The following is a 144,179-nucleotide window of genomic DNA, read 5'->3' as shown; positions in this document are numbered from 1 at the left end:
AAAGATCTTTTGTTATTTGATGAGAAAATGTGATTACTTCTGCCAAATATAACAGCCCTATGAGAGCACAAATCTCATCCGTACTTTTGTCAGCTGTATAGATTCCCCCTGTTGTAATTGCTTCTCATTTTGCAAAGATTGTCATTCGTATAGATTGCAATTTTTTATGTTGTGTCATCTGTAAATAATAACTTGGCGCAGGAGACCCGGGTTCAATTTACGGCTGGAGCTCATATAGTTCGGATTCCACGTTAAACAGTAGGTCCCGTCTCATATATCCTCGCTGCTGAAAAAGAAATTAACTCGAAATCAACTCGACTCAAAAATAACTTCCAGCTTTCATGAATATTTTCGACGTTTTCAGCACCTCCATCTTAACTCCAGGAGGGTGAAAACAATATTCCATCATCTTCTTCGTTTTGATAGTCGTGGAGTGTGAGCATTGCACACATTCAACTTGTCTCTCGTCAGATAATAAACACTGGAGCTAGGAGAAATGTAATCATCTTCATCAACAGACTATTGACTATATCTGTCACGCTCTGTAATATTGCCTTCTTCTGCATTAGAATCTTCAGAATCATCAAATTCCTTGCAAATCAGAACCAACGTCATTGATATTATGTTCCTCCACTAAGCAAACCGTATCTCGTCTGCCACTCGATTCATTTTCGGGAAAGGTCAAAACTCTCACAGCCAAAACCCCCACACTCAAGAAATGTCAAAACGCCCACACAATCCGTCATACCTCCCACACAAACGGACAAACCTCTTAAATGCACGAACGGTCATAACTCCCACAGCCAAAACCTCCACACTGGTAATCCGTCATACCCTCCAACGGTCATAACTCCCACACAAATGGACAAGACTCCCACCCATAGCAACGATCACAATCACCACACAAATGGACAAAACCCCCACACAAATTGACAAAACTCCCACATGCGGAAATTGTCACAACTGCCACATAAATGGACAAATCCCCCATACAATCGGACAAATCTCTCACACTCTGAAATGATCCTGGTTGCATGTCTTGCCCTTGTACTTTTTAATAACGTTTTTATTCCACTTAAACTGATGTTGCAACCATTGTTCTTGCACTGTTTTCTAATGACAGAAACACCAAAGTGGGCGTCATAAAGAGCGGCAACAAAGACGTGCAATCACGATCATTTCAGAGTGTGGGGGATTTGTTCGTTTGTGTGGGTTTTTTGTCAATTTGTGTGGCACCTGTGACAATTTCTGCATGTGGGAGTTTTGACCATTTGCGTGGGAGTTTTGTAAATTTATGTGGGGATTATGACCCTTGCTATGTGTGGCTGTTTTATCCATTTGCGTGGGAGTTATGACAGATCGTGTAGGCGTTTTGAAATTTCTTGAGTGTGGGAGTTTTGGCTGTGGGGGTTTTGACTGTCAGTGCGTTTGGGAGATTTGTCCGTTTGTGTGGGAGTTATGGCCGATCGTGTGGTTTTTGACATTCCTTGAGTGTGGGTGTTTTGGCTGTGGGGGTTCTGACCTACACACTTCATTATTATCTCGAAATCACATAAGCACACAAACAGGAATTCGAAAAAAAAAACGCGACAGGTAACTTGGAAGGGATTTCCTCACAAACAGAAGATAGCCTTTCAATATCAAGGTTCTGATTCACCCTGAACATGTGATAGGTCGCTGACAATTTTTCTGATCACGCACAGTATTTCAATCTCTAGCTAGATGCCAGCAGAGAACAATAGCCTAAGTTTTAAAACTAGAGAAAGGAAATAAAAACAAAAGTGGTGGATTCCCCCTCAAGTTACTGATGACAGGTTAACGTAGATCAGTTTGCGCCATGGCGATATTAGAAACAGAATCAGAGGTACAGTTTTTATAATTGTGGGAATAATATGAGTGATTACATATCTCCCAGTAAACACGTGGTACCCATACCAGTAACATTAGTATATTATTCAAGGTGAGATTAATTAGTTATCAATGCATTCGACGATACACTCTCTATTGGTACTAAGAAAAATATTTACGGAAACTTTCTCGTAGTACTTAGTTGTTTAAACCACAAATTAGTATATTCTATGTCCTGTATTGATGTGCTCTGAAACCTGTCGTTTTTATTATGTAAATTGTCTATTGTATTGACGGGGCCTTACAGTGTTAATAACATACGTTCTTTGAAAGAAATTAAATGAGATCTTTAGTTTTACGTACCACGATTATGCCGGTTAGGCTAAATGAGACGGTGACGATGAGAAATGAATGAAATGGTGAAATGAAGAAAATGGGAGGGAACGTTAGAACCCCGACAAAACCCACGAGCACGGTGTTTGTCCACCATAAAGTTCACACGGCGCTAGCTCGGATCGAAACATTGTTTGAATGTTGTCACTAACACAAAATTGAATGGAGTGATACTTGAAAGAAAGTTATGGCAACTGAAGAACTATTCACTGTGAAGGACTATCCGCCGGACCTACAAGAGTATGCTGAACATACGACCTAACGAACAAGTATACTTACAGAGCCGCACTGACTCCAGTGGAAAGGAAAATCGAGCTGGAAAATTTACTCGCGGATGGTTGGTTAGAAGGCAGTGAACGTTACCATCCGCACATAGGGGACACGTGAAACAATGAGTCGTGAAGTATCTTTTCAAAACTACCAAATATTAAATGACAAGGGTTGCTGCTGTCAACTCTCTTTACTTGTTCATTGAACTCGGTCATTAACAAAAACGTTAGGTCATATCATAGGCACAATCTCAGAACAGATGTCGCACGTCGGAAATGTGTAGTATTTTTGTGATTTACCACCTAGCAGATAGACACGCAAAATACTTACTGTATTTTGAACGTCACCTTATGTTTTCTGGTAATGCAGATAATACAAACACTGAACCATGTGAGTCTTATTACTTAAGCTTGTCACCCTTATTCATCACAAGCTGAGCTACAAACAAAATTTGCCATCTATGTCGTTAATAGTGGAGTCTGTGTTTGCGCGCGCGCGCGTGTGTGTGTGTCTGTGTGTATGTTTGCATTCGATTTAATTTACTAAGAGAAAAAACAAGCAGAAATTACACTTTTTTGAATGGGAGGTTCAAACTAAATTGACAAGAACGATATGGCTAATAAACAACTCTCACGTGTTTTAGTTTTCCAGTACTTCGCATCTCAATTCCTTTTTCGGCTTCGTGTTCCATATTACCAGATTTATATCTATCAATAAGGACAGCAAATTACTATTACAAAGACACGATTTATCGTATATCTTTCCAATTGGCATATATGGATTTCACGCTGCCAGCTCCTGCTTTTGACATGACGTACGCCCATCAGTAGAACATTCCCTACATTGAAACAGTGTGTTCTCTGATCTTGGCTAGAGAACAATATCCCTTGATTTGATCATGCAGCTTAATGCTATGGCTGAGTTCATATTTCATTAATATCCAGTAATTCTATTAATTTATGCCGAAGACCATTGTAACGTAAGGTGTGCTCACCTTTTTATGCGAACGTTTTTCCACAACGTCAACTAGTACTATCTTTACTACATTAGAATGTCGGCTTAGTGTTTAGGGAGACAAGTATCGTCACAGTCAATACAATCAAATGTGGAGCTCCAAGGCGTGTACGAACCCTTTAGTTTGAAAAGAAAATGCTTTGACGTGTCTAAGGTGATCCTTCGACGAGAACCCGAATCATGGCAGATGATATTCGTGGGAGCAGGACTACTGTACGTATGTTTTTAGACCACGAACAGCTGCATATATATCATCTTAAGCAAGTTCGAAGTCTGGACTAGTAGATTTGGAGAGAGGTGTAAACTTCAATCAATATCTTTCCAACGCTGTAAAGGGGACTTTGCGTTTCTCCAACTGACAACCTTCACTGAGAAAAAAAAACCCTCTCTAGGACCGTGGTCGTAAACTGTCATAATAGCGACATGTGCGCAGCAGAAAATCTTAAAGGTATTCAAGATACTGCAATTGATGAAGAATTCAGTGTGAACGAATGGGCAGGTATGAGCAGTACACGATTAATTTGACCACATATTTCCATAGGAAGTCTCACCGATGGCAACTACCTAACATTCTTGTAAAAAAATCTTGCCTGAATAAATGGTTGCAATTTCTGTTCAACTCCGAAAATACACGTTGTTTCAACACGTAGCAACTACTCCCCAATTCTTACGGGCTATCCTAGGTTATTTAAATATTTCTTTTGGAAAACATTTATTGCACGTGGTGGTCCAAAAACGCGATGTCCATAATTATGGCCTCAACACTTGCCCGAAGTGACGCCATTGGATTGCTTTATGTGCGGTTACATGATGATTTTGCTGTAGGACACTCGGTTAATTCAGAGCAAGATCTCGTGTCATCCATTGCAGCTACAGAAAGGAAATCCGAGATGCTAGTCTGTTCCTATCTAGTTTATGTAAACGTACGTCGTCGGTACGATGTCTGCATAGCTGTTCGTCTTATTTGCTTCCAGCTTCTCTTGTAACAGAATTCGTTCCATGCAATGGGGTCCCGACTTGCATCACTTGAATCATACAAATGCTTGCTCGTAAGGTTGACTTTGCTAAGCGGAAAGTACTTACCTAATTACCAGTTTTTTTTCCTGTGAGTGTTCAGAGTATATAGTATTGCAAATGCACTTCCATCATTTTGAGTTTGTCGCACTAACCTTTAATGTCCACCGCAGGTTTTAGCTGTAGTTTGTTGCTTACGCAAAAAGGACCAGATGAAGTAGTACTGCTTGCTTCCTATTTATGTTTCCCTTTCTGTCTGAATGCGTCCTGCTGTGTAGTATACTGGTCTGTTACATCATATTTCAAGAATACGTTTCTAGGATCACGAACCGAAAGTGAATGTCCTTCAGACGTCCTAACATTCCTGCATTCAGTTATGTGTTACTACAAACATTCAGACAACGTATGATATTATCAGTATAGGACGCGTCCTTAAACAGCTCAATCTACACACCATGTAGACGACAGGTTTGGTAACTTGTTAATGTAGAACGGAGAACATGCTATTTTGTAGGTTGAACAAAAAAACTGGTTACTTGTTTGTGATACAAGCAATGGGTAGTGCAACGTTGCATGCATTGATAACAAATTAATATCACGGTAAAAATACACTAATGCTTCCAGTACGTGTTTGCTGGCAGTTATGGAACTACTCATACAAACTCCATAATTATACGTACCGTATTTTTGATTCTGTTTGTACTGTCGACATGACACAGATGCATTCTACGTTAATATTACACATTCTTTCCTTTGCAACTCATTGTGATCGATCTTTGTTTGCAAACATAAGCGGGAATACACTACTTCCTTTGGGGAATTCCTTGCACAATTGTTCAAGAGTTATTATTGTTATTATTAATGCATACTACTCCGATAACTTTGTGTGTGTAACTCTACACATACTTTGTCAAAGTTATTCGTCTTTGTGATTTAGCGTGCCAAAGTTGTCTGTCTCCAAATTGCCACGCCGATCACTAGAAAAGGGCACCACAAATCACTTTATCCGTATATTTTTGGTTGTCTTGATGTCTTCTTTGAACCCCTAAACGCTGAGAAACTATTTATGGGACACCCAGTATTGCATACAATTATTGTAGTCAGCTGCCTTTTATTAATATTTTTAAAGTTCTCAGGTAAGTTTTAACTCTTCAAATATCATATTATTTGTTTCTTTATTAAAATGTATTTTCTAGCCAAATCACGTAAATCATTGTATCATACACTTTTTCAGGTTAATAGAGATAGTAAAAGGCGCTGCATACAATGCCTGGGAGTCATACTATCAGGCGGTACAAGAGTTTTTCCGTTCGTCAAATCTAGATGGCATTAGACATGTGAGCTCTTCATCTCACTGGATTGTCAGGTACGTTGAGGTATATTATACTATACTACATTGCACAGTGAGCCACATGCAGAATCTGACTGAAAGAAAATTAGTACTCCACCCGCTCATGCGATGTTGTATATAATTGTAAGGGAACGAAGGAAATAGTAAAAATACATAAGTCACTATATACACTGTTCGCTTCATCTTCTGTTTGAATTCTCTGCTTATATACGCTATGACAATTGCTTTCACCGCAATCTCCATTTACACATTAATTTGAATATGTCTCCATTTCTGATAGACTCTTTAATACCACCTTCCTGTAAAGTCACAATGCGCTCAATTGTCTGATCTATCATTGCTTCTAAGTGAACTTCAACTGAGACGTCAGTCACTATAATATGCTATTCTCTGGAATAACACTTTACTTTTGCTTCCCGCACCACATTACACGGAGGATAAATGTCACAAAGTTTTGCCTTTGCTCCTACTTTCAAATTGGTGTACCGTTTTTTTGATAAGGTGTTATCTGCAGAAAGTGCCACGCTTTATCCAGAGATAAGTGTTTGGATAGAATTTTGGCAAAGGATAAGCCTTCCTGTATTTCGTTGCTCTCTTAGGTTTTGTTTGAATGATTTCTCCTAACACAACCGCGGCATCTCGTTTTGCAGCAGCTCTCAATGACCTTTGAATGGCCGACACCAGCTATTGCTCACAATGCTTTGTAACAATTGGCTGTACAAGGTTTTTCTTCGAATTCATTCCCAAAGCTTTGAAGGGTCTTCCAATTCTGCCTGATTTGTTTCGAAGCCCAATGTTCTTGGCTTCGAAAGATCGTTATGAAAGCAGTACCACCTTATCAGATAATTTAATACGCCCTTCCAACCAATCACTATATTTGGATAAAAATCTATCAGTCATTCTATTATACAGCTTAAAACGCTTCTCGAAATCACCTTTGAACGCATTTATTGTTACTTTCGCAGTTCGAAGAAGATCCACAGAAAGAGATTCTGTTCCATATGTGTTCATAAAGTGTTTCGTTTGATGGTTTTGAAAGCAACACCTCGTGCAGGTCCTTTGCGTCACGACGATCATGTCCGGCTTTCTACACTTTATCTTAAGGCAAAATAAGATAAATATAAAAATCGGACAAGAATGGGCAGTATATCACAACTGTATTTCGGAATACATATATAGCATGACGTAATATCTAGCTACGGACATGAACGTGCATTTTCTAATATCAATTTCAAATAGCAGTTCTTTTACTACCTAATTACTTGCACTCTCTGGAGATACTCCTACAGAAAAGCAACGTAAACCAATCAAACAAAACTTCGGTCAAACAGCAAGTACATATACATACATTTACTTATAGCTTATTTCGCGAACGTTCCATGCCTTTTCAGAAGTATAATTAAACCACAAGTCTTAGGTTCATACCACCCCAATTCAGCGCGCTACAAAGCAGATAATGAACTATCGACTTTGACGTGCTGCTACTACTAATATAGGTTTTATTCGTGATTTTGATGATCAGCAAGAAACCTTGGTCATCACTTAAAATAACGGTGCTGTTCGAATATATATTAGACATAGTTGCTAAAACTAGTTTTTTCCAGTCAGTTTCTGCTTTAGGCCCACTGTGCATTGGGTAACAATTCATAGTGACTTTATCAAGATAATTCATTACGCACTTTTGCCATTACGCTGAATTTGTTATTTGGTATGTTTTTTAGCTGTGTTTCTCATTTACAAGTGATCTGAACCGTCATACTAAGACCTAATGTGGCTATTTGCCTCAACAAATTCTCACATTACTTCCGAACTTCCTCCTTAAAATCACAAATACCACCTGAGAGTATTTTGTGCTTTATATGTTGCTTATAATTTTAAGAAATATATTTACAAATAAGTTATACAAATATACGCCAGTTAGCAAAGGTTTATCTCTGAAACGTTTCTTTATATTATAAGAAATATAGCAAACAAACAGCAGAAAAGTAATGTTATATATTTTCTTAAATTTCACATATGAAAGATCTACAAATATTGTTTTTAGTGATTTCTTTTTCGTATCTACGACAATTGTAATGACGACAGCTGAAAACAATTTGCGCCCCCTAGAATGTGGCGCATGGCCCCACCGAAATGTTCGACCCCTGCGCCCGGGCGCCTACCTTAGCTCAGCCCCTCAGATCGCGTAATATCACGACAGAGGGTCACATCGTGTTATGCCCTTCGTGACATGTGAAGCCAACCTTAAATTTTTCTTGTTCAATTTACAGTATAAAATATTTGGCGGTTTTTCACCTATGGGTATAAAATATCAATTTGGGTGGTTTTGACCTTCCCTTTGAATACGTCTTATTACTTATGAGATTTAGTACAATGGTCTCAGAGTGCATCTTTTAACTCGATCTCTTTATGTGAATAAAATTACAGAAAAAAAAGAAAAACTTGACACATTGACTCACATGGTTTTATGCTGCGCTTTTAATTGTAGTCCCGCCGAGGGGTTTATTTTGTTTGCTTTTATGGACATAAAATGTAAAGATGGTTATCATCTTTGTTACCTTACATTGTTATATGATGTATAAAAGTTCTCCTGGAGGGCTCGCCTTAAACAAAGCTGTTTAGATTCACCTTAAATGTTCCCCTTCCCTGCTACAAGTATAAAATTTGGAGATTGTTATCATTTTGATATTCGCTTTGGAATATGGTGGAGTTTGGAGTGGGTGTGTGTAAAGCCATTCTTAAATGGTCTTGTTCCCTATTATACGTATATAATATCGACGTTTTTCTTAAATTTTCTTTGATGGAATTATGGTTATATGCATGTCCAGGACAGTAATGCACTCCTTTCAAATTTGAAGATGTACTTAGTTTCGGGGTCAAAGATCATTTATTCTTTAGGATAAGTAAAAAAGGCGAGTTCCAGGACCTGATTAACAACATTACTTTATTTTGCTTCTGTTCACATATTATGTAAAAATGTTGGAAAGAATAAAAATCTTCTTCGTCTATTGGCTTATATACTTAAAAGCAAACATCAGCTACTAGGTATTCGTTGTCAATATCAACTACATTCTTTTGTTATTACATATTGAACATATAAGATGTTTATTTGTCATATAGTGTGTAATGACATACTTTGAAAGGATATATTCATAATTTGAGAATGAAGAAAAGGATGGGATCAAGTGATTCTGGACCTAGTTAATACTTCTAGCTTCCCTTCGTGGATAAATAAAAATAACGTAACATTTACTTTTTGCTTAAATCTGATTAGTTTATTGTAACAAATCTTGTCAAAGGCAGAACGAAACATTGTTAAGACCTTGAGCGTTTTTAATCCTTCGAATGTTGTTGCTCATTAAGCCTTTCATAGATTGAAACAGTGTTGCCAGATATTTTAATCTAAACCCTTACGATTCTTTTCGAAACGGTTCTGCTAGGTGCAAGAATTTTCAAATCTAAAAATTTTGGATCCGAAAATTCAAACTATTTTTTTTTTTCAATTTGAAGAAAATTAAACTTGAAAGACTGAAACAATAATTTCAAATTAAAATTTGTCAAAACTCAATTTTGTAAATAACTTTCAAACTAAAAGATTTCAAAATAAGATTTTGAAATTTAAAAAAGTCCAACTTAAAGTTCAAAAACAAATTTGGAAATTTAAAAAATGAAACTAAAAATTGAGAACAAAATTTTTAGAACGAAATCTTTAAACTTAAAATTTAAAAACTCAAGGTTTCAAGCAGCATTTGGAAAACTAAAACTGTAAATCAAAATTTTCAAACCGAAGATTCAACAAATTTTTCGAACTTAGAATGTTTAAAATTTAAAAATTTCAAATAGGAATTTCAAACTAAAACTTTCTGATTTAAACTTTTGAACTAACTAATTGAACACAGACAGTTCAGATTAAAAATTTTCGAAAGTTTCATAATACAAGTTTCGAATCAACTAAATTCCATATCAAAATTTGAAACACACGTGTCGTATTTAAAATATTTTCGAACCTCTATTATTGAACTCAAACTTCTCGAAACTTTTCGCAGAGATTGAATGGGATCACCTAACCATATTACACCAATAGTCCCCCATCATTGAAGGATCCCATCGTCCCTGGTACCTTTTCTCCATTGGCATTATATCTTGGTGGAATCTTTCCCCCTGTTCGTCGCTGAGAGCACCTAGGTTAGCAGGAAAGAAGCTGAGGTGGGAGTGCAAAAAGTGGTTTTTTAAAGACATCCTACAACCCAACTCTTTGTATTTCTGTATCATGTCCTGTACGATTTCTGTGTAACTCTCAGCTTTGTTATTGCCCAGAAAGTTGCGCACAACACACTTAAATGCTGTCCAGGCAGCTAGCTCAGCACTGTTTAACTTGCTGTCAAAGCTATCATCAAGCATTAATTTCCTAATTTGGGGACCAATAAACACTCCCGCTGAAATCTTGGCATCACCCAGATTAGGGAACTTATCTCGCAAATACTTGACACCTTCACCAGATGTGTCCATGTTTTTGACAAAGTTTTTCATAAGTTCTAACTTGATATGAACTGGCGGTAGTAATATCGTATTAGGATCTACCAAAGGAGCGTATTTGACGTTGCATTCTCCAGGTACGTAATTCACTCTAGGTTCCCATTCCTTCAATTCATAATGTTTGTCATCAGCTCGGCTATCCCATAAACATAAAAAACATTGGTACTTCGTGTAACCGCACTGCAGTCCTAATAAAATAACAACTACCTTGAGATCACAACATATTTGCCAACAATGGTCCTTGTAATTTATAAGATTTAGCAAAGTTGACATGGTGTCATAGGATTCCTTAATCTTCACTGAGTGCTCAAGTGGTATAGAAGGTTTTTTATTTCCATTATGTAAAAGGACAGCTTTAAGCCTGACCTTTGACGCGTCTATAAATAACCTCCATTCTTCTGGAACGTAAGGAATTCCTAGCTCCGCCATCAACCCATTTATATCCGCACATACGCACACATTATCTTGCATTGAGAAATAGCTTGAAAATTGAACATGTCTTTTCCTGTACACTGATATGTTCGTTTCTGCATCCAATAAGTTCCACTGCTGGAGCCTTGATCCCAGAAGTTCCGCCTCTTGTTTTGTCAGGTGCAAACCACGGACTAGGTCATTAAGTTCACATTGCCGGATGAAATGTGGCTCGCGAACGCAGTCAGGGATGAACGTTGGATCCTTGGATGTACACCTTGTCTCAAAAAGGTTGAGCGCATTCTTTATTGGTGTTTTGAGGCAAAAATTTTCAAAGTCCAGCTTCGGGTATCTTCGGGAAAAAGTAAGCCAGGTTCGAACCTCGAAGCCAGCCTTTGCAATCGGGAAAAAGTTTGCAGATGTGTTTTTCTTCTTTTAAATATAATAAGACTTGTTACCAATTATATATAAAAAAGCAACATTGATTGAAATACTTAATGATACAATATTTCGAAACTTTGTATTAATGTCAGCTCATGCTTGTTTGTCATTTTGCTCTCCATACTTAATGGAATATTTAGATACGTAAACGAATCTTTCCATATGTAAAAGAATGGTGAAAGTTAAGACATAGAACATTATTCTCTCCTAAGTACTAAAATAAAAGTCAAAGTAGAACAAAACAGCCTTTGCAGTGGATATGAATGTCATTATTATCTTAAATACAGCTATATATCGCTAGAAGTAGTCTTCGCAGAGCGCTTGTGTTAGCTCACTGGTACGCTCTTGGATTTCAAATCTTAAGGTTGAGGGTTCGATTCTCGTCTGAGTCAACGTTTTTTTATGAAATTCTATTTTCCGCAATGCATAAAAAATTATATAATAATTACATTAAAATACGTCAGTTGTATATATATAACATATAATCATTGCAGAACATAGTGATTATTATGTTTAAAATATAACAGGTGTTCACAGTACGTTGGCATTCTATGATATATATGAATGTTAAATTCAAATTAAGAAAATAATATCATCGCAATAAATAAATTATGTAGTGTATTTATTTGCAGCTAGTTGTCATATAGAGGTTACTTCTCAACATTCGTATTACAGCATGTCATTGATATTCTTGAAAAAATACCCGAGGCATTAAAAGAGGGTATAAACAGAGAATCCAAAGTCGGAACGCTCGCAAGAAATTCATGAACCCCAAAGGTCACGTGAGCAGACTGGAATTGTCCTTATGAAGCATGCCACAGCAGAAGGTCTTTACATAGATTTTCAATTCAATACCTGATATATGCTTTTGCAATGTGGATTTGGTGATGCCTTTGGTCGCTCTCTCTCACTTTCTCGCTCGCTCACTCTGTATATATATATATATATATATATATATATATATGAAAGTGGATGTATGTGTGTGTTTCGACATAATTCTGATATGTCTAGAGCAATTTTAACCATATTTCTTACAATCTGGAAAAGAGTACTGTCGGGATACATATCAAAAATTCTAGAAAAGGATCGATATTAGTATCGAATGCATAGTTTCGTGGTCGCTTAGGTAAACAGTTCTACTTTCAATTCAAGTCCAATTAAGCTCCCATTAGCACCCAGGGTGGTTACGCAACGACAAAAAAAAAAAAAAAAAAAAAAATCGAAATCAACCGATATTAGAGCCGAAGCGTAAGTTTTCAGTGCCGCATTTCCCATTAGTCCAACTAGGCCACTGCCTAGAGGGCAACATATTTGAAGAGCGCAAAGTTTAAAATTTCAATTTTCTTCGTATGAAAAAGTTAAAAAAATCGAGAGCAAATATACTATTTCATGAGCAATCCTCTTTTACTATTCTAATATATTTAATGATAGCGTAAGAAATCTGAAAATAATTCAGAACATGTTTCGCATTTATTTTTTGTTACGTAGTTGTAGCTGTAGCATCTAGTGAGTGGTATTTAACTGCAATAAATTCACTAGTTAAGCATATTCGAATTAAGTTTTATTTGTAAGTTAGGGATCAAGGGGCGGAGAAATATGTAGTTATTGGGGGCGCGGAGAGCAAAAGTGCGTAGGGACGCCGAGCTTCCAAATGCAGCACTGTTCGCTAAATTAATTGGTAGAAATGTTAATGCCATTTAAGACCAAATTTAGTCCTAGCGGTGGCAGTATCCGTTTGCTGTCCTGGGAGGAATGAAAGGGGCTGACATCAAAATTATAAAAAAAGACCTACATTAGTGTCGAATCTATAATTTTGGAAGTCTCTTAGATAAAGAGTGGCACTTCCGATGCCATGTAAGTTGAGCCCTCATTAACACAATAAAGGAGTGTGTGAAATTTGTGACATGTAGAAATAATTGAAAATGACCAATGTTAGTATACAACCCATATCTTTCGTGGTCCCCAAGTTCATTGGGAGCAGTTCTGATGACCTTTAAGTTTAAGTTCAACTTCCAGTAGGAGTAAAATTCTCCAGCACATCTAATAAGGAGAGTCGAAGGGAGTAACATATACAATGATTCAAAACGACCGATATTAGTGTAGAGTTCATCGTTTCGTTATCACCGAGATAAATAGCAACACTTCTGAACGAACATGTCAGCCTGATTTTGAATTTACAACGGCAGCATCGAAGGCATTGCTCGCACAGCTCTATGTATTTTAATGTTCCTGTATAAATGAATATTCCAGCGTATTTCTGCAATGTCTGGGACAACCTTTACCAAACTTGGGGGACATATTACTTTCAATCTAAGAACAAATATTGTAGTAGTATGAAGTTACGGAAGTTGGGAGGTGTGACATGTAAAAATAATGTAAAACGACTGATCTTAGTGTTTTATCCATAATTTTCTCGTTCGTTGAGATGGATAGTGATGCACCCAATGGAGGTTACATCCAAATTCATCCCCATCTTCACAGGATGATGGCCTGGGAGAGCTAAAAATAAAATCTCAAAAATTACTTAAATATTTGTCGAATTCATAGTTTTCGGGGTGAGAAAGCGTTTCTAAGAACTTTCTAAAGTAATTTGTACCCACTTCAAGATGGGCTTTTTAATAATATCAATTTCTCACCTTAAGAAGAAATTACCATTACAACTATGATATTAAGCCAACCTTCGCAATCGATGAAAAAATTATGTGGATGTATGTTTCGTCTTTTAAATGAAACAAGACATGTTAAAATCAAAGATGGAGTGGGTAAGTGGGTCGGTTGGAAAGTGGGTGAAATAGGTCAAGATTTGCGAGTGGGCCAGTGTATCGTGGGTCAAAAGGACGTGACCTACTGTGAAACACCACTCACCGTGACTCACACTGGCCCACCGGGTGGCCACCCTTTTAGTCCAAAGATATTTCGTCCAAAGAACATTTCGTCCAGAGACATTTAATCCAAAGACATTTGGTCCAAAGGACAATTCGTCCAAATGACATTTCGTCCAAAAGACAATTGGTCCAAAGGACATTTCGTCCAAAGGAGAATTGGTTCAAAGGACATTTCGTCCAAAATACAATTGGTCCAAAGGCCATTTCGTCCAAAAGACAATTGGTCCAAAGGACATTTCGTCCAGGGATGTTTAGTTCAAAGCACATTTCGTCCAAAGAACATTTGGTCCGGTAACGCTTGGGAGTCAAGGGTTTGTTTCTATTAGAAGAGTAAAAGTGATTCATATAACATTATGACTCAGTAGCTTCTTATTTCTAAAGGAAATTTTAAATAGAGATTTATTCCGCAATTTTCATTTCGATAGAACAAATAATGCAGAGATATTCAGAAAAACGTAAATGCCTGAAAAGAAGATGGCCGAACAACAGGAGTGAGGGAAAGGTTGCAGTGTGAAGTATGTTGCTGTAATAACTGCTAACATGACATCTAAAATTTTCATGTTGTGAATGAAATAGTTCTAAAATAAGTACCGGTAACTAAAATTAATGTAGTTTAAATTTGAGTAAGTTAAATATTAGGTATTCAAACCCTTGTGTTAGAAAAGTGAAAAATTATATGTCAAATATCTTTGAAGAAATACTGAGAATAGAAAAATACACATGTATGAAATATATTCTTAGTGTCCAAAGATAATACTTTTAAACAGTCACATTCTTGGCTGCAACATTGTGAAAAGTGATTGACAAATATGAGATGAAAGTGGAACATTTCGTGTAGAATATACGTATCTTTTCAGGTTAACCACAAGTCTGGTTTCTATTCGTAGACTATTGATAATGTGTAACTTCGGCAGACGTTTCTACATAATTAGTGAGTTGTATGACAAACCAGAATTGTTAACTTGTCTTGTATTTTTATTTCAGTGTTACTCCTTATGCAAATATAGTATATAGTTTTGCTTTCATATTAATTTTCTCGGTACAGCACAGTACATTTAAGATATCCATTGCAAAGTCTCAAACCAAATACAAGACCATGCGGAGGCAATGTTGTCCGCAAATGAAAAGGGAGTATGCTCTTCAAAGGGTTGTTTATCATTTTGGGAGGTGAATTCCTTAACCAACGAAGCTACAACTGTATTTCTGCGAAGATAAAACTGTATTTTTGTAAAATTATTAATGAAAGCAAAGAAAAGTGACCATTTAGTTTTCAGGCGTTTACATTTTTTCTGAATATCTCAGCATATATTTGTTTTATCGAAAAGAAAATTGCGGAATAAATCTCTATTTCAAAATTTCCTTTAGAAATAACAAGCTACACAAGTAACACTTCCCAAATGTAACACTCCAATTTTGGTAACAATTTGACAGGCAGATACTACACATAAAATAAATAAATACGTGTTTTTTTTATTTTCTTGGGAAAAAACTGTTTTAGGAGGCACAAGCCCCCACCCAAAATTTTGAAAGTTGTCAAATTTGTAGCAAAACGGATAGGGACACTTCAGAAACACGAAAGACCTTATTTTACATAGGGTCTCTAAAATGTCTACCTATAATTTCATTTGCTTTGGTCCACTACTTCCTGCGCTATTACGGTAATATTTACTTTTTTTCGGAGGAGGCTTAGGCCCCAACACTGTTTTTCCGCACAAATTAAAACACGTTTCGTTTATTGTTTTGCGAATTGTTCCTATACGAGGTTTCGTTGCAATTCTCCATACTCTTTAAGAAGCTCTGACGTATAATTATTTGCACTTTTGACATTTCGTAATCAACAGTTTAAAAGGTCCGTGATATACGCAACCTTTTTTTTTTTTTTTTTTTTTTGTCAGGAAAATACGAAACCCAATTACCTTAATTTACGTCTACAATATCTGTGCACAGTTTCATTCAATTCTGTACACTTCTTCTTGCCTTTTAGGCCTCAAATTTTAAAATTTTGGGTAGGGGATTTTGTCCCTTAAAACCGTTTTCTTTCAGAAAATAAACTCGCATTCGTTTATTTTTTGCGTATTGTTCCTACACAATGTGTCGTTCCAATTCTTCATGTCCTTTAAGCACTTCTGACATACTTTTATTAGCACTTTTGATATTTCACGATCAAAGTTTTGTAGTGGTCTGTGTCCCACCCAAACCTTTTTCTTTCTTTTTCTTTTTTTTTTTTCAGGAAAATACGAAACCAGTATTCCCTCATTTTATGTCTACAATATATCTGCACAATTTCATTCACTTTGGTTCATTTCTTGTGACCTTTCGGGCCTCAAGTTTCAAACTTTTGGATAAGGGCTTTTGCCCCTAAAACCGTTCTTCCGCAGAAAATAAAAAAAACGTACTTATTTATTTTTTGCGTATTATCCCTACTCAAAGTTTCGTTGCAATTCTTCATGTTCTTTACACACATCTGACATACTGTTATAAGTACTTTTGATATTTCGTGATCAAAGGTTTGGAGGGGGTCTGTGCCCCACGTAACCATTTTTTCCAGGAAAATACGAAACACGTATTCCCTCATTTTAAGTCTGCAATATCTGTGCACAATTTCGTTCCCTTCGGTCTACTTCTTCTTGCCTTTCGGGCGTCAACATTCAAAATTTTGAGTAGGGCTTTTGCCCCTCCCTAAAACCACTTTTCCGCAGAAAAAAAACACGTATTCGTTTATTTTATGTGTAGTATCTACCTGCCTATTTTTTTCAAAATTGGAGTGTTACACTTGGGAGGTATTACTTGTGAGTCGTAATGTTATATGCATCACTTTTACTCTTCTAATAGAAGCAAACACTTGACCCTCAAGCGTTACCGAACCAAATGTTCTTTGGACGAAATGTGCTTTGAACTAAACATCCCTGGACGAAATGTCCCTTGGACCAATTGTCTTTTGGACGAAATGTCCTTTGGACCAAATATCTTTTGGACCAATTGTGTTTTGGACGAAATGTCCTTTGGACCAATTGTCTTTTGGACGAAATGTCCTTTGGACCAAATGTCTTTTGGACGAAATGTCCTTTGAACCAATTGTCTTTTGGACAAAATGTTCTTTGGACAAATTGCCCTTTGGACCAAATGTGTTTGGACTAAATGTCTCTGGACGAAAATTCTTAGGACGAAATATCTTTGAACGAAACGACCCCCAACCACCCACCGTCCCATTCTGTTCAGTGCATTTTAGACAGCATCTTCTGAACACTTGTGAGCTTGTCTACGTTTTACTTTCAAGATCTCCATTTTTGTTATTTTTTTCATTTGTTTCTAATGAAAAAAAAGTTCAGGCATTTTTGGATTTTGATATTTGCAATTGTAAGAGTGGCAATAGCAATAGGAGTTCAATTTTGAGATACAGCTTGTGAGCTTTTAGAGGAGCTAACCGCTGTAAAAAAAAAAAAAAAAAAAAAAAATTGAATCACCTGTAATATATGAATTATTATACCTAGTATAAAAAACTGAAAGTAACTATGTCTGCGTGATTATCACGGCCAAATTGCAAAGTCAAATGAAATGACATTTGGTATATAATCAGGCCCCAATCCCAACTGGAAAGTTATCATACGCGTATCACTTTCATTATCACACATATCCTTAGTGGGGAGTAGGTGTCCGAATTTTTGCGAGAAACTGAGTATGTTACAAGCAGTTCAACTTAGAGCGCTGAAATTCAGTATATACCTTTTTATTAAAAATAAACAGAACGTGTCCTGGCATTTTTAAAAATGTGTTTTATGAGCGGGGGGAGGATTTTCTATATATTGGAAATTGGTAGTGGGTTGATTTGTAAAAATTATCGAAAACGATTGATATTAGTTGAGAACCCATTGAGGAATGAAAAGTCCAGTCATTTGCATTTTATACCCTCTGCTTTCTATTATAATAATTGCTGAAGGTGGTGTTTAATATATGAATCGTTTAGAGCATAAGGCAATCAAACCATACAGTTATGAGAAAAATGGACATAACATTTGTATTCCAAGCTTAATTTCATGAGCATTTTAAATTAGTACGGCATGCTTAATTATATGGAAAACTAGTTTTTCTTTCTCTTTTTCTTACGTTGGTCTACTTTATCTTCATTTGATACTTTCAAATTTCATCCTGTTTTCTACTGAAACGTATATGTAAGCCAAGAAAGAAATAATTATATATGATAAATTTAAATTCATCTTAATTTGGAAGATGAGAAACACTTTACCATTGTATATCGTAAAGGTCAGATCCACCGGTATTGTAACAGAGCGGTGCTTGAGCGATTGACGGTAGGAATTCAAACTCCGATAAGTGAAAATTTCACAGTCTTGTTTTTTTCAAGTGTAACCTCTTTAGTCAGTGGAGAGAAGGACGTGGATCATGGGTCAGAGTTGATTACGTTGGTGGGTCGGAGTTGGTCACAATGGTTCAGAGTGGTTCATAGTTGGTGGTGGGTCCATTCTGTATTCTACCATTAATTTCATAATTAGCAATCACCCTGTCCTTTAGCTTAAAGACACAATCCTGGAACGTAGAATTTAATATTAGTGATGTAATAAACCCATAATGGGTCGTTTCTTGTTTTACTTTGGTGCATTATACTTTTGCAATGGTAAGATAAGTGTTTACCTCTTCTGGATAGTTTCATAGTTTCACATTTGTAGAGGTGGTCACGGAGTTTTCAATGAAGGATTTATTACGATCTTGAACGCTCGCTATTTTGCACAAGTTAGCATAAAGACTAAAGACTCTTACCATTTTTTTTTATAAATTTTAGTAATACTTTTAAATGGCATACTACTTGATTCCCCTTGCCATTTTCAAATTTTTAGTTGCAACTGGCGACTTTTCGCCAAAAGTTGGTGATTCCGCAGGTACGATCCATGGTGGCCCCATTTCGGTTTTGAAAATTATACCACCAGCGGCAGAGACTCGACGAAACGCCAACGAACCACAAAATTTCTCCCCCAAAATATGTTAAATCGCCCATATGCTTGATTTGTTTATATTCAGGTGAGTGTAAAAAAAAAACACTAGGGAAAAAGAAGCAAGTATCCCAAGGTGGGCGCGAACCTTCAACCTTAAGTTTACTTGCCGCATATTCTTCTGACTTCGCCACGGAAACGATGAAGAAAATCTCGCTTGTAGAAGGATAAATTATTGAGGTCTTAATTTAGCCAATCAAACAAATCCCTTTATTTCGAGATCTGTGAGATGGTACTGTGAACCGTTTCGAGATTTATTGCTTTCTGGTGGGGTACTATCTATGTGCAAAATTTGAGAAAATCGCCGACGCGCACCTTCGGAGACTCTTCTTTTTAGTGCAAAGTTGACCAAAGATGGTGTGGGTCAATGAAACCTGAATCCACTGCTGAATCCACTGAATCCAATGAAACCTGAATATACTGCCCCACCACACATCGTGACCCACAATGACCCAACGTGACCCTTTCACCCACCATGACCCACTCTGACCCACCACCAACTATAAACAACTCTGAACCATTGTGACCTACTCCGACCCACTAAAATTCATCGTCATTAAATTTGATCCATTATCCACGCCATCCTCTCTACTGACTTAAGAGGTTATATTTGTAATAAACCAATTTTTTCCAGTAGTTAGCTCCTCTAAAATCTCATAGCCTGCATCTTAAAAGCCAAGTAGTAAGTCCTATTGCCATTGTTACAACTGGAAATATCAAAATCCAAAAGAGCCTGGAATTCTTTTTTCATGAAATGAAACCAAATGAAGTAAAGAAGAAAAATGGAGGTCTTAAAAGTAAAACGTAGACAAACTTGCCACTGTTCAGAAAATGCTATCTAGAAGGCACTGAGCAGAATGGGTTGGTGGGTCAATGGGTCAGTGTGAGTCACAGTGATGGTGTTTCGCAGTGGGTCACGCCTTGTTGGCCTACGATGCACTGACCCACTCACAAATCTTGACCCATTTGACCCACCGATCAACTCAATCTCTGATTTTACATTTAGTATATCATTTAAAAGACAAAACATACATCTACACATTTTTTCTTGATTGCAAAGGCTAACTTGATACATATACTAGTTGAGATGGTAATTTCTTCTTAAGGTGAGAAATTGATACGATTAAAGAGCCCATCTTGAAGTGGTTACAAACTACATTCCAAAGTTCTTAGAAACGCTTTCGGACCCCAGAAAACTAATACTTCGACAAATATTTAAGTAAGTTTTTACATTTTATTAATCATATCTCCAAGCCCCTCATCCTGTGAAGACGGGGATGAATTTGGATATAACGCCATTGAGTGCCTCACTACTCATCTCAACGACCCAGAAAACAATGGATAATACTCTACAATCAGTCATTTTACATTATTTTTACATGTCTCTCCTCCCAACTTCCATCCCTTGAGGTATCTGAATTCCACAATATTTTTTTCTTAGATTGAAAGTAATATGTCTCTCATGTTAGGTAAAAGTTGCTCCAGACATTCCGGAGTTTCGCTGGAATATACACGTATACATACATCAAAACATTTAGAGCTGTGTGAGCAATACTTTCGATGTTGCTCCTGTAAATTCAAAATCCAGGTGGCATAGTCGCTCATACAAAACGTGGCATTAAATGTCATTGTGTTTGTAATAGTGTCACGAACTCAAACTATGGATTTGACACTAATCTCAGTCACTTGAGACATTTTATTTTTCATCTTTTATCGTCCGCCATAATAATGGGTTTTAAATTGATTGAATTGAATTTGAGTTTAACGTCCCGTCAGCAGTGAGGCTATATGTGACAGACCTACTAATTAACGTAGAATCCGAACTACCTGAGCTCTCGCTGGGGGCCGAATCTGGGTCTCCCACGCCGAAAGCGTGTACGCTATACGCTTAACCCCAAAGGAGCTTTACGATAAGAGTTAAATTTGGAGTTTAACGCTTTCGGAGTTGTAATTATTAATACCTGGAACAACGAGAACTATGGATTCGACACTAATATCAATCGCTTTTACTTTATATATATCCCCATCCAACTCCCAATAGCTTACCCCGAGAGTACTTTTTAGACTATAAGCACTATATGTAGGAAGTTTGTTTACATGATGGAACATACACACACACAATATATATATATATATATATATATATATATATATAAGGCGGAGGGAAAGGGACCACATCCATATACAAAAGCCTTGCAGATTATTGAACTGAAATCCTTTGCAAAGAAATCCTATTCTGCCTTCTTTCTGGAGTATAAATAAGTCTCTTAGACATGACTTCGTGTTCGTAAATTTCCTGTTTACATGCTTTTGGGGATCGGGAGTTTTGTGTCTGTAACGAAGATTGGAGTTTGTATAATAATTTCTGTTTATACCCGAATAGTCTCTTTACCTTTCAGAAAGTGTAAATCACTTGCTGTAATGAGAAAATTCAGAAGTAACTTCCGATGACAAATAGCTGCAAATAAATACACTACATAATTTATTCATTGCGATGATATTATTTTCTTAAAATGTATTTAACGTTCACATATATCATAGAATACCAACGTACTGTGAACACATGTTATATTTTAAACATAATAATCGCTATGTTCTGCAATGATTATGTTATATATATATACAACTGACGTATTTTAATGTAATTATTTTATATAATTTTTCATGCATTGCGGTAAATAGAATTTCATAAAAAAAAACGTTGCCTTAGACGAGAATCGAACCCTCAACCTTAAGATTTGAAATCAAACGGCGTACCAGTGAGCTAACACAAGCCCTCTTCGAAGAATACTTCTAGCGATATATAGCTGTATTTAAGATAATAATTACATTCATATCCACTGCAAACGTTGTTTTTGTTCTATTTTGACTTTTATTTTAGTACTCAGGAGAGAATAATGTTCTATGTCTTAACTTTCACCATTCTTTTACATATGGAAAGATTCGTTTACGTATCTAAATATTCCATTAAGTATGGAGAGCAAAATGACAAACAAGCATGAGCTGACATTAATACAAAGTTTCGAAATATTGTATCATTAAGTATTTCAATCAATGTTGCTTTTTATATATATAATTGGTAACAAGTCTTATTATATTTAAAAGAAGAAAAACACATCTGCAAGATTTTTCCCGATTGCAAAGGTTGGCTTCGAGGTTCGAACCTGGTTTACTTTTTCCCGAAGATACCCGAAGTTGGACTTTGAAAATTTTTGCCTCGAAACAGCAATAAAGAATGCGCTCAACCTTTTTGAGACAAGGTGTACATGTTGATGTCAATGGTTTATCAAGGTCATGATCATCATCAGAGTCTTTTGGTCATATCTCTTCCAACTTGGTAGGGGGCTCTTGAAGTGGAAGTTCTTTTGCATTCTGTTACATATGATAACAAATATTGATAACCATTTCATGAACAAAACGAAAAAACTTGGAGAATTGTATATATATGTATTAAGATATACATATACTGTATGTTTAAAAAATATACGTTGGAAGTACATTCTATTTTTATACACTTTTCTAATTTACAGAGAGCAGCACAAGTGTGTTGTTGACTATTGTAAATATTCATTTTTATGTCTGTGTTTGTAGTAATAAAGCAAATCGTTTTTACCCCAACTCAGGAGATCTGAAAGCATTACTATCAGGTGCAATAAACAGTGCACACAGTATTCATACAAATATATATTTCTCTAGAAAGAACAAAGCGATTTTTACGAAACTTTTGGGTTTATTAAATATAAATTACGGTATACTTAGGTATAATTTCTATGTTACTATATGTAAGGGGACAGGAGCTAGGGGAATAAAATATCTGAAAAAGGGAATTTTTGAGGGAATTTCCCGAAAATCCCTCTGTTACGGGAAAACTGTACGTGATGGAGAGAAACCGAGTGCATATTCGAATTCAGCGCAAAAAGTTCCTTTAAGATCAGGTGATTTTTCTCATGTAACAAAAAAAGTTTAAATTTGTTAACTATTGTTATATATCGTTCTTGTTGTGTCTCTTCAGCAGCGAACATTTTTCTGTAGATAGTCTGTACGAGCACCGGAAATGATTTCCTAAGGTACGCTACTTAGTGTAGCGATAATTAAAACGTGAAATAAGGTAAAATATGAACTATGAACTATTAGGGCACTCTGCGATAGAACAAAAGAAACATGTGTTTTCCCCTTAGGTGGAATCGAAGCACGGATCTTGTACGAATCGATTTCACAATGGTGTGGATTTTTGAATAACTTTATGAAACGGACATGTTTAGCCCAGCGTTTCATATAACCTGGGAACCTGGACTTTAGCTTACTTCTTGAGAGCAATGAACCAATTTTATATTTTTATTGTGAAACTCCTCGACTGAAGGAAAATATTGGATCAGCTGGGGAACCCGGGACCATTTGATACTCAAAATCGACAATTTTTTTGGTTCTTAAAAGGACACTATACTCTAAACGGGCAAATAATACAATCCTTTGTTTGCATTGACAAACTCTTTGAAATATTGAGTCAGCTACTGTCATATTGAAATTGTATAACAAAATTCACATGCAAAGGCGAAAGCTTTTCGTAACGAAATGAATTTGATTATTTCAGTATCTTAGTTTCCTTGTCATGGAAAAATAATACAGGATTACCATTTTTGTGATTACCATTCATTGGATAAAGTTCATCATTTAGCTCAATCACCTTGAATTCTCTTTAAATTGTGTTACTGGTGCTAAGTTACCAAATTATCAGTCTTTGCTTGTAACATGGAACTTGTTGTTTACTGCAACAGTGATGCGTACGAAACCGTGCTACCCAGGATTTTCCAGTAGAGATGGTATAATGATGAATTGAATTCAATTTTCTCTGGTGCAAGAGGTTTTCAGTCTGATTCCTTTAGAGGGCTTCCCTTAGTTCTCAAAGGATAATCACTGAAATTATGTTACATGTTTCATAAAAGAGTTTGACAGTAGTGAGTGATGCTGAATTGAATTCAATTTGCTATGGTGTACGAGCTTCCTTCGCAAGATTGTAAGTGAAGAATAGAAAATAAACTGTTACGATATCATGGTTCTGCTTGACTTTGTAAAAGAAATGAACGATTTATCATTTTGAGCTGATATTGTTTGCACTGTGATGCTGCAATACGATTTATATTTAGTAGCAATCATAAGAAGATTCTAGCTGGAATACAAAATGTTTTATAAAAGTGGACAAGTGTATATAATGGTAAAGTGATACTAGTTTGATCCTGCTGACGCTTACTATTTTAAGAGAAGTTTAGTACGATAAAAGTATTCCAAGAACACTGGTGCCTACTGCTAAAATTTCATTACATTCTCACTGAAAATAATACAAGTAATACATTTGTATTCAAAAAATGTAATCAGAATGTAATAAATTACATTGTGCGTGTGTGTGATATTAGCCTAAACAACAGTCTTTTCATGACTGGTTTTCAAAATTTTCGTTGTAGTTTCTCCTCTTCGAGAAAAGCTGAGGCGTGCAAAATGATCTTATTCGACCCAGTGATCTTGCTTGTTTCATCTCAATGAATGTTAAATACATAATTATCTCCATAAAATATTTTGTTTCTATTTTACGTCGTGATGAGTCAATGATAGCGTTCACCACTGGTGAATGAGATCCCTGGTTCGATCTTAGCTAAAGCAAATTGGCTTTATGGTGGGCAAAAACCGTATGCTTGAGTTTTCTCAGGGTTTTCAAGTTCCTTCCCACTACATTTATTCCATCATTGCATTTATGTCTCAACATCATCATCTCCTCTAGCATTTTTCCGCCTAACAATCAGACTAAAACTCAAAGGCCTAATTTCATTTCTATTTTACGTACACAATTGATTAATAAATGTTTTGTGTCTGTATAAGACGTAAACCATATGGCTGTATAAGACGTTAATATGGCTGTATAAGACGTAAATCATAAAATCTGAACCACCATAAGTGTTTCATGTTCTTTTAACAGTACCGAGGCTGTAAGAGAAGTAAATCTTACGTAGCTACACTTCATAAGACGTGAACGATAACATCTGAATCAATATTAGTGTTTTAAGTTTCTTAACAATACCGAGGCTGTATGAGACGTGGGCTTATAGCTCAAAGTGATATCCGAATAATCATAAAAATTTCTATTTAACGTGTTTGAAGATTTTAAGACTTTTTTTCTATTTAACGTGTAAGATTGAAAGTGTTGATGTTCTTATACTGCATAAGACTTGAACATCCGTATATGAGATAATGTACTTAAAACCGTAATAGTAAAGTCGAAAATCCAATCCTCACTTAGCCACTGAAATCTGACATGGGCTTGAGGAATGTTCTTTTTTATCGTAATGCTTTCGACCTAGAAGGTACTTATTAGCATCTTTTCCTTCAAGAGGGGAATGAGAGGTAAGGAAATACGTAAGGAAGTTCTGTCCATCTTAGCATATTATTTGTTCTCAACATGTGTATGTGCTCTGATCAGTAAGCTGTTATCCATTTTCTACAAGTTCAAGTGTTATAGAGGTAATATTACTTAACTGATGTCTTAATGATAACTAGACTAAGTAGTGTATGTAACGATCCCGTTACTATGAGTTGGAGAAGATGGAAATAATGGAAAAAATATGTAAAAAATAGAAGAAAGAAAATGCTTATAATTATGTAATATAGATGATTAACTTTCCTCTGATTTGTAAAAATTAACAAGAATTTGTAACCTTTCCTTGTTTGCTTCTTGAAAAAAAAGCAAACAATATGATGTGAATCTATTTACGATTGTGGTGAGTGAGAGAGAGAGAGAAATACATTCCTTTTCTGTTTGGTCAATTCAAGGTCGCTTGCGCGGTAGGAGACGTGCCTTATCGCGATCGTAGCGCCTCTGTCCTTCGTGGGAGCTCGCAGCCTTTCCGGCCCCGAACTGACCTATGGATTTCGAAGGAAGGAGGACGTTTCCTGCAGTCTACGAGCAGGCGGATAATTTATCGTCGATGTTAGAAAATGGGACGCGTGTCTTGTTCGTTTGACTTAGTTTGTAGTGTCTGCTATTATCTGCATTTTGTTACATCTGGAAGGAGTTAAATCAATTAACAAGAATAAAAGTGCAAGTTGTGTTGTGTAAATAATAATAAATAATGATAGGAAAAATAATGATACGAAAATTGCAAATGGAAGGTTTGTGTTTGACCATATGCATTGGTACTATCTGAATAAGATTGAATTGGTTAGCTTGTGTTCTGTGGTTTTCCAGTGTCTGAATGGTGCTCGAAGTATTGAGTGATATTTGTCTTTGTTTAAGTTTCCATATTTTACGTCAGACAAGTTTGTTTCGTGTTCAGATGTGCAGGGGCATTTGATGAATTCAATCTGTGACATAGATATCTGTATAGTTGACCTAAGCATTGGTCAATAAGTCGCTATTCTTTTCGGCGACAAAAATCCATCGGATTTTATAGAGAGTGTTGAATGGTGAATTTCCATGTGTGTTCCTTACGACAAGGAAGAGTAGATTTGCTACTGAGTAAAATAAACCTGTTCTTGGCTATCGCCTTAAAAATAGCATGTTGTTGATGCATTAATACTCGTAATATCCTGAATCTGAAGTGTTTTTTCTTTAGTTGGTGGAATGATAAAGTGGAATATTTCGAGTGAGAACAGAGGTCTGCTCCCCATTGCACGTTGGAACGCATGGTCTTACAATAGAATTATATTCCCTGCAATCGTAGTGTCCACTCTCTTGGTTTGATTGTCTGACGGATCGGTGGAGTGATAATGTGGAAAAGAGTGAGAGTATTTCAATTTGATGAAACCAGACCTAAGTTCGCTCATAGTGGTTTTGGTGAACCTGGAAACAGAGCGTGACTTTCATTATTTTAAATGGAAGTTAGTTTGGTTGAATGGTGGAATGAGAATGTTGAGGATTGAGGTGAGAGCAGTGGTGAATGTCACTTGGTAAGAGACACTGTACCTTATTCTGGGTTTGTCTCGTAGTATCACTGAAGATTTCTATTGTGTCTCTCGATCTTTTTTTTTTGGTCCGAGAGAGCCGACTGAATCAGTGATAGAACTAGATACATTGTGACATTTTCGTTTTCAGACCTAAGTATTGGTCTTTGAGTTACTTTTCGATCACAGCCAAAGCACATTTATTCTTGTAATCTGATACAGAACAGACGACAAGCAGACTAAGAGCGAGGTATTAAAACCCAAAGAAAGGTAATAAAAAAAGAAGAATATAAGAGGTGAGTGTTGATTAATATATATTATAGTTGATTGTCCTTTGTTTGTGTTCTGTGTTTGTGGGTCGTCATGTTTGATTCCAAATAGAGTCGATTAATAGATTATTTCTTTGGACCGCGTTAATAATTACGTGAACTACGATTGATAATTCAGCATTTCATTTTTGGTAAGCGGGCTAAAACCCGGTGCGTATAGTAATTGTTTATAATCTGCTTTATTTTCAGCATTTATTAATGCGATTAGTATTGAAATTAATCCATATAGTTTTTTTTGAACAATTTGAGATTTATCTTATTGCTTGCTATTGTAGGCGAACGGTGCGGTGAGGCACGGCACTCCAAATTTGCGGAAAGATTTTGACATATTTCTTAAATTAATTATTATCGTTGTTTTCAACATATACCTAACGGATCTCTGGATATTGGAGATTGCTCTCCCCCAAAAAAGTATTTTTCTTGATCGTTTTTCTAGATTGTTTTTTTCTTTTTCCTGAGAACTTTTGTTTAAGATTCAGAAATTCAAATTAAGGAATTTATTCTCTCTACTCTGGTCAAATAAATTGAAATTGATAAAAAATATAAAAATTATAATTATTTTTCTTGAAATTAGTCTTGAAATTAAATTGTTATTGTTCCTGGATAGGCTTGTAACTCCGATGAGAGTTGAACAATAATATAATCATTGACTGAATATTATCGTTGAATCTATATTACGAATAGACTTCGAAGGAAGAAAGATTTGTTTGTTGCTCAATATATTTTACCCGAAATAATATTGTATATTATTATAATAAATTATATATACTTGAATTGTTGTTGTTGTTGTTATTTATTTATATATTTCTAGACCTCGGCTGTATAAGGCGATAACCCACAGTTTCCTTATTTTTGGAAAAATGGAATTGAATGTTTAAGAGCATTGCATGTAGTTAATCTGCTGCAAGAAAGTTCTCAGTTTACAGCTTCCTCAAGAACATGTATCTCTTCTGCTTATTCTAAATTTTTGTCAATTTAGCATTTGAATTACAGATTATACAAAAAGAAAATTAAAATAGTTTGTTTGTACTTATTGATGGTTATCACCATTTACGTGCATATGCATTGTTAGTTATTATCTTTTATAAGAAAAGTACTTTTATTGATGTTTCAATTCGAATTTTTATTTAACGCTTGTAAGTACCTCTGACACAGATCGGGATAGAGAGGAGGAAGGAATCAGCTTCGATCTATTTGAAGGTCCATCTCGGCATTTACTTGCTGTGTCCAACGAAAATATATTATTAAGAATAGCACTTATTACATTGTTTCGTAAATACGTTGATGGCAAAGCAATGGCTAGCTTTCGACTGAAAAATTACATTTATCAAAATGCTAATTAGAAATCCTTAATCTAGAACTAGTGGCACAGAGATACCTTTCATATTCTAGACGTAATTATAACACTACTCTGATATACAAAATCTGACAAGTTTTCACTTCAAATTAGTACTATAAGCACATTTGCATTTGTACTTGTAACTGGATATTTAGTTTAAACCTGCGGCATGAGGTACTTTATATGCTGCTTAAGTTTACCCACTACCAAGTCATCTAACTCCCCTACTAAAACTACCTATCGCAGTATGAAGAAGCAAGTTAGGCTGTGTAACTCACAATATTTCAAATCCAGCACTTGATGGATTACAATAATCAATAAAATCGTTAATACACCCGAGTCTATTAATATAAAATATATCATCGGGAGAAAAAACGAGTTTGAGACCTCTGCATTTCACTCTATAAAACTTCTTACGAACACTTTAACGAACTGAAATCACTATAACAATATATCAGACATTAAAACAGTGACAACTGGAATAGTTTACTCCCTTTACACTACGCAACCCGCACTAATTTCTTGTAGTTGCTTGCAGATCTACGTAGGTACTTTTATCTGAAATCCACTATCACTACCCATCACATTCATTGTCGTAAGTATGTAGTCCCGACAGTTCTATTCATCAGTAGAGTACTCAGACTGTTCATCTGAACGTACTTCCTGGGAAAACCTTTGTTGTAGATAGAAGTCATGGTACGCTGAAGGAATCCATTTCAGACATGACATGACATCATCATATTTTATTTTATGGAATGGAATTTTCGAAGTATACTTTCTCGCAAGCGAAATAGATGACAAGTCAATTTGATGTCTATCTCGCTTTTCGAGACTGATGTTTACAAAATCGTTGGAATCTGGTGCATGAGAAATTGACACTGCCAAATTATATGGAAGATACTTCTCATATTTCATTCTTGCGACTTCACTCAGTTTGAAAGGGTTTCCACTTTCATATTTGGTTGGTTTTCGAATTGAGTCGAGAAGACTCAAAATTCTTTATAAAAATGTTTACGTACAACTTTAATATTCATGATTGCGGCAAAGAACAAGGATAATGCTTCCTATGGGATGAATCTGTTGCAAGTCGAGGGTCTGAAGAACTAGCAAGTTGTCTTCATCGTTTCTTTGAAAAAACTGACTTACGTGGACAAACACTAACAGTGTTCTCGGACAATTGCTGTGGAGAAAACAAAACTGGGTACTTGTGTCTTTTGGCTGCATCTCTTGAGTAGCGGAAGGTTTAATACCATACAACATTACTTCCCTGTTGTTGGACAAACTATGTTGACGTCAGATAGAGACTTTGCAGCTATTGAGAAAAGCAATTAATCATAAACAATTACGTTTATGATTAACATCTCTCATTTGAATTTGAATTCTATTTGAGGCCTTTAAGCATCTCTGCCACAGCCCGGGACAGGAGAGGGGTGGTTAGTCAGTCAGTGCCTAGTTTTGTGGGTATAAACCCATCATTTGACTGACTAGACTGAGGGAAACCCTAGAAAACCGTCAGTGAACCAATAGTCATTAGATAAAATTGAAGTAGGATTCTGTTCTTAACATTCATTCTCACAAACATATTATTATTATTATTATCATTAGTATTTTTGTTGCTGAAGCACAAAAGCACAACTCGCAATTCAAATGGTTGTGAGCTCAACGTACGACCTCACACCGCAAGGGTTAAAAATATATTTAGCAAAAATTGGCGTAGTTTTATTTTCCAGCGTTTTATTTTTTTTTACAATACTTCCATTTTGTAAAATAACATTCAAAGCTGAAACAGTATTAACGTACAGAATAATGAATCATACCTTATTTTCATAACCATACCTTATCAGATATCAAGAATACTATATCGCGTATCTTGTAAAAATGTAGAGAAAGTAAAAGAAACGAAAACGTTAGAAATAGTTACAAATTTCATTTTGGAGTGACCCCAATGAGAGTTCCTAAGTCGGAAACTGTACAATAAACGTAATACTATTGTACCAAACATAACTACATGCACTTTACACGTTGCAATAATCATTCTTGTACTGAAACTGAATCGTTTCTACAAACAAGCAAGCAAGCATTTTTTGCCCACGCAAAAAGGATGTTCAGCTCTCAGAAAGATACCCTTTTCTACCTCTCTCATTCTATTTCCTTGTCAACAGAGAAGCATAACCTAGTTGGAGGGGAAGAAAATTTTCAGACAACCATATCCATCTCACATGTTGCCTCATTAAGATCATTCGGATACTTATTACCTTTGTTCTGTTCCCCTGTCTCACTTTCTCCTCTCTTACCCCCACAAGAACAAAAATCATTGATTGCAAGTGTGAAATAAAACGCGTTCGTCATGTACTAATCAAATCAAGACCTACAAATAGCTGATTGTGATTCTTTAAAAAGTAAACAGCAAGTCGATTTAATAGCCCGCGTAGTTTCAACCGCAAGACGGCTTCCTCCTATGGTGTTTAAATGACGTCATTGCTTCATATTTTTCGTTTCGTAGGCTGGGTTTGAGATCTACACATTACAAGGGGACCAAAGGGGAACATACCAAAGTTGAAAGCTAAAACAAAATAACGTCAGATATGCGTAGTTACTGAACATACCACTTGCCTTATACTACGTATAATCCTTGGCATACCCCAGCACATTCTAATATGAGAAATTCTACATTGCAAAGAAATTATAAAAGATAGAATACAACAAAGTATTTTCATTATGTATGCACGTACGTTCATAGCTAATGTTTGTTACTCTATTTAAAATAACAAAAATTTAATGATCTTTATATGCCAATAACTGAGGCGTATGCTAGCTACATATTCTGCACGTACAAGGAGATAACCAACACAGTTCGTGCATGTAAACTGTGATAATCCACATTGCATAAGATTTGCAATAATACTTTCTGAATTCGCTTCAGATGATGCTGATGATTCCGCTTCCATCTCAGCAACATAATCCACATCGTCTGGATCACTCACACCACTAATGTCACTTAAAATGTCCGCCATATCGGCAATTTCTTTTGATAGAACAGCATGCTGCCTTGCGCACGACGCCATGTTTCACTACAGGTTGTCACCTTTTACGTGCGTAAGCTTCGACAAAGTGGCATGTCACCGTGCCTTTTCCTGCCAACTACATACGAAATTCAAAGATCTCTCACCTTGAACAGACGGAGAAGTGGTTTGTCGCCTTGTTCATTCACAGAACTAAAATTTTCATGAACTGTGGGTTATCACCTTTTACACCCGAGGTCTTGATTTATATATGCACATATATTTTGAATTTGTGACTGGTATTTACGTTTAATTATTGTTGATTATGCTGAATTATCCATCTGCACCTGCCGTATGACTCGGAATTGCGTTCGTCTTCGTAGATCCCTCTGAGGTCGGACTTGGGTGGTGTTGATTGGTCAACATTGCATGAGCTTTGGTATCCATGAATGTTGCCCCTTTAGCATCAGCTCTTGACCTGACAGCGGATTGGAACGCTACATGTACCTTAGGAATTCATTACTCGTGATCATACAGTGCATTTCATGAAAAACGGTCACGGCTAAAGAAATACAATAAGATCGTTATATAAACTTTGCTTGCTTTCATGACTCTAGGATGTATTTCAGGGTATGGCTGGCTAACGGGTTCATTACATAAACGAACTACATTGTAGTTCTCAGTCGTTCTCAAGACAATATAAATCTTAAAAATAAACTCTTTTACATTTAAAATGAAAATCGATAAAAGGTTACGGTTTACCAACGGACTTTGGCTACCAAACGGCTTGTGAGTTAGGGTTGACTGGATAGTTTGTCTTATTAGAGTTCATTTCAATGTCCCGTTACGAAATGAATGATCAGCTATGATTAGTAAAATGGTTCATCATATCAAATTCAGACCTAAATAGTTCTCCAAGACAATTTAAATTTAAATCAGTAAATTAAAAGTCGTTAAATTGGCTGCTGTTTAAAATTTAGCAACAATTCGCAATCTAGCGTGTAATATGTCTAAGTGATCACCTTAAAAGTGTATTAAAATTTTCAAAAAAGTTCCAATTTAATAATTGTGGTTAGAAAATATTTTTTAAATTCGAAACTTTAGATTCAAGTTTTGATTTGAAATTATTTAATTTGAATTTTTTTATTTTGAAACCTTGGAGTTTGAAAAGTTTTAGTCTGAAATTTCTGAGTTCGAATATTTAGTTAAAATGTTAGATGAAAAAGTTTTAGTTTGAAATTTTGTTTTGAATTTTTTAAGTTTGCAACTTTCTCAGTTCGAGAAATTTGTTTGATAATTTGGTTCCAAAAATTGTTTTGAAATAGTTAATATTCAGAATTCGGCTTAAAATCTTGAGTTTGAAAATTTCTTATTTTCTATTTTCGATCCAGAAAGTTTGATTTGAATTTTTTTACTTAGAAAATTTTGGTTTTTGAATTTCAGGTTTAACTTTTTTTAGTACCAAAATTTTAATTTGAGAATTTTTAGTTTGAAATTCTGTTTGAAAGTTTTAATTTTTTTCAATATTATGTTTTGAATTTTTTAATTTAGAAATGTTGTTTGAATCTTTTAAAAATGTTTTGTTTGAAAAATATATTAACTTGAAATTTTTGGTTTCAAAATTTTTGGTTTTGTGAATTCTGGCACTCAGCGTAAAACTTTCTAAAAGAATCGGAACAGTTTAAGTAAAATATCTGGCAACACTCTTTGCATCAACGAAAGGCTTAATGAGGAACAAAATTTTGATTATTAAAAATGCTCAAAATCTTAATAATTTTTTGTACTCTCCCATCAGAAAGCTATTAACATGAAGAAATCAGATTTTACCAAAGAATAAATGTGACGTCATTTTTATTTATCCACGAAGGGAAACGAAAGGTTTTAACTAGGTTTAAAATTACCACATTCCCAGCCACCTTTTCTTACTCTAGGAATGAATGTATTCTTTCAAAGTAAAACAATCAACCTGTATGTTGTTTTGTCATAAGAAATACTCTTCAATTCTATATCGTTACATAAGTATGATTAATTGTTATTACAAAGAAACAATCAGATTTCAGCAAAAATGTAAATATGACTTCATTTTTCATTTTAATGCACGAACGTGGTATAATATGTAGTACGAAAGTCACCTCATAACTTCCCTTTTCTTCGTCGCAAACCACGATAAACTATTTGACGATTAAACAGTTTATATGTTCAAAATACAAGAAAAGAATGTCAATGGTAGTGTCGATGAATACGTAAGCACATATAGCACAATGCAGCTAATGTTTGCTTCCAAACATATGATTATAAGCCAATATACGAGGAAGCTTTTTAAACTTTGCAAAATGTTTATTTAATATGCAAAAATATATAAATTAATGTTGTTAATCAGTTCCCGGACGACACATCTTTTACACCTCATAAAGATTAAATTATATTTGACGTCCAAATTAGGTACACCAGGCAAGATAAAAGATAATCCAGAAAATTAAGAGGAGTGCATCACTGTCCTGGACCCTCATATAACCATGGTTACATCAAACGAAATGAAAAGAAAACAGTCTATATTTTATATTGTAATATCCTATGAAATGTTGTAAGCAAAATATTCCACGCATCAGTGTTTACAAACACCACCACGTGGTTTGGCAAGAGGATCTCCTATCGGATGGACCTATAATCACATGCAGACGACGGCTACTGGCCCTTCCCACGGAGCAGAAGACGACATCGGATCAGCAGCGGCACCGCCACGCAAAGGACCCTATAAATTGGATGGACGAAGGCAACCCTACATCAGTTTTCTGGTGAGCCTCCTTTTGTATGCTACGAGACTCTTGGAGTAACCTAACCCCAGGCTTCTTGTCTGCTACGTTATTACGCCTATCCTATCTGCTGGCTTGGCCTGCTACGGGGCTCTGTCTGGGAATCCTAACCTCAGCCGCTTAGCCTGCTACGGGGCTCTATCTGGCAAACCTAACTTCAGCCGCTTAGCGTACTACGAGGCTCTATCGAGATCCGGTCTGCGACCTTACGGTCAAAGATCACCTATAACTCACCTTGATTTTAGAGAGATTAATTTGTATAATATTATGTGAAAATACTTTTATAGAGGAAACTTTTTATAATAAAAACTGGCAGTGGGAGTCGATTCCGGATGCTCATTTTATTAAGTGCTAAGTTTCTACCTGTAAAAGAGAGCGATAATATTTAAGGGGAACCTATACACAATTTCCGTATGAGGTGAGCCCTCCAGGAGACTTTTATATATCACATCGCAGCAAAAGTTAGGAAGATAACCATATTTGCATTTTATGCCCATAAAGGGAAAGGAAACAAACCCCTCGGTGGGACTACATATAATGCGGAACATAAAACCATGTGAGCCAGAGTGGCAAGTTTTTTTCTAATTTTTTACACACAAACAGAACAAGTTAAAAGCTAAACTCTTAATTCACCGTACTAAATCTCATAAGTAATAAGCATTTTTTTCAGATAAGAATTCCAGTCATCGCACGTTAAAGCCAGCTAAGTGCTCCATATGTAAATATATTTTATTAAGTCCTGTTCTTTGAATTTTATTTATGATCAATATAAATGTTACTTTATTAAATTTTATCAGAATCATTTTAATTTCTAATAGCAAACTGTAACGTGGGTTCCTGTCACAACAGCATGGCGCATCCTCAAGCTGCGGATCGAGGAGAAGGCATCTAGATATAGAGGTTAGCTGCGAATATACTGAATAAGCAGTCGCGGACAGCCGACTAGGAGTGGTCCTCCAGCTTGGGGGTTTCGGTAGGGCTAACATCTCATTCTGTAAAAAAACACTTTTTCAGAAATATTCACAAAAGTCTGAGAGAAGGACTGATAACTTTGCACGACCCCATCAAAAGAAAACGGACATGAGATTTGGAACATGGAATACTAGGAGTCTTTATAGGGCAGGCGCGTTCAAATCCGTACCGATTGAGTTAGAGAAATACAGAATGGACCTAGTAGGAGTTCAGGAATTTAGGTGGGAAGGAAATGGATCTGAGAATTTTGGAAATTTTTCGTTCTTTTACGGGGAAGGAAATAAAAATCACTTGTTAGAAACAAGGTTTTTCGTTCATAAACGTACATTACCAGCAATTAAACGAATTGAATTTGGTAATGACAGATTTCTTTTATTACTCTTAAGTGACGGTGTTGTGATATTATTGTGTTAAATGTACATGCACCAACTGAAGATAAGGATGACGATATAAAAGACAGTTTTTACGAAGAAGTGGAAGGGATATTTGACCGACTTCCGCGATACCATATGAAAATTAATGACAACGGTGTTAGACTCGTGAATTTCGCAACATCCAAAAAAATAATCGTGAAGATTACGAACTTCCCACATCGCGACGTTCATAAATACACTTGGACATCACCAGACGACAAAACACATAATCAAATTGATCAGAGTTTAGTAGATAGAAGAAGGTAATTAGCATAATTGATGTCCGGTCGTTTATAGGGGCTGATTGTGACACTGACCACTACCTGGTAGCAGCGATAATAGGGGAGAGGTTATCGTTGAATAGAGGTAATATTCATTGTCCGAAAACAGAGAGATTCAATCTAAAGAAATTAGAAGAGAGACAGGTAAGGGAGGAATGCGAGATTGAAGTTTCTTATAGATTCTCGGCTTTAGAAGATTCTGAGTGCACTAGTGTTGAGGATATCAGGATTGAAATTAGAGACAGATTAAAATTTCAGCAAAAGAGAAATTGTTATACGCGGAAATACGTAGGTACAAACCATGGTTCGACCAGGAATGCATAAAACTAGCAGAGAAGTGAAAACAGGCACAATTACGCTGGCTACAAAATCCAAATAAAATAACTACACAAAATTTCTCAGACATCAGGCGGGAAATTTGCATAACATTTAGAACAAAGAAACTGAGAGCAAATTTTCTGAGAGCTAAAATATAAGAACTTGAAGATAATAGTAAAAATAAAAACGTCCGGGACATGTATAAGGGAATCAACCAATTGAAGAAAGGCTATCAATCTCGTGCTTACATATTAAAGAAATCGGACGGTACAGTTCTCACTGACACGGATAGCATCTTAAACAGGTGGAAAGATTTCTTTGATGATTTGCTTAACAGGCAACCAAAAACTAGTGTACGTGGAGAAAACGAGATACACACCGCAGAACCATATATTCCAGAACCCAATCGAATAGAAGTAGACACAGCTATAAAGAAATTAAAGAAACACAAATCTCAGGTTGTAGATGAAATTCCGGCTGAGTTAATTTTAGCTGGAGGCGAAAAATTCTGGAACAAGATACACAAAATCATTCTCCTTACCTGCAACAAGGAAGAATTGCCACAAGAGTGGAACGAATCAATCATTGTTCCAATTCACAAGAAAGGCTACAAAACTGACTGTAATAATTCTAGAGACATTTCTCTTCTGTCAACATCGTATAAAATCCTTTCAAATATTCTATAGCAAGACTGACCCCATACGCAGATGAGATTATTGGAGAATATCAGTGCGGTTTTAGGCGAAATCGATCAACTATCGACCAAATATTTACCACTCGCTAAATACTCCAAAAAAGTGTTAATACAGTAGCCCGATACATCAACTATTTATTGATTTTAGAAAGGCGTACGACTCGGTTAGCAGAGAAACATTATACAGCGTTCTTACAGAACATGGAATAACGACAAAGATAATTAGATTAATTAAGATACGTTTAAATTTATCCGAAAGTAAAGTCCAGGTAGGAAAATTTTGTTCACGAGCTTCCACGTCGAAAATGGCCTGAAAGAAGGAGATGCGTGGTCGCCATTATTATTTAACTTCATTCTAGAATACGCTATAAGGAAAATCAAAGATAGCAACCAGTGCCTACAGTTGAACACTATTCACCAGATTATGGCATATGATGATGATGTAAATTTAATACGGGATGATAGGATAATAATAGAAACAAATGTAGATATTTTTTTAAACGTTTGCAGGGACATGGGAAGCAAATGCAGAGAAAACTAAATACATGGAAGTGCGTCCGGACTAGACTACAGCAAATTATGGATGCGTTAAAATATTAAAATACTTTCAATAAAGTGAATAGTTTCAAATATCTAGGATCAATATTAACAGAGGAAAATCATATCCACGGAGAAATTAAAAGTCCACCAGAAGCAGGGAATTCGTGTTACTATTCGGTTCAAATTCTCTTGTCGTCGCGAATTCCGTCGAGGAATTTGAAGCTTAAAATATACAAAACGATAATAATGCTAGTTGTTCTGTATGGCTGCGGAACATGGTCACTTACTCTGAGGGAAGAACATAGACTGAAAGTATTTGAGAACAAGATCCTAAGACGAATATTCGGACCCAAGAGGAACGGGAATGAGGAATGGCGGAAACTTTATAACGAGGCACTACCTAATCTATACGGTTTACCCAACATTGTTACAGTCGTCAAGTCAAGGAGGCTTAGGTGGGCGGGTCATTTAGTTAGAATGGAATAAAATAGAAACACTTTCAAAGTCTTGACTGGAAGACCAATCGGAAAACGACCATTAGGAATACCTAGGCACAGATGGGAGGACAAGATGGACCTCGCAGAGATTGGAATACAAAGTAGAAACTGGATGCAGTTAGCTGAGGATAGAGGTCAGTGGAGAGCTTTTGTGAACGCAGCTTTGAACCTCCGGGTTCCATAGGCCATAGAGTTAGCTAGTTAGTTAATAGTAAACAGTAGATTTAATTTGATTGCTTTTAATTCTACACCAACTAGCAGAATTTTTAAAAATTAAAATCAAGGCGATTTGTTATGTATAATACGGGTAAGACTATTTTAATATTTTTCTTTAGTTACACTGTTATACTGAATGACAAATGAACCAATTCAAACGGATGCTACAATCTAGTGGATGCATGGGCACATTTACACCATTTCCTCAAAAATACGAGCGTGATTACAATGGTCACGGTTACATTGGCGAGACCATCGAATTTTCCTTGGTTATAAAATATACAACAGAAAACTTTTCCAATTATTATCTAATGTTAGTGATATCAAACTGCAGTAATTACTAAAGACGAAAGTGCACTGAAAATTATGTCACGTGAGGGTTCGGGTACCGTCTCTGCAAATAGCTGAATATTAGCAAACTTAGTTGTACGGAAATCAATGCAGTCCTATTAAACGCGTCCTTAATTTCACGATTATGCCAGATTAATATTTTTCGAAAATACTGAGGTATAAGTAACAATCAAGAGACTTGAACTACTTAAGAGAAAGGAGGTAAAATCACAAATTTATTTACACGTAACAATCGAATTGCACACGTACATCGTTCATGCAATCCACAGCCTTGACTACACATGCGTTACATTGTAATTAACCTTGGTGAAATTATGAAATTATTCTTCCTTCTCTCTTTAAAACTTTTCTTTATCATTCAATTGCGGACAATTTATTGTAGAAATCAAACTTTATGTTATTTCTTTTCTATGAAATTTCAAGTTTCGTAACGTTTATAATACGATGTTATTCATTTCCAAAGGAAATGTTGCTCATTCCTTGGAAGGCTGTTCCTTCCAAAGTTCTTTACTGTCTTATTTGCTTTGAAATGTCCATTTGCTTGTAGCACCACAATTCGTGGCTGTGAAATAAAGTGAAATGAAATCTTTAAGTTTTAGGGCCTACGCATATGGTAACTGTGTTTTTCTTGTAGTTAGAAACAATGCTTCTAGGAAGCAAAGGTATTGAAAACAACTCGTATCGCTCAGAAAATTCAAAATAACTAATGCGCACTAAAATACGGAGGAATTCGCCAAATTATCCAGAAAATGTTTCCCAAAGTAAAAATGCTTAAACATTTATACTTTGATCTGGTAAGTGAATGACTTTTTGGTAGGGCTGTTCCGATAATCGAATAATCGATAACAATTCGATAAAATTTCAAAACCGTTTCATCGATAAAGAATTTTAATTTTATCGAATTATCGAACTTTCGAGACTCCCGAAGTGATTGAGACTCTCGAAATGTTCGAGACTCCCGAAATGTTCGAGACTCTCGAAATGATCGAGACTCCCGAAATGTTCGAGACTCTCGAAATGATCGAGACTCTCGATGTGTTTGAGGCACTCGAAATGTAAGAAACATTAGACAACTTCGAGACACTCGAACTGTTCGCGAGTCTCGAATTGTTTGAAAGCAGCAAATACAGAAATATATCAATATGATATATTTGTCCAGTCGCTTGAATATTCTGAAAAGTTCGGGGTTATCGGAGTGTTCGAAAGAAACAATGCATTCGAGGTTATCATAGTTGTATATAATATGTATTACATATATGCAGGGTGTTCATATTAAAACCTCTCCTTAGCAATGAAGTGAAGAAAAAGTTTTTTCCCCACAGATCTGTACAAGGTTTAAGCAGTCTGTCAGAAGAAAGAAAGAGGAAGAGAAAACATGCAACACCCGAATGGAATGGAACCCAAGTCACCATTAGTCTACTAATAGTCACTTTGCCGATTGCGCCGATAACGAGTCAGTCAGAAAATAATTTTACATATGATTTCGACAAATACAACTTTGCAATAACTTATCAGATGAAAAAAGTTGTTTGATTAGTTTGGCTGCAAGAAGAAATCATTGGAGAGGTAAAGGAACTGAAGTGTCCATCACTACTTTTGATAACACCCTAAACTTCGATAATACTCGAAATGTCGATAATACCCGAAACTTTGATAATAGTCGAACTTTCGATAATACCCGAAACTTCGATAATACTCGAAATTTCGATAATACCCGAAACTTCGATAATACTCGAAATGTCGATAATACCCGAAACTTCGATACTACTCGAACTTTCGATAATACCCGAAACTTCGATAATACTCGAAATTTCGATAATACCCGAAACGTCGATAATACCTGAAACTTCGATAATACTCGAAATTTCGATAATATCAAATACTCGAACGGTTTCGAGTAACCGATGACAACTCGATAAATTTTCACTCCCGAAGTTCGATAGGTCCTCAGCCTTATCGAACACCCCTACTTTTTGGTCGGGTGTGATGTCATATTTTAAACAAAGTCACAAAAAGATTTCCAATGATTTCATCTTAAATATACTTTAACTGAATAAAAAATCGTGTTTATGATACTTAGAAGTTGTAAACTAAACTATACCACCAAATACAAAGTGATCATATAAAGGAAATTATACTTATTTTATTGAGGTTTGGTGATTAAGGTGTCAGCATTGAAATAAAATAGAAGACGTCCAGGATCACTAATGTTCTTGTAAAGATAGCTAACACTGTATATCGCCGCATTACTAATTATATATATAAATATCCGAAGAAAAGTAGTAGACAGTAAGTAAACAAGCTAACAATAATACTAGAAAGCGCACATAATACCTAGAATTTTTTCTCACCACTAAGTAGTAGCTCACTAACAACCCGAAGTAACTAATAATAAAAAATTAGTTGCGAACGAAATTCAACGTTCATAAGACACATATTGCTTCTTTACCGAATTGGGAGTTATGCCATGGTCTAATGGGCTAGACAACTAATGACGTGAAATGGAAAATTTTCCGCAGAAAGTTGTCCATTTCGGAAAATATTCCGCTATATTTTTCCTGAAAATTTTCCGTTTTGAAAGTATCAGTGGTAAAGTAACAATTCATCAGTAATCATAAAATTGATTGAATTCATGTATAGAAATGTTAAAAGTAACAGATCGTTTAAAGGATCTGAAAATTTTCATAGCTGAGAGAATTTTCAGTACTATGTAGGAATAAGAGAAACAATTTCTCATGAATCGATATATTTTCTGTCATCTATGGAAAGAATTGAACTTTTTTGAGACATAATTTTTTTTGTGATCTTTATGTGAATCGCAATGTTTTATAGCTTTGTGGAAACAAGTGAAACGAATATTCGTGGATCGGAACATTTTTATTACTAGATCGGAAGTACTGAAAATTGTCTGACCCTTGAAATTTTTCAGATACTTTAAACGGTCTTTCACTTTTAAACATTTATGAATGAATTCACCCAATTTTATGATTACTCTGGAATTGTTACTTCATCACTGATATTTGTCTAGAACAGAAAATTTTCCGGAAAAATATATAAGAAAATTTACCACCTCACATCACGGCTAAACAACGATGCAGGAATTCCGGAAAATTTTCATCACTGTTGACAACACTAAACATGTAAATTAATATACTCCAACATTGCGGTATTTATTACCATTATTGACTTTACCTATTATTATACGTTTCATTAATAAATAAAGATACTATAAAAAAACTTTTTAAAAACATAATGGCCACTTGTTCGATTTCTTCTAGCATTGTATGGATTGTTCTATATGTCTCCGTGCTGATCATTACTATTGTCTCAGCACAGTCTTTGTGGAACAAGTACTACTACAGTTCAGTATCTTATGAGATTAAAGCTAACGAAATTCAGAATTGGAGACCTCCTGCATTAAGTCTTTGTTCCATTGGAGTTGAATGGAAAGAAGAGTAAGTAGAGTTATACATTTTTATATATTAATTATTATTTTGACTACAATAATGTTATTTCGATGTCAGATTAGAAACAGAAGCTCAGAATAAACACTATCATCTTAATAATATTTTCATGCTGAATAACTGCATGTATGATAAGTTCAAATAATGCATTCTCTTGCAGACAATTATAGATTAATTTGTAAGATACGTGGAAAATATTGAGTATAAAATGTATGTTATACTTGAAAGGAAATTTAAGCTAAAATATAGGTAACAATTTAAAATTTACTCGCCATTCTTTTCTTCTGGACACATGGTCAGGAATATACTTCAATAACTGTCATAAACAAAGTGTTGTAATATTCACACCTGTAGCAAATAATTAAATTGTCTCAACAAATAGTAGACAACATAATTTTGCAATAGACTTTCCTAACTGCTTCTTACTATTTGTGAATAAAATTATGTTAATTGTCGATTATACTGTAAGACATATCAGGAACAAATCCATGGAAATTGAAGGTTAAATAGTCAGAGCTTTGAATACGAACATGACATTAATATGTTCTAATGGCCAACTTAGGCTCAAGATATGCTTAAATATTACGTAAGTTATTTGGAAGCAATATATAAACGAAATATTTTAAGGCTCTAAAACAGGATAAATAGAAAAAGAAGTGTCGCCTGCATGTTCTTCGTTGACTACTTTTCTACGAGTCTTTTCTATCCATTTTATCTGTAATAGTGATGAAGTAGAACGTCAAATGGATTACTCAAATTATGTATCTTGTTCTTCGTATCCTAATATGTGCATGGTTATGTGAACCCTGTATCTGTTCTTAAACTTTTACAAATATAAAATTTTACTCTTGCAATGTGTCTTAAAAATAGTTAGAACAATAACGCGGATCTCCGAATTAAAATATATATACATATATATATATATATCATATTTATATATATATATATATATATATATATATATATAAATATGATATATATAAATAATATATAAATATATATCAATTTGATGTTATTTTGTTATATGTATGTATGTATGTATGTATGTATTTATATAATTATTGAAATAAACGAATCCAATTACTCTTAGCATACAAAAATAATTCCTGAAATACATGATCATCATCCCATTAAGAATATTGCGAATCTGCCTCCTGTTCGACAGTCATACTTAAACTAAACTTATCAAAAGTCGTATAAACAGCTGAAACGCCATTTCTACCGAAGGAGAAACTTCTGCACAATACAAGTGTTTAGATCATAAGTATGAAATTACTAACTTCTACGGTCTATATAACATGTCGGCATCCTTTGTTACTAGTAACACTGTGTTCCACATATTTCCTACTCCCTCTAGGTATCTTGTAAATATGTCCATTATACTTAAATGAAAAGTATGTCCAGTGTTCGTGGCAAGGGTCTAAACATATCAATGGAAGAATGAGGTCTTTAAACTATAATACAGATAATAGGTTAATAAATCGACTAATAACTTTGTTTAATTTTCTTCCATTTCTCACAATCGTAAGCACAATTCCTAACTCTGGTCGCGACTGGCTTCCCCTAAAAATTACTAATTATTGAATATATTTTCAAATATCCAAAATGTCCTAAGTTGTCGCGGTAAGCCTTTAAGATCTGAGGTACCAGATATAAAGGTTCACATACTTTCTTTCTATCTTTATATTTAGAATCGCTAACTAAGAGCACATCATAAGACATCTGAAATGTTGATCTCTATTACGAGAACAATCACAATTCTTAAGACAGGATGTTAAATGTGTTATATTTTTTTCATATTCCTTGTAATTTTGATTATGTTCCTTCAATTCTTCCCAAGATGTTTTGGCTATTTCGTCTTGAAGAATGTTGGATGAGTTTATTGACATAATTCGATGCTCTAATTTGGAAATAACCTTGTCAATGTATTTGCAGGGACGTTGTGTACACCTTTAATACGCTGCATTTGAAAATCAAAAGACTTTCCGCCTTATTCAGAGTCTTTTGACGTATGATTAAGGCCTGAGTACTACAAGAAACATTTGTTAGTCGATCTCTTTAGTATGGCACTAACCACACTTCAGAACAACTCTGCATAAGTTCATTCAATTGTAGTGACCATTTTAACAAACGCCTATTGCACCTCTGGACACTTTTAAGATGTTTTAACGAATCAATCTGTAAACACTATAAAATGAGGACCAATGGCAGACTTATGGTATCAATATCTTGAGTGCAAAACAAACAGTTCGATTTGTATAACTGTATTACACCTTTCTGCATTCTCTACCGTACAGCTAACACGATAGAGTACAGCTGGGTGACCTACGTAACGATTGGATGCTACGATATGCAAGAAATTCTACTTAATGATCCATTACACTGGACGCAGGTGTTACAATTGAAATCGGGATGCTTCAATTTGATGTTTTTTTTATTATACAGGCTTTTAGTTGATGGAGGATTAGTTCTGCTTCACAAATTGTTATTCTATTTCCTTTTTTCGCAATTCGAAATGAAGATTCGGTAATTTCTGCAATTTCTGGTAAACCAAATGAATAAGCCTAAAACTTGTCGTATATCCCTTTCGTTAGCTGGAAAAGGTTAATCTTTGATACCCGGAAACTTTGATTCACTAAAGCACATTCCTTGTGAATTTATATGATACCCAAGAAATTACATGGATTTCCCGAAAAATTCTGATTACTCTAAAGTAACGGTAAGATTATTCTTTCTTGAATGTTTCAAATGTGTATCGAAACTTTTTAGATAACTTTCAGGCGATGTTCCTATAAATAATATATGGTTAGCACCAAAAGTAAAATTAGAATGTAGATACTGTCCAAATACATGATATAAACACAAAGCTAGATCAGCGCCATCATTAGTCAAACACGATACTACTCCACTGAACTCATACCAGTGAAATTAGAATGTAGATATTGTCCAAATAAGTGATATAACTACAAAGCGTCAAATGTAAATGATATGAAAGTCCTATAACTTTTTTCCAACATCTGATTTTACCCTGAAACAAGATAGAGATCTGCAAATATAGCATTACCCTGTAAAGTACTAATGACCTGATAAACATTAGGGTATCTAAATATTTTGTAGTTGTATTTGCTTATTTATTTTTCTGACATCAAGTACGATTCTCAGTAGCTTTCTATATTTGAGGAACGACATGAATTGTATTTAAATTGATACATTGGGAAGGACGAATAATATCATTTTGCAACATTTCGTTAATTTGTCTCCTGACTTCATCTCGAAATTTATGTTATAATATACGGCTGCTACAATCAGTGATTGTGTATAAACCTGAATTGCATATGTGAAATGTTTACAACATTCGGGAACTTTCTCAAATACATTTTATTGTTTACAGATAAATTCCCTTAACAATTATACATTTTTTACGTTCGTTGCCAAAAACAAGCAACTATTTCCTTAACACTGTTTACATACGAGGGATTTTGGTTAGTTATTCTAGTACTTTCGTTCTTTGATTTTATAATTTCAGTTTTAGAACTGGCACGATTCTTCATTCTTAATAAAACCTTAACCTTATTAATAAAATGTTGATGTTGAGAGGCAAAATTGTCCATTGAGCTAGTAAATCAAAAAAGATTTTAGCACTGAAAGTATGAGTTGAAAATGTTGTATTTTTCAAATCCAATACGGCTTGTAATTTTGTGACGAAGTCCATCCTTACGAGGATATTTCAATTCAGTTCGCTCAAAACCAATGCTGGTACTGATATTTCATAATTTTCATACTTCATAGGGAAATCACTGCTTGCATTATTCCCATAACTCTTGTCTTATGTTTACCTGTACTGTGTACTAAAATGAAATTATCTACTTTTACAATTTACAATTTGAAATGTCTTTTGTAGGACGTTGCCAAAAATATATGATGTGAGGGACACAGTTGTTTCTGTATCAATATTTGTATTGAGGTAAATCCATTTACTTTTATATTCAATCGTGATGTACAATAAGGTTTCAGGAAATCTTCATTTCGTACATAATTATCTTCTGTGTTATCATCTGGCCTCCAAAGAGAATTACATATATGAAAATAATAATAATAATAATCAGTGACACTTAACACTTTAATGATAGTTTCGCTGTCAGTTTTAGTTATTTGATCATCGGTAGAATCATTAGGGTACTTCGGAATGTTAACTATAATTTTGTATTTCATTTATGAACACAATTTTGTTTTCTGACACTGTTTCATCCCTCTTCCGCCCGCAAAACGCTATCTCAAGCAAATCTGTGAGCTCTGTCAATTAGATTGTAGTGTTCAGCTCAATCTTGGATATTATTCTAGGGATAATTTGGCTTATTATTTACTTGTTTTCTACCATAAAAAATGTGCCATCTATCTCACTTCGATTATTACCAAATGTACTAAGATTATCTGCTTTATATTGGCGGTACCGATTATTTCTTAAAGAAATGCTATTCTTTGCGTTTTTTCTAGTTGCATTACCGTTCTGTAATAACAATTTTCAATATTTGTACTGTATTTTATGCTAATGTTAGGTATAATGAAGTATTAGGATTATTACATATATTCTTGTTTTCACTATACTGAACAGACGTTTGATTTTCATAATATTGTGCAATCAAAAGTAAGTGATTAAAGTTCGCATACTGGGAAGAATGTAAGCTTTAACTTGATTAAATCGTTGACATCTTGAATGGCGGGAATTTTTGGATCTACCTGTAGGTAAATTCGTGGGTGTCATATTGGATACCGTCCACATTTATTTACATTTGGATACAGTGAATCGATATCCAAAAATTTGATTTCTTTGCCTTCATTTTCATTTGCGACGTGATACAATGTAATTGCATTACCACGGCCACCATAGAAGCTGTCTAGTGGATTTAACGGTGTCTTATTTGTGATTAAAAAGTGGCAAATGCTGGAATGGATTTTAACACTTGACGAAATTCACTTTCCCACATTTCATGTACCGTACTTTATATCCTATGGATCGTAATAATTTCATTTTACGCCTGTTCTCTCGTAGCGATAGTTCATAGTTTCTTCGGAGTTCTCATAAATGGGCTGGTCACGGCCTGTAGGGACACAGAGAGGACAAGCGTGGACCCTACAACCTTGAAATTCATATACGCGTTCCTCTTCAGTGTTGTGATGTTTGTACTAACCGCCAGATGAAAACCAGCAATAAAAACTTCTTTTCCTCTTTCTGCATGTAGAATTGGATGTCCACCTAGTTCTTCCATGTAGGGAAGCCAGTGCAAAACGATACGTGACTGATTGTTTGTGTGACGGTATCCTCGTGCAGGAGGAATGCTAATAGTATTGGGTTTCAATAAATTTCGTCGAAATACTAAATTGCACGCACTCGCCGAAGTGATAGCCTCCAAGAAAGGATTGACGTGGGTTTCTTGTTCAAAAGGGGTTATGAAAGATATAAAAGCCATTCGAAGTACGTTGACATCCTGGACTAAATATTTCAGCAATTCTTCTTGTAAAGTAAACGTATCGTTCTGGTTTTCGTTGTACCATGTCATGAATTTTTCTCGTTCATCCACTTTCATTTCATCTAACCATAATAATGTATGTCCGGTAATTTTCCCACACACGCTTGATTTGGAGCAGTATTTAAAAAGTGTGGAAAATATCCTTTGGTCGCTGGTAAATGAAGTCCTTGGATCATTTACTTAAGCCATTGACATGAAATTTAAGGAGTCAATAAACGATAAGTGATTCACTTTTATCTTTAAAATTCTTCCTCCGTTCAAGATCAAAGCAGTTTTCAATTCATGTTCTTCCTCTAAAGATTTAAGAATAAAATGACCGTCATATCCCTTAGAGTTATGTATCAAAAATAAAATAAGTTTTATGTTGGGTCGTGGTTGTCAATAACCGGATCATCCTGAAAAGTATGTTCCCGTTGTCCACAAACTTCACAACGAGGATGTGTATCTTCATCTTGAACACAGTTGTAACATACTTGTTGGACCACCAGTGAATTGTGCTTATGAATGAACGTGTCTCACCAAAGAAAGTATAATATGTGGCTTCAATATCATAGAAGACTATCATATCCTTCTTGGCATGTAACACTGATGCAACTCCAGGTTTTAATTGAGTCGGATCAGTCTTCATGAAGAATTGGATGGGCAGACATAACGTATTTACGATACACGTTACAAAAGTAATCTGTACAATGGTGTTATCTTTCCCCTGTATGGAGAAACGAATAAATGCGTAAACACTTTGAACACTGTTCCCCATCATGCATATTCGCTGTCCTTTATGATATGGTACAGTCAGATGATTTCTATAGCGTATTTCACCATAAAATTCACGATTGCATTCTGGACACTTCTTCTCCGCATTAGTTTTACTGCATGGCGGTTTCTGCAAACATTTCTCACAAATGGCCGAACAGTTCTTGATGTATGCAGTACGATGATCACATTTTTGTGGCATGCAACAGAATATTACACAGTAGAAAAACGGACGTTAATGATGTAATGATGTCATAATGAGAATTTATGCACATTAAATTGATTGGAATTTTGTGTTCGCCACCAGGCCCTTCATACAGAATATATTCTTCGGAAAAGCTGGTGTATACGTTAAGTTTACAATTTGTCAAGTAGTGTTGCAATTGTCGCAATTCTTCCATAGATCCTCCATGCTCTAAGTTCCCTGGTGATCTAGACAAAAGTTCATGTACATCAGGGAAAACGACACATTTCCTGTGTCCCCGATATAGTTTGTATATTTTCTTATTTGTATCATTATATTTCATTAGGCCAATGTCAATAACAATCGCATAAGCTAAGCATTTTTTGTCGGCGTTTTTTACAAGTAAAATGCCGTTCTTGTGTTTTAGTAACTCGTCATTTGATAAAAGACTTCGACGCATTCTTCCAAATCTACGGGGCAAATCCACATCATGAAAGTGTACAATGAACAGTTCGTTTATGAGAAAACTATCGTTACATTGAAGGATGCGATCGGAGGATGCCAATAAAGTTTCCAGTGTCAGATTCCTTGCACGCCTGAAAGATAAATAAAACGCCTTGTTCTTCTCATCATTTGATAAAATTGATAATCCAACCATCGATGATTCGTTGACATTTTCCAATAAGTAATACAACATATGTTGAAACGAGGTCTGAACCCACTCAGCAATGTCGGTGTCACTGGTCGGAGCATTGATTTGAATTCGTCCTTAAAGATTAAAACGCCGATAATATCTATTGATTTCTCGCAAAAGGGTAAAGCCAGAACTAGCCATATTCGAACAACAAAAAGTAAGGTAAAAAAGGAATAGGCAAAAGAAAACAAATATCTAAAACGAGAGAGAAGAAAGCACGAATTAAAATTGAATTACCAAATGAGCGATCGCTAACGTGTTTAACGGTATCAAAATGATTACAGGATCAATCCTAAAAGAAATATATCTCAAATAGTACTACTGTTAAAACGTTTTATTGTCATCATACTGGAAACCAAACCCGGGACCAACATCAACATGTTACTGAACTAAGTTTCTGTAGTGACAAAAAAATGAATGAAATTGTTTATCTGACTGTGCTGAGAGAACCATTCTGTTAAGCATTTCCCCTCACACTGAATTTTGAAACGTATAACGAACATGAAACGGAAACAAAATCTCATGCGATTGCTTTTTTGAGCTAAGCTTTTAAACAAGGAAGACTCGAATTCGATTCACGTCGAGAGATCAGATCCCACATTTAACTCTAGGTCAACGTCTCACTGTTAAACTTTTCGGTGAATGAATTCGTGCGTAGTTTTTTGAAAAACTAAAATTTTGTAATTTTAAAATTACGTTAATGGTGACTTTCAGAAACTGAGCTTCCTCAGAGCTAAGTGGTTAGCGTTACGCACCTCTGGCCTGGGTTCAATACCCAGTATGCGCTCAGATTCAACATTAAGTTGTATTCCTAGCCCCACTACTGAAGGGACGCTAAAACAAAATCAACAAATGATATCTTTTTCTCGTGCATACTTCTAATGTATGGGATTCCTAAATCAATCCCCGGCCAAGTAAGTGAGAGCACTCCCACTTATTATTCAATTTGCTCTACCATAGACTAAATATTACATGCTATATATAACAGTAATAACAATGTTATCCTCATGCGTAATATATGTCAAAAGCACTCCATTGATATTAAGAAACGCGGTTGTTAAACTCATAATAACTTTCGTCGAATCCAGTGAACAGAGTATAGTCACGCTAACACAAGACGTATTCCGGCTCAATTTTTAAGATCTTCGTGGAAGTAGGACTTGAAAATTAAAATTAAGAATTATTTAGGTCTGAAACGTGTTCAACAATAAAGTGACATCATTATCAGCTAATCAAAAAACAAGGAAATTAATAAATGATATGACGGAGAACCAATGAAAACAGAGCTTCCATCATGTATCATGAGCCCAAACGTGACGTTAGAAACAATCTGGTTATGGCATTATTCAAGTTTTTCTCCTTACACATCAATAGTTACGACATCAAGTATCCCAATTCTAATTATGACATATACCGTTGACTCGTTAGATTCTTACGACATTCTAATTAACACATCTAAAATGTGATTTATTTTTCATAAACCTGATTGAACAACTCATCGATATGTTACAAAACATGTCTGACATAAATGTGAAGTTCCGCTTTAAAAGTCGGTCGTTGCACTAACAGCTGAGAAAAATGGTGATGAAGTACTGTTCGCAAAACTCACTCTGCAATATCACAATAACAATCTTCTATGCGTAACAACGGCCTTAAAAGTCTAATGTATAATAATATGTTTAAATCTGCTCGTCTTCCTTTGATACGTAAAACTGCTCGCACAGGAAATTTAAAAAAAAATCTCAATGGGTCATGGTGTCTCAGCGCTTATTTTTGATGAGTGAGGTCTCTGCTTCAATCCTCATCCAAGTAAGTTTATGATGTTTTCCCATTTCATCATTTCTCATGACCATAGTTTTGCTTAGCCGCGAGGGGCGTTCAATTCAATATTTCCTGAAACTAGCACCAAGAATCGAACTCGGACGATTGCAATGTCTATAACGTAGTAATTAACGCATGTAAGGTATCCATGTTTACCCCTGAAGCGGAAAAAATGGATCGAAAAGTACTTATCATATTTAAGGGAATAATTTTAAATATGCCCCTAGGTAATCATATAACGTAATAAGGCTCCAAAATCAATACTCATAAAGGGGAACATTTACTCCCAAATTTAAAAAGTAAACGATTTTACTCTATTATATAACGAAAATGTCTAATCAAAAATAATATGATAAGTTGTAAAGACTTCCAAAATTTAATATAGTTTATACACATCAAAGGGAACGATGTCCCTCTCGTCACGTGGATCAATTTGATCATATGTGTCCTGAGTGATCCTATGCATTCCCTGGCCCCTGATTAAAAATAACTAAATTTCAATAGGTAATGCAATCCCGGACCAAAGTTTCTATAACTCATTCACATTATCGCTATGAGGCATGGGTCCGTAATTGGATAATCAAAAGTGAAAAAGGGTCACTCCGACGTCAAACAAACACATTAGCTCAAACCAAATACCTCTAATTCATTCGCACCAGCAGGGGACGCGGTGGCTCTATGGTAGAGCGGTAACCTCTGCTGTATGGGGCCCCTGGTTGAAACTCCTCGAAAGTAGTTTTCTGGTGGGCAGCATTATGCTAAGGATACTCCAATTTTCTCCCACACTTTCATTCCACCAATTCATTCATTCCTCATTGTCGCCGTCTCGTTTAGCCTAATCGACATAACTGTTGGACGTAAAACTAAAGATTTTTTTTGCACCAGTGTTAGTCCAATTATATACAATCTCATCAAAAGGGATAACAATCTCCAAATTGTATGCCATAAAAGGAAACGAAAATAAAAAGCATTCGTAAACCTGTACTAATAAATAACGTAATAAATCATCAAGAATATTTTTTTAAATTTTGAACAATCATCATAACCTCTAATCCAAAAATCCCAATTCAATAACGTCATAGCCAGGTCAAGGTACCAATGGCTCATTCGCATCAGCGTGCCTGGCCCCTAAGTAAACATAAGCAAAATTTCAATAGGTGACGGAATCCCGGGCCAAAGCATCCCTTAATCATTCACATTAAAGCTATGGTCCATGAGGCCCCAAATTGGATAATCAAGAGTGTGATAGGGTGACGCAAATACTACTATAACTAAAACATAATATTGGACTATAACTAATTAATACGTCGTGGATGGTGTGGAAATAGAGAAAAACATTATGGATGAACTGGGAATCACATTTGATAGGCAGGTAAAATTGTGCCACCACACAAGTGATGTCATAAAAAGAGAAAGAGAGGAAGATGAGCGTTATCTATATATTTATTTATTTGAGAACGACCAAATATGTACACTCATCTCCAAAGTGAATGTCGAATATATATCAGACTTCTTGTCAGAATATAATTTGAAAGAGACTTTGGAGAGTACATTTAATACTGATACTATGTGTATAATCGGAAAATTGTATATTTGTGTTAATGCCATAGGAAAATAATTATAATTAAAATGAAAAATTAAAATAAATAAAACAAAATATTTCTAAATGGACAAGAAAATTTTATTTTCATTTCAGCGTTCTTATTTACTGCTCTTTGAACACCAAATTTGCATTCACATATCTTTGCCGATTATATATATACCAATATTATAAGAAATACTGGACGAATTCGTTATCAAATTATATTTTTAGGACTACATATTTATAGACATGGCTCAATAACTTTGGACATGAGTGTACGCATTTAGAAACAAATACTTATAGATTATGAGCTAGAATCTGGTTAGCTAGTCAGAAATAGAATATCTAAAATTATGACAAATGGATTGGCAGTATTCTTCGCACGGACGCTATTGTAGCGCCACAAGAGATTTTTAAGTCTAGTGCCGTTTAGGACTTGAGCCACAAAATGAGTTTCAGGTCTTGTGCAGTTTATGTCTGGTGGAGTTTATAACGTGTGCCGTCTCCCCTTTCAATGCACATATACTGTGTACATTATAGGTATTTTCTTCTCTTTTGTGGGAAAAATGGTTGAGCACGGCAGCCCTGATTACGGACGAAACCTACAATATACAACGTTATCGTTATAAATATCAGTAAAGATCTTGTTTACCTGCTTGCATCGAATACAAACGGGAGATGAAAAGGAAATATACATAACATATTTCCAAAGTGTACATATGCGTCTTAAGAAACTAATAGAAGATATAGCAAGTGACCTTAAACTACGGAATTTGCAATTACAGGATACCAAACTACGAGCACACCCTCCCCACCTACCTCTGAAAGCCTGTAACTTCTAGCTCTACCCCTGACTTCTATAACTTCTAGCTCACCCGTCAACGCAGTGTTTTGGGGAGAATTACAATGCTCTACACATAGGTTTTAAATCCATAAAACTGTATAACTAAGAACTATAACTAAATCACATCTACAAACGATATCAACTTATCTACTCCCTTAATAGAGTTTTCATATTAGAGTTCTCCTTTTGGTATAAAATAAAATACCGAGAACAGCGTATTTGAAAAATCTTATATGGAGTCTACCAAGAAATTTTGTCCAACAGTAGGAAATTGTAAAACTTGTTTAAGTCGGGGACTAGTATAGAACCACAACGCGTACGCAAAACATGGTACATGTATTCCTCTGTTTTACAGAATAGCATTCTAAATGATTTATTAAAAGACAAACTAGCAAAAAAAAAAGGTCGGTCGTTATACAGATGTTGACAAAATAGCTTTTCTGATATAAACAAAAAAAAACTATTTCCTATGTTGTACGTATTACATGTTTATATGATTTGCAAGTTCGGATACTGATAGTGAAATTACCTCCTTATCTCGTTCTCTATGGGAAACAGTGACTTCTTAAGCTCAGTCCATTTGTCATAGTTTAAAGAAAATAGGAAGCCATTCACCTCAAGCACGAATTTAGTATGTTCCTGAACGTTCTTGAGGATTACGTTGAATGTATTTGAAAGAATAAACTTCTGCTCAGGTTCCATAAGAGAAACTCTTTTTTCCTAGAAGATTTTTAAAAGAATCATATTTTACTTTCATTCAAACACATAATTGAAAGTTGGGTAAAAATTTTTAGTCAATTGTATGTAATCTTCAACCCACTTTTAACTATAGCACTTTAAGTGTTTAGTACATCTACGTCGAAGAAATATCTTAATGTTTTCACACTCAACTAAACTACTCTTACCATATTTATTCTTTACCTTTTCCAATTTTAGAATTTGAAATAGTGTATCTTGATCAAGTTCCCACAAGTCTTTAATTGGTTTTTGTTCCAAGTCTCCAACCTTATTTAAAAACTCGACCTGTTCTACCACTTTTATTTAATAGAAAATGTTTATCTATCATTCTGAGATATATATCATAACATTTTGTGAAAAAATATAGTCAAAAAGTTTTGAAACTAAATCTAAAACAAATAAACTTAATTGAATCAAATCAAATACCTTTCTACTACTTTCTCATTCTTCGGGTCATACGTAAATTTCTTTGGCCAATCAAAATCGCATAACAAATTGATTTAATAGCTATTGTTAATGCAAAATATACTATTAATTTTAATTTAGTTCTCTCATTTATAGATGCATCATATCTCTTAAATACAGTGGTCTTTTTATTCACATAGATGGGAACTTATCTGCCTTGTAGTGCATTTCCGTATTTCTAAAAGCTTTTCTAATAAATGTAGTATAAATTTCATTCATCTTAAAATAATTATCCATATTTTAAATATCTGTTTCCATTTTGAAAGACCTCCTGTCCACAATTTTTCAGACAGAGGTTATTAACTTTACAATGTTAAATATTAATAGTCTCAATAGTCTGCGTATTCCTTTTATGAGTTTGAAAATTTACAATTAAGAAATCAGGCACATCAAATTATTTAGAATTACATTGAGCAGTTACAACAAATACCAAGAAAGAAGCTTCTACATTCCTATGAACACATTGATAAGTGCCAAATGAAAGCATAATTTCGTTCTCTTTAAGAATATTTAACTTTAACTTGCTTTCGTAGTTATGTTCATACACTACTATTCGCATTCTTGTCTCCGTACTCTTCATTGTTACTTTTTCTTCATGTGGAGCCCTTGATCCCCATTTACATAAAACATCATTATTATTACAATATTATACAAATATTATTGTCAATCCACCTTTACACTTAAACTCTTTATAATCACTTAAAACGTTTACAATTAATCTTAGCTGATATTAAACTGTAAGACCTTTTCTTAATCAAAAGTTGTCATCTGTTTCGAAATCTGCTTGTTTTAAGTACTCAACTTCTGATTTAGAAATCTTTAAAGTTTTGATAGCTGTTATTCCAAGTAGATCAAATCTATCTTTAAGTTATATTGTATCAATAACTCCAAATGATCCTCCAGCTCCAAGACCTAAAACTGCAAAAATCATCAAACAGTTTGCTCTGTGAGGATAAATAAATCATCCTCCTACATCAAAATCGAATTCAATATCTTTGTTAGGTTCCTTCGAGTTATTATGTTTTCTATTCGAAGTAAAACTTTACAGCTCATAACTCTCAATACTCTCCATACCGTTTACTAGAAAGAAAATCATAAAGACCCCATCCAAACTTAATTTTAGGATTCATAGCAGCACCAGCTCCAAAAGTTGTAAGTCTTCACTAATTGATGCATCTTTACTAAAATGCTCTTCGCCATGCTTGATTTTCTTATTCTTTCTCTCCAATATACCTTGAAGCTGTACCTCTATTGTGTCTGTAGTATATATTGCGTTCTTTACAATATTCATCTATTGGGTTTATTCCCTAATCTCCTCTTTCTAACCTTTCTTCTAGCTAGGTAAAGAGCCAACAGTACGAGTAGCCTCGTAAACGTAACTCTAGAATTCCATTCATATTTACAATTTATTTCATAAACCTTTTACCAAGTTACTCATCATTCCAAAATTTTGGTGGTAATGTGTTCGGTATCTTTATCAAGTAACCTATACGTTTTCAGTTATTAAAAATAAATTGTGAAAGCTTGTTATTAAGCATTCTTAATATGCGTACCTTCTCATTGTAAAAATTATTATCATTAGCATTTTCTTCTCCATCTATAACAATCTATTTATTAACTTTCGAATATCATCATCCAAATCTATTTTTAGGCACTTCGGTATATTGTTAAATTCTTACCCCCGACATTTTAGATTTTGGAGTTAGGGGTAAACTTCGTTTAATCTTTGCTTATTTAATACGTTTTATAATATTTTTTTATTTTGCACTTTTACCAGATACGACTCTTTTATTATCAGGATTATAATCTTGAAACGAAGCATTTGATTTTATTATTATTTCTTCATAATTTTTAAAATATTCCACATCATAATCTTCAATATGTTTAGTAATATTAATTGTTAACAACTGAAATAAACCTTCTTTTTCTTTGTAGGTTTTTCCGGTAATTATTGAATCATTACCGTTAACTTAAAATTAGAATTTCCTATTTTGTTTATTACCTTACCATGTTCCGCAATACTTTTTATTCCAAACACATCATCATTTCTTTTAGCATTAATATCTCATTGTAATCTTACCAAAATAAGTTGCTAAAGGCTCTACTACTTCTAATTTATCTTTGATTTGTTTTCTAATTTGCTTTATCTCTGTAGTCACTGGCGAATCATCTTCCTCTACAAAGATGTCATAAATTGGAGGTTTTTCTAAATATGCTAAATATATTCGTTCACTCTTAGGTAGCACTGAAACTAGTTCTGCTTTAGATTTTTGTTTTTTATACTACTTCTTTAATCTCACTACCTACATTCTCAATTTCATTAATTATATGTTGTTCTTGATTTTTGTAGTTGTCATATATTCGTAATATTCCTTTTCTCCAATTTTTAAAACTGTATAAGAAGTCCTTTAGCTTAAGATTTCTGAGAATTTCTCTCTCATCCATTTATTATAAAGGAAACGAACAAATATGAACAAACGTCAGGAAGCCGTGTAGAGAAAGTCTGGAAATGTAAACAAATATCTAGAAAACGTGAAGAAACGTGAACGAACGTCAGAAGAACGTATAGGAAACGTCTATAAACGTTTGGAAACGTCAGAAAACGTGTACTATGTCAGAAGAACGTCTTGAGAACGTCGATTAACATAAAAAAAACGTGAAGAATTGTCAAATGTTTATAAAATATTTTTATCTTGTTTCTGTACTTATCATTATTTACTTTCATTGTCATATCGATAACTATAAAACCATAAACATTTTTGCAACAAGTAGAACATATTTCATTGAATTTATCGTACTACATATCCTCTCCTACAAACTCATTGTACACATGTTTTAAATTAGCATGATCTTGACGAAACAAGCATAAGAAGGTATTATCTCATACTACCAATTTATGTACTCTGGAATACGTTTGTGCAAAATAGAAACCATATGATGCATATGCCTTCCCCTTGTAAAGTAATTTGGAACCCTATCTTTATTCTCTGAAATATAATCAACAAATTTAACAATAGAATACTTTTCACATTCAAAAAGGAACAACCGACTCATTACCACTTAAAAATCTGCTATTTTTTCTTAAATTTTAATTCTGCTTTTGCAGATCGTTCTTGTAATCGTAGTAATCGTTTGGCTAATTTCTGCTTTTAAAATAAATGTAGCAATGACTTTTTTAAGCAATCTGGCTGTAGTATATATAGGATAAACGTTTTCTCACAAGCAGACTTACAATAAGAAAACTTATAACATAGCCGTTTTGTCTTTAACCATCTTTCTCACATCCTAGTTAACAGTTATCTTACCCCTACTCATTTATTACATAACAAAGCTTAATTGGATTCCCTCATATTTTTAATTTTAAGTGTGTATTTAATCTTATAATCTCTATCTTTAATATATTCCTCATCCATTCAATGTTATTATCATCACTAATTCTTCTCTAAAAGATTTGATACAATTTTCAATACATTGCTTTCATCCTTCGTCGAAGTAATATTAAGTTTAGAACACATTACTGTAATGACTCCCCTACATTTAGCTAAAGTTTTTGTTATAATTTAATAAACTGTCACAGGGATAGATACATTAATAAAACCAATTGCTGCAGATAATAATATTGTTAAGTGATTAAGCTGTAATACGCATAAATAACATGACGTAATTTCTTCTCTTCTTCTTTAAGCAATTTTCTAATTTTTGAATTATATCTTATATTAACTTGATTATTTTTCTCTTGGAGCATCTTTAGGCAAATCAAATTCTTTCATTTCTTATATAATAAATGGTTAAGCTGTACAAGTTACTGGTGATGCCTTTATTTTGAAAAACAAACAAAATTACAAATTAGATAAAAATAGTCGTATTTAAATATAGGACTAGTTGGATTTTATACCACGTATTTACCTCCAAATGTTGCAGATAAGGCATTAGTTAAATATGTAGATAAACGAGCATTTATAAGAGGTGGAAAAGACAGTTTAAAGAGCGTTAGCGATTTTTAAATTCCCAATCTTTAAATATAACATTAACAGATACTATTGAAAATTATTTCACTCGAGACTTTAAGCAATGTTAAGAAAACATCGAAAAATAAGAATCAAGAGTAGAAGAAATCCAACAATCAATGGAAAACTTAAGGACTGAAGACAATCTTTTAAAAGAAGTAACAGCACCATATACTAACAGTCAAAACATAACTGCCTGTTTCTATATATAAAAAAGAATCTAAACGATCCCTTCTCGTATTATGCTATCAGATGTCAGAAGATGGTTTATACAAACCAATAACGGATGTATACGATAAATACCAAAACGTCGAGATCATTTACGAAAAGTTTAGAGACCCTAACAGTGTAAAGCTGTTTATGCTAATGCAACAAGAACCCGATATCCGTAAACGTAAAGGTAGTGAGTTTTAGACATCATTATCAGAATAATATTTAGTTAAAGAAACATTGGTTGTTATGTGTTTAAATATATTGTCAAGTTACTAAGTTGAAAATTAGCAAACTCTAAAAGTAAAATTTATTTCCAGTCATAATAAGAAATTGTAATATTTTATGAATTATCTCATAAAAGTTATCAATGTATGTCTCTCAAACTTGTTTGTTTAAATGTAAACAGTATAGTCCCTAGAGTTAAGGTGAACGATTCTGCTAGTTATGATCCCTATTCTTCCTTGACTGTGTGAATGAAACCTGTGCAGACTCATCTACTTAAAACTTAATTCAAGATTGACGTACGAAGAGGACATTTTGGGAAAATATTTTCCAGATCAAGTTTAAGTTCAAAAGAAAATATAGATGTATGTGCAGGTGTTCTAGACAGCGGATATCATGGAGAAGTTACAGTGGTAAAGAAGGAAAGAACATGTTCTTCAAATATTTCAAAGGTTTCGCAGTTAGTTTTAATAAAACATGAAATATTACCTGTCGAAGTGGGTACAAACTTTTATAACAAAAGCTAAAGAGCTTCTGGAGGTTTCGGATCATCAGGTAGATTATAAAACGTGATATAAGTTAAGCAGGTCTGCTCCTCTAATCAAAATATTAACGATATAGAAATGGAAACTCGTTAGGTATCTTTGTAAAGTGTAAAACATAAACTTTTGATAAATTTTGTCTCGTTAAGTCCCAATCCAACATAGTCAATCAGCAAACTCACTAACAGAATCTTCTGATAAACGTAAACCTGAGCTAACTTTGTCCCAATGAACCTTATCAGCAAACTTTCTTATAAAATCTTCAGATAATTTTCTGTTTGATATAATCCCTCAATCAGCCTTCTCAACAAATTCTGCTATAAAATCTTCTGATAAATCATTGCATGTTATAGTCAAACAGTTAACTCTATCCGCAAACTCTGTTATGCAATCTTGAGATAAGTCATTATATGATATGTGTTCCCAATTGATCTTATTCTTGTATTTACGTATGAAATCTTCTGTTACATTTTCAGTAAAGCACATTTAAGACAATTGCTTATATGTTAGTTTATTTACTATTTCATCTGACAAGTTCATAATATACTTCTGAATAATAATTTGTATAAGACGTTCATTATCTTACTTAACTGAATTCTTAAGCAAATGATCTAACATACAAATCGCAATGCAAACATTAATCAAATCAGGATTAAATCTCTCATCATCGTCATCATCTACATTACCATATTCATGTTGATTACAATAAATGTCATCTATATCATACTCCACATTCTCTAAAAGATCATCTTCATCATCTAGGTAATAACACGCACGGTTGAATACAGGTGTAAGATATAATACTTGTTTAGCAACTGGTATATTCGATTACGATTTCATATAAAAAATTCAGTTAATTTCAGATTTACATATATCTATATAATAAATAATAGATATAGATTGCGTTTTAATATATGATCAACTTATATTAAAACGCAATCTATATCTATTATTTATTATCAACTTAAATTATTCACGAAGAACTTAAACTTCTAGCAGCACCAATAGAAAATCAAGTAGAATTAAAATGAAAAGAGGTCTTGCCAAAAGAAATAGAGTTAAAGGAAAATGAAAATTCAGAACTAGAATGGAATTGGGATAATCTTAAAAAAGAATCTTTACAAGGACATTATGACCAGGTAGATTCTAAAATATGTAATTTAGAATGTAATTATGTATCCCATAGAAGTCGCTCTATAATGAATGAGACGTGATCTGTTAAGAAAAAATGAAATCAGATCAAAATTTGCAAGGACAAAACACGAAGATGAAGTCTTTATTTAAATATATTGTATTAGAGGCAAACAGTATATGTAAAGAGAAGGGGATAAGTGGTTATTTCTGACTGAGTAAAGAAAAAATATTGGTCGTATTAATGGTAGTGGTATAACAAAAATAAAATAAAATCAAAATTTACTTATTCTAAGAAATAAGATGAATTATACTGGACGCACTGTAGTTAAGTTGAAGAAACTATGCAAAGAAAGAGGTCTTAGAGGTTACTCCCGACTGCGGAAAGAACAACTCATTTATTTACTACGAAAAGATGATCTTGAAACATTCAAAGAAAGCCTAAGAAGACAGAACGTATTTCCATTTGAAAGCGGCATCACTGGAGAAACGAAATCTTAATCCTCCAATACGCGCGCGGGCTACTATTGTAGCCCAACTTTTTTATTTTCCTTGCCGCAAAGTAGTGAGAGATGATAACTCAAATGGTGTCTGTGTATTTTTCTATCAAATGTCATTCTGCATGTTTAGTGTGTGGTCAAACGAAAAAGGAGCTCATTGTTATTGTACTTGAAAGTTTCATGGGCTACATCTGTAGCCCGCACGACTATTGATGCCACGGGAGTTCCAAAGCGTCAAAGTTTTATCATTATAGTTTGAGTGTTGATCATATGGTCAAAAGAGTTTCAAAAATGGCAATTCTGATGAGGCATGTTTTCTAGACGGCGATAGTTAACATTTTGAGACCGCAAGAATTCATTTTTCGGACACAGAAATTGTGAAAATTCAGAAGATGTGACTGAGAATTCCGGGCGGCATGAATCACTGATACCTGTTGATGATAGTAGTAAAGACAGTTCTGAAGTAAATTATTATGCAGTAAAAGACAATCTCAAATGGAAATAAGTCACGTCTACTCGTAATATTTGCCCTCGTGCTCATAATATTGTGCTTTGTTTTCCAGGACCTAAAGGTGGGGGTAGGTCTGCGTTGTCGGAGCTTGAATATCTAAAAGTGCTTTTAGATGCAAACATTTTGAGACTTAAGGTTGATTTTACCAATATTTACATTGACAGTGTTAGATTGAGATTTGTACTTAACCGTGATGCAAAATTTACAGAGGAGATTGTACGTGCCGTTATTGACATTTTAATGCTTTTGATGAGTGGTCAGTGTTTGTTGGAAAATGTGCATTGACCACTCACCACTTGTGTGCAGAACATGCTTAAAAGGACATTAATACGGAAACATAAAAAGAAAAATGTGAGAGTGTAAATAGCATATGTAAAATTATACAAAATCGTAATCAAACTTTGATACCAGAAACTCGTTATGCTGAAAAGGTATATGTTTTGTGGATAATACGTTTATTTGGAATATTTGTAAAATTTTTGAAAATTATACTTAATTTTTTAAGAATTCTAACACATATGTTTAAGATGAAGGAAAGTTTAAAATGCGCCAGATTGGTCCATTTATTGATAAATACAAATAACATATAGTCTTATTCCTGTATCACTTTTGTAAAAAAGGAATGGTGTTGGTCTCCTTTGTATATACATAGCTTTCAGAAAAAACATATTTCTCAAATTGTGTATAAAACCCTTTAGAAAGTTTATAAAAACAACTCTCTACAAGAAACACAGAAATAATAAAAAAGCTAGACAACGTAATAAAATAAAAACAAATGGGCTATAATGGTAGCCCGCGCGACTATCCACGTCACAAAAATCCGCGCGCGTATTGATGGGTTAAAGACTAGAAAGAAAGAACGCTTTAAAACTGTTATCATTTTAAGAAGTAACTAAAGAACCAAGAGTGAAACCCGATTTACTACCGATTGATGTAAAACTCCAAGACTCATCATTTATATCAAGATGAGTGAAATGGAGATTCAAAACAGATTATAATAAAGAGCATGATCCTCGAAAACAATATGTTACTTGAGCATCAAAGGCTTTAATAAATAGACGGAATATCAGCTTAAAGAAACGTGGTTCTTTAAAGGCTAATATCTTGATAGTGTCAATACAAGAAAGGTAAAGAAATTCAACACTAATAACAAAGAGATATTCCAATCTACATATACAAATGACTTCATAAGTTATGTCAAAGAAGAACAAGAATGGATGAGTTTGAAGCTTCATGTTCCGGATGGCTCTCATTAATATAAGATACGCAAAGTTATGTCTTATTAAATATGCACCGTATAGAGAATAGTCATATTTGGAACTACCATATGAAATCAAAACGAAACAGAACGCCTATTAATGTAAAAACCAAGGTTTAAAGTGTAGCTCATATTTAATTTCTTCAGCATTACAACCAGTTGAAATGAATCCACAACGGCTCTCAAAGTACAGGCCTATTGTTAAAGATTTGGATGATTTGGAAAAACTTGTTAAAGATTTGGAAAAATTAAAAGACATTGATTGCCCTGTAAAGCTAAATGACATTTCTATAATTGAAAGAATACTCGTTATATCGTTTAACATTTATATATACAACGAAAAATATATGGTGTTCGTTTTATATCATACTCCAAAAACGAGAGACTCCAATGTGAATCTATTATATGCAAAAGACGAAAACAAAACACACTATTGTTGGACTAAATATCTAAGTAGATTAGTTAGTACTCAAATAACTAAATAAAGAGCTCAAAAATACTTATTTGACAGATACTTGTTATACCTTTACTCGCAAAATGCTTTAGAAAAATATGAGAGAGATTGTTCTACTCACAAAGCTGTTAAGATAGAAATACCACCAGAAGACACAACGCACATACGTTGAATTTCTGAACCACTAATATAAGACGAAGATGGCATTTGTGATTTACGCTCACTTCGAATGTCTATTGAATAAGTTTATGGGTTGTGAAAAATGCTATACAGAACATGAATCAAATACCAAAAAATATACACAGCACAAGTCATGTCAGTTCTTTGACTATAGTGTGAAATGTGATAGAAGTAAAATAGTTCATGTTGTGTATAAAGGTAAATATACAGCTATGATGTTCGTAAGAATGCTAAAGACCGGAGCTAAACAAATAGCAAACGTTTATAGACAAACTAACGAGTTACCTTTCACAAGTGAACAGATAAAAAAGTTCAAGAAATCTGGGCGCTGCTCTTTCTTTAAGAACAATATACTCAACAGAACTATAAACTTAAATGTCATGACCATCTAACTGGAGAGTTTGTAGCTGCATTATGTAACAATTTTAATATAAATGTTAGAAAACCAATGCTTGTACCAGTGATTATACATAATTTATCAGGATATGAATTACACTTGTTTATAAAACAGCTAGGATGTAATAATAAGCAAATAGAATTAATACCTAATAAACAAAACTATACATATCATTCAATAAAAAGTTTGGAACTATCAAATTAAAATTCATATTTTCATTTAGATATACGCCATGTTATTTAGACAAATGATCATCAAAACTTTCGAGAAACAAATGACTCATACACATCACTTCCATCCTGACGAAAAAGAATTCAAACTTGTAATAATAAAATGTATTTACCGACATTATTATGTTAGTAACTGAAATAAGTTTAGAAGAGACCATTAGTATCAAAGGAAGCATCAAGCTTATGAACACAAATAAAGGATGAGGATTATAAGTATGCATGGAAAGTATGGGAATTTTTTTAAAGTTTATAATTCGAGGGAATACCATGAACCATATCTAAAAACTGATGTGTTGTTATTAGCAGGTGTGTTTGAGAACTTTAGAGAAACATGTATTAAATCTTATAGTCTCGATCCACCTTGGTATATGACAGCACCACGTCTAGCTTGGGATGCAGTGTTAAAGATGACAGATATAAAACTAGAGTTATTTACAGATTAAAATACGGTCTTGACGATAGAATAAGATATAAGTGGTGTTATTTGTCAATGCTCGAAAATATATGTAAAAGCAAACAATAAGTATATGCAAGATTATGATGATAATAAAGAAGATTCTTACATCATGTACCTCGATTCCAAGAACCTCTAAGGCTGGACTATGAATCAATATCTACCGTCTAATGGATTTAAATGGTTAGGCGAAGACGAGATAAGAGAAATAGACCTCACAAATATACCTGATGATTCCGATACTGGTTACATATTAGAAGTAGATCTTGGGTGTCCAAAACAAATACATGGCAATCACAAAGAATAACCATTACCTTCAGAAAACATGTGTCTACTTAGTTCAAAACAATCAAAGCTATTCACAACTCTATATGATAAAGAAAATATTTGATTTACTATCGGAACCTAAAACAATATCTATCACTTGGATTGGAACATAATTAAATACATAGAGTTCGAACAGTCAGACTGGTTAAAGAATTACATTGATTTAAACACATAGATGGCAACTAGAGCAACAAATGACTGTGAGAAAGTCTTTACAACCTCATGAACAATTCAGCATTCGAGAAAACAATGAATAATATTAGGAAGAGATTTAAACTTATTAAAATAGAATGTGATCCAGCAAGAGATTGCCAAACCGAATTTTAAACTTAGAATTATGTATTCAGAAAATCTATATGCAATCATAAGAAATAAAAACTAAAGGACTATCAATAAACCAATATATGTTGAAATGTGTACCTTAGATATATCAAACTATTTATTGTACGACTTACATTATAATGTGATTAAGACAAAATACCAAGATAAAACAGAAGTATGTTATACAGATTCTGATAGCCCCGTATACCATATTTTAATAGATGTGTACGAGGACATGAAACATTATATTGATTACTTCGACACAAGTAATTACCCTAAAGATAACAGATACAAGATACATCAGATCAATAAGAAAATACTTGGTAAGATGAAAGACGAGTTGACGCGTACCATTATAGAAGAGCTTGTAGATTTATGATTTAAGATGTACTACATAAAAGCACTTCAAATGGATCTAACATACAGAGATTTTAAAAGTAAATTCGATAATGAAAACTGTTGTAAGAAAACAAAAGGTGTAACCGAGTGTGTTGCATACAAAGGACTTACATTTGGTGAGTATAAAGACTGTTTGTTCAACCAATGGGACAACTAAATGAACATGAATTTGATAAAAAGTAAGAGGCATGATATATATAGTATAGAAGCAAACAAGTTAGCTTTAAATTATGTAGATGATAAGAGATGTGTTCTAAAAGATGGGATAAATACTCTGCATGAGAACATTATAAGATAGAAGAGTTATAGATATAACTTAGTTGCAGAATTAGATATTAGTTGTAGATGCAGATATAAGTATACTTTATGGATGTAACTATGAAGTACTATGATCTGAAATAGATTTTCTGTTAATGCATTAGAAAAATCTTATCTCACTCCTTCAATTAATAGCATTTGAATTTTTGTTCTAAGTTAATAAAAAGGGAATCAACAATTTCGAGATTTTTGCGGGTAAATTTTTGAGCAATCGAAAAATGTTATTCTTTAAAAATGTCTTAAAATTGTACTGAATTGGCGATAGTATATTTTTCGAACAGGTTAATAAATAGTAAGATTTTAAAAATTCGACATTTATTTTTTAGGTTATGCAATCAGCTAAAAATGGCGATCCTTTCAGTTTTTGAATTTCGAAAAATGATCGAATAGAACCTATCTATTACGAATCTTTTTAGAATCATAATTTTAGTCAGTGGGTCGGTATCAATGTTAGAAGGTTCCATAAACTATGACGTAAGTAGCTAACGTCATTGATATTGATTACATTGTCTCCCAAGAGGAGACTTACGTAATCAAAGATCCACCTAGAAGGTCTCTAGTGAACGAAGAGAGAAGAAAATATACTGGTGTTATGCTACTAGAGGAAAAGAGAGATCTCATTGATCACGTTCTGTGCTACATTCTAGGAAAGAAAAAGAAAGCCTATATATATATATATATATATATATATATATATATATATATATATATGTGTGTGTGTGTGTGTGTGTGTGTCTGTGTGTGTGTGTGTGTATGTATATATATATATATATGCTCTCATGAAGGAAACCGCTAAGATGCAGCTATAAAAATATTCATCTATGTAGTTGTGAACAGCCCGGAAGATTTTGCTATCCCTTATGTTTCCAATTTGGCACAATTGGTGGCACTAAGGTAGCTTCAATAGAAATGTCTTTCGTGCATTGACAGCTATTACGCCGCATCTGTTATTTTTTCCCTAAAAACTTTCCAATAAAAGATGTGCAATTTTTGTTATGAATGATGTGGAGAAACAAGTCATAAAAACTCATTTATAGTGAAACTACTACAAACTCATGCATACACTACGATCAATGGTGTATTTAATAAAAGAACATTAACGATGTAGGAGCTTACTGAATAATAGATGTCGATGATGGATAGCTCAACTAAAGTACTGCACTAAATAATGTTGGCAAGTGACTGGTGTGACGGGTATTATAGGCACTCAGGATTGATGGGTAGGTTGTGCTCGTAGTTTGGTATCTCCTCTACTTACAGGATTTCATTCTATTCAACATTCTACTTTATAGCATGACTCATGACGCCAACACGAACAATTTACCCTTGCAAGAAATTTAACCGTAACACTTTTGCAATATTTCTAAATTTATCCGACATCTAATCTCAACTTAAAATGATAGTTTACTTCAATACTTCATTGCTAGTGCATGATTTACTGGAAATATTCCTACGGCATTGCCCCGACTCTATTTCATTTCTCGATTTCTTTTTCTCTGACCTCTGATAAAAATATATAGAATTATCATAGAATAAACCATACTAATCAATGTCAGTTTTTGTTCTTTAGTTTTTAATACTTTTTCCAAACAAAAAATAACTATAGTATACTAACCTTTGACCGAATATGATATTTCCTTATATAATGTTAAGTTCATTCTTCATTTTTGTGTATTTTTTACTTATATTTATATGTGCATTAATATTTAATTTTGGAATAATTTTGTGAAAGCGTATTTCTATTGATTAGAGATTGCAACGAGATTTTTAAGCATTGTTTGGTTTTGGGGAAACCTATCAACTGTTGTTCAATCTTCAAGCCTATAGCGACAGATATTCCCTATTGCTTCATAACGGGTTCAGCGCAAGTGTAAGTAAAATATTTTTGATATCATTTTTTATTTAAAGTGCATAATATTTCACAATCCGCATGACGTAACTACGGCATTTCTTGTTTGAGCTCTGCATGAAAATTATGTAACATATATGTATTTGTTTAGGAAATTGAAAGAATTGTTTGAAAATATTCATAAACACACACATTTCTCTGGAAGGTAACGAAATGAAAAATTGATTACATGATGTATGCAATACTAAAAGCAACACCATTTGAAAAGAATTTGACATTGACGACTTGAATTTCGAAACGACTAAATTGTATTTTATTCTTAGAGGACGATCTATTGACTGATCTTACAGAAAACTATATATGTATTTATAAGTTTCAAGTTGAAATACAACTTCCAGTTTTAATTCACAGATTTTTTTATAAAACAGCAAAATATATAATTAAATATTTGACTTACCTACTGTAATAACAATAGTTGTTCGGAAATTTATGTGTCTGCTTCCCATTAATATACATTCCAGTTAATCAAATTTGTCTAATTCTTTTCCCTGAATGTTTACTTATCTATTAATAGGTGGATCATTTATCTTGAAACTTTTTCGAAAAGTCGTTCTTACTAATTAACAAAAATCAAATAATATTCTAATCAGCAAATATCGACAATAATACATTGAATGAGATACTCCAAATTGTTACCAGTTTAACAGTGTTCTAAACACAGAATGAAGTAATACGTTTGAATGCAATTACGTCAGTTATTCAGTATTTGAAATGTAAACGATATAGCAGAAATTTACTACGCCATAATACAGCATCAAAAAACTAACATTAACACAGTATCATAGATATCGTAAAGCTTCAATGTCCTACAACATTACTAAAATAATAGAAACGTGCAAGAACAAATTACCTATTTTAGTTTTATAACTTTAATCGCAACATGCATATCTAAAAACGACAAACGAAGGTAAATAAGATTGGGAATTAATCTTTCTAGAAAATGTTCAACTTAGAAAACGTTTCAGAATAAATATCACACTCAATTACATTAATAGTGTAGAACAATTCATTAACCGTTTTAAACTTATGAAATAAAAGGTTTATATTTATATTCTGCATAAATTGACGGGTTTCAAGTTAGTTGTTAGACAATGTTGCCTTCGTCTGTTTCAGTAACCAACCAACAATTGCATAGATAGTTATGGTTACAGCGACGTTTTGCAATTTTATAATATTAGGAAGTTTGACTAATTCGTTAAAGTCCATCATAGCTTGATATGAATAGCGAGATCCCATTGTTATAAAGAATATTCTAATTATAATATTCATTATAAATAATCATTGCTATTGAATGTTTTCGTAACATTGGTCCTTTGCATCCTTTCCCTATCTTCTAGATAAATCCTGAAACTCGAAATTAGTACACTTCCAACGTGTATTTCCCCATCCGTCTCTCTTATATTATTCCTGTTGCCGGGGCCTGACAGACATAGAATTTTGTGGATCATTATTTGTATAGTAGAGTTCTTTGCCTGTTACCCTGAATTATAAATGCGATTTTATAAAGTGTATTAAATATGAAGATTTTATATTTCCCATAACTTAATGGAAAGCTATTTACTAAATTATATTTTATCTCCAGTTCCTTTCTGGTCTTGGGAGATAATATGGGGTATCCGGAAGAATACACATCACGTTTTTGTTTCTTAAAGGTTGAAGCCCAGGAAGATAATATTGAAACCAAATACTGCTATATTTTCCCACTTTCAGTTCTACTAGAGTAATCCAAATGGAGAAAACACCATAAACGTAAGCCAGAAGATTTACCTTGGAAGTGATATGAATGTAGCAAAAATATATCAATTGTATACTGAAATGTGCAATGGATGAAATCTGACCCCCAGTAAAGGAACCGATGTATCGTTGAGTATTTAATGAACATTTCAATTTTCCTCCAAGGATTCTTGTGATGTTTGTGATGAATTTAATGTTAAACAGGAAAGCTGTATAGATGGAAAACCGGCAGTGGAGGAACGTTACAGGAAGCACGTTGATGAAGCAGATATACGTTACAAGTTGAAATCTACGGAGAAAGATAGATCCAGTGAAAACAAATTTCATCGTATTGTGCTTGTGGATTTACCAAAGTGTCTACCAACGCCAAAACTTAACAACATACGTTTTTATAAGCGGAAGCTCTGGAAATTCAACTACACAATTATTGATGCAACTGAAGGAAAATGACATTGTGTTGTTTGGGATGAAAGTATTGGTGGTCGATATGGAGATGACAATGATTCAGCATTGCTTTCTGTTTTCAGGAATTTCCACACAATGTATAATCTTATGGTCGTATATCTAAGAACAAGAAATTTTTACTTATCTTGTTGTATATATGGATCTTTGCACAATGTCCGCAATTAGAAGTTTTCCATCACAAGTATTTACTGCAGGGACATAGTGAAGTTGATAGTTTTCATGCCAATACTGTGAACGATAGCAGAAGAACTCACCAAACCTTTACTATATATCACAACTAGGCAAACAATATTGCCGCTAAGCAGAAATTATATGTTAACAGTCAACTGTTGAGTCAGTTCTTGAATTTCAGCTCCCTTGCACAAACTGGAGGACAGTTAATACACTGCAAACCATCAGGGTCTGCAGAAGCTGCGAGAATCAGTAAAGCTGTATGGATTCGTGTCTGTAGAGATTTGCCAATTTGTTACGAAAATTTTCAGATAATTTCATCACATTGAACGTTCAGTGTAACATCATCTTACCAGTCGAACATCATCCTACCCATAACATTGAATCCTGTTACAGATAACCAACGGTCCATCAGCTACAAGTGTAAAGACTTACAAGATTTGATGAGGTGGATCAACCATGAATACCATCGCTTTCTTGAAACACTTGCGTATGCAGGACAAAATGAAGAAGATACTGAATTCATTAATGATCCTGAAGCTCAATAACTTGAACAGTGTTTTTTGCTTAAATTTTATTGTGTTGCTATTCCGTGTTTCTTAGATATGTAGCTGTTTATTTGAAGTACAACCTCAAAATAAATCTCTATAACCCTTTCAACAATCCCTCTTGAGAAATATAGGAAGTGATAAATGCCCTGCCTTTAAAAGAAATATCAAAGCATATTTAAAGGCAAAAAGGCGATAATTCCAGCAACTTTTTTTAAATATTTTTTTAAAACGTGAAAATACAGACAGCTTTCGCAACAAGACTTCCCAGCAGAGAACATTAATAGCCTTATTATAAATTAAATTGAAGTCAATTTCTACAGAAATTGTTATCTTATTTAGAGTGAAACACAATTTTACACTCTATTCTGTCACCCCTGAAAATTAAATAAAAATGACTTGCTCTCGTCTGTCTTTAACGTCCGGATATGTAAACAGAAATGTTAATGAATGAATGCGTAATTTAATCGGAGACTCCAATGAGCTTCAGGAAGAAAAACAGAAACATAAAATAGAAGTCGTGAGATTTAGGCAGTATTAATTATTGTATAGAGGAACTCATCAATTTGTGTAGACCAATTCATTGTTAATTGGGAATACCTTGTTCATTAAGCACATGCGAAGATGCACGTGAAAATTAATAATATATGGCCGACGTCATCAAGTAGATTATGTTACGATTCAGGTCTGTTATAGGAATAGCTTCAAGAATGCAAAAAACATTACTGGCACGATATTTTCTCTGATAAACTTTATGCTAGTGGAAGAAAAAACTATGAAATATTGTCCGACGAAAGGTAGGCACAGACATATTGAATACCTTAAAGATGTAAATAAAGGAATTAAGAAGAATTTTCGTCGAAAAATCTAAGAAAAATACCAAAACGAGGAAATAATATGTAGATGTAATATTAGAAGGTGCGAAATTTGTTCAAATTAAAACAGGAGACTGCAGAAGATATTGTATGTTATCGCGAACAAAAAACTTCTAAAAATTCATGGGTTATATTGGAGATGGAGAAAACGAGGAAAAGGAGAGCGTGGAAACACGTTGATACAGAAAACGGCAGAATGGCTCACATTTAGCTAAACAACGAGTAACGTCGGGAAACAGGCAGAGCATGGAAACAGTTTTACAAGAAAAAAATTCAGGGACACAGAATAATTTTCAATGTTGAGAAATTTGAAGCAATATACTAAAAATGAAATATATGGAACTTTAAATAAAACAATAGGGTATTTCGATGGTAGTAGAAAATAAGCATATGAGGATAGGCAGAAAGAAAAAATGAAGCTTTAAGAAAATGTGAAGAATCTGTTGAGGACTTACATGAAATTACTGAAACACTGTGTTGTATAGAAGTAGTAAATGAAGTATATGATGATGATAAAGGGTTTTGTATTAGTCAATATGAGATTAGGAAACCTATATCTAGGGTTAGCAATAGAATGAAAACCAAAATTGATAATACACCAATGAATGGAGGACAAAGGCAAGAAAGGATTGTTCACAGTCTGTAGTGAAACATGTGATTTACATGAGGGGCGAACAACTTTCGTGAAGACAACCTTCATTCAGGAGGTATAAAAATTAAACACAGAGAGATGTGCTGTTTATAGATATGCTAATCTTCTATCGCACGAAAGAGAATCTATTTCCAACAGAAAATAAAAGGTTGTATGGAACAACAAACTACAACGTGGAAGAGGATCAGTTTCAGTTCAAGTAGGGTAAGAGTGCAAGATATGCAAATCGAAAGTAATCATGTACAATGGTATAAGGTGTATGCTGTAGTTATCAATTTATAAAATACATTTCATCGCGTGAATTGGAAGTTCTGAAGAAAATTTGGTTGGACCCATTTTATATGGAACTCAGAAGAAGCTTGTATATGAACCAATACATTAATGTGAGAATAGATTAGTAAATGAACAAGAGAGTGTAATTGGAGTTCGGTGTTGATGCCGTACCTTTCCAATATTATTTAATATCAATGTAGAAGACATAGTGAAAAATATTCTACACGATATGGTAACGTTGCGGAAGGACGTAAAACGATTTGTTATATATTTGTTATAGATATTGCGTTTGCTGTGGATCTAAAAATCAATAAAATAATTGAAAACCTGAGGAGAGATTTAATGAATGTGGAATGAAAATAAAAGAAAACAAAACGGTTGTGATTGCAATGATGCGGTCAGTGACAAATGTAAAAGTAAGAGGGAAAATCAAACATTTAGCTAGTTCTCGATAACTGGATATTCTGACTAGTAACGATGTGAAGTGGAGCATGAAATAAAAACAATGACAGGAAGGCGAAAATTCTTTATAGAATAAATTATGTTTCGCGTGAAATGTAATACAGAATAAAGAAAAAGTGTATTAAATTACTTCGTCTGAAACATTGTTCTGCATAAAGCAGAAACATTGAAAGAAATGTTACAGAAAAGGAATGAATAACGACTGCAATATTATGCAGTCGTTATTCAAAGACTGCAAAGATGTATGCGCAAAGAAGAATTAGGAACGAGGGGAAAACAAATGGCAGGTTGTAGAAATGATAGGGAAGAAAAGTACACTTTTATATACTATTGAAAAACGGGACGTAATCTATCGTAGCTGGGTATTAACTAAGAAGAAACTATATTATTATTGACGTACTAGTGAGTATGGTGGTAAAGAAAAAGAGAGATAGGGTGAATAAAACTACAATTAGTGGAAATAATCCAAACAGAAAAAAACGTACCAGAAAATGAAGAGATTCTACAAAAATCTATTAGTACGGAAGCTAGCTTCTTAGTTCACGCTAGTGTTCTGCCTGTAATGACAGAATACTTACGATGATGATGATGAATATGGCTACTTAAAATGAGGATACGATTCATCCTTTGCAACGGCTGTGTAATTTTATACATCAACATTCATATTGGTGGTAGACATTGTAGTGCGTGAGGACATTAATGTGTTTTAACTTACACATAATGGTAAATTACGTTAGTTGTAGTAAACAACCATTGTGCCAACATGTTTCATAAGGATTGTACTGACTGGATCTTAGTGTCCCCTCTACGAGGGAGATTATATGAGTCATAAACGTAAAGATTAACGACGGACTGCAGCGTACGAACTCCAGCCGGGATCAAATATTCGCTTACACGCAAAAGGCGCATACCGATATAGTTTAAGCGTGCCGCTGAGAAGAACTACAGAAGTTACCCGTAACTACCAGAATTATTTATGTTCAAGATGACCCCTTTTCTTCGAACTATATGTGAAGCCATATTTTAGCATGAAAATTTATCGCGCTAATATTTTCGTGGTTGGAATATTTTATTTACGAAATTATTAACCAACAGTTTTTTCTGACTAGATTGCTTATGTATCACGCACCAAAAATTTATTGGACAAGGTTAGATGGGGCTTTATTTGTCACCATGTTCTAGTAAGATTTTAGGTATTATTCTCGATGCCGACAAGAAGAGTGTTTTTTCCCGAGAGTGATTAGTAGGGAAAAAACTTCGGTGTCCTTATTGATATTAATAAGTTGTGAATACTTGAGTTTAACACTCACATGTAAATGTTAAATGTGATTTAATACTTCCGAATTAATTTATTTTGTTTAAATATGTTTGAGCATTGACTGAACTAAGTGCTGCTAATGTACATTGTATATCTTTCGGAAGTGTCTTTGTCTTCAGTAATTGTACTTTTGAAGACATCAATGAATGCCAAAATATTGAAAAACGTTTATCAATTTTGATTTAAGTCAATAACGTTAATTTAATGAATTATTTCTGTGAATAATATGTTCTTTTTTAAATTTACAAGTAATTGTGAAATCTCTCGTTGTACTTTTTTTTAGGAAAGGGATTATATATGATAATATATCCCGTGATATGGATTTCGATGTCAACTATTACCTTAGGTGGGATGGCCAACCAATACGAGTAAGTAATAGTGAACACCTGGTACAGTTGTGCTGTGCTACATAATACAACACTGGTTTTAGTAAAAACTTTGCAGTAATAACTTATAGCTTTAGTCACAAAAGTATGAATATAAGTAGGAATAAGTATGGTATAAATATGAATACATTAATAATAAATGCTTACGAACAACCTAGTGATAAAGAAGAACGTTTGTTAAACCTTGTAAGTTGCTGGATCTCAAGTAAGAAAGAAGTATTTTAAATGGTCAATATCATCTAATTAGAAGATGGATGTTTTTGGTGCCATCGTTCAATTTATACCTTGTTTACTCTGCTCATTGGTGGTAACTTCGTTATACATTGATGATATATCATCTCTATAACATTTCAGAAGAAGAATTAGTTCTGCCTTATATGAACGTGCGATCAACAATACAAGAGAGTTCAAATAATTAATTTGTAAAGGGAATAGCAGGATAAGGCTGCGAAAACTGTCCTTAGACGGATTGATGTAATATTTATGCCAAAGGTATCTCGTATCCGGAGATATCTTTGACCTATATTAATCTTCTAATTCTTTCGAATTTCAAAGTTAAAGTTGAAAATAATAAAAGAAAAATGTGCATATCTCAAGAACGACTTAATTTAAGAAGGTGGAAATAATATCTGTATACAATGCTCGATGTACCTTAGAGAAAACTAGAAATAATGTACTTCGCCCTTCAAATTTCTAGTAGAAAGCTCGTCGAAAATATTCGAATTCAAATGGTTTTTGCTTTATGTTAAAGTAACCACATTTACATTTTACCAGCCTTTACGTTGTTCCGACAAAGTGAAATGGTAAAATCCATCCCAGAGACGAATGTCATCACACATGTTCACACATAATAATACTAACTATAGCTCATAAAGCAAAATATTAAGATGGTCACTTCATTTTTGAAGATATAGTCAAGTAATTGAAGCGGAAGGCAGATTACGGTAATAAATGGAGCGAAGTTTTATCCATTAACCTACAAAATGTGTTTTATTGATTCCCTAGCTCTTTTTATTTCTCTTAAGGGAATTTTATACTGTTATCAATGGTTTTTCGGTCTCCGTAAGATAGTATGTAAAATTTACTTCATGAATATTTAACTACGTATGGAACTCAACAACTTGAAATGATCCATAGAAATACAGAAACCAATAGAATTAGGATAGTTATTTTTCAAATCCACGCTTCATGTTGCAGAGCAAGAGTAATTGACCTTCTTGGTAACATTTAATGGACTATACATGGAAGATGGTTTGCCCCAATTTTGTCTTCGCTAACATGTGTGCTGCTGACAGGGAAGTGATTTCCCTCCCAATCTTATGTCCTTTCCCAATGGGTGTGGCATCGTCGCAGGGTGCCACCCTCATCTCATTTCTTTCCTTCGTTTCTAAAGAACTGATAGATTTTCTGTTAACGCCACATAGGGTGAACTCAACAATTTGAATGTTTTACTTCTTGCAATTTCATGGTGTAGGATGTATAAGGCGAAAATAAAGATCACGTAGAGAACATCAATTTCTACTATAGTTATATATTTATTGCTAGCCACTGATTTGCTATTAACATGTTCTAATTCTTTGTAATAACGTTGAATCAACAGTATCTTGGCTTTGAAGAAAAGGATCAATAATTTGATACAGATGATGGTTGAAATTTAGTCTTCCTTTGCAACACTAAATTTGTATAAGGCACTTACATTGATACAAACCACAAATTCCCTCTAATGACTGGGATTTGAAATTCGTGGCGGGTAGGTACTTCCAGATTATTCTAATAATTTTCCGGAAGTAATGAAAAAAGATCAACTTTACTTCAAGATCCGTTCAACAGAAAAGATGGACTAAACTCCATGAACTATCTTTCAGGTGAATAACCATACTTAAGCAAAATTCCAAAAATAACTCAGCTCTTCGTTTTGTCTAATTGCTAGCTTGCACGCACCTTGGGTTTTATACAAGATGGAAGACCCCAACATTTCAACGCATTACCAAGAATTACGATTCCACTAAAGGTTAAGTCCCTTGAGCTGCAGAAAGGAATGCAAATCAAGAAACATCCAAAACAAACGAAACTGATAAAAGACGTAATGTCAGATTAATTTAGACTACGTGGGTGATATCTAATGTTTCTATGATCTCCAATGATCATAAGTGTAGGAGGAAGGAGTATATTGAACATGTCTAGTTCTTATAACTAGAAAATTAGTAAGACTAGAAAGTTAGTAAGTATAATATTTACAGAAGGCGTTAAAAACATCTTTAGAAAATAAATTCTACCATTTGAAATGTGAGAAGCCTATAGAATAGCCTTGATGGACTAATGCGATGTTAGAGCGATATAGTCTGTAGAAAATTGGTCGTAACGATACAAGAAAACAATAACTCCAGAGCAAAATAGAACATAATGACCAATTTGTTCAATATATTCAATATACAATAATGAATATAACGCATTAATTGGACTTTGTTCGCATTAATGTACCTGTGGAAAAAGAAAATTTCAATTTTCCCTGCCTTTTGCTTCCCCTGCCTTTCCGTGTAAGGATTGATTTTATAAGTTGTTTGATGTCTTTTCCGAACAATCTGTGTTCATACATAATGAAAGATCGGGCCACGAACTTCATACCACTTTCGCTATGTGTGAACCCAAATTATTTTCCCCATTGAAATTCAAGTAAATACTCGTACATATAATAATGATTGACTAGTTTTAATGAGTGTTATATATATGTTTAAAAACAATTGACGCACGCCGTATCAAAAGCCGCCAAAAACATTTTTTTTTTTTTTTTACCGAAATTCACTTTCATATCGTTTGCTATATTTTTGACCTAAAGGAATTCCATGCAAAACAGAATTTTGTATAAAAGTTTAAGAATTCATACTAAAAATACTTCAAATATGGGACTTTGTTCGCATATACATGATGCTTCACTGCACGTTTTGTGAGATTACTCGAATTATGCGAAATGGATGTGGCCGATTTTGATACTAGGCGCATTAATTGACGTAAGCAAATAAAATAATATAAGTGGTTCAAAACCAGACCGAACTCAGATGATTCATATCTTTATTTTTCTTACTTTAATCACTTCCTATATTTATGTGCAAATTAAATTAGTTTGCAGTAATTCTGACTCAGTTAACTAATTTGAAGGAATAAATTATGTCCTTTGTATTGTGTAGCTATGTACTTTTTTGTTCTTGTAAAGCGACTCTTAAAATATCCACAACTATGCAAGGTTAGAACAACGTATTTCTATCAGTTGTACTCCGTGGATGAGTAAGAAGAATTGCCACTTTTGTAATCAGAGATCTTAGGTTTGAACCCAGCGAGAGTACAATTTGTCTCGGACGCAAATTGAGTAGTGGGTCGTATTTCGCTTTAAGCTGTGGGTTCTGTCCTTGATAACCTCTCTCTTACATAAGAGCGGGGTAAAAAGTTATTTCTATTCATTTATAATCCCAATTAAGTAAACGTTTCCATTCTTGGCCATTCTTTTTAACAATGAATAACTGCAATTAAATGGTGTTAATTCGATTGAGTTCTCAATCTCAAGAATGACCACAAATCCGCTGCAACTCAAGTTCAATTGTCAACTCGACGTTTTCACGAAGAATTAAGATTTTCATTACGAAAGTATGCAAGCGCTTACGAATTTTATGAGAGATTATGTTTCCTAATTGGTTCTTGCAAAATAACATGATAGAAGGTTTTATATTTCTGCTTTATCATAACTTAGATTCTAACCCAATCTATTACAGGTTCGTGTGTATTTCTAAACTGTAATTGTGTCAACTAATATCCTTCGTAGGTTTAATTTCATGCACATAATATTATATATCAGAAATATTATATCTAGCTCACAATCCCTTGCATAGACGCGCTCCTTCGTTTGGCGTGTCAAGCCTGAACAGTGCTGAACGAGCAGATTGGTAAATACTTTGTGTTCTAGTAGTAAATCATTTGTAAAACTAGTTTAACTATGTACTGGAGTTTGACTTATTTCATTTAAAAAATACAGCCCTCGACTATTCCACAAATAAAAAACTGGCACAGAAAACAAGTAACAGTAGCACACGTTCCCAATGCAAAGGAGTTTGGTTTCTGTGGTGCAATGTTTTAACAAATTATATTGAAACCAGAAATGTTAAATGTCTATACAACTTTCGTTTTTTTGTTGACAGGATAGAGATAGAGAAAAAATACATTATTCCAAGGCTTAATTCATTGCTGAAAACAGCTTCTCATATTCTCTTCCAGTTTTTATCCTATAGCTATCAACGCTAAAACCGAAAATGGTTGATTCATACCACTTCTAGTTTGAATGGAGTGTTAAGCAAATAGACTTAGCTATTTTTGAACACTGAATATAATGCAAAAACAGCTTGATAAATGTTTTCATTACTGTCTTAAGACCTTTTGCGTCAAATAACAGATGACAAAATTTCTCCTATTAATTTACAATTCCTGATAATCTTCTTTTTTGGAAATGAATGACATTCTCTTCACCAAATTTTTTATTCATATGTTCATTTTGCAGATGTATACAGCACACGAGGGCGTTGTTAAATTTTTCAGAGTCAATGCTACAAATACAGATAAGTTCTATTTACACAATATGTACATAACAAAATATGCACTAATATTCCACATCCAAAATGTCATACATAACAGTGTTTGACAAATTAATCGAATGTTTAAAAAGAAAGAAACCTTACATCTTCAACTCAAATGCAACCTTCCACGTACAATCTGACAGTATGAGACAAAATTATTTTTTTAGAGAGTGAGTGATTTTTATCAAATCTGACGTCACGCGTCAGAAACCTGAGCGTGGGTTTATCTTGTCTTATTTCTACCATGGATGTTAATACTTGATATTTTCTATCGCAAAATACTTTTGGCAACATTCCTCTTTGTCAAGCGGCTATTGCTTTTGCTTGTAAATGTATTCCCTCAAGCTATACATTGATCTGTGTGCTTTTTGTCACTCTCTATTTCTCCCTGGCTGTGTTTACGAAAATATTTCTTGCTTTTCATGCGTGGGGGTAATGAGTAAAACACCCTTACAGGAGTAGAGAGATTGTAAGGGATAAAAAAAGATCTAAAATGGCTATCGATGTTAATGTAGATTTCATAGTTTCGAGTTCGCTGAGATGGTCAGACGTAATGCGATCAGACATTTTCTATTAGTGGTTTCTTTATATGCATCTACCAAGTTTACGAACCTTAACTTATTTGCGTAGAGTAGTTGGTTAGTGTGTCATCAGTGGGTATTTTTACTTTTATTTCTACGACCATCAGTTCAAATCCCATACAATACAGTAACTTTTTAGGTTCTGGAAAAGCATGATTATGTCAATTCGTTAAACAGCAATGTTTTGCTTTCATCATCTTCCGTTGCTTGGGTGGGTAATGTGGCCATTACCAGCCCCTTCCCAGAAAGTTATACTTTTACGATGACTAAATTTAAAAAACGCAAAGGAAAAAAATAACTTGTCCTTCATGAGTAAAGTATCCCTAACATGTTTCTATTTTATAACGTCGCTCCGCGCACGTAAAAAATGTCAATATAGCTTGAAAAGACATAATTTTTAAGCACATTTAAATATTCAGTCTTCATTTGTTGCAGGATTAAGTAGATATTTAACCTGACAAACAACACCTTGGAATGAAGTCGACATAAAAATTTTTTGCTAACAAAACAAAAATTTAAAAAAAATATAAGAAGAATAAACTTTCTATAAGTGACACGTAGATTAAAATATAATGACTCTCGATTTACCGTCAATTATCGATTTTTATACATACACTTAATTATGACTTAACTTCATGGTACACCACATGTTTTAACTTGAAATCGGTCTCAATTTGGCTACTGCCTTCAATTATAATTCAGAGTAACAACGTGAAATAATATTCCAAAAATACATTTTTCACTCGTATTTAACTAAGAAAATTCTTCAATAAATGAATAAATACTCTACATTAAATACACACGTAGTGAATAACTAGTTGTCATAACACTAATAATAATAAATATTTTCACAAGATATGAGAGATAGGTTTTACATACCGTTGCAGAGGACAAGTGATAGGCACTTTCACTTGATCCCTATAGATCGCAGAGAAGACCTATGAGCCCATCTGAATGCAGTACTACAGTCACATGACTTCTACCAATAGCTATGATACCAGATTACTCATTTCGAAAGTAACCAAATATACACATATATGTATAAAATTTGCTGCAGTTCGACAAACGAGAAAAAGTTAAAACCGGAAAAAGGACGGGAAAAAATTAAATGATAAACAGCGCTGTTCTACAATTTACCAAATATCCCATCTAACTATAGTATAATGTACCTTATATATATATATATATATATATATATATATATATATATATATATATATATATATATATATATATATATATATATATGTATTCCTATGTGAATACAGAGAAGTGAGGGGTCACTACCTCACAACTTTGTTCCTTATTATTATCCTCTTCACTCTAATTACTATAATATTTCCTATAATTCAGAATTTTGAATTTAACAAATGTTATAATTATCGAAAATTGAATTAGAAGAGGAGTTTTCATTTCTGATCATTGTCATAATCGGAAGAGAAAATTAAAAAAAATATTAATTAGCATTTAATTAAATTTTAATGGAATATTACTAAACAAAGCATCTATTTCGAATATTGTCGTCAAGTAATATGTAGAAATAGGTAGAAATAATAAACGTAGTATAATATGTAGAAATAGGCAGAAATAATTAGTTGACTATTAAGACTATTTTAGGGATAGTTATTAGCCCAAGCAGAAATGCATTCTTTGTTGCAAGAAAATTATAAAAATTTTACAAAAAATAACTACAGAAAAGTAATTTGATGATATTTAACGAGCGAACATATGTTAGGGATTAGCGTTGAGGCTTTGTAATTGGGAGTTTCCAGGTTCAAATTTCGCAGTAACTAGTGATTTTGCAGTAACAATAGGCGATGCCGGGATACTATTAAACATAAGCTTTGGAAAATTTTCTTGAAAACTTAGCTCTAATGTTTTTAATGTTTCAGACCGAAATGGTTAAGATTATTTCATAAAATGAAGTAACATCCCAAATACTTATGACATTAAACTTCACATAAGAAAAAGAAATAATGGATTTTCTTCTATAGATACATCACTGGTATATACACGCATTATACTGATTAATATGGATACCACATGGAATCATCCCTTTTAAGTGTTGTTTCTGAATCAATTTGCAGGGCAACAGCTTCCCTTGTAAATTCTCTTCCCTTGTAATACGACTATTTTCTACCTTTTTACTCGCGATTAATACACAATCTCATAATATTTATTGGTGCTATGGAACGTGGTAAATTGGATACACAGAAATGTGAGCTAAGGTTCAATTAATTGAAAGATTAATTCGATTAAATGACTTTTAACCTGACAATGGAACTCAACTTATTATTATTGACTATTTTATTGACATGTGAACAGTAATTTAGTTGACTTCACAACAAAAGACTCTCTTTATTTGAATTCTGGTATATAATGTATTACACAAAACATATTTCGTCATTGAAATGGAAGCAGAGATATGAGTTTCAATGGTTCATATATTGTACGATTTTAAACTCCAAGGTTAAGTCCTAAAACAAGTATCAACTAACTTATTAGAATCGAAACGTACGTCAATAAAACTTTAAGGGCTGAAGATACTTTAAGGGTTGCCATATGGGTATCTATTTATTGATCTAAAACATAATGCGCCAGATGAAATTCCATTTCAATCCAATATATTTCCTGATTATTTTACCGTTACGTTTATGTTGCACAAATACAAGTATAAGAAGTGGAAGAGAAAGATTTCCAATTTGTGTATATAATGTTATCTTTAGTCTGTATTCTTCAGTGCATCACCATGTCTTCACAAGAGAAAACTCATTCATATTCTCCACACGCTGTTGAAAGCAAATCCTATATTACATAAACTTATATTTGCGTTTGTAGACTCTTTATAGTTTCGTTGTATTTGCGATTGCAGTTATGCATTAAAATATATTGTACTTCTTGAAAAACACGTAAGGCAAGATTAAAGCGGTAAAAGAGGGTGGTTCGATATTTGATACATATCAACAAATGAAACTCTGTCGATAAGAAGGAAAAGGATTTACTAGGATAACTCGAATGATTCTTACATGCATTGCTACATCCTGTTATAATGGGTGAGTTATAGTTTACTATTCCGTTATATATATGGAACTAGTCAAATTCCATTACTACCACCTAAATCGTAATCGTATACAACCATCATCATCACCATCCCGGGAGACACATGGATCTGGTATGGATGAAGAAATGCACCTTCTCTTAATAATGAAGAAAAAATCAATAAAACAATATTCTTCAAAACTGTTTAAATATGTGAGAAAACACGAACCTGTGACACTTTCGATTACGGCAGATACATTAGAGAAACCTGAAGTTTATAAAGAAATAACGTTTCCTGTGGCCAAAATATATCAAAAAGAGCGGAATTACGTTTACATCGAATTAAAAGAGATAAAAACATCTTGTTGGATAAAAATGAAAGAGTTAACGTTAAAAGATATAAACTACAAGGTACTAAGAGATTCGATTACCGGCGGGAGCTCATGTGGTTCGTATTCCACATTAATCAGTTTGCTCACATCTCATATAGCCTCGCTTCTGAACGGGACGTTAAACTCACAATCAACTTAAATCAATGTATTCAGATTGAAGAGTTAATTTATGATGCGCTGTGACCCAGAAAATAACAAGACGAAACTAGATCGGAGAAATTTTACAGTTACTAATTTGTCACTAAGGCTGCAAAAGTATTTACATTAAATCCAATTTTTTTTCTCATATATTTTAATACGGAGAAAAACATCATCACCATCATGATCATCGTGAAGAAGAAAAACCTGTAAAATTATTATTTCTACCAGTAAATGATGAGAATAAGAAAACAAGCGTGTAAACGTCCACTATGATGAAACTGCAAACCAAAAGCAAACAATTATACAAATTAACTTCAACCATTCATATTCTGCTTCGTTTTCAATAGCTGAGAAAGTTTGGAAATGTACAAAGAAGAAATTTCAAATTCTTTCTCTAAGAAAGCGGTTACTAAAGAATTGAATATTACACAAACTAGTGAGTCATAATTTTAAAAGAGATTTCTATGCAGTGAACAATATTGATGGTGCAAGGGCCAGTATTATTAATGATATTTAATATATTCATAAACTTAATGATGGATACTGCAATATTTTTAAAGAAAGCGAGAGATGTGTTCCGTCAATATGCATGGGCTCAGCCAATAAATTATAAAAAAATGCAAATATCTTAAAAATGTTCAAAGTTGTTTTTGAAGACATGAATCTAATGATATTACGAACAGTTAAAATATCAAGTCTAAAATATAACGATACAAATGTACTATAAGGAAAATAAAATAAAACATTTTACATCAAAAAATGCTGATATTAGATGCTAGTATAGTATACTAAAGCGTTTTCACAAATCACAATAAGAAAATATGTAGAGATCTTAGAAAATATCAGACGTATAATCATGTAGAGTTATTAGTTCTTGCTGTGAAATCATAGAATGAAATGTTTCATTGAAGAATTACGATGGCACGTGTTGACATTTCTGAAAATAACATATTACAATTGTAACTTAATTAGTATGTTAGTAATGAAGAAAAGGAATACTAACTTTGAAAAACATCTCAATATTGGGTATACAACATAGATTAATGCAAGACTAGTATTTCAACAATATAAAATGCAACAATAACTAGTACTACTACTAATATTACTACTACTACTACTACTACTACTACTACTACTACTACTACTAATAATAATAATAATAATAATAATAATAATAATAATAATAATAATAATAATAATAACTTATTAGTTCATTTCTCTGAATATTTTCTATTTCATATAATTTAATTATTAGAATTTGTTTCTCATCGTCCTACTAAAACATCTACTTTCTTATGCCCATTCTTTGCAATTCAAAAACACTCCAGTGGTTGCTCTCCCCTCTGTTCTAGTATTCGCCCGTGCGCATTTGGTATAAATGGTGGCGTGTTCGATTTCCTCTGATTCAGCCCATGGAATCTTATCTGTATGCCATGTTTCTAGGTTCATGTACCCATCTTATGAAAGCCCATGGAAAAACGAGAGAATAAGGTAAAACTAGGAAAGTGAAGTTACTAGGAACGTTAAGTAAGTCAGTTCAAAACTATACTCTACACTAATGTCGGGCAACTTCAGTTATTTTTACACGTCACCATTCTCCCTTCGGAGTACTAACAGAGATCGGAGTACTTCAGAGTACTTCGGAGTAACTTGGTGTGAAACGGCATCGGAAGTCTCGGCGTTCATTCCCGCGAATTAGAAAGTATTTATTCGACTCTAATCTCGGTCTTTTTGATCATTACTATGTATCTTCCCCTCAACTACGTCTCCATTAGTATTATCCCTTGTCTGCATGGTTCAGAAAATATACGCTAGTGTCTATACAGAGCCTCTGAGGCCGTATATGTTATTTAACTGGTTTAAAAATTTTATTTTTAATTTCATGTAAATTATTACTTGTAGCCCTGTCATGACTTAATTAATTACACAATAAGATAATAATGGAATGTTCATAAGTATATCCATTTGAGACCCCTAAAACAACGTTTACAATTACTTTATATTTATTACAATTAATAGAAAATACAAATAACACACACTGTTATAAAATATTTTCTTAAAATATACTGTTTTTCTCTTTACTCATTATGACCATAGTGCAAAGGAACTTTCTAGTTTGTCTTTAGCATGTGTAGTCTATAACTTTTTGGTCCACAACATCAGCTCTATTTCGTTTAGATATAGGAGTATATAATCTCTGATTTTCTGTTGGCGCTATTTTCATCAACTGCCTTTTAATGATGCAGTGTACTTACCAAAATAATTTTTTTGTTTCTTTGACACTTACCTGACCATAGTGACATTTTCTTTAAGACAAACATTCAGAAACCTACTTTTCTAAGAGATGAGGATTTCATTTCAGTTGGAATGTTGCGTTTTCCTTTAGTGTTCACCAATCGTAAGTCGTTGTTGTAGCATATACTCAACAAGGTCGACACTAACAAAGAAATTATCCATAGTAATATTTCAGGACATTTCAGCAACGGTTTTGCAGAGATCTTCGACTATATTCATTCCCTGATTTCTTTGAACTCGTTCATTTGATTTTCTTTCTGTGTATACAGAACCATCAACGGCATATGATGACTGAGCGTCGCAAAACCAAAACATTTTTAATCTGAACCTGAAAGTCTTTTTTGGCATGTATTGAATGCATGCACACCTACCTCAAAATGTCACTAGCTGTTCAGTTACAGTCAGTTCTTCACTCAGAACAACCACGTTACTACAGTTTAAAGGCAATATTTCACACACAAAACGAGTAGGTGCCAGATTATCATTTTCAAGATGGATTTGAATTGTACGTGTATCATCAAATTGTAAGGCTTTCTTTGTCTTCAAAGCTGCTAACAGACATAGTTTCTTTGAACCTTGAGTTTCACTTCATAGAGAGGCACATCGTATGCGCTGCGTATGCTTACAAGGGTTAAGTAGATAAAGAAGTAATTTTCATTTTATTTATACCTATATTTTTATATATTCACTCTACCGCCACCTCCCTCACGGTGCTAGGATGGATTTTTATTAGAACGGCAATTAAAGTATCACTGTTTGTTTCAGCGATCCTTAAATAATTGACTCGACACGTTATTTCATTCTATACCATTTTTATAAATTTCCCTCGTTCGTACGTTGTATCATGAGAGTGAAAAGATAAAAGTCAACTTAGTCCCAAATCTCTTCTATATTAAAAATTTGATTGAGATCGGTCAGCTATATATATAGACCAGCTAATGAATATGACACCAAACACTATTCGAAGCTTTCTTGCACCCACTGGAAAACGTGTAGTATATTAATATTTATTTGCATATATTGTTATCATAGACTGTTCACATTATGCCCACCGTCTTCGATTTTACAAAATTTGAGAAATAAACTTACTTTTTATTTTGTTGTCAATTTGAAAGCATTTTGTTATACTACCATTAAGAAACCCATATACATCATATTACGAATCAATCATTATGGAACAATTTCATGTATTACACGCAGCAGTGGTACCAATCTTTGAAAGTTTCATTTACAACTTTTTTCTTTTTCTTTTTTAACTGATTTTGTGAGTAATGGTGCATTCAGTATAAAGGTACAACAGGATTTTCTCTCTCTCTCTCTCTCTTTCTGTGTGTGTGTGTGTCTGTCTGTCTCTGTGTGTTTCTAGTTTCTGGCGTAAGCGTGTGGATAGTACCAAGTATACTTTCGTGTCTACATATGTTAGTATGTGTGTGTGGCGGGGGTATGTGAAGTATTAATTGGGATCGCGTAGTGGAACTTATCGATATTAGTACGTACATACGAGCGGCCGTTACTTCACATGATAACTTTGAACGAATGCGACTTTTTTTAATTTAGGGAGTTCCTCTCGAAGGAGCTCCTTAATGGAGGTGATTCGCCAACTGGAAGTGGTATAAATGGGTCATTTCCGATTTTAACGTTGATCACTATAGAGCTTACAATATTTGGACGATTACTGTGTTTTAATTTCATCATAATCTTTGAGTCTACGTCTCATATAACCTGGACGCACAAACGGAATCCTAAACTTAAACAATGAACTAACTCGAAACCGATGACAGTACAAAAATCTAGGTTTCGGCAGAAAACTAGCACAAAAATTTGAAATAGAAAAAGTATCAAGTATCCAGCTGGACAGGGAAGGAAAGGATGGGAACACGGACATAAAACCATAAATCACATTATCGAAATGGCAGTCAGTGATGATTATAGAGGTGGTTCTTGGGACTAGAGCTTCGAAATTCCCTCTGTGTCATTTTCCGAGCGTGCACAATCTGAGTTACTAGAATTTTCAGAGTATTATATTCAGCCATCGTTTATTCAATTCCCCCGTCCTGGAAAATCTAAAATGAACGTTGTCTCCTATCGTGCTCAATATGGATTACAAGTATTTTTGCAGTACTGCTTTTCACGTCCATTTAGACAGTCCCCCACCTTTCAAGACTCAATCGGAAATGGTCTCGTATGTACATCGTTTGTACAGAAACGTTCAGGCAAAAGTTTCGTTTGTACACAATTAGGGGTGCCGCCAGAACGAAAAAAGCGTGGGCTGTCCAACTGCTAGCAACCCAACATGTCTAATTGAACCACAAATCGTCGTAATCGTTTTACATCGTTTGTACAGAAATATGCAGGCGAAATTTTCGTTTGTACACTTAGGGACGCCGCCAGAACGAAAACAAAGTGGGGGACTGTCTAGGTGTGGGACCCCTACGATATTCAATTCAATCACAAGTAGTCGTAATCGTTTGTACATCGTTTGTACAGAAATGTGCATGCCAAATGTTCGTTTTTACACAATTAGGGGCGCCGCCAGAACGAAAACAAAGTGGTGGCTGTCTAAATGGTAGCCCCCAACTATATTTAGTTCTTTCACAATTTGTCGCAATCGTTTGTACATCGTTTATACAGAAATGTACAGGCCAAATTTTCGTTTGTATACAATTAGGCGCGCCGCTAGAACAAAAACAAAGTGTGGGCTGTCTAAGTGGTAGTTCCCACCATATGCAACTTAATCACAATTTGTTGAAATCGTTTGTACGTCGTTTGTACAAAAATGTGAAGGCAAATTTTTCATTTGTACACAATTAGTGGCGCCGCCTGAACGAAAATAAAGTGGGCGGACCGTCTAAATGATAGCCCCCCTACCATGTCCAATTCAATCACAAATTGTCGCGATCGTTTGTACATCGTTTGTACAGAAATGTGCAGGCCAAATTTTCTTTTGTACACAATTAGTGGCGTCGCCAGAACGAAAACAAAGTGTTGGCTGTCTAAGTGGTAGCCCCCCACCATGTCCAATTTAATCACAAATTGTCGCAATCGTTTGTGCGTCGTTTGTACAGAAATGTGAAGGCCAAATGCTCGTTTGTACAGAATTAGGTGTTCCGCCAGAAGGAAAACAAAGTGGGAGCTGTCTAAGCGGTAGGCCCCACCATGTGCAATTCATTCACAAGTTCTCGCAGTTCTTTGTACATCGATTGTGCAGAAATGTACAGGCAAAATTTTCGTTTGTACACAATTAGGAGCGCCGCCAGAACGAAAACAAAGTGTGGGCTGTCTAAATGGTAGCCCCACACCATGTTCCATTTAATCAGAAATTGTTGCAATCGTTTGTACGTCGTTTGCACCGATATGTGAAGGCGAATTTTCGTTTGTACACAATTAGGGGCTTACCAGAACGAAAACAATTTTGGGGCTGTCTAAATGTTAGAAACATTAAAAAATGTGTCACATACTATGAAGTATTTTTCGTTTTTTCGTTTGTACACAATTAGGGGAGCCGCCAGAACGAAAACAAAGTGGGAGCTGTCTAAGCGGTAGGCTCCACCATGTGCAATTCATTCACAAGTTCTCGCAGTTCTTTGTACATCGATTGTGCAGAAATGTACAGGCACAATTTTCGTTTGTACACAATTAGGGGCGCCGCCAGAACGAAAACAAAGTGGGGGCTGTCTAAGTGGTAGCCCCACACCATGTTCCATTTAATCACAAATTGTCGCAATCGTTTGTACGTCGTTTGCACCGATATGTGAAGGCGAATTTTCGTTTGTACACAATTAGGGGCGTACCAGAACGAAAACAATTTGGGGGCTGTCTAAATGTTAGAAACATTAAAAAATGTGTCACATACTATGAAGTATTTTTCGTCTTTTCGTTTGTACACAATTAGGGGCGCCGCCAGAACGAAAACAAAGTGTGGGCTGTCTAAGTGGTAGCCCCACACCATGTTCCATTTAATCACAAATTGTCGCAATCGTTTGTGCGTCGTTTGTACAGAAATGTGAAGGCCAAATGCTCGTTTGTATAGAATTAGGGGTTCCGCCAGAAGGAAAACAAAGTGGGAGGTGTCTAAGCGGTAGGCCCCGCCGTAGGCCCCGCCATGTGCAATTCATTCACAAGTTCTCGCAGTTCTTTGCACATCGATTGTGCAGAAATTTACAAGCAAAATTTTCGTTTGTACACAATTAGGGGCACAGCCAGAACGAAAACAAAGTGTGTGGACTCTCTAAGTGGTAGCCCCACCATATTCAATTCAATGACAAATTCTCGCAATGGTTTGTACATCATTTGTACAGAAATGTGCAGGCCAAATTCTCGTTTGTACACAATTAGTGGCGCCGCCAGAAAGAAAACAAAGTGGGGGCTCTCTAAGTGGTAGCCCCTCAGCATATCCAATTTAATCACAAATTGAAGAAATCGTTTGTACATCGTTTGTACAGAAATGTGCAGGCGAATTTTCGTTTGTACACAATTAGGGGCGCTACCAGAACGAAAACAATTTGGGGGCTGTCTAAATGTTAGAAACATTAAAAAATGTGTCACATACTATGAAGTATTTTTTAGCAAGACTTTGTACACACCTTTGTGTCGATTAGTATGTTCACACTATCGTGTGATTGACTATATTGATCTTATTCTAACGATGATGGAATTAAATGTTTATTTTTTTGTTTTTTGTTTTTTGTTTATATTTATACTTACAATCATTATTGCTGAGTAAGTTTATCACTCCTCGGCTCTTCTTTTTAAACTTATTCATTATTTCTTACATGAGCTGAATCCTTATGAGAAAAATTCATTTTTTTCTTTCAAACTTCCGCAGAAGCCGTTAGTCTCATCTTTTACAGGAAACTGATATGTCGAAGATATAAGAAATTCACAAAGTAGACTGTTAAAGGGAAAATTATAACACAATATCTTGATTTATTTGAACATCTTCATTAAACTAATTTTGCAGAAACTATAGAATGCATGGTGAAGTATTTTGGTGCATTCAGCATTCTGATTTACGAGTAGAGTTGCTAATTGGCCTGTATTTCACCGTCCTAGCCGGGAATATTGCTGTTATTTTGATTAATGCCGGTGACCGGTACAAACTTCTTATTAGCCCCCTTCTGACCAGTATTTTGGAATCTGCAATCCAGAATATAACATTGAACATCGAAATTTTTCAACAGTGCCTTTACAGGCACAATTTTCCGTTGTATTATGCATTATCGATATTTCTTTAATCTATGGCATTTTTTTATTTATTTAACATAAGAAATTTGATAACACTTAGATTTTATTGTAAAAGAATTTTATACGTTTATTGAGAGTGGAAAATGACTTATTAAGGCAGTTTTCTTTGTTTGAAGTGTAAGTTTATAGAGTAAATTTCATTTTATGAATCAACAATTCTTACGTTAAGATTAATATCTAGTATTATTCACCTGTTTCGTTAATTTTAAAGAAGTGGCAATTGCTGGTAAATACAATAACGATCAATACAGTCTTCAGTTTCTCATTTGTACAGTGGATTTTGGGGGTTTGCCGGTAATTTTGTTTTCCTGAGTTGGCAAGTTATTAACGAGGGTTTTTTTCAACTCTGCTACGTATTGGCTCCGTACTGACACTCCGCATGAAAGTAAGTATGTAAGGCTACCATATGTCCCGGTTTCTTAAAATTTGTCCCGGTGTGCAGAAACTTTCCTTCTTGTCCTGTTTCTTTTTCTTTTTTTAATTACATATGAAACGTTCTGAAAAGATAATAAAATCGACTTATTCCTTTTGCTCTCGATTCCGACTATACTGTAGGAACAATTTCATTCTAATCTTTATTATTATTCCAATCGCTGCTTCTCCGGTTATAACGTGCAATGTTAAAATCCTCCTAAATGGTAATCTTATCACCAAAAGTAAGAATGTATACCCGAGGTGGCAACAAATTCTTGTGACGTTGCAGACCAGCCCCGAAAACACTTTTTTTGCTTCAGAAAAACACTTATGCTAATTGATTTCTTTTAGTTCGCATTTTAGGTTAACAAAAATAAATCAGTCCATTGAAATTTGGAAACAATTTCATAAATCTGAATTTTTTCTTCTTTATAGACATGTAGAGCATGTTAGGTGGTATGTGTAATAATATTGAAATTATAATTTTTGCATAAGTATTGTATGTTCACTGATTGTGTTTATATTGTATAACAGCTTCTAGGTTCTATAATAATTTTTAGCACTGTTAATTAAGTATGGGCTATATTAATACATTATTTTAAGTTGTTCAATTAGGGCGATGCTGTAGTAAAATTCGAAAGATTCGAATACAAAATGCAATATTTACTACTAATTTGTAAGATGTCCCGTTTTTTCTGTTTTCGAAAAATATGGTAGCCTTAAAATATACTAAATCATACAAAATAAATTGTACTGTAAATTGTACCCCTCTGATAGTACTCTCAAATGGGTCGGTTTACGGGTTGGGTCGGATCAGTCGGGTCGTCGAATCGAGTCAATCGGGTCAGCTCGGGTCGGGTCGTCACATTCTTCACTTATTTTGAAATACTATAAGGAGCTTTGTTGTAGAATTCAATTCGAAGTTGGTGAATGAATAATAATTGTGACTAATTGTAGCTGAAATAGTAATAAAATTTTTACTTAACCCTGTATTAAGTAATTAGCATGAAAATTGTATTTAATATTACGAATGACTTTTTTTCTTTGTGCGTTTTTATGTGAAGTGAAATGTCACATTAAGTGAAATTGAAAGGAAATATCTAGTTAACGTCCCACGTTATGCACCAACGCTAAGAGAGATAGTGATGATGAGCAGTAATTGAAGTGGTTGAATGAAGAAAGTGGGAGAGCATGGGACAACACTGAGAAAACTCATGCACATGGTGTTTGTTCACCAGAAAACTTACTTCGTACGAGCTGGAATCAATACCCATGGACCTTCGCGTCAAGTGCATATTGAACCTCTACTAGCGATTTGAACTGGCGATCTCTAAGGTGATTGTCCAAGGAATGGAACAGGCGATAATCGGATGGTACAATGTCCGAGGAGTTTGTCGAAACCAATAGTGTTTCCCATCCAAGGCGTAGAATGGTGTACTGGGTCATCTTAGCCACGAGGTGCTTAGTGTTGCCTTGTAACAGGAGAAACCGTTTGCGATTCAGAAGTGCTGCATCCAGAGAATGACAGTATACAATTGCATTGATGCTCTGACCAGCTGGTAGCAGTTCCCAATGGACGATGCCACGTGCAGTCCACAGAATGGACAGGAGAACCTTATTCTGGTGTACTGCTGGCTTTAGCTGTTTTTGAACCGGTACACGGGATGCTAACCAACGATGACGGCACCGTGGAGCTTCGTACAGGACCCACTTCCCATCAAATGTCAACACCCTGACCAGAAATTGCACCTTCCTCAGACGAGACACCAAAGAAACACAGGTGTCTCCTCGCGTTGGTTTCTGGTCCAAGTCAAATCATGCAGGAGCCATCAACCCAACTTGCAGTGCTTCCCAGGTTGATGATGGTGGTGCCGAATGGTTTCTAAACTCACACTGAATTGCAGTACCAGTTCCTCACATGCCTGTGTTCGCCTCAATTGTTGCCTGAAGATCTTTATTTTGAACATCTGTTTGTCTTCCGGCACGTGGTGCGTCTTCGAGTGTTTCGTCACCGTCCTTAAGCCGTGCTACAGTTGCATTCTCTGCGTAGTAACGACACCCTCACCAAAGGCCTGTCATATCTTCCGCCCCGCGGAGCAGCAATTTGAACTCGCACAGCAAACATTCCTTATGACGCTCTGTGAAGGTCCCATGTTCACTCTGTCCTTACGCACGTTCACGGTGTATCTGAACAGCCTCAACCAGGTAGTAAGTTGGATATACTTACTAGTGTTGCTCACGAGACCAGGTTTGGGGCATTCTCGTCTTGAAAATGTGTCGTGAAGGTAGTCTCGTCTCCAAAAGTACATATGTTTATATGGAAAAAGATCTGTCTCATCTTGTACCCCTTCATGAAAATTCTTTCTCGTCTCATCTCGTCCAACCACTGACCTTTGCCTTACCTCAATTCGCACTCAACTCTGGGTGTGAGGGCTAATTAAACACGGACCTCCACAAAATGAGACAGAACTTTGTTAGTCTCCATCATATTATTATTATTATTATTATTATTATTATTATTATTATTATTATTATTATTATTATTATTATTATTGCTGCGGTAGTGATTTGACTTTCTTGGTACTAAATTACTCGCTGATTTTATATAACGTTGCAAATATCTTCTAGATAAATTAATCAAGAAATAAATAAAAGATAATTCCCTAGAGAATGATATTTCAGTGCAATTAGTTCCTAATGACGCATCATACAGCACCACTGTTTTTAAATTTAAAAGCTGGAATGTTAACGTGATGAATTTTTTGTTTATTACTCAGCAAAAAATATTAAAACAAGTTCTATAGACATTCGTTACTAGAAAATCATTGTGTCTTCAAAACTTAAAATTTTATTTTAACTTTCGAAGTTGATTGCCTAAATTTTAACCTTGGAAATTTGAAAGTGGAGGAAAATAGAGAAGGTTAGTAGGGTCGAGAGGAAAACGAATTAGGAAGTGCTGAAAAATGCAAGAGACGAGGGCAATATTGTACGATATAAGAAAGCGAAAACATGGACGAATCACAAGTTTCGATCTTGCTAAGGGATTGCATTCTGAGAGATGTAGTAAAGGGAGTGATATCAGGAGAGCAAGATTGTGTAAGAAGGTTGCAATTGATAGATTGTAATAAGGAGGGTGGTACATTATGTTGGGTTGCGAAGAAGATATCAGCGGGAAATCGCAAAAATGGAAGCTTCATACCTAGTTCACGGAAACTGCCCTGCCATTAATGGCAGAACACTGAGGAGGAGGAGAAGGAGGAGGGTAATTATACAACACATAAAAAAGTCGAAACAATGGTTTGTGCATATGATTGACCAGCATTTTTTTCAGCTGACAGCTTTGTAAGATTCTAGTTCTCTCAAACTGGTTAGATTGTAAGGTCAGGTCACTCGGGTCGTTTGTCGGGTTAGGTCACCTCGGGTCGGGTCACTTCAGGTCGGGTCATTCAGGTCAACTCGGGTCAGCTCGAGTCGAGTTGACGGGGCGGGTCAATCGGGCCAGCTCGGGTTGGGCTGTCGGGTTGAGTCAATCAGTTCGGATTGTCGAGTCGGGTCAATCGGGTCCAATCAGGGTCGGGTTAGTCAATTCGTGTCAAAGGTCGGGTCGGGTCGTTCTTCAACACATATAATTTCCATGAAAATTACAATATATCACGGTTTGACCTCATTGGACTTCCAACAAAACATATTTTCAAGGAGCTGTACACCATGTCGCCATTTTTGAATGAGGGAATTTCTAGAGGGATTTTGTGTGAATTTATTGGAGTGTAGATTCATGTGTGTGTGTGTGTTTGATACCATACAGGATACAAGATGCCGAGGAAGTGTGTATATCAACTGGACAACTTCTGTTATGTATGTGGGGAGCTGACATTTAAATCGCAACGTCGAAGTTTTACTCCACTTGTGAGGAAGTGTTATCAGTTATATTTTGGTTGCTGTGTATGAGACCAAGATAAGAATTTTACTCCTCACTACATTTGTTGTACTTGCGTGAAACGTCTAGCTGGGTGGGCAAATAGTGAATGAAACATGAACTTCGCAGTACCGATGATCTGGAGGGAAACAAAAGATCATTCTTCAGACTGGTACTTTTGTATATCACCGAAAAAAAAAATAACCAGTAAATCTAACCACACAGTACAGTAGCCTAATTTGCCAGCAGCAATTAGGCCAGTTCCACACAGTGCAGAATTACCTGTACCAGTACCTCTTCCTCATCTTACGGTAAATGAGGATTACGTACTTGAGTCAACTACTGAAATTCCAAATGAAGAAGATGATCCTACTTATGTTGGAAGCACATCTACATTGGATCCCCATCTGATAACTCAGGGTGAACTAAATGATTTCGTATGGGATTTAAAACTCTCCAAGATATACACAGAACTTCTTGCTTCTATACCTAAAAGGCTGGAATCTACTTCATCGTGACACTAAAGTGTGTATTTTCGAAACCTTCATACAGAGTTTGAAAACTATTGTTCTTAAGAAAATGATTTAGTGTATTGTAATAATGTCTGTGCTGTGATGGATATAATTGAACATGCATATATAAGTACAGAGTGGAAATTGTTTATAGACTCTTCCAAAACTAGTTTTAAGTCTGTACTTTTGTTCAATAGCATCAAATTTCTTCAGAGCCTTAGGCTTATGCAACTAATATGAAGGAAACCTATGAAAACATCGAAATGGTGTTAGAAAGAATTCAATATGAGAAATAGAAGTGGACCGTTTGCTGTGATTTAAAAGTCATTTCTTTGTTAATAGGTTTGCAGCTTGGTTATATGAAATATTGTTGTTTCCTCTGCGAATGGGGCAGCAGGAACAAAGCGGAGCATTACATCAGGAAAGAATGGCCAACGCATGTATTAACTCCTGGACAGAAGAATGCTCTTTATTCCTCACTGCTGAACCCTGATTAGATAATTCTACCTCCTCTTCACATAAAGTTGGGGCTATTCAAAAACTATGATAATGCAATGGACAAAGGTAATGCAGGAATTTGTTACCTCAAGGAAAAATTTTCTTGGGTTAGTGACGCTAGGGATTTTTGTAGACCCACAAATAAGATATTTGATTCGTGACAAAAATTTGAGGATCTCTTAACTCTGGTTCAGAAAGCTGCTTGATGTTCATTTAAATGTTTAACATAGAATTTTTTAGGAAACAAGAAAGCCCAAATTACTGTGAAATTGTGAGTGATATTCTTCAATCATTCAAAGAAATGGGTTGCAACATGTCCCCTAAAGTTCACTTTCTAGACTCCCACCTGCATTTCTTTCCTGAAAACCTTGATGCTGTTAGTGATGAGTATGGGGAACATTTTCATCAGGACAATTCCTCCATGGAGAAGAGATACCAGTGACAGTGAAGTTCAAAAATGCTAGCCGATTACTGTTGGACACTTAAAAGATATGTTCCAGAAACCAAACACAGAAGAAAGTCGACAACTAAAACATATTAGTTGAGGTAAGTAAGTGTCCATTTATTAAGAAGATACCACTCACTTCTTTTGTATTATTTATTAAGTAGATATAAAATGGTGACACGGTGTATACATAATTGAAAATATGTTTTATTTCAAATCCAATAAGATATAAACCGTGCTTATATTGTAATTTTCGTGGAAGTTATATGTAATTTTATTTGCACTAATGAATATTGTAAAGTGAACAGTACACATAGCATATTTTTATATAAATATGTTTATTTTCCTAGAAAGAATAATGGTATTCTTATGAAACTTAGAGAGCTTACTAAGTATAAACGAAGCTAACAAGCAATATAATTCGTACATTTATATACCTAAGGTACCCGAGCTACAGGTATGAAAATGGTAAAAAAAAAAAGGAAATTTGAGGGGAAATTTCCCGAAAATCAATCTGTCACGGGAGAACTGAGGATGATGCAGAAACACTGATTGTAGATTCGAATTCTACGTGAAAAGGTCTATTAGAATCAGGTATTTTCTTCCGTGTCCCACAGAAAAATATTTTTTTTGTCGACTAGTGTAATAGGTACCATTTTTATCTCAGCAATCGTTATTCAAACCGTTAACGTTGACCGCTAAACAGCCAAAACTGTAATTCATAGCTGTAGCCCCACCCCTTTCTTATTTTCAATGTTAAGTATAAAAAACTTTAAAAAAGATGCACTGGTTTAACATTTGAAATGAGAAGTCGAAAGAACAACTTTCATAACTCAAACTTTGAACAATCCCGAGATATATACATAATTATAATACTTACAATCCCCATCCATTTTCTTCAATTCTAGGTCAACCATTAAAAATACTAACATCCGTATTTTATTCAGTACAAACGAAAATTTTTCCTGCACATTTCTGCACACACGATGTATGAAAGATCGCGCCAATTTGGATTTCAATCGAACATGGTGGGGCTAGCACTTAGACAGCTCCCCTTTGTTTTCCTCCTGTCGATGTCCCTGATAGCGTACAAAAAAAAACTTGAGCCTGCATTACTGCACAAACGATGCACAAACAATTGAGATAATATTGTTTGAATCGGACGTGGGCAGTCTATAATTTGTTATCGTTTCGGCGCGCCACTAATTCTGTACAAACGAAAATTTCGCCTGCAAGTTCATGTACAAACAAGTGCGACTGTTTTCGGTTGAATTCCACATGGTGAGAGGGCTATCAATTAGACATGAATTATCGTTTTGGCGGCGACCCATTTATGTGCAAACGAAAATTTCAGCTGCAGATTTATGTACAAAGTCGTACGAACTAGTGCGACAGTTTGTGGTTGAATTGAACATATCGGCAGGGCTGCCGTTTAGACAGTCCCCCATATTGTTTTTGTTCTGACGACGCCTCTAATTATGAAGACAAGCGAATTTCTCCTGCAATTTTTGTACAAACAACGTACGAACGATTGCGACAATTGTGAGCGTGTATCCTCCCCCACTCCCATTCCATTTTAAATTTTCCCAGTTATTTCAGTCTGAATTGGAATAAGGTTCCATGCACTGTACGTTCACGCAAACTGTGTTATGGTTTTATCTTTTTCAATGAGTTGGCAGTACTGTGAGTGGTGACTTGTACTTCTTGGTCATCGCACAAAGGAATGTGATGTGGTCGTGACTTTATAAAAAATAGTGCCGTTGAATCTAACTTAATCAAAGAATACTTTTATTATTTTTAATATTTTAATTATTTTATTTTAATGGTGAATATATTTAACATTTTTCGATATATATATTCGTTGTAAAGAATACTTCTTATAGATATTCTTAAAATATTTTTCTGTCGTGATTAGCGCAAACTTACAGGCGCTGGAAGAACAAGGCGCGAAGGTGTGCTTGGTGATGATGGCTACATAGACTATCCTGCAAATGTTGCGTTCATCGAAAAATCTAAAAATTCTTTGACCATCGTTGAAAGTGTTGTGGATTAAGTTGTGTAAAAAGGAATTATGATTAAAACAATTGTTTGAACGCGAAATCTTCATCGAATTAATGAACGTATGCAAAAGTAACGCATAATATTCAAACTAATGAAAGACAACGACTTGTGAACAAAGAATCGATGCAGTTACAAATTTGATTATTTGCAAAGCTACGCAGCAGCGACCGAGATGGAGCCCAAAATATGATCATTGAAGAGAAAATATGAATCAATAAGGAATTTCTTAACTGGGAATAACTATAAGACCCCCTTCTTATTTTGAAATCTCCAAAATCGAAGTGTTGTGTAAATTAGTGTTCAGTAAGAAATATGTGCAAAATAATCATGTCTCTTGTCACGCAATGAGCCGGCTTCGTTGACATATCATATAATTTTGAGTTAATCTTTCGAAATTCTTTTTTTTTTTTTATTTTTTTATTCTCCTATTAACAAATATATGGGCTTAAACTTCATATGCTAAATTAATGAAAAGAAAGAGTTAAAATACAAAAGTATCAAAAGGTATTAATAAAATTTATATTGATAAAATACAGAAGTAAGTATGTATGTGACATGTATAATATTTTGTGCTTGAGTAAAATCAATTTCATGTATGTATTTTGTTTTCAGTTGCATCATCCATGTTTCTCACATCAATCACTACAGGAACGATAAGAATTCAGCACTTGGTATTATAGAACTTGAACGGATGTGAAGTGGGCGTGTCACTGAAGGTGGGTACGCACGTATGCCAGCTTGGTTCGGACCCATCTTGATTTGCGATCTGGTGCAATTCCTCCCACGAATTCTAACCATTACTACATAGAAAATAAAACATTCATTCCGTTCCAACCGCTTGACTCACTATATATGAAATTATTTAGTGCACGAACGAAAGAATCGTACCCAGTTGGGTCACCAGAAAAGCGTACCGTACAAGACACGAACCCTACCTGTTATAAAAATTGCTTTCACGAACAGAAACACGATGCAATCGTGTTATACAATTTGTGATTGAATTGGACATAGTGGGGGCTACCACTTAGAAAGACCCCCACTTTGTTTTCATTCTGGCGTCTCCCCTAATTGTATACAAACGAAACTTTCGCTCGCACATTGTTGTACAAACGATGTAGAAACGATTGCGACAATTTGTGATTGAATTGGACATGGTGGTGGCTACCATTTAGACAGTCCCAGGTAGTTTTCGTTCTGGCTGCGCCCCTAATTTTGTACAAACGAAAATTTCTCCTACACATTTCTGTACAAACGATGTACAAACGATTGCGACGATTTGTGATTTAATTGAACATGGTGGAGGGCTACCATTTAGACAGCCCCCACTTTTTTTATGTTCTGGCGGTGCCCCTAATTGTGTACAAACGAACATTTCGCCGGCACATTTGTTTAAAACGATTCAGACCATCTCCGATTGAGTCTAAAAAGGTGGGGGGGTCTAAATGGACGTCCAGTTTTCACCACTAGTGTAATGAAGTTCTTCCACGAGATAATCTGTAATCAACACTGTCACTAGCTACGTCCTCGGCTAAGATACCTTTACAAGTACAGCTTTATTTTCACATTTTTTTTCAACAGTTAACCAATTTAAAACCGTATTATAATTCAAAGTACTTATCATATTTCTATCGTAAACAAGAATATGTTGTCTACTTCTTAAATCCTTCGCTCCGCAGTAAGCCGTTCAGCGCGTGCAACAAGCAAAAACATCATGTTTGGCATCTCACAAAATGACAAAGGAAAAAAAGAAAAGCAACAGCAGCTAAGCAGTGCCTTATCGCAGTCAGGGCTGACAACATAGTTTCGCTCGTCACTTGCGCTAATAGACCAACTAGCAGTGTACAAGAGTTACACAGTTACAATATACGTTGTGCCACTGTAGCGCTACAGGTCGAATGTGCACGAACTACAAATGAATATGTTTCTTAGAAGTATCAGTCACTGTTCCACGCTCTTTACATTCTACACATCCTTTTTTCTCCCACTTTTTGACCTTGACAAGCAGAACTAGCAGGCTTTCCGAATTCACAAATATAAACTGTTTGTGTACAGAGTATGTTTTCAGTTCTTTGAATGACACTGCGCGCGAAGAACAAAGGTGATGATCGTGCAACCGTAACAGCAGAAACACCCGGTTGCAATTTTAAATGTAAAATACAAATAGAGAGTCTTGACGATGCCGTGAGGATATATATATATATATATATATATATATATATATATATATATATATATATATATGGTCAACCTCCTACGTAGTGCCATATATTGCAATAGGGTAGCTCTGAAAGACGGAAGATTGTCCTCTGAACATTCTCTAAAGTGCGCAGGAAATAGCTAGTAAAAGTATAACAAGGAAAACAAATACAAGTACAAATTTAATGATTTAAAATCTGTATCTTCATTAAACTGATTGTAATTAATGTGTAGCTGTATGTTGTGTACGGGATAGGCAAAATATTACCAGATCACAACTCAACAAAGCCTGATTATTTTCTTTATTTGGTAACGGTGATAGCAAACATACACCTTTTAATTTGAAGGTGTAAGTCGTCTTCTTGAATAAAGGTGCAGCAATTTACATTTCTGCAATGAAAATAAAATAAGCAAAATCTCCACATGTCTATCTCCGTAATCTGACAGTTTTGTCATATCCCAAAAATTATGTCGATGTTAACAAACATTAATTAGAACAAATCTTACAGCTAATCTTGCAATGCAAATTGACTGTTTGTTGTTCTTTGTTATCACAACATTGCAAATCCACATGTCCACATATCTGTGTTTTCTAATTACGTAAAAACAAAACAATGACTTTGACAACATTACGATCTCATCACAATCTTGAATTAACTTTAATAATGTCTTTCCTAACATAATTTTAATTTTTTAATTTCTTGTCTGTCTAAACTTTAATTTTATAACATCTTCTAGTCCCTATTTTTGATTAACTTTAATAAATCTTTGGATTATAATTCTACCTTAACCTAACCCCTCATCACGGCCCCTTTTGAAACCCAAAGGTTCCTTGCAGATGATCCTAATCGAAGTATGAGGTTGAAGAAAAATATCATATAATTTCAATTTAAAACATAAGAAATACGTACAACAATAAAATATATGCCTTTTCAATCTTTTGTTTTATCATTACCACCATCCCATATTTAGCATAAATATCGTGGAACATAATGGGGAAAAGAAAAATAATCAAAATATATATATTTACATCAGAAAATAGAATAAAATTTTCTGTATTTACATCTTCGCGCTTCAACATATTGTGAGAATACTGATGTTAACCCTGCAGTGCTCGCTTGCGGACTCTCAGTCCGCAGTCAACAATGGTTGAATTTTTTTACCGCTAATCACCGCAATTTACCTCCCCCTTCCTGTTTTTCATACGTCCTAACAATCGGCTTCTGCTTATCAGTACAGAGTTGCACTTCGAAGTGTGCACTAGTGTTTGAGATATTAGCTAATGCGGAGCGTGAGTCCGCAGCGACCATTAACGTTAGCTAAATATAGTGGTAACCAGAAAGATGTGGGAAAGTTCAGTGGGAAATAAATATAAATATGACGAAGAGAAAAAGCGTATCCAGCGTTTGTTGGATGAGTGCTCAGTCGATGGAAATAATACCGTGTATGAAGATGATGAAGATGAGAGAGAAGACGACAATTTGACTACTGAAATCATGGACACGGACACCGAACAGAAAATATCTGATGAAGAGGAAGTGCCACATAGCAAGCAAGTTAGTCCATTTTATCTGTAAAGATCAGAAGACAAAGTGGAGTGTGCACGTACCCCTGAAAAACGTAAGAACAAGATCAGTGAACATAGTGACGCATTTACCTGGTGTAAAAGAAGCCACGAAGGATTTGAAAGACCCACTCCAAATTTGGAATATATTTTTTCCGGAAGAAATAATGAACGCTATTGTAGACAATACAAATAAAAAAATTGCACTTGTAAGACAAAACTATACGCGTGACCGAGATGCAAAAGAAACAGATGTTGCTGAAATTCAGGCCCTCATTGGCCTGATATATTTAGCAGGCGTTTTGAAATGTAGTAGGCTTAACGCTGATGACCTGTGGCGAACGGATGGTACGGGCGTAGACATTTTCAGACTCACTATGTCTCTATCCAGATTTCGATTTCTTTTACGTTATGTTAGGTTTGATGACCCTGCAACTCGTGAACAGCGCAAAGCTCAAGATAAGTTAGCTCCGATTAAATTCGTTTTTGACACATTTGTTCAAAAATTTTAAACTGCTTACACACCTTTTGTAATCGTGGATGAAAACCTTGAGGCATTTAGAGGAAGATGTGCATTCCGCCAGTATATACCTAGCAAACCTAATAAGTATGGAATTAAAATATTTGCTCTTTGTGATTCAGAAATGTACTATACAAGCAATCTGGAAATATATGTTGGCATGCAGCCTCCGGGACCTCACCGAGTGGATAATTCACCGTCATCTGTGGTTGAAAGACTTTGTGAACCAATAAAAGGGACGGGTAGAAATGTCGCCACGGACAATTGGTTTACGAGTGTGGAACTAATGAAGACCTTAAAAATAAACTATCGGTTGCCATTGCTGGGTACCATCAGAAAAAACAAGAGAGAAGTACCTATTGAATTTTCAAAGCCAGTTAGTCGTCCCGAGGGATCATCGATGTTTACTTTCCACGAAGATTGTACCTTGGTGTCATACATTTCCAAAAGGAAAAGAAATGTTCCCTTGATATCAAGTATGCACCATGATGACAGTGTTGACGCCGAAACTGGAAAACCGGAAATGATATTGACATACAATATAACTAAAGGGGGTTATGTTCTGTCTATGACTGTGCAAGAAACACTCGCAGATGGACAATGGTTGAGTTCTATTCTATGCTCAACATTGGAGGCATAAATTCCTACATTGTTTACAATGCGAACAACTGTGACTTGTGTGTTCCTGGACGAGAATTTTTGAAAGGGTTGTCCCTACGAATGGTAGAGAGTCTTCTGAAAATTAGAGTAACTGTCAGCAATATTTCTGGCAGTCTCAAGAACCGTATTCATGATCTTCTTGGAACGGAAGTTACTCAAAACTTACCTGAAACTTCCAAAGGCGTCCGAGGAAGGTGCAGTAAATGCAACAGAAAGAAAAACCGACCTACAAAGTATTTTTGCATTCGATGGAAAACATTTTTGTGCTTAGAACATTCATCAGTGGTATGTTAGAATGCATTGAAAGTGCCTCGTGGGAAAACTAAGTGATTGGGAAAATATTACAGAATATAATTGTATCTAGAACATGCGTAGTTTGTATTGAAAGGCCTTCATAGAAAAAAATCAGTGTTGACGGAAAATGATACTTTTTTCTTTCTTTTTTTTTTTTTTTTTGCGAATGACACTATAATACAACAATATACATACTATCTCTTTTATATTGTATAAGCTCTGAGTTACAATAATGCTAAGCAATTGGGAATTTAATTAAATTTTATCACTTAAAACATGTTTTGTAACTCATTCTAAAGTAACGATTTGCTACAAGAAAATTAAATAAACAGAAATAGGCTAGCGATAAATACAATCACTAAATCAAGTGATGAAATAATAATAGTTTTATAACAAGTGTTTTCGTGAAAGTGAATATTTTTTCAATAAATAGTTAATATTCTTTGCGATTTTTGTAATATCATTTATTTAGTATGCAATTAAAAACTTTAATATACCTGCGGAATGTCAGTCCGCAGCGACTACTCATGTCATAAAATGAGCGCGACTACAGCAGGGTTAAACGTCCACATGGTCATTTTCCTGACATCTATTATATTTATTAAGGAACTACGAACACTTAGTTACTTTCAGAGTACACAAATCAACCGAGCTCTTCATTTATATATTCATATATTTTTACTTTGCAGAGTCCTTCATGGAAAATTCCTTTCGTTTGTCTTTTTCCATGGTCTCCATCCTATATTTTTTTCACTGATCTGTATCAGTTTTTTCCCACATCACATCACTGCAGAAAATATATTAAATACATCATTGTTAATTAATTTCACACACTAGTACTCTCGCTCAAAGATTCACACTTCACAGTTATCCACAAAACACAACAATTGTTTTAATTATCACAAAGTTTAAAAACTTCATAAAGACCACAATTATCATTAACACCATGATAATCTATTCCTATGCGTATGGCAACGCTGCTACTTCCGCACACTTCTGAATCTTCAAAATTCCAAGCTTGCCCTTGAACGAATACGATAATTTGGCAAGGAATGAAGTAATTTTTATTCCATGTCATGTCTCTTTCGGTTCAACGTGTTTTCACCGTGTTTTCTGTTCGTGAAAGGTCAAACTCGCCGTGTTCTGAAGTTCACGTTGAATCTGCTGGACGTGCGCAATCCCAAATTTCAGTGGTGCTCTTCTTCTCTGTGTTCTGTGGCTTACTATCTGAAAACTTGTTATTGTGTGAAATAATTGTCTTTATTGATTTGCCATCTATACTATTTTGATCAATACAAGTGTCTGTGAAATTAGTGTGTGATTGTCCATTTACATGCGTGGCTTTATTTTGTGTTAAGTTTTTAGTATTCTTATTAACCTTGGCATATATCGGCACTCATAGGTAATGCTTACTAGTTACTGTTGGTAGCTGTACAATTGGCTGTTCATAAATACTTTCAGAGTTAATTTCACTTCTGTTATTAACAGTCTTACATTCCTTTCTATCTAACTTCCTTACTTTAACTAGGATATAACCCGTAATTACGCTAATTATGATTACTAGTACAGTCAGTACTAAAATCATAAGATAAAAGTATAGGCCTAACTTGTTGTTATCCATCGTTCACGATAATCTGTAATAAACAGAGGGAAAATTATAAGCTTCATTTCTCTTGACATGATGGTATTGTCAATTACTCTAAAATACTAATAATAATACTTATACTATGTCTATTTTTTGTCGACCAACTCACTTTTGATTGTATTCTACAATCCCGTTATTCATATGGTAGGCGCGTATTTTCTAACTTCTCACCGCAATTTCTTTTGAAAGGCTTTCCTTCCTAGATTCAATGCTTTTGTCCATCGTTCTTATGTTATATGTAATCTCTGACGGTACTAAGATAGTCCCCGTAATTACATATTTATTTTCCTCTCTTTTCAATCTCTCGTTTTTTCAACTTTCTCGTAACACTAAATTTCTATTCTTATATCCCTAAATATTGTATATTTTAGCATGTATTTAGGTATCTAATACTATATCTTAACTTTAATTATCCATTTTTGCATTATTTTAAGTCACTTTAATCATGTCTTTTTAATTTTAATATTGCACGCAACCAATCCATCCTCCTCCGTACCGTATCGCTGTAGCTGCCTCCCGTTCACTGCTAGTAGGCGTGGCTAAAGCAGTCAGCCATTTTGTGGTCACTACGTCACAGGGCCGCCAGACGCGTTCCTCCGCGACTTCCTGCCACTGACAAGATACCGCACTCACTCTTACCTCCAGCGCAATACGATCAAAACAATTCTTGGTTTCAACACTCAATGCATTTATTATACTGAATTAAAACGTCGAAAATTCTTATGTTCTTTTACTTGTATTAAAATTAAATGACTTCTTGTAATAACCTAAAATATACATACTTGTTAAATCTACAATCCCATTCTTCTATTAATCTTTTTCTTCTGTACTTTCTCTCTATAATACTAGCTAGTATTAAAATTAATTGAACTTATTTTTCTATTTAACACAGTATTCACTAATACTTATTTAATTATTCTATCACTGAATATTCAGTCTTCGTTACTAATACTGTATAGTATCTCTCTTGATTTCGTTATCTATCTCCTAGCTATATCTAAAATCATTAGCTCTCGATCTTCTAGCTATCTCCTCACTTTTTCTTTCGATCTTCTATTTTCCCTAGTTTTCCCTTCTCTCTGTCTATTCTTATCATAGTACTTCATTGTTTATCCTAGTTATGCTTTTGTATTGTCTATTTTTAACCATGCTTAACTATTTTTTATTTACTCATCCTTGATTTCCAACAATCGAGTTCCGATTTCCTTCAGTTCATTTCTCAACCGGGTACGCTACTCGAGTTGCAGCCCTAGGATCAATACCCCCCTAGTCACCCTGTTCATAGCTGCTAGTTAAGTACGTAGATATGATTTATTTTACTTTCCTAATATTTTTTATAGTTTTTCAGAAATATATCAAACCAATTTTATCCCTCAGGTGCATTTATGTTATTATTATTATTATTATTTTATTTTTATTATTATTATTATTTATATTATTATTATTAGTAGTAATATTATTATTGTCCTTTTATCACTTACGCATCCTGTTTTTGCATTTTATAATTGGTAATTGCTTTATATAGGCTACAGTACAAAACTATTAAAGCTATTATCGACAATATTAAAACAATCATTATTCCAAAAATTATATACGTAATATACTCTGTCGTAACAACAAGTTGTGGCACTGTTCTCTCGACTGTTAACTTTAACAAATTTTCGGTTAGTGTATGTAGCTCCTGTGTGTGTAACGAAAAATTTAAGTGTTTCTCCGAGCAGTTCTACATTAAATTTACATTGTTATTTTTTACTTTAATAATTTGTTTCTTACGTATTGCCAAATCCCTAATCATTTTTCGATCAAAATCCTTATAATTTACAAAATAGGACGTTATTTCCCTATTCAAATTAAATTGATGTTATTCCTTGATGATTTTCTACTTTAGTTCAATATCCTTCTTTTAGTGATGAATCTAGCTTTTGTATATTCAAATAAAACTTGGCCTACATATTTCTCCGAATTGTGTTAACAATTTGCAAAGGAATTGTTAAATATTATATTATTTAAACATTTTGCGTCGTCATCGATTGTAATAACACAGTTATACAAGAGTGTAAGAACTCACAAAAATACAAGAATTTCTTAAATTCCCACTTTCACCTGTCTAATGTATGATATTTCCCATTAGCTAGATGCACAAGCTTCGGTAATTTATAAAATATTCGAAAATCATGTTTCAAATAACGCATCGACATTACTTTGTACATTACTGAAATACTATTATCATAAATTACAAGTGTTTGTACAATAAATCGAGATTATCATCCTCATAATTATAACGCATTAAATAGATAGTCGACATCCTGTAAAACTTTCCTACATCCGGCCTATATATAGAATGTTTTAAAATATCGTGCAAGTTTACAAATCTCTTCACATCTTCATTCGTTAAAATATTGAATGACAATTGATTACTTAGTATATCGCTCATAATCTTGTTTGGTCTGAACCAAATGTGAAAATAAATTAGTCAAAATTTTTCGTTGAACCTGATGTTGGTAACAATACATTTCCTGTAATTTATTTTTAACACCTTCTAACATCTGTTGAATTTTTCATTATGATTCCGTGAACTATTGTTATTTCAGAATTAAATCATTCTTTTAAATTTTTAACTTCAGTTATTAACATTTTCTAATGTTCGGTTAGTTTATTAATTGATGATGCCAATTGTTGTTTATGTATAAAATTATAAGTCGAAATTCCCAGCGAATAAAATCTAAAAAGAAAACAAAAAATGGATCGCTTATTGCTATTTCCTTGTTTACATGTAGCACTACCATTCTGATATACAAAATGACGGGGAATTGAATTTATAATATTAGACCGAAATTATTTTTCTTTTATAGCATATTCGTTTAAAAATTTAAATGTCTCAGTACAAACTTTGTGCATTGGTACAGCTTGACGAAAATTCAAATGCATTCGTATTGTTGTATACACTACATTAGATGCGTGCATAGCAAATGCATCCTGCACCAAAGCTAATCCAATTTCTGGCAATGATATCTGCTGATATTGAACTACATCCTCTGCTTTCGCTAACACAAACAAAATCCCGTACCAAATAAGTCTGGATATCATATCACTTTTAATTATTCGACTTCCAAATGAACTCTGAAATTAATTAAAGTTATCGAATTACTATTTTATTCCTTTTCATTTATATTAGCAATTTATTTGATTATTCAATTTAATTATTTTTTATTTAATTTAAGAAGTTATTTAATTGTTTATTTGTTTGTTCACTTAGTTACACCTGACGTATACTCCTCGCTAAATTACTTAACAAAATATGGAATTCTCTAATTATTCATATACGCAAATCAAAAAAATGTCACTAATCTCTGTCACAAATACATGTTTATCGGTTCAGAATGTTAACATATCTGCATTTACTCAGATATTGATTAGGCTTTGGTTGAGCCCCAGCCGCCTTACTGACTGGCCACCCATAAACACGCATTGTGCACAGATAGCTAGTAAAAGTATCTCAAGAAAAAGAAATACAAGGCCAAATTTCATGATTTATAATCTGTATTTTCATTAACCTGGTTGTAATTAAAGTGTAGCTGTATGTTGTGTACGGGATAGGCAAAATATTACCAGATAACAACTCAACAAAGCCTGATTATTTCCTCTATCTGATAACGGTGATCAGATAGCAAAAACATACATTTTAATTTGAAGATGTAGGTCGTGTTCTTGAATAAAGGTGCAGCTTAGGGAAACTCCGAAGATTTGGATGGAAGAAACTACTTGGATTTAGAACTTTAAATGTTTATAAAACTTGTTAACTGAAAACTGTCAACTTCTTAAGTAGTCGAATATTACTCGTAGATTACTCGCTGTATGATATTCTCTTTAGCAACTTTCATTGAATCTTCGTCTTCTCTCCTTCTACCCCCGTTCCATCCTTGGTAGAGTATTAATCTGTACAATTTTGATTTCTAAACTGCCACCTCCATTCAGGTCGCTACACGTGCTAGCTTATCCCATTGCCGAAATTCACATTTCTGCAAAGATCATCAAATAGACAAAATCCCCAGACGTCTATATCCATAATCTGCCAGTTTTGTCATATCTCAAAAACTGTGTCGATGTTAACAAACATTGATTAGAACAAATCTTACAACAAATCTTACAATTATCTGAGAAGTACTTTAAGTATTTGTTTTTTAATTCAAAACTCTCGACCTTCAAGTTTCACAATCTTTCTACGAATAATTTGTTCATCACCATGTTCAACTATCGTAAACACAGATACATTTCGCTGCTAGTATCTATGTAAGAAAACATGAAAAATACTCTCTGTACAGACCTTCGAGAATTGTGATGGATCTAAGCTCACGTTTTTGTAGTTAGTCTCCAAAAATGGATTCGAAAATTTTCTGAATAGAATTGTTCGCTGTTAATGACTCCCATGTACACTACAAATACTTTCCCAAATTAATAATACTTTTAGTGATTGAATTTAACAGAATTTATGGAAGAATATTTTACCATAGCATTGCTTGGTAAAAATTACTTTGCTACTTTAACTCTATCAGTCACATCTACGTTTTCAACTTATTACGCACAAGGTGGTTCCTTCGGACCCACTTAGGTTTAACATCAATAAAAGACTTTCGCTGTTTCAAATTGTGTATGACTATATTTCGTTACATGAAAATATCATTGTACATTCAAGGAGAATATTTTTTGTATTATTTTTACTGGGCTACAGGGCTATGGTGATCTATAACATCTATAACAATAACTGATTTAGTCTATCCTAGCCTAACCACTATTTTTTAACTGTGGTTATACTGGTATTAAGTTAAATTAGGTTAGATAACGTTTAAGATAAAAGTCCATTAAATACAGTACTACACAAAAAAGAATCAAATACCAAGAAATTATGTGTACCAATTATGAAAACATATAGCCCGCGACAAAACATAACGAATTTTTTCCTCGAAGGTCAAGATCTAAGGGTTTAGTAGTCCCTACCATAAATCTTTCATTGTAACTAGATTTCGGCGTTGCCGCTCCAACTCAGGTAGAACTGTACAAAGCTGTCAGTATGACTAACCCCATTACGGTTATCATAATAGCCCGTGACCGTGCAGACCTCTAAACACATTACCCCACAGAAATGAGTGCCATAAGTCCAGGCCTTCTAAAGGCTGTTGCGCCAGGAATTTAGTTATCATTATTATTATTGCTAATAATAATATGTAATACTAGTAATAGGCTTAATAAAGATTCTGCCTGTTTATCTGTTCTGCTTGTATGTATATTATTTCTAACTTTAAGATATAGTTATACATGTCCATATATAATTGATTAGTTTCTTTCTAATGTGATTCGTCACGTATATAAAAACTGCAGAAACTACAAATTAGGATACGATACACAGGAAATTAATAATGATAGCTTTATTACTCAGATATTAACCTGCATACATTAATACATATCAGGATTTAGGTACTTAATATAATGCTTTTTAATCATTTCTTTTTTTATAAAGAAAGTTTTACATTGTCATTATAGACATATGGCCTGTCGCATAATAATAATAATAATCATAATAATAATAAGAATAAGAATAATGTTTTCTGAGGACATTGAACAAAGTTAACATGTCTTGAAAAAGATTTTTGATGGAGACAAAGATCATGTTGTCATCGAGATAGATCAATCGTCCTCAGAAACTGAGGAAAACGAAAACGAGGACATGTTTTGAACTCTTGAAGTGTTAAGTTCCAATTGTTTATTTTATCTATTTATGTGAGAATATTCAAAATAATGTTCAATCAGGTCTGATATAGTGCTTTATGTGAGATTGATTCCACGTTGCATGAAGGGCATAAACAAATAATAATAATAATAATAATAATAATAATAATAATAATAATAATAATAATAATAATAATAATAATAATAATAATAATAACATTTATAAAAGACTAACATTAGTGTATCACGCTAACTCCTAATAGTAAATCACGTTGATGCTCATTGCAATAATATAATGCAATAATTTAGATTTGAGCCTTTATATTTATGTATCCGCAATTTCTTTGGTCGATTACCTAAAAAAGAAAGAGAAAAGTGAATGCAAACAATTAGAGCTCTTAAGTATTGATTTTAACCTATAATTAGTGCTTGAACTTTTCGGGTAAACTGTACCCGTCCGATACCCATTTCGTTTGATTTACTCGATCCTTAGACCTGATAAACCCGCTTGACCCGTGTTTGGCCTGTTTGGACCATCTGAGCCGATAGACTCGTAATGAGTTCGTACATGATAATTAGAACAATTTGTGTTATGATAATAAATTGAAACAACACATCATTTACAATAATGACGGACTAAGCTTGTTTTCATAAAAACGGGATTATCAGGTCATCCCAATTCATACGGTTCAATCGGGCAAACCCGATTCAGACGGGTAAAATACAATATCGGTCCAACGTGCGGTCCAGTTTCTATTCTCTTTTCCGAGCATTACCACAAATGCACAGTAGCCCGAAATGGCTCGGACGTAAAAACTATCATATTATTATTATTATTATTATTATTATTATTATTATTATATTAATAGGAGAGAAAATTACTTGTTGAATGACCTGTACGTATTTTATCACTATTTTAAATGGTTATTCTGGTTTTATGTATCTGCTTATTGGTTTGCAGCACTCAGAAAGAATAGTTCCAGACTTCATTGTTTATCCTGGCGTCAGGGAGCGCGGCTAAGTTTTTGTAATACCGGCAACATCCAACTGGTTGACAAACCCCACGTGGCCGCTAACAACCATATGACAGTTTTAGTGCTGATAAGAAAACTTGGTTTAGCTTTGAAAAACACTATACGTACGATAGCTCACCAATTAGAAGACAGACAGCCCGGTAGTCACCAGTAAGAAAAATTCCTCTTTTCCTTAAGTCTCTAACAATTGTGAGTAACATTGCATGAAAATAGCTACAGATTTAAACCTTGTTTTCATGCTCGCACTGTAACTTTAATAATTGTTTTCATGCATCTCACTCACATTCTCTTATAAACTGAATGTTCGTTACAAACATTTTGGCTACAGATTTGGCAAACTTGATTTTGCTTTCGTGCCTTTCCTACACCACACAAGTAACACATGTTTTTCCGGCAGTGGATTTAACTTGCGACGTTGATGATATTGTCTCACTTCGTAGCGACTTCACATTTTGTGCAATGTTTTTCCGCAAACCACAAAGAAAACGCCGTTGAATATAATCAAGCACTAATAACTCCGCAATCTGGATTAGAAAGCCTTCCCTCCTTTTCGTCCTGTTCTTCAGATTACAATCGGGATGCAGATTGAGATTAATTACATAAACTGCTACACCGATGATGCCTAAACAGTTCACGAAAACTGCCATCGGCCATCTTTTTGTCTTCCGTTTTCACGAAAATGCATGAACGATTTGGTCCAGTGGATCAACCCCTATTTTCATTTGGTTATACTATTGCACGATTTCTGTTGTTTTTTTTAAAGTTGTCCCCTATGCAGTTGCCGTCATTCAGACTTGATAGTAATAACACAAACTTATTTTTCATAGGAGCGTGCATACTCAGTGTACATTCCTTGGCAAATCCAAATCGTGTAAATTTAAGATCACATGATATTGCATTTAGAAATTTAGGAGGAGTAATCCTTTTATTGTTCCTTTCTGTCCCTACACATGTCATTACATTTCGTAAGAGTGCTTACTAAATTAAATCTATAAACAAAACGGCTAATGTTACATTTCTGTTGGCTGTGTAAGTTCAGTTACAATTTTCTAAGAAATATTGGTGGCACTTTTAGCACTTGAATCTTCTTTACCGAGGAATGGGGTGACTTTTAGAGGGTAAAAGGTTTCACTATCATCCAACCACTAAATCTTACAACCCTATTTCTCTGTTCCGATGAAATGTATTGACGAAATGAACAACGACCACGAAAAGAGACTGTTACTACATATTACATATTATTGTTTTTGTAGTGCCTCTGATCTTCCAAGTTTGTACAATTTACAACATCCTCAATGACACTACTTGATAAAAACAACAAATAAGCATCACTCGTAGTTTCAATATGAGTATTAGGTGGAAGTTGCAGCTTGCGAAGTATTGTGCGAATAGTATTATGAGGCCTCATCTTGGTGTTGGGATCTGGTTCTGATGACCATTCCGTCTGATCTTTAGACTTATAAATATGATATATTTCTTCTTCGGCTTTAGATTTCAATTCATTAATACCAACACTATCTACGATGTCAATCTCGTCAGGAGCATCTTCCAGGTCTTGAGACAAATTGTCTTCCTCTCCAGAGCTAGGAGAATCATATACTAATGAGAATTGATCTCTCCGGCATTAAGAACAGGGCCATCGTCTTCGTCCTCTGAAAAATCGTGTTCTAAAATTCTTTGAATGTCCTCCAAAGAAAGATATTTCATCTTTGTTTCAATAATAAATACTACAGCGAAAAAACTGAATCGCATTAAATGGCCTGTAGAAATATCAAAGCAAACGAAAGACGGAATACAAACCGCACTCCTGGTTATCAAGAATACCACACAGATAACTCCGCAACGTTGCCAGGTCTTAAAAAAACATATCGGCATTCACAAAGAAAATTGTATTTAGGCTGAACAATAATACTTAGGCTGCACAACTTATCTGTTCAGTTATTATTGTTTGAATTTATTTTTACATACCGTTATTTATTGTTCCTTGTGTAATCCTGCATTGTTAGTAGTTGCACTTTGCTTCAAAGCTTTCGGTAAAGGTTTTGAAGTTTTAGTGTATTGTCTTGTGACAAGTTACATATTGTATCCATTGAATTTATGGAATTATTATTATTATCATTATTATTATTATCATTATTATATTATTATTATTATTATTATTATTATTATTATTAAATTGATTTCAATGTCTTAGTAAAAATTTCTTATTTGATCAGATTCAAAATAATCACTCAAAAATACTTTCTAATAATCAAGCAATCCATGTTTAAATAAGAGTCCACTGGACTCACCTTGTGTGCCTACGTAACATTTGTACATTATCCGAAATTGCTCTGTATTATATCGGAATAGACTTGGGACATTCTACGCAAAAGCACTATTTATATTACCAGAGGAATATTTTGATATTCATATGACTAAGAAAAAGTAAAGAACTTACAAATCATTTTACATGCTTAGGAGTCCATTGTACCCACCTTGTGTGAAATAGGGTTAACCGAGTTGATAACAAAATAACTTTTAACCGAGAATTGAAACATAGAACAAGCTTATTGGCTCATTTTTCTTGGCTAAAGTAACCGAGGAAGCTGGTGAAGATATTTCGTTTGTCAATTTTCTCGTTGTCGCAAAATAAGTTACAAAAGCAAAGTATGATTTTGCCGACTGCTCTTCCGTTATTAGATTCCAAAAGTTTGTCCTAACTGGGCGACCGAAACTTTCATTCGGGAATGTGTGTGCGTTTATTTTTCATCTTTTTTCGTTCAAATATATTTCCATTCGCTTTGTCCATCTCTCTCTATCTCACTCACATACACACTCATAAGTGATGATGTTTCGTTTATTATTCTTTACTAATTTACAGTTCTAGTTTTCCTAGAAAACTCCACGTAATAATGGATGGTATATTACGGTATTTTGCAAGTGAGAACTTGAAAATCTTTGATTTTGTTAGTGCTTCTAATGGACACACTCATGTATTAGTAATCGGAGATTAAATTTCACAAACTCTTATTATGTGATTACAAATACCCAAAGATATACATTGTTACTATTTGCCGTGCTTAAAACCTATGATTAATTCTCTACTAATGTCATGGTTTTTACAAATTAAACTTTCACAAATAGCACATCCCGTAATTAATTTATTAGATTGTCTTTTCGTTTTTTTTCGTTTTTATTGCATTCGTGGAACACCCTGGAGACAAAGAACTTAGTAGACCAACGGAAAATATTCGCGTTTCTTTAATAAATCGCATAATAATGTTACTTATTTTTAAAAAAGATAAAAAATACGATGCTTTTGCACATAGAAGACATTTCCGCAAAAGAAAATTCGTGTCACATTTCTCCTATCTGATATATTTATTTGATTTCAAATATAATACGAGAATACTTACAAAAATGAAAGTAATGTTGAAGCGAATAATGTAAAGCATTCAGAGATTCTATAAAAATATTTTAAGCTGTGAAACAGAAGAAAGTCTGTAAATCATTGAGTTTTTACTTGGTGTGGCTAAGGTTAAGATCACTACTATGTCATATCATTTTGTAACTGACTCATGACATCAATAATTTTTACATAATAAACAATGTGTTCTTCGCGTTTGTTTTTTCGTGCGAAAGGACTTCATTTTTCTTCTTTACAGTTAGCTAAACTGATATCTTTCGAACAACAAGAACACTTGCGGAATCGGCTAAACTTGTTCTCAGTGCAGCCAACATCAGTGCAATGTTTGCTGTCTAACGTTGAGAGGCATGAAAATGAAAGTGTGAATGCACTTTTTCGTGTTCCAACTTTACATAAAAAATGTATGACTATCGAAATATCAAGTGAGTTCAACCGATTTGCTTACAGTTGTGATCAGTCGCTAAGGAGGTCTAACAGATGTCCCTATTCTTCTATATTTATAGTATGAATCATAACGAAGTATTTGTAACATGCATTGTATGTTACTTGCATGATAAGAACATTAGATGAACAATAATTTTACTGATTCTGCAAGTTTTGGTTCAAGGCTTCTATCAGTGATGCCATTTGAAAATAATTTTAAATAAAATAATGTTACTTTCATAGCAGACAATTAAAATCGGATACTCAAATATTGATATATTATTTAATAACATTATTTAAAACACGCCTTAGTTGTAGTCAATCTGATATTTTATAATATTTTTCTTTGGTTTAATGTTTACTGTCAATTTAGGCGTTCCTTTCTGGGATTATAAGTTCAATGACAAAACTGATTAACGCAATGATACATTAACATTTATTAGACACACTCAGTTTGGAACAACAACCCTTCTGACAATAAATTTAATATGAGTAAGAATTTCTAAAGAACAATACATATTTCAAGGTTGTTGCAAGAAAGTAACAATCAGATGATGAGATTTCAAGACTGTATTTCATGCTATTGAAGAAAGTAGTTTACTTTGGATCATATGATACCTGCAATGTGGTTCAGCACATATCGAATCATAACTTGTTAGGTACCAGGATAAGTATGAGAAGCATCATCTATTACATAATCTTCGAAAATTTCGAAGAATGCGTTGAGCACATCGAAAATGACTAATATATCGTCGACTGATTTAAGACTATGTGATTTTAGCAGTCACATCAATAATTGAAATTCATTATTATCATACAATTAAAACACCCGAACACTGATCGTGTGTTAAGAAGGATGGCCCAGCTAGAAATGTGACGAATATGATTATGCATACATTATCAGAAGCCATCCGATAATTAGGGATATAAAGATGCTTTACACGCCCACTTTTCCTCCATAAATGACAATGTGAAGATTTAATAAATCATAATATAGTCATCATCTTTCTATCGTCGTCCTCCAAGACACGTTTATAGCAATTTAACCGATGTTATGCTGCATATTCTGTTTCGATCGTTGATGTCATAAAAATGATTAATCGAACGATTTAACATATTGTCATTTCGCAATGACGCAATAGGCGCGTGTCCATTTCAGTTGTAGTCCCGTGCACCAAATATTGCTATACATGAGGGACGTCTGCTGCAGAGAGTTGTATTCTAAGGAGTATAAAGAAGTGTGTTTTCAGGTAGAACATGCATTATCCATACATGAAATGTACAGTTAATTTTCCGAAGTCAACGCTATGACCTGTTTTAGCATCTTCATCAGTCTAAGACCTGAACATCCTTAATCAGGTGAGCCTCTAGTCCTTGTCCTTGTTCACTGGTTTCACCATGCTTTTACCAACAATGGAGGAGGCACGGTAGCTTAACTATACTCGTCAGTCGAACTGCCTGCAACCATTCGGTCCGTGTAACATGCTTGTTACAATCTTCCACATCTACGAATTAGATTTATCGCCGACTTTCCCCTTTCTTACGCACAAGCATCAGACTGTATGTTGTTGTAGGTTTCCTGTCAGTATCAAACTAGTAGTATTTTTCGTTCCCTGACTCATATATCAGCTTAACGACTTAACTTTAAGAAGTACCTAATGATATAATTATTTGGCTAGCGAGCGTATTTCAGTAACCCACTAGATACGATTAATTGTAAAGTTCATTAAAATATCTGAAGTACAGATGCATTTCTAAGAAATTAAAAATAATAATAATTCTATGGCTGTTAACCAGAACTTAGAAGTGGCATAACTACTCCATTCTAACAACCCTTGAAGAAATATGACTACTTGAGGAGTGTTTTACTAGTATCTTAAGTTTGATAGGATCAAGAAAATGCAAGGTAGTTTTTAAACTTGCTGCACGTTTTGGGTTCTTCAAAGAGAATGAGATGTGTGTAAATAAAATATGTGTAAAATAATAAACTTATTTCATATCTCTAACATTCTATCTTTGTAAAATAGTTAATAAAGTAATTTCTAAATTTGGAGTAAAGTAAACAAGAATTCACATTATACGAAATATTGTTGAACTTAAATTTCACTATCGAATATTAGACTGAGAATAAGAGACTCCGTCTGCTAATACAAAACCACTAAAATCGGGCTTTGGTTTAACTAAAACCGAAAATCTGTAACAATATCTTAATATTAGTATCACAATATACTTATTGATATAAAGTTAACGTGAACAAGAATTATTGTGTGTCTAAATTTAAATATATAATATAAAATTTAAATATATATAAGCATTATGTATTATAATTATGTCCTATTCTTTGTGAAATTCAGAAATCAGTAAGAATTGAAATTTCTTTTGAAACTTTTTTAACGTGTCATATGTTTGATTCAAACAAACCTTTCCGGTCGCAACTACCGACATCGGAAGAAATTTTAAAAATAACAATGAAATTATATTGTAACTTCATCCTATTTTACATGAAAATGTACGATGTGAGATTGCTTATTGTGGACTTTATATATAGAATAACTCTATTAACTTGTAGTTTGTTGTAGAAGAAAAATTGATTATTTTGTTTAAACGATTGCCTTTAGGTAATTGTCTTGGGGGAATACGAAATTCCCATGGAACGAACATTTGGGTCATCAGCAGGAACTATCACCCCAAAAGCGGCCAAGCAATATGAGACAAAGCTTATTACTGTAGAAGAAAAAGCTGAAAAAGATGTAAGGAACTTACCTGTCGAATCTAGGAAATGTAGATTTCCAGATGAAAATGAAAACATGTGGGCATTTAAATACTATAGCTTTTCAGCTTGTATATTACAATGCCAGGTAGAAGAGAAGATGAAACTATGCAACTGCACAGATCAGTTAATTGGAAGTGAGCCATGTGATGATCCAGGTATGTCTCATGTATAACATAATCATTCTGTACATTCCTTGAAATGAAATTGTTAATCATTTTAAGCATTTTTTGCATTGTGTAAATAATAAAACGTATCCAGTAACATATTTCGTTAAACAATATAGTTAGATAATGAACCGTATCACTTCTATTTAGACTACTATTTTATGATATTAGTATAAGAGTCATACAGTACCAATAACAAACGCTGCAGCATTTCATGAAGGCACGTACACAGGTATTTATTTAATGACGGTCCCAGAGCTTTGGGTGTGGATCAATTCGAGGGTACATTATACTAATATTTCTAAAATCATCACTAAAAATATTTTAAATTTACAGAAATGTAGGGGTTTCTGGGAGAGGAATCCGGATATTTGGGACCCATCCATTACATAAGCCTCAGATTCTGTGTGAAAGTGATTAGACCGGTTTCTCTGTTCGTAACATACCGTATAAAATTATCGATGAATTCACGTGCTTAAAACATATACATTTAAAAAAACTTCTCAGAATCTACAAAATAATGGTACGTTATTTTTAAACATTTTTATTTCCCAGGACGAAAGGGAAAGATTAAGTTATTTTCCTTGAACAGACTATCACTTATTGTAACGTCTCTTCCATAATGCCTGCTTTTGGATGCAAACTCACGACTTGTACCCTACTTACGGAACGGGCCGGTCTGTTTTAATTCCAGAATTTTAGTAGTTATAAAACATTACCCAGAATTACAACTAACTCAATATATAACTTTATTCCAAAGAATGATCCGTCAGTTACCATTAATGATTTATTCTGACGTCGATGTAGAAATAAAGTATTTTTGTTGTCTACTCTTTTTGCATAGTCCTCGCTATTGTACTAAGAATATAATCATTCTTGTCAAATGCTCTAAGATTTTTCCAGTGCACTTAAGTCTGAATATAGTTCAACCTGCTCTAAAGTACTAGGTATTTTCGTTTTACTTTTAAAGGTAAGTGTACCTTTAAAAGGTAGTCAGAGTTCATAAATACAACGTATTAAAAATAGTAATCGCAGTTTTCTGATTACATGATTAAATAATTTACAGAATCTATGTGATTATTCAGGGTGAATTTAAAAAAGCCAGATCCGAGATTTGGAATTCAAATGCAAGTGGAATAGATAATATAGCAATCAAAAGAGATAAGCATACGTTAAACAAGAGCAAGGAGTTGTAGGATCTAGCTTGTAATGAAATATATTAAACAGTAGAGTGGCCATAATATTTACGAAGTCAATCATGATACTTATGTTTAAGACATCAAACCCATAGAGATGCCAGAATTATAGTATTATTAGTCTCATAATGCTAACAACTTAAATTTTGCTTCGAATACTGAACAAAATATTCTGCACAAGATCAAAGAAAAAGCTGATGAGAAACAGTTCTAATTCATAAGAGTTAAGGGCGTAAAAAGTGCATTTGGTTTATTAACGATAATCAGTGAAGGGTATTTGAAAAATGGAAATTGATCAATGTTTTATTTATTGAATTAGAAAACGCTTCAGAATGTATGAATGTTGAATTGTTGTTTGAGTTGGAAAGAAGTTAGTTTGGAATAGAAAACCCAACGGTTTGAAATTAGCTTATTCTTTCACCAGCATGCATCTGTTACATCGAGGGAGGAAATAAAAGAGAAGAATGTAATTGGACAAGGAATTCGGCTAAGGCGCTCTCTCCGCGATCATTATATAATATCTATGTAGAGGAGATAGTGGAAAAACCTTTATGTAATCAATGCGTCATTTTCGTAGGAGGCGGTATGACAAGATGTATACCCTTGTCAAATGAAACACGCTTATAGCGAAATCTGAAAATAAAATTAATAAACTTTCACAAATTTGAGGGAAAGCTGTGACTAAAATACATGGAAAAAATACAGAGGTCATGCTGATTTGAACGAAACTGTGGGTGTCAGAAAATGTGGTAGGAAACGAGAGTACCTCGGGAAAAGCGAGGTCCACGATACCACCAGAAACATACTTGGACAGGCTTCTAACCAGGGATCCCACACGCCAGGCATAATCTCTCCAGAACTGAGCCAGGGATCCCTAATGACCACTTTCTCGAGTTGAGTTCTGTTGAATTTCAGTTTTGCGTCTTTTCAAGCAGCGATCTATATGAGATGTGAACTTACAGAATAACTAAAATCTGAGCCTCGTGAGCTCTTGCTGGGAATGAAACCATGTTCTCCCACGCCGAATGCACGCATGATAACTGCTTAGCGATGAAGAATTATAACTACTACTTTTTCGAGTTCTATGCATTTGTCACTCACAGATGATTTACAAAGTGAGGTCGTACTGAGTTCGACGGGTAGTATAAAATTACTTATTCGAACTATATATAAAGGACATGTACATTATGTGAATGAATGATTTGAATGGGATTATATTTCATTCTGTTAATATTGAAACCGGGGAAAGTACGTAGATTTCTAGCACTTGCAGTTGTAGTGGAGAGATAAGAGCCAAGATAGGTTATTTTTCAGCGCTTGTGTGATTGCTGAAAAATATCTCATATTATCTATTACTGTTTTTACTCTATAGCGATCACCGTTAAAGCGGAGGTGGTTCATTTCCTGCCACAGAAAGTGAATTATAGTATCAAATAAGAGTTTTGATCCCTACTGATCAACATAATGCCGGTAAAGTTTTATATCTATCACTTACCTTGTAGGTATCGAGTCCATAAGAATCTTGATTTGTGTATTTCGTGCTCTATATTTTAACCATGTAGAGGTAATAAAGTTTTTTTTAGACTTTTGACCTTCGGAATGTCCTTGACACATACATGGGTAATTTGATATAAATTTCTTTAACAGGCTTTATTTCTAACTGTAATACCTTTGTCTACAATATACATCTATATAAATTAATCTTTTTCTACTCATAAATACTCGAACAAACTGTGAAGAAAGAGAACGAGATATCTGACGAGAATGAAATTTTGCTCTAACAGAGGAAAATTATACTTCCTCAGAGAAAAACGCCATTTTCCTCTCCAACAATTATCTTAATCATCATCATCTTGGTATTTTCCCCCTTACTGGTAGGTCACTTGTAGCAGCTGAGAAGCTTCCATGCTCCATGGTCCTCTGATAATGTCTTCGTCTTGACGTATGACCTTTCTGTTTTTCTATCACCCACTAATTGTAGTATCCTTCCTCCTTCTCTTTTCCGGCACCGTATATTCTAGGCGTCTCTCGTAATACAATTTCTTCTTAAGCAATGTTGCAACCAGTCTCTTCCTTTTCTTAACAATCTTTAAATATGTTTTTTCTCTCCCACCATTTCTAACACTCTCTCATTCGTTTCCTCACGCCCATATTTCGAAGGCTTCCAGTCCTTTTTCATTAATTTTACGTAATGCCCACGTGTTCGCCCCATACAGGACAACACTCCACACGAAGGATTTTATGAGTCTTTTTCTCAACTCTTTATTCAATGTCTCAAAAACAGACTTATCTTCCTCTTAAACTTTTTTTCCGCCATTTTTACCCTTGCTTTTTTCATGTTCGCACTTCATGACATTACAAAGAATACTACCCAGATATCGAAAACTGTTCACTTGTTCTATTTTCTTCTTTCCCACTTTTATGTTTGGCACATATCTCTTCGTTCTAATGTCCATGGCTTTTCTCTTTCTCACATTTATTTTCATCCCCTATTTTTCAAAGCCCATCCTCACGTTTACCAACATTTTATTGACTTTCTTTTCAGTTTCTGCAACAAGCGCTAATTTGTCTGCAAATCGTATGTATCTAATCATTCTACCTCCTACCGAAATGCCGTAATCATCATGTAAACTTTTTCTCAATCTCTTCTAAATAGACAATAGATAGTGCTGGAAAGAGGTAGTATTATTGTCGAACTACCCTTCCATTTGCACTCTCTTCCGCCAGTTCTTCCCTTATCCAAACACTTACTTGTTTGCTCATATAAGTTTCTTATGTGTCTTCGATCTTTCCATTCCAAACATATCTTCTTTCGAACTCCCAACAACAATCCCCAATTCACTCGATCAAGAGCCTTTTCTTGATCAACAAATACGACACATACATCTTTCCCTTTTTCTATAATCTTTCACCAATCGCCCTTAATAACCCAATAGTATCTCTTTGTGCCTTTACCTCTTCTGAACCCGATTCTCCTCCCCCTCAACTTTTTCGTTTGTTCTTCCATATAGCCTGCTGTTCAGCATTCCGAGCAAAATTTTAGCTGCATGTGATATGAGACTAATAGTTCTATAATCGTCGCATCTCCTTAGGTTCGATTTCTTAAACATCGGTAACATGACCGACTTCTGGAAGTCATTCGGCCACGCTTCTGTTTCATGTATTTCATCACATCGTCCGAATAATTCTTTCTTTCCCTTTTCTCCCATACTTTGATTCAATTCGATTGGTATATTATCTATCCCGGTTGCTTTTCTACTGGATATAGAATGTTCAATCTCATCCCCAACAATACTAAATCATTTATCATACTCGCCAACTTCATTTTCTACTTTAATTTTAGGCTACACTGTCTATCCCTACTCTCATATAAGTATTAAATTATTCTTTCCAGCTTCCTATGGCTTCATTTTTCTCCCTGAGTACCTTCCCATTCTTATTTTCTACTGCGATTGTAATACCCTCTTGTTTCCTTCGAATTTCAATAGATTTAACCTCCTTATATATCTCCTCATATTTCCCAACTCTTTTTAATTATTCTATGTCCTCGAATTTTGTTTTAGAAAACTCTTCCCTCGATCTGTCTGTTTCACTTCGAATTCATTATTTAACTTTCTGTGCATATCTCTGCCTTCTTCTGTATCAACCGGTTTCAACGTGTTCTTTTCCCTTCTTTTCTGCAATTTCTGTTCTGCAACCCATGATTTCTTGTTCGTTTTGTGTTAGTGGTAACCTACTGTAAGAAAAATTTAATGTGTTACCGCCGTGCGTTTCTACCTGCGTCTATTCTTTCCTCGTTTGTATATTTTTCTTCGAATTTTCAACAAAAATGTTTCTTAGTTCCTCGTATTTCAAATTTTCGGTACTCAGCAATTTGTTGCCTACTTTTTTTCTGTCTACATTTTTCAGTTGAATATCTTCTTCGGCGAGCACAAGAAAGTGACCAGTGAAGATATTCGCGTTCTTTAAGCTATTCCGGTACTTGTCCTGAATCATAACATAGTCTATGTGGTATCAGCCGCTATCCATTGGCAATTTCCATATATATCCCATTTCCATATATTTCTCTTGTGCTAATTGAACCACGTAATAGTGATATTTGCGTACAGAAATTCACTAGTCCCAATCCCCTTTCATTTCTTTTGCCTAAACCATATTTGCCAACGATACTATCTTCCTATTTTTCTCCCACAACTGCATTGAAGTCTCCCATCATAATTACGCAAGCATCCCTCTTCTCCCTATCTATAATTTCTTACCTTTTTGCATAATTTTCCTCTACTTCTTTTCTTGCATGCGAAGTCGGCTGTATATATGTCTGTATCACCACTACCTACTTCGTTTACCCTTTAACTCTTAACATCATAACTCCTTCATCAATAAATTGTACTTTTACTACCTTCTCCTTTAAGCGTTTTCCAAGAAATATTCCTACGCCACTATGACCGCCGTGTTCATTACGTGAGTAAAACATTCTATATCCTTCCTGTTCAGCATTCCATTACCATCCCATCTAACTTCACAAATTTCTACCAAATCTAGGTTATTTTCTTTCATTCCTTCATTAAGATTTTCTAATGTTCCTACCTGTAAAATAGTAGGTACATTTATCGTTAAAGTAAAGAATAAAAGATCCTCAGTTTATTTGTATCTTTAATGTCTAGAAAATCGTTAGGTTTTAAAGTTTATAATTTGTCAACTTTTGAAATCTTTACTTTTGATGAAGAAAAATAGAACTGAATGAAACATAAAATAAAATCCTATAAACCTAGAACAGTTCTTTTGAGATAAATAAAAAGTCCTATTGTTATTCGTATTAGGTTAGAATTTTTTTGAATACTAAAACAGGAAAGAAATTTAACATGAACAGATACAGAAATAATGTTACTTTACTTTTCAATTGCTTGATATATAAGGAACATCATTTCCTACATTTTAAAACTTTCTTTTAGTTTTTGTTCAAATATTGTGTGTGTGTGTGTTGTGTGTTTTAAGAGAATCACACTTTTCAGCATTGGGCAAGTTACTATTTCGTTTCGAGTAGCAGTTTATTGAGTAAGAAATTTAATCTAAACATTTCAAATACGTAAAAATGAGATGTAATGGGAATATTTCTCTACCTCGACTCCCTCCCTTCCGGTATGCTGTTGCCAAACGGGCAATTTTAACACTAGGACCACGGTATGAGTCAAGGTACCTCATTTCATTTTTCAAATGGAAAATATTTTAACTGTTTTCAAATCGGTTCCTACAGCCTTTTCTGACATTATCACATATTTTCTCAATATGTTATATTTGTATTTTGAAAATATTAGAACGATTAGTTCTCGGAATATTACTATATATACCTACAAGGACGGTGAAAGTCATTTTGACTCATTATTATTAGATTATCAAGTTTTATTAAATTTCCAGTTATTCGAACTAAAATGTTTAGTATCGTAAAGCTTTGAAAGCAGCAATGTCTACTTATTTCATTATTATTATTATTATTATTATTATTATTATTATTATTATTATTATTATTATTATTATTATTAGTAGTAGTAGTAGTAGTAGTAGTAGTAGTAGTAGTAGTAGTAGTAGTAGTAGTATTACTATTATTATTATTATTACATTATTTGACAAAACAGAACATACTGTGTTGTAATTTTTCAAGTTTGTCATATATTGAACTATCTATGCTACATACGTACCCAGGCACAAATGCACATGCTTCTGAGTGCTGATATAAATAGTACTTTTATACATGCGATATATCTTTTATTTGACGTCACTTTTGATTCCAAAACACCTTCTTTGTTTTCATCAAATTATTATTGTTGTTGTGCAGTCCAAACCTGATAAGTGAAAAATGAATTTTTATTTAATTGAGTAAAGCTTTTGTGCAAATAATGGTCAGTGTTAATGTTTCTTCATTAGTAAAAAATCTGCATTTCGTGTGAGAAGTTGAGTCGGGATAATGGCTCAAGATTTGTTGCTCACTGAAGAAAATATATTACGAGAACTGCAGCTACTGTAGTCAGGTAGTAGTGAAAAGGAAGGTTCTCGGAGTGAACATTATGTGCACTACGAATCAGGCGAAGAGCTACATGCAGTATCACATATATCGCTCAGTGATGGGAACGAAATATCTGAGAAACTGAAGAATGAAGCAAAGATGATCAATATAATGATCAGGAACAACCACCAGACCATGGGACTAATTTGTAAATTTCTCCGAATGGAACTAAACGAAAGATCGAGGCTCATCTTTACCAGAACCACGAAGACGGGCATTTGAAAATATTCTACTAAGAGCAGAAGGTCCCACACAGTATGCTGTTGAAAATATTATTAAAAACTCACCTATTAGTCCTTTCAATTTGATTGTAAAGTACAGGCCAATAATAAACGACCACAAATGCCATTAAACGTAATTGCATTATTGGTTGCTTATTATTCTCCCGTACTTTAAATGTTTAGTTCCTGTGTGCAATAAAACGGTGTACTGAGGCTAAGGCTCGAGAATAAATTAGCAATTGGACAGTTTGTAAACAAGAACTGTTATCATGTTTTGCACTGTTATATATTAGAGGTGGTTTGGGCTTATGAAACATTCCAATAAAAAGCTGCTAGTCTACAAAGTTGTTTCCCAGATTTTTTTTTTCAAAAAACTATGTCCAGAGTAGAATGCTCGAAATTATTAAATATTTGCGTTTTGATATTAGAACCGAAAGACGTGAAAGACTTCCAAAAGCTAAATTTGCATTAGCATCCTCCATTTGGATTTTAGTTATAGCAAAGTCGCAGAAATGTTAGAAACCTTCCGAAAGTGTCACATGTAATGAACTCTTATACTGTACAAAATGCAGGTGTTGTTCCATACAATACATGACAGGAAAGCCTGATAAAATTGGAACATAGTACTGGTTACTTGTCGATGTAAAAAGTATGTATTGTTTCAATGGTTTCTCATACCTTGAAAAAGGTAAGACATGAACCCAAGGTCAATCGCTTTCGGAATATGTAGTTTTGCACTTCATTGAACCATATAATAAGACGGGTCTAAATGTAACATGCGACAATTAATTTTCGTCGGTATCTCGTACCGAAAAAAATGAGAAAAGAAGCATTACTATTGTGGAAACAATTAGAAAATATTTAACAGAGATCTACCAAGGTCTACGAGAAAGACATCCTAAATTTGATGTGTAGAGAACACTGGTACACAAACGTCAATTTGGCCACACACTCACAGACTACCAATGTAAAGAGAATAATCATGTATTAGTGCTTAGTAATCTGCCAATGTACAAATTTTAGTAGTGATTTTACTCTTTTATGTAGTAGTAGTAGTAGTAGTAGTAGTAATACTGTAGTAGTAACAGTAGTAACTTGTTCATATTACTAACCACAACTCGTTAAAACAACATTTAGCGAGCGAAGTATTTTAGATTAGAGTTGCTAATAGTAATAGCAGTAATATTACTACTACTACTACTAGTAGTAGCAGTACTAGTGATAATGGTAGTACTAGAGGTTACAGTATAGTAGTAGTAGTAGTAGTATTAACAGTAGTAGTGGTATTAACAGTAGTATTAGTAATTATAGCACTTTGCGTACTATCAATATTTAGCTAAAAATCAACCCTTAGTTTCGAGAGTCATTTTGACTCATACCGTCTTTCTAGGTATAAATAAATCTCCGTTCTCCTAGTGTTAAGGGACTTAGAAAAATACACCTGCCCAAATATAGATTTGAGAATGTACATAGTATTGATACTACAACATTACTACAAAAGTGTTGTATCTAGAGAGGAGTATCTATAAAATCTCCCTTACAGTTAACAATGTTTTCAACAGAGACATTATTATAAAATGAACGTATAGAATCTATACACAATTTACAAAGTATACAGTAATTATAACTTACACTCTACTCGTCAAGCATTTGGATAAAATTGGAATCGGAATATGAGTAAATAATCAGCCATTTAATCTAAGTGCAGTTTAGTACATTTTCGACACATCGTCTGACGAGTATATTCTTGGCCTGAACACCATCGATCACATTGCACGCGATGTCTTAAGGTAAATATTCAAAAAAGTTGCTTTCTACAGCTGTAGAAAAGTGTTACTTGAAAAACTCTATTTTTAATCTGTAATAACAGTTGACTATATTACTAAACCTAGCAAAGTATTAACTATATTGAATTTTTGTTAACAGACCACCAACTTCTCTGCAATGAAACCGGAAGAAAATGTATTGAAAACTATAATGGTAAGCAACAGTGTTGTTTTCAAAATTATAATAGTCAGTAACATTTAATTTGTTATAAATGTGAGAATAAAATATAGTAAGATAAATTGGTATAGATCAGAAAACATCACAAATTACAAGTTTAATTTCGTTTGGTATACGTGAATCGAAGCAGATACCATGGTTTGGTACTATCTGGGGGCAAAATCTGTAACTTCAGCTACCTATACAAAAAAGACACTTTTGTACAAGAGTTTTCGTTAGCAGTAACGGACAAAGGTAAGTCCCTTTTCCTTCAAAATGATAATTAATTTAATATATTAACGAACTCTGTCTAGGTAGTGCTTAAACTATCTAAGGCAAAAAGAATTAAAACATACACTTACATTCAAGAGTTACTATGAGGAATAAGGAAACTACATGCGTAAGGATATACTAAAATTAAAACGTGATCCACTTGAGTGACTTTCCTAATAATAATAATAACAATAATAATAATGATATCTCATAATCGATGACATGCTTACATACTAGACGTTCGAATTAGTTCGTCCGATAGGTATGAATCGCTTTATGATGTTTGCGATATATATAATTTGTAGAAAATTCTGTTCGATGATAGAAAGTTACAAATGGGTAGATACCGTAAATTTTGTTAAGAAAATAACGGATCTACCTCATTAACATGCTAATTCTATGTAACTTATTTAGCTATTTCTTACAGAAGAAGAAATATAAGTTTTCTCTTAGTATTTATCATGTGGAATAACAGAGAACATAAGTCTGTCATTCGTTGAGATGTTATGGATTTAATACACAAACTAATTCAGCCAGAATAATCCTTCTACCTATTTATTTAGAAAATTAGTTTTTAAAATTAGTTGTCGTTACAGTATTATTTTATGGAGTAACGGAAGGACTTATGTACCGCTATGTGTGTAGTTGTTAGCGGAATGAATTCATCAATGAAAATTGTTGAGATAATCGCTTTATCCATTTGTTACGAAAACATATTTTTTTAAGCTTTCGTTTAGGAGTTATATATGTAGTAACATACATACATAATATAATTAGAAGTCGAACTTTCATTGTTCTAATAGTAACATATCAAAGAATTTAAGAGAAAGCGCTGTTTGGTATATAATATTATTTACTATTTAACGAAAATATTTTCAGATATGTTCTTATATTGTAATAACCGTACGCTCACTTTCATTCACAACATATCCATTTTATATACTAACAATAATTTATAGAATTTCTTAGTATAGTTTATATTTGCTAATTTATTCTGACTTTCTCTTTCCAAGTCTTCGCTTCCTTTCATTACCTTATTCTCTTTTTTTTACATATACAACTAATTTTTTTTTAATATAATCGGAAACAAATTTTCATATACAATGTATAAATATAATCACTGTCAAAATTTGAGCACATTCAGTTTTCAGAACTTTCCGCGTAAAAAAAAAATAATAATAAAATAATGTGTTCACAAAAAAATGTTGGACGCTTTATAATAAAAACAACATTGTTCTTAAACACTGTGAAAAATCCAATATCCGGACAGCGGTACATTGTATACCAGTATATGAGATCCTGACTGAATATAGACATCTCTTTCTTGCACCATCGCCGACGTCATTGAGCAACTACTGTCGTTTGTTTGCGAGTTGCCTTATAAACGAGGTTATTTATAAACGAAGAAGAGAGGAAACAAAAGCCTGGGTAAGTACAATAGTAAACGATTTTTTGTATTTGAATATTCCATTAATTATATATTCCTTTAGTATCATATTAACTTTTGCTTTAATATAGTAGTAACTTAGTAATATGATTTTAATTTTGTAACTCGTTAATGATTGAGAAGAAAGGAATGGGTGTTTTGGGAAATCTTTAAATATTAGTGTTCAGAAACTTTCCCGGTGCATATTTACTGTGAGAATCAACGTTTTGTAAAATATTCAAAACAAATTTGTAATAATATCTTAATACACCAGTGTGTAAACTATTTAAATATATTGTGTTCTTATCGGTTCGCTGTAAGTGGACTCTTGCGGTGGGCAAACACAGTGTATGCGGGTTTTCTTGGGGTTGTCCGTTTCCTCCCATTTATTACATTCAACTATTGCAATCATTTCTCATTACCGCCTTTTACCTTAGGCCTAACCGGCATTATCGTTTGACCGAATCATAAGGATTTAATTCGTTTTATTTTTTTATAGGCCATGGTTCTAGCCAGTTTCACTAGGATATTTGCATGCAAAACTAAATTTTTAACCTAACGTTCCACAAATCTAAATTAATGTAAGGGGAACGGTGACGATTAGTTAGATTATAATGACCGAATAAAGAAAGTAGGAGGAAACAGGGGAACGTTGATACTAAGCACATTCACAGCGTTTGTCCAAAAATTATACTTGACGAGAGCTGGAATCGAACGAAAGTCCCAACGCGTCAAGTGTGAGCGCTCTACCACAGAGCCACCGGGACACTAAGATTTCTTTGGTGATACACTGCCAAGGGGAGGATTCAATTAGCCAATGTTAGTTTTATAACAGGGTGAAGTTCGTAGCTAGGATGTAGACCAGGGGACCTAAGACCCTACTTCGATCATCCTCAGGCCCACTTAGAACTTTCAGTTGTTTGTTGGTATATAGTTTAAATCATACAATACTAAGCAAATTACTACAGATTGTTTAATATATACACATCTTTGTTAAGATCACTAAGTTGAACTTATAATAATATTTTAATGTTAGTACGTCCGTCCGTTCATCCTTTATGTCGCTCGATAACTGTACAGTAAAGGTGATTTGATTCTAAGATATATTTAATGCAACGTTTATGACTGTAGATCCAAAACTGTAATAGGTATCGAGAAGCGGTTCCTTGAATCTATTAAGCGTCCCAGAAATGCATATCATATCTATCCTTTACACTACCAACATCGGAATTGAGCCAATACATTACAACATCCGATTTCAGTTTAATCTCCATACAACAAAAGGCATTCAAGATATCGAGAAGTTGGTTTTGCAATCGATTTAGTCTTATGAATTGGTACCATCCGGAAATCAATCAGTATTCACGTTGATTGCTTTAAAGTAAAAATGGTAAAAGTATAAAAGAAGCGTTTTTCTGTATTTAATAAGTGCCCCATGAATATATGTTGATTCCAACTTTAACATTATTCCGAGCTTAGAAATGATAGAAATATGCTACCACTTCCAGTTTGAATACAGTTTTACATAGACCGAAAAAATAAGAAATAGCGAGAAGTGTTATTTTGGACTAATGATTATCGCGTGCAACTTTAGTGCACATTGTCCCGGGCTCAATTTCCGGTGAGAAAACACACAAATGTGTAGCTCAACAAACGTCCGCTTTCCTTAATTGTTCCTCCCCTTTACACAAAAGGGCATTGCTGTCCAGTGTTGAACTAAACAAATACTTAAGTAACATATTTGTATATAAGAAACTATTACCAAATGATCATCAGTGTAAGGAATAAATGACAGTTACGCTCGGGTATTAATGGATTTTAACGGACAAAGTGACACAGGTGATTTCTCACATCAAAGTTAAGGAAAAAAGTTCATATGAACCTCTGGTCATAATTTCAGAGCTAGGGCAGTGCAAAATCGGAAAAATATGAGGTTTTGGTTGAATATCTTCAAAACTATTAGTCATTGAGCTTATTCGGTATGTTATTGCTTTAAACTTGTAATCTACTCTATCTAAAATTATATTATTTCGAATCGTTAAATTGCGCCGCAAGAGAGGCCTGTCTATTTCGTTACGAAAAATCGGTTCGATTCTTGACACGTGGAACGACGTCCCAAGATGTGAAGAAAAGTAGTTGACAGACGACTCAAACTTTGAACAGCAGCAAGAATATGTAAAATTTTTATTATACTGTTCATGGTTGCATAACAACAGCAGAGACTAAATATAGTGGACAAAATGAAATTAAATGAAATAATTACGCCTGCAGATTTATGACCAACAATCATTACTTGGTTTCTTAAAGAAGCAGACATTCATAATACTAAAAGAACTTAGAATAATTGGTGCAATTCGAATTTGCGAAAATATGCGACTATTCACTGCAAAAAAAAAAAAAAAAAAAAAAAAGATTCAATGTTCATCAAAAACTCACTTGCTCATGAAGTCAAAGTAGCACCCTTTATCACATAGATGCACACTAAAAATCAATTATCATAAATCCCTTTCTTTCTCCCCCGTAGCGTACAACAGATTATTGACAACATATGGCTGGTGATGACACACAAAAGCACTGATACTGGTTAGATAATAAAAAGAATGAAAAGTCACGTTAAGTATTTCCGTATCTCGAGAAGAGTTGGTAGCTTATCCTACCAGATTTGTTTAAAAAAAAATAACATTTCACTGTGTTACTTCTCAGGCTAAAGAAGGCGGATGTTTAAGGAAATATAAAAGGAGTTGAGCGAATGACAAAATGCTAGTCAAAAGGAAAAACCGGTAGGAAACTGATGGAGACACCGTGCATGTCTGATTCGGTTCTGCGTAAGCAATACGCTCATATATATATTTGTATATTTGTATTATAACGCATTACGCACGTTCTTACGTTGAAATCATTCAATAAGAACGTCTAATTAATGGTACTAGCTTAGAAATTAAGATGAAAAAAGAAGATGTTTCCATACCCTCTTTGCGTTGCTTTGTGCTTTCTGTTTTAGCGTACTATGACTGTAGTATAACCATTAAATCTCATTAAGAAATGTCAGGTATAGTATTAGTTGTAGCTTGCTTCGACATTGGCCAACCAATTATTACTCTTATTGTTCTTTATAGATCGATAACAGATTGAAGACGTTTACCGGTTCCTTGCTAATTCGTTACATAGCTCGGAGACCGCCCTGGAGACGGAAGAGGGGGTTAACTATGTGCAAATATGTTAGGGTTTCATAACATAAGTGGTCTCTAAATATTAGGAACAGGCACTTATTGAAGCCAGAAGGAACAAACTCCAACTTCTTAGTCCTACAAACCACTGGTAATATTTTATCGGTATAGTGCTTTAAACCGTAATAAAAATAGAAATATATAATATTTTTCTTTCCCTATGTATTTCATTTGATATGTTTGCAATGTCATACCATCTGTGATATAAATTGCACTTATAGTTGAATTGAGTATTATGAAGTTCTGATCTCTCGAAACATCTGTTCGAACTTTTTATAATATATTTATATTTTTGTTACAGATCATATCAGTTTACACTTCTTTAACGTTAAGATTACCAATGCTATAAGGAATTTGAAGAAAATCTCAGCAAGTGTTTTCTGCAAATATTACTATAAAAAATGCTTCCAAAATTCAAGCTGGACACATTGCCTTACTTGAAACCGTATTGTCAGTCCAAAATAATTCATAAGTTCGCACCTGATGCCAAAGGAAAAGAAAAAAATGATCTCAGAAGGCATCTCACTGACAAACTTCGCAAGCCAATATTAATGTTCTATCTCCCTTGTCCTAAAATTAAAATGTTAAACCGCAGTGAGAGTACTGTTTAAGAAGAAGTATCAAAAATGGGAAGAGCCACACAGAGAACAAATTAAATACATATTGTGTAATTGCGTAAAAACTAGTAATGTGAAAAGCATTTTTATGTTAATTGATAATAAATACAGGGGAAGTTACTGAAGATAATCGAAATAGAAATTAAATCAATGAATATTTCACTAATTGCTTCTTAAAGAGAACACAATTTATAATAGATGTTAAAATAGGAATTCGGTAATACAGTAATAAGAATGGTATTCACGTTGTTCTCATAGAGGAAGGAAATATTCAATTAAAATAATGTGGAAGTATAATGTTACGATGCCTCTCCTACAATTACTAGTGAAAGTAATAGAACTAATGTATACACGACTCCAAAAGTGCATTACCACCTGCAATTCCCGTTTTCCTGCAATAGTAGGCAACCCAAAAAACTCGGCCGTTGGGTTGGTTCCGAATTCAAAAGGCTTTAGACCAAACCTCAATTTTGTTAAAAATATATCAGTGTGGCAAACTGAAAAATAAGGAAATAAAACAAATTGTTAAGAATGACAATTTTATTATTGTGACGGAGTTGGATGACATCAAAAGTTACAAAACGATCTTACTTAAGCAGTTCAAAAAGATGAATGGCAAAAGACACATATCAGAAAAAACATTTCTCTCCTTCTCCCCCCCAAAAAAAGAATTTTAAAAAAGAAAAAGTTACATAAAGTAAAGGTTCAATATAAAAGACTCACCAAAAATTTTGAAAATTTACACGCGAAGACAAGAATAACTGAACCCAAGTGAATAAAATTGTGCACAGATATTGCAGACGTAAAATGTGGGAATACAGGCTTCATATTTTCCTGAAAAAAAAAACGGTAGAATGGGGCACGGACCCCTCCAAACCCTTGATCACGAGATATCAAAAATGCTTGTAACAGTATGTCAGATGTGTGTAAAGGACATGAAGAATTGTAACGAAACTTTTTCTATGGACAACACGTAAAAAATAAAGGAATACGAGGTTTTAATGTTCTGCGGAAAACAGTTTTAGGGGGCAAAAGCCCCCACGAAAAATTTTGAAATTTGACGTCCGAAAGGTAAGAAGAAGTGAACCGAACTGAATGAAATTCTGCACAGATATTATAAACATAAAATGAGGGAATACGGGTTTCTTATTTTCCTTTAAAAAACGGCTGGGTAGGGCGCGGAGTCCTCCAAACATTTGATCATGAAATATCAAAAGTACTAGTAACAAATTTCAGATGGGTGTAAAGGACATGAAGAATTACAACGAAACTTTTTGTATGGACAATACGCAGAAAATAAAGGAATACGCAGAAAATAAAGGAATTTGTGTAATTTTTTTTAATTTTCTGCGGAAAGACAGTTTTATAGGGTAAAAGAACCCACCCCAAAATTTTAAAGTTGACGCGAGAAAGATAAGAAGTGAACCGAAGTGAGTGAAATATTGCAAAGATGCCGTAGGTTTAAAATGAGGAAATACGGGTTTCGTATTTTCCTGCAAAAAAAGGTTCGGTGAGGCACGGACCCCTCCAAACATTTGATCACGAAATATCAAAAGTGCTAGTAACAGTATGTGAGATGTGTCTAAAGAACATGAAGAATTGCAACGAAACTTAATGTATGGATAATATGCGAAAAACATACGAATACTGTTTTTTTATTTTCTGCGTAAAAATGGTTTTACGGGGAAAAGCACCCACCCAAAATTTTGAAAGTTGAGGAACGAAAAGCAAGGAAAAGTGAATCGAAATGAATGAACTTGTGCACACATATTGTAAACGTAAAATGAGTGAATACGGGTTTCGAATTTTCCAGGAAAAAACTATTGGAAAGGGCACGAACCCTTCCAAAGTTTTGATCACGAAATATCAAAAGTACTAGTAACAGTGAGGTGTGTGTAAAGGAAATGAAGAATTGCAACGAAACATTTTGTATGGAAAATAACCATAAAATAAATAAATACGAGTTTCTTATTTCCTGCGGAAAAACTGTTTTAGGGGTCAAAGGCTCCTACCCAAAATTTTGAAAGTTGACACCCGAAAGACAAGAAGAAATGAGCCGAAGTGAATGAAATTTGTACAAGTACTGCAGACGTAAAATGAGGATAAGGGTTTTATATTTTCTTAGAGAAAACAGTTAGGTGGGGCGCCGACCCTCCCGAACGTTTGATAACAAAAAATCAAAAATAACATTAATAGTATGTGAGATGTGTGTAAAGGAAATGAAGACTTTCAACGAAACTTTTTGTGTGAGAAATGTGCTGAAAACAAAAAATACGGGTTTTTCATTTTTGCGGAAAAATGGTTTTATGGGGCAAAAGGCCCCACCCCAAAATTTTGAAATTTGGTACCGAAAAAGAAGAAAAAGTGAACCGAATTTAATAAAATTTTGCGCAGATATTGTAGACATAAAATGAGGGTATACGGGTTTCGCATTTACCTAAAAAAAACCGGTTAAGTGTGGCACGGACGCTTCCGAATCTTTGTTCACGAAATTTCATAAGCGCTAGTAACAGTATGTGAGATGTCTGTAAAGGACATGAAGAATTGCAACGAAACATTGTGTATGGAGAATACGCAAAAACAAAATGAATACTTGTTTCTTATTTTATGCGGAAAAATTACTTTGTGGGCAAAAGAACCCACCCCAAAATTTTGAAAGTTGATGCCCGAAAGGTAAGAAGAATTCAGCCGAAGTGAACGAAATTGTGCACAGATATTGTAGGCATAAAATGGGGGATTATGGGTTTCGTATTTTCCTTGAGAAAACGGAAGCGTGGGGTGCCGACCCCTCCAAACCTTTGATCACGAAATATCGAAAGTACTATTAATAGTATGTCAGATATGTGTAAAGGACATGAAGAATTCCAAAGAAATATTTCGTATCGACAATACGCAAAAAATAAAGGAATACGGGCTTTTATGTTCTGCGGGAAAACGGTTTTAAAGGCTATAGCCCCACCCAAACTTTTGAAAGTTGAAGCCTGAAAGGCAAGAAGAAGTGAGCCGAAGTGAATTAAATTGTGCACAGATACTGCAGACATAAAATGAGGACACGGGTTTCGTATTGTCCTGGGGAAAACGGTTCCGTAGTGCGCCAACCCCTCCAAACCTTTGATCACCAAATATCAAAGGTACTAGTAACAGTATCTGAGATGTGTGTAAAGGACATGAAGAATTGCAACATATCTTTTTGTTTGGACAATACGCAAAAAATAAAGGAATACGGGTTTATTATTTTCTGCGGAAAGATTGTTTTATGGGGCAAAACAACCCACCCCAAAATTTTAAATTTGAAGCTGGAAAGGTCAGAACAAGTGAACCGAAGTGAGTGAAATATTGCACAGATATTGAAGGCTTAAAACGAGGGAATACGGGTTTCGTATTTTCCTGGAAAAAGAGGTTGAGTGAGGCACGGACTCCTTCAAACATTTTGATCACGAAATATCAAAAGTACTAGTAACAGTATTTGAGGTATGTAAAGGACACGAAGAATTGCAACATAACTTTTTGTATGGACAATACGCAAAAAATTAAGGAATATGAGTTTCTAATGTTCTGCGAGAAACGGTTTTAGGGGGAAAAAACCCCATCCAAAATTTTAAAAGTTGACGCCCGAAAGGTAAAAAGACATTAGCCGAGGTAAATGAAATTCTGCACAGATATTACAGACGTAAAATGAGGATATGAGTTTCGTATTTTGCTGAAGAAAAAGGTTGGGTGAGGCACCGACCCCTCCAAACCTTTGATCACGAAATATCAAAAGCGCTAGTAACAGTATGTCAGATGTGTGTAAAGAACATGAAGAATTGCAACGAAACATTGTGTATGCAAAATAACCAAAAAATAAATGAATACTGGTTTCTTATTTTCTGCGGAGAACTGTTTTAGGGGTCAAAATCTCTCACCCAAAATTTTGAGGTTGACACCCGAAAGAAAAGAAAAAATGAGCCGAAGTAAATGAAATTTGCACAGATATTGCAGACAGAAAATGAGGTTACGGGTTTCGTATTTTTCTAGAGAAAACAGTCGGGTGGAGCGCCGACCCGTCCAAACGTTTGATAACGAAAAATCAAAAGTGCTACTAACAGTATTTCAAATGTGTGTATAGGACATGAAGAATTGCACCGAAACTTTTGTATGGACAATGCACTGAAAACAAAGGAATACGGGTTTTTTATTTTTGCGGAAAAACAGTTTTATGGGGCAAAAGACCCCATCCCAAAATTTTGAAATTTGACGCCAAAAAGTAAGAAAAAGTAAACGAAAGTGAATGAAATTTTTCACAAATATTGTAGACATAAAACGAGGGAATACGAGTTTAGTATTTACCTAAAAAAAACGATTAGTTGGGGCCCGGACTCTTCTGAACCTTTGATCACGAAATATCAAGAGGGGTAGTAACAGATTGTCAGGTGTGTGTGAAGCCCACCAAGAATTCCAAAGAAACTTTCTGTATGGACAATACGCAAAAAATAAAGGAATACGTTTTTTTTATTTTCTGCGGAGAAACAGTTGTAGGGGGCAAAAGAACCCACCCAAAATTTTGAAAGTTGATGCCCGAAAGGCAAGAAGAAGTGAGGCGAAGTGAATTAAATTGTGCACAGATATTGTAGACATAAAATGAGGGAATACGAGTTTCGTATTTTCCTGGGGAAAATAGAAGTGTGGGCCGCCGACCCCTCCAAACCTTTGATCACGAAATATGAAAAGTGCTAGTATGTCAGATGTGTGTAAAGGACATGAAGAATTGCAACACAACCTTTTGTATGGACAAAACGCAAAAAATAAAGGAATACAGGTTTTTTATGATCTGCGGGAAAACGGTTTTAGGCGGCAAGAGACCCACCCAAAATTTTAAAAGTTGACGCCCGAAAGACGCGAAGAAGTGAACCAAATTGAATCAAATATTGCACAGATATTGTAGGTTTAAATTGAGGGCAAACGGGTTTCGTATTTTTCTGAGAAAAACGGTTAGGGGGCTCGAACCCTTCCAAACCTTTGATCACGAAATATAAAAAATGCTGGTAACAGTATGCCATATGTGTGTAAAGGCCACGAAGAATTCCAACGAAACTTTTTGTATGGACAAATACGCAAAAAAATAAAGGAATGCTTTTTATTTTCTGCAGAAAAACAGTTTTATGGGGCAAAAGAACCCACACCAAACTTTTGAAAGTTGACTCCCGAAAGGTACATGTTGTCTCAAAGGTCGAGGGCATTGTTTATTGCCATTTTAAGGACAAAATTTTCTAAGTCCAGCTTCGGGTATCTTCGGGAAAAAGTAAACCAGGTTAGAACCTCGAAGTCAACCTTTGCAATCGGGAGAAATTTTGCAGATGTGCTTTTCTTCTTTTAAATATAATAAGACTTGTTATTAATTGTATAAACAAGCAACATTGATTGAAATACTTAATAATTCAATATTTCGAAACTTTGTATTAATATCAGCACATGCCTGTTTGTCATTTAGCTCTCCATACGTAATGAAACATTTAGATACGTAAACGAATCTTTCCATATGTGAATGAATGCAGAAAATTAAGACATAGAACACAATTCTCGTCTAAGTACTAAAATAAAAATCAAAGTGGAACAAAAACAGCGTTTGCAGTGGATATGAATCAGAGCCATGCACCAGAGCCCTGCACGGGCCGGGCGCGCCCGATTCGGCCCGGTGCCCGGCCCGGCCCGACCCGTTTCAAGTAATATCAAACTGGACCGGGCCCTAACCGGGACGGGCACATTTCGGGCCGAATCGGGCCGAACCGGGCCGGCCCGGTTCGGCCCTATAGTCTGAAAGACGGTTCGGAAACTAATGTTGTCAGCCTACTTGTTGTTTTAATGTCCTCCACTACCTCTATTTTTGCCCTGTTTGTACGGTCTTACTGTCAGCCTATGTTAATCGTAATGTGTTTGGGAACCTGACTCTTTATTCAAGACTGTGATGTACTGGTAATACTATTACTATTACTACTTCTACTACTACTATTACTACTTTTACTATTACTACTACGACCACTGCTAATACTACTACAAGTGCTACGACTTCGCGTCAGAGTTGACATGTCTGATGGTACCGAATTTACCTTCTAAGTACAGAATAAAATTGAGAAATGCTAGTCTACGGGCCGGTCTGCGTAGAATGTGAACCGATGCTTGATCTACGAGGGAGAATAGTGGCTCAATAGAAAAAACACTCACATTTGGTGCTAGAGGTCGTCGGATCAATCCGTGCTCATGCTATGTGAGCTTTGTTGTGGACAAACATCGTGTGCATGGGAGTTTCTGGGGTGGTCCCGCTTCCTCCCACTGTTTTCTTTCCACCAATTCATCCCATCATCATCCATTCAGCCTGAGCCGTAGTTACCTAAAGAACGTATGGTAAAGTCAAGTACTTGACCTAGTAAGTAGAATTTGGTACGCTACCATTGGACCACGGAGGACAAAACCATAAACTGGCGTGCTCATAAGATCAGTGCAATTTGTAGTAATGTTCAATTAGCAAGGCAAATATCGAATGGTGTTACATGTTCATGTATTGTTTATAATATGATGCTACAAATATAACAAAATATAATGATCAAATAAATTACCAAATCGCCAGGGTCGATTAGGTCTTCCTGGAACGGTGGCTCAGCGGTTGAGCGTTCACCTCTGGTGTATGGGTCCCTGGTTTGATCCGAGCTCTCGCCAAGTGAACTTTGTGGTGGACAAACACCGTGTGGGGGGTTCGCGGCGTTCTCCTGTTTCCTTCCACTTTATTTACTCCACTATTTCATTTATTTCTCACCATCGTCTCCTTTAGGCTAGTTGGCATAACTTGGAACCACCTACCAAGAAGAATAAACTAATGGATTGGGAAGATAGACATTCAGTCTCTGGTGAATTTGATGATGAAGTAGACATCTACCTCAACATGTCATCATGTGTAAGAGAACTAGATATGCTGCAGTGGTGGAAGCAACAAGAACAAACATTACCAAAATTGTGTAAATTAACGCGTCAGTATCTCGTCATCCCTGCTTCTAGTGCGTCTACTGAAAGAGATTTTAGTACCCAGGAACGGAGAAATGCTCTAAAGCCTGAAACTGTTGAATTTGTTTCCGTGCTATTCGATGCGTACAAGGACATACAGTAAAGCGATGTTCATTTTGCACTATTGGTTTCTTAGGAAACCTTATATTTTCATTTTCTTAATATCAACTATCCCTTCTATTATATGTGATGTTAAGAGGCATTTTTGACAGCTGATATTTATACATTTTTCATTCAGGGGACTTTTGAGGTATTTTTTGCTCAACAATGATATGTGTGGATTTTGTTTTGATTTACTGCCTCGCATTCCGTCATATAGCTCTGTTATTTACTTGTTACGCACCGTTCCAGGAACACTTCATCGATCCTGGGGTCTGGGTGATTTATTTGATCATTGTTTTTTGTTATTATTATTGTAGCATCGAATTATAAAGAATACAGGAACATGTAATATGATTTGGAATTTGCCGTGTTAATTGAACATTACTACAAATTGCGCTAATCTTATGAACACGCCAGTTCATGGTTTTGGCCTCTGTGGTCTAATGTAGCGGAACAAATTCTAATTAGTAGGTCAAGGACTTGACTTTCTCATATGTTCTTTAGGCAATTACGGCTCAAGACGTATGAATGATGATGGATGAATTGGTGGAATGAAGACAGTGGACGAAAACGGTCTAATCCAAAAACTCCCACGCTCACGATTTTTGTCCACAACAAAGCTCACATAACACGAGGAGGGATCGATCCGACGACCTCTAGCACCAGATGTGAATGCATTCTACTGGCCAGACTACGCAGACTGGCCATAATAACTAGTATTTCTTCGATTTTTTCTGTACTTAGATTGTAAAGTATGTACCACTAGACATGTCAACTCTGACGCTCGTAGCAGTTGTAGTAGTAGAAGTAATAATAATAATAATAATAATAATAATAATAATAATAATAATAGCAGTAGCAGTAGTAATAGTAATAAGAGTAGTAGAAGTACAGTACTTTACAGTCTTGAATAAAGAGTTAATTTCCCAAACACCAGTGGCGGTGGTTGGACGTTAAAAGTGAGGGGGCAAGACATGATCTGAATATTTGTATATAAATGTTAGTTTTCCTGGTTGTTTCTAACATTTTGTTTGACGAAAGGTTGTATAACTAATAGGATACTATATTTTCAGTTAAAATACCGTATATCGTATATAATAGTTTATTAAGTAAATTGAGAAGAACAACGCAAGTAGATACTAGCCCTTTGTACTCTTAAACAACGAAAGTGTAAGAAGAGATTTGATTCCTTGCTCATGAAAATCTTAAAATTCTGTCTGGAAAATTGTGTGATCAGATTATTTAATAAATTTGCAAAACAAATAAATAGAAAGGATAATATTAATCATAGTAATGAATAATGATGCTTGTTTTGCAAAAGTTATATTGAAACTGAGGATTAATGAAAAACTTAATATTTAATTCCACACATGATATTAAATGTATGTTATTACTCTTAGAAAATGAAAGACAGTAAATACTACAAGCATATGCTACGACATGTAAAGAAATATTTGCTTTTGCAACTTGTTGAAATATGTTCGTTGCCATTTGGTGCAGATTTCACTTTCTTGGAACACATCAAAACACAACAATACTTACAATCCACACTTCAGTTATACAAAATAAACTTAAAGTCTAGAATTATGTTCAATTTACTAAATTTTATTGTATATATACTCGTACATCCTTAAACACAACACTTCACTCGTACATTACACTACAAAACAATGGAAAAGGTAGAAGTTGTTTCTTATCACGCTCTTTTTAATCGATATTCCTTACTTTAGAAAGAAGAAAAGACATTTTAGGAACTGTCAATTTTTGTGCAATTAATGAATAACTTGTGAAATAGGCCCTACTTTTTTGCATAATGTTCTTTCGATTAGCTTCAAAGCGGCTCACTAACATATCGAGCCCTTGTAAGAAGAAATGAAAGTATGCTGAAATTGTGCTCCAATAGGTTATTTTTTGGGGTTAATTTCTGTGGCGATTAAAACGCAATTACTGTAGCTTTCTTTACTCCACGGGAAGACAACCAATACGTATTCACGCAACAGCAAATATTATATGGCAGCATTTTTTCCTATTAATCAGTAACACATACAAAATCGTTACATTTCCAAATGAAACTATATACATTAATTGGTTACTTAAAAAAAGTGAGAGGGCAACTACCCCCCTTTGCCCCCCCCTAATCGCCGCCCATGCCAAACACATTACGATTAACACAGGCTGCCAACATTAGTTTCCGATCCGTCTTTCACAGTGTTCGGGCCGTCTGGCCGAGTCGGGCCGGCCCGCCTCGGCCCGATTTGTGCTCGGCCCGTTTCGGCCCGATTTGT

The 144,179-nt window shown here is 34.3% G+C and overlaps 1 protein-coding gene across 1 annotated transcript; it reads left to right on the top strand.

The window, feature by feature from the left end:
* Nucleotides 1–75,121: 75,121 nt before the first annotated feature.
* On the top strand, nucleotides 75,122–119,744 carry LOC145676819 (uncharacterized; the record flags this gene model as incomplete). Its single annotated transcript, XM_081747598.1, has 2 exons — nucleotides 75,122–75,172; nucleotides 119,435–119,744. Coding segments are annotated over exons 1-2 (361 nt in total), but the record flags the coding sequence as incomplete, so codon positions are not given.
* Between the last annotated feature and the right edge of the window lie 24,435 nt (nucleotides 119,745–144,179).

This window comes from Thermobia domestica, unplaced genomic scaffold (genome assembly GCF_964235325.1).
Source record: "Thermobia domestica unplaced genomic scaffold, izTheDome1.hap1.1 HAP1_SCAFFOLD_389, whole genome shotgun sequence".
NCBI lineage: Eukaryota > Metazoa > Arthropoda > Insecta > Zygentoma > Lepismatidae > Thermobia > Thermobia domestica.
The sequence above is the reverse complement of the archived record's forward strand: the minus strand, read 5'-3'. Positions and strand labels throughout refer to the sequence as shown.